Source organism: Lates calcarifer, linkage group LG3, assembly GCF_001640805.2.
Source record: "Lates calcarifer isolate ASB-BC8 linkage group LG3, TLL_Latcal_v3, whole genome shotgun sequence".
NCBI lineage: Eukaryota > Metazoa > Chordata > Actinopteri > Centropomidae > Lates > Lates calcarifer.
The window spans coordinates 8,703,734-8,804,990 of NC_066835.1; the positions used below are offsets into that span (position 1 = coordinate 8,703,734).

The window sequence follows — 101,257 nt, forward strand, 5'->3', positions numbered from 1 at the left end:
ACATAGAAAAAGTGTTATAAAAGTGAGTTTAGGTGGGTGTAACCTCCACTGCAGCCCTGCAGCTGCCAGTGCAGAGGGCTATGCTATGACCTGAAATGATAGCACTGTGTCCCTGCAGTGTTTGCTAATGAATAGGCCTAGGTGTGCATGCTCATGTAAAGCAGGTTACAAAGGGAGTGTTGGTTTAGTGGGCCCTTCAGCCACTGGCTCAGACTGGGGCCATGGCTGTCTCAGTGGGTTTACTCCTCTGCTGCTGAACAAACACACAGGCCCCTCTGATTGGTCGGGAAGCTCGTCCAATCAGAGGGCCGCAGACCCGCTCCGTACTACTGCTGCTGGCTCGGCCTCAACGCGCTCATTCATTGGCTCTTCGGCTCGACTATTCTATATGAATCAGCGCGCCAATTATGCATTTCTCCCCATGTTTCCTCTGCTGGGCTTTGTCATAAGCCATAAAGATGTAACGAAACACGAGCCGGTGGCCAAATCCGCGGCTCTTTTCATAACTGCTCTCAACTTTTCAGGAAGTTTTAGCTCGTGTTTACATTTATGGGCCACTTATATAAATAGGTTAACCGAAAAGGGAATAAAAGGGAGTGTCTAAAATTAACTTTAGAGCACTTAATACTAACTTTTAATCGTTTTATAATTTGTTTTAAGTTTCAACTCCCGAAGAGTTTCTTAACAACTTTTTACTCAGTGGTTAGATCCATATATCTTCTCTGTATTGAGCTATATGAGGGATTTATTAAACTTGGGCGCTTTCCGCCGGCCTATTCAGACTCCTACAATTTTTTATAACCCAGTTTACTTGGCTTCAATGATTTCCATTGCAAACGAAATAACGAAACGCTCACACGCAGCAGCCCAGCGTCAAACGTGCTGTGCCTCCTGGATGGTGCCTTGTAAATGGTAGATTTGTGGAGTGAACGTATAGAGACAGCAGTCATGTGAGCGCTCGCCTGGCTCTGTCGGTTTAAATGAACTGATGCATGGCCGCAGCCCGCTGCCTGTGTGTGTATGTGCCTGTGTGTCTGTGTGAGAGTGTGTGTGTGTGTGTGTGTGGCTGCAGGGTCTGCAGGAGGAGTAGTGAATGTATCGCTGAGGAATGTACAGAAAGTCTCCCCGCCCCCAGTCTCAGGACTTCTCGCTATGGACAAATTCCATAGGGGGCAAACTGACATAAAGTTTTCAGACTAGACTGCATCCTATGTGGGAAGATTTCTGCGGTTAATGTCAGTGTAGGAAAAGAACTGACAAAATCGATCTTGTTAAACATAGTCTAGGATATTTCTAGAGAGAGAGAGAAGGAGGAGAGGGGAGGTAGATTGTTTAAGTAAAACGCAGCTTATAGCCCAACTTTGAGCTGCTGGCCTCACTCCAAGATATAGATAGTCTACGTCGCCAAGCGCAAAGGCTCCTTTACAAAGCCCTTTAGGCTACACTGAATCAAGGGATTCTGTTTTCCGGTGAGATTGCTTTATTTTTTATTTACTGTTAGGCGATTCAAATCTGTAACCATGTTTTCTTTCCACTTGAGTTGTAACCATTAAATCCACTGGCTGACCGCTTCGGACAGAGTCAGGGAACACTGTGGTGTACGCCATGTTGAGGAGAATCTAGAGCCTTGCACTAACATTAACTGATGGAAACAGTGTCCTTATCGATGTTAATGCAAGTCTCTCTCTTTCTTTACCCTTTTGGGTCCAGGCATATGTTTTCTATTTACATCAAGTGCTTTCATACAGGCTCCAAAACAAAAAAATGAGGATGTTTTTTTTCCTCCACATATTCTCCTCTGGGATGACACCCTTCCTCTCATTAGAAAATGGCGGTTTGTGCCCCCTCAAAACACATGCCAAGGAACATTTCTTTTTAAAGCAGTAAGTAATGAGTTAATGCTAGCTGGCAAAATATTAAAAAAGATAATATATTCCTGCTAATATCTGTGTTATTTTTAAAAGAGTAATACTAGTAAAGAAACTTGTTTTCTCGTCACTTGGACCTTTTTCAAAATAAAACTCAAATCTGGAAATGAGTATGAAAAAGTGTACTCAATCTAGGTCAGCAGTGGTAGAAAAGATTATTTAAATGTGAGGACATTTTTGAGGAAATAATTAGTCTCTTGTTTTGTTGAAAATAGCTTTAAAAAGCTATTAATAGCAGCTGAACACAGCTACCGTCACACTATTGTTTTGTTCCACAAGTGACAACAACTGTGCTTGTGTTCTTAATGAAATATTTGTTTAATTGAAAGTCATTTCATTAAATTCTGTGCAGACTGCATTTCACACGCTGCATGGTGTATAAAAGAAAAAGCCAGGGATTCTTATTTGTTTTTATTTTTCAGCACTTCAACACAAATGTAGTTTTTTATAATAAACATCTGTTGATTTTATATATTTTTTGTGACCTTAATATGGATGCATTTTTTTAACTGTTGTGGAGCATTTGATCAATCAGATTAACACCACATGTCCGTGCAGCGTGGAAAAAAGTCTGATGAAAAAGTGGGTGTTTTCACGCAGAGTCACATGAATATTTGCAGACTTTGTCACACATTGCTCCTGTACTTGCATGGCTAGGGTTTTTTAGCATTTAGCTTTTTGTCTTTGTTGCAGGAGGACTTCCCTCCTGGCTGCTTGTTGTTTACTGGTTTCAGCACCTTGATTGATTAGTTACACTGTGATTTGTGCTGAGAAAATGTCTCTCTTAACAGCTCAAAAGCAATCAGCTTCTTCAATATCTGGTTTTCTAAAAGAGGGGGGAAACTTGATTTGTTGTTCTTCAAGTTTTCACACTTTTCAGTTTTACATTAGATTATGTTTATTGCAAAATAAAGTGCAGGATTTGATGAATCTGGAATGGAATATGTAGCATTTTTACTCAAGTGGAAAAGTTTCTGCAAATTCTTGTTAAAAATGTAGCTTGTTATTTGTTGTGCGTTAATACTAACCTGGTGTTAAAGCGTTGGAGGTAATCTGTCAACTTGATTTTGATAATTAATTTCTTTACAGAAATACAAATTATTTAATGTGGATTTAACAGGGTTTTTCTAACTAGCAACCTTTTAAAGTGCTATGACAGAGTTAGTAACTTTTCCGCTGTCTGTGGATTGTCACTTAAATTTTGAGATGTAAATATAAGCAAAACATTGATCACAAGCTTTAAATAGTTTTTAGGCTGATAATAAAATATTTTATTAAGCTAAGACAAATTAGCCAAGAGTTAAAAAGTAATAAAACCACACTTCTGGCACAGTAATGAGCTGTTTATTTGTTGAATTTGGGCAAATATAAATAAATAAATGCATTTAACTTCAGAAAACATATTCTCCTCACTAAGATCAACAACTGTAGATGTGCTTAAACTAAAATAAAAAGATTTAAAAAGGGTCTGGATGATATTTCCTTTGGACATATGTATCATAAAGAACTCTGGCTGGTAAATAAGATAAACAGCACGTGCTGATCAAATAGCAAACAGTTGTTAATGTTTGTTATTCCAAGTGGACCCACATGTTTATTGCTCGGACGTGAGCGACTCAGAGGTGGAGAATTTAAGCCTACAACCCCCCCACCGGTCGTCCTACGTTCAGACCATATAGAATACGTGAACATGCTGTCGCCTGTTAACCCTCAGACATTGTCCTGTACGTTAGGAGCCCGTACTGCTATTTTTTTTTATTCTGATCACAAATACAGGATGTTAAAGATACAGGTTACACCTGGTGTAGACCTTGGGCATGTTCAGTTCACTATTATAAATCATTGACCTCTACAGTAAAACTATGTGATAAAGTTGATGGAAAACTGAGAAAAGATGGTGGCAGTATATTTTATATAGTCTCAGAATGTACTGCATGTTTTTGGTTTGAGGGTGCAACAATGATTTCACAGTTTTATTTTTTGTTAAGTAGACATGGAATGCTTCCTTCAGGCAAATAGTTTACACTACCCCTGATATTGTCCTTTCTCTGAACCAGAACATAATGTACTCGCGTGTGTGTCTTTCTGAATGTTTGAGTCCAACTTCTATAGGAGGGTTCTCGCTGCAGGGAAATCCCAATATTATGGATGCCCAGTCTGTCCCCTACTGGTCAACCTATGGCTAGATAGCCCCTGCCATGATACCTGTGTCATTATGTAATTTCAATAAAGAAAAAGAAATTCATATAAAACAACACAACCTCACAGTTAACCATAAAATCATGAGAATTATCTGCATTTTCATTCAATCTGTGTACCTGTTCTATACAGTGAAACCAGCTCAGAAGTGTCTACGCTACACTTCAGATCAGGGGGCCATAACTTAATTTTATAGTTCATATACTTAATGACACAGACCTGCACAGGCAAAATGTATATGAATGAGTGCCAGTGTTCAAAGTTCACGTAACATAAAAATCAAAGGTGAAAATGGGCACAGACGTACACACCAATCAACTTACTATAGCCTTAAGTGTCTTTATTGAGAAAGACCTCATACTTTGACCCTTTTATCCTTCCAGCTAGTGGTTACCTTGGAACCTACAGAATTATCTTGGGGTCAGTGTGTGAATGAACGAATAACTCTGAGGGGCCCCATGACATGTCAGCAGTGATTATAAACCTCATTTGAATGGAGGGCCTTATTATTGGGGCTAAGGTCTACAGATAAAAGAGCCCTCCATTCCTTCAGGTTTACTTTTGCGATTAGCCGCTCAGTTTCAAGATCTCGCTTTTGCTCCAGATATCTAAACCTGTATCTGATTGGTACAAAAACTTATCATTTTTGATGTCATGTTGATGCAAACTGCAAGGGTTTTGTTTAAATGCAAATTTTGACTGGTAACACTGTCTAACGTAGAACAAACCTGGCCTTGTTCTGTCACCTTTTCATAATGTAAAGCACACGTTTGGTTATTTAAAATGTACTAGTAGTGTCTTTGCTGAGGTGAAGGACATCACAGTCACATGAAAGTGAAAAAGTTTCTGTATTTTAATGGGCACCATGATAATGAATGTTGAGGGAAGCACAGGCTCTTGTTGTTGTTACTGTAAATATGCACTGAGAAATGCCTCTCAACAAACCATGTATTAACAGAATGCTGTTGTCTGTTTTTTCTTACATGTGAACTTTGTATCTTATGCAATGAAGCCACCCAATAAAAGCCTGGTAAAAGTCCTTCTTTGCATGTTTTCATTGGTGTAGCCTGAATGAGAGCAAACTGAACTTTTGGAGAATCTATTGTGGCTCCAGATCCAACTACTTTAAATTTGTGTGAACATAAACTTGTCATGCACAACATCTTGGCGTCCGGTCTAGTTCTGTGAAAACTCTCCCAGCTTGTTTTCCCACCTCACCCACTCAACTTACAGTATTAACTCCCACCTATACAACCGAAGCTCAACTTCCAATTTCATGCACATTAAGTCAGAAAAACACCTTACAAAACTTTGGAGTTTTCATATATTTGTATTTCCATACAAAGAAACAACAATAAAAAAATGCAATACATAAAACTCTCTAGAGAAACTGAAATGATTACTTCCTGGACAAAAAAGTGGATGTGAGCAGAGAACCAACCACTGATAGCATGACGACACTTTATTTTACAGCACCATTTTACCTGCTACTTACCAGTAAACTCAGTTAGTTCCTAAGTAGCATTTAGATTTAATCAATTTGTTATCTTTACTGTACATATACAGACATTATTCTGATAATTATTTACTTAATACAGGCTGTAAAATAAGTGTCATCTTTAGTTACTAAAACCCAGTTTTCTTTCCCCATCATGACAAGGATAACAGTGATCAGTGCAAAAAAATCTCATTTACCATCACTAACAGAAAAAAAAGTTCTTTGCTCACACTGAACATGGATCAACAAACGTCTAAAAAAATTAAGACATCTATTGCTTGTAAACAAGAACTATCTCAAACTTAAAGAGTTTTGATGATATACATGCTGGTTCAAAAATTTTTCCCCTTGATGAAAACACCTTGATGAGTCACACGCAATCAATTATTGGAAGGAAGCTGAAGGTTGAAAGAAGCAACTTAGTAACGTCCTGCAAGAAGAAAATATAAAAGTCATATTAATATAGGTATGAGTCAGTGAAATATGAATACATTCAGTTTGCTTTCACTGGTGAGTAAGGTACATGAATGTGTTTAAATATGCATACTAGCAGCAGCCTGATTACATGTCTGAGGAGATATAGTAGATGCAGTTTGAAAAGCTTTCTATTGTATGCATTTCTCTTCACACTTACGTGGGCTGTAAGAGCGAGACCGCGAGCGAGACCTGTACCGACTGTAGTATGGTGATGGAGAGCGCCTGCGACTGCAAAGAGACAAAGAAAATGTTTGATTTTTTCTCTCATGTAAGCACAGAACACTGACTTTGTACACACAAATTAATACTCACCTATACCTGTAGTCATACTCATCGTATCTGTCATAGCGGTCGTAGCCACGGTCATAGTACTGAGTCTCTCCCCCTCCTGCTGCTGCCACCGCTGCCCCCGCCACCATTGCTGTTGAAATAAAGGAGAAACGAGGAGAGGTGACTTTCAGGCCTTAACTCTTGAGAAACACAGCACCATGTCAAAATCAGTATAAATTGTTACAAATCACAAGTGGGTTTCAAGAAAAGACCCAAAATTAGATACACAAGTGATATGAGCAAGCTCTGATGTCAGAACATTACACTATCCCAGTTCTCTACTGCTGACGGCTCAAATGTACGTTTATGCTTCTTAGGGACTTCAAACATGTAATGTTGATCAAATGCCACACAGAAAACTGACATGTTAAGACTTGACATTAGTGTTGATCTTACTGAGTTGGTCGGCCCATGTAGATCCCTGGTGTGGGTGTATGGGGACGTTTGGTAATGGAATAATCCACTCTGATGCGCCTCCCATCCAGCTCCATGCCGTTGGCTCGCTCCATTGCCTGGGGAGCACAAGAGGAAGGACAAGACAAAGATGTTATCAGACTATTGCAAGCTCTTTGGTGAAATTATTTAATTCACAATAGGCCCACCTACATTACAGAGTAAGCTTTGCTATGGAGGTGCATGACCGCAAGGTGAAGGAATTTGTGGCAAGGCAGACACCTAGTGGCCTACTTGTGTAATCACATCTAAATAAATAAATTTGAAAAAATCAGGTGGCCTTATCTGAGGAAGATGATCTTTGAACCTGCATGTACTTCAACTATGAAAACAAGCTGCCAATATGTAGTTACAGATAACCATATATGGATATAAAAATATTACAACTTGAAACAATAAAAAAAAGTGGCAATGGTGGCAAATAAACTAATGCTAGAATTAGACTTAGAAGTCATCAGGACCCAAAGCCATGCCACTTCTAATTCTAGCAAATTAATCCAGTCAATACTTTACACTTAGAAGCCCAATAAATATAATTAACTACAGGAAACAAATGAGTTCCTCGGACCAGGACTGAAGCTAACTGACAATCTGACCCATACATAGAACATTTCCCATACCTCTTTGGAATCCTCGAGCCTCTCGAAGTAAACAAAGGCAAAGCCACGGGAACGACCCGTGCGCTGGTCATACACCACATTGACCCCGGCCAAAGGACCATATCGCGAAAACACCTCCCTCAGGTCACGCTCTGTGGTGTACAGGCTCAAGCCAAACACCCCCAAACATGTGCTGGGGTCGGGGTTCGCCTGGAAGGGTCAACAGTAAGGGTCAGAGTTGATGATGTAGGCTTAACGCATCTACCCGTCTGATGTTTTGCATCCCTCTTACTTTAGTATGCAAAACATGATTTGTCATGCATGCCACAGCATTTTACATGGGCACAGAACAGACCGTAGAGGTATCTCTTAGCAAAACCCAAACACAGAAAAGACACTAGGCACTAAGAACTAAGCACTAAGAAAATATCTTGCATTAATTCATTTAGAGTTAAAAAAAAAAAAAAAAAAACAACCCTCCTTATTTATACCATTTGCTTCAGGTTCTTTTCTCACCAGTTAGGGAGGAAATACCAGTCTAACTACACTGGATACTTTCTGTTACATTATGACTTCTGGTTTACAACTAAGGCAGCTATCGGAGTTATCACTGAAGAGGTATGACTGTCCATTTTTACAATGGGGTACCAAAACCTTTCCCTCTAAGCATCTCCAGTTGTGCCAGTGCAACAATAAATGCTCAGTGGGTAAACTGTGACAGCTTTAATAACCCCTTAGAACTGCTTTCAAAAAGATGTCCTGGGGACACCTATACATAATACACACCCATTTCATTTGCTGTCTGCTTGCTTTGAAAATCTCACTTAGTTCCTGCTTGGCATTATCACATGGACCTCTTAAAGCAGCAGTGTGCCGACTTTACACACACTGTAGTCAAACATGGTGCTGCAAGAAAATGGTCATGTATAAATTTTACTCTTTATTTATTATAAATACATAAAGTGTAGCTTTATTTACTACTTCCTGCCTTGATTTATTACTTAACATCAATGTATCCAAGTGTGTTTGCACGTTTGTCACATTTATCCTGTTGCAGATCTGGAAAAGCTTTAAAAGTTTCTTTGTCACAGAAAAGTAAATTAAATTAAGTAGAGTAGTGTATTATTCTATTCATTCATATGTTGCTAGTTATTGTCACAATGAAATAGATACAGCATACTGTGTAACTAAAATACATGAAAACTGCGTACACATACATGCACTACAACTGAAATCCTCCACACAGTATATTGGTGCAATAAAATGAACATACAATACAAAAATAAACACATTTGTACCCTAAATACTGATACATTGTCAAATGCCCATTTTGCTCCAGTATTCTAAAAATTATTTTAATTGGGTAGGTAAATTCACTGTACATTGGGATATAAAATCAGTTTAATATGCATTTGGTTGCAAACCAGCCCCCAGTATCATAATTTATTTCCACTAGGTTATTTTTACCCCTTAATCCATCATCCAGTACTACACAGGAAGCACCACCTTTGACCCACACACAAATATTACATTGCTCTTTACCAAAATATGTCAGAAGGTCCACATACCCTAACATCAGCATCACCGCCATGACTGTATGCTTCTTTTGTGAAGTCATGGCTCTGTTGATATAATGAAAGGAGGGGAGGGTTAATAAAAGGGGTTATTAAATGTCATGTCAGAGTGGTTTCCCACAGCATTAACCACAATCAGATGAAAAATTACTTACTCACAAATAAAACAATGAGAAATCCACTTGCACCTGAGCTAAGACTAAGTGCTTTGATCATATAATCCCTGTAAATAACAATCCTTTATCTTTAACAATCCTATTTGAGTCAAATGCAAAATATTGTGTTTAACATGTGTAAGTCAGTTTGCCTGTTGTAGCCACTGTGACTTATCTAAATAAAAAGTGCTGAAATAATAAAATATTAAAAAGCAAAAAACTGCTTTGGGGAGATTATTCTGATGACTCTGATTTATCAAGTAATAGGTCATGCAGTATATGATAATGTCCCCACTTATTATGGGCTATATGTTCAAATATTTGAGAGTATAAATAAAGTGTTCTTTGTTGGTGCTCTGTTCTTTTCCCCATCTTCAGATCACATCACACTCACCCTGCTGCCGGTGTGGCGGCGTCGGTTGGACATAGGGGAGGTGCTCTGGCTCCTCCTGCGGCGGTATTCGGGGCTGTAGGAACGAGAGCGGGACTTCCTCCGGTGGGAATAGGACCGCGAGCGTGAGCGGCTGTAGCGGCGATTTGAGTGTCGCCTAGAACGAGACCTGAAAAGGATAGGGTAGAGGAGGAGAGGCACTGAATTTAATGGTACAACAGATGAGACAATAACAGATGTTAGAAAAGCTCCAAGTTACTTTTTCTGCTCAGAGTGAGCATCTCCAAAATGGAGAAGCCATACCTAGATTTTGACCGAGAGCGGGATCTGGACTCAGAGCGTTTGGAGGCCCGGGATGGGCTCGGGGAGCCGGACCTGCTCTCCGACTTGACCCGAGCTGGACTCCCACGATCCGATTTAGATGGGGACCGTGACCCCTATTGCCACAGCAGCATGTTAACAACTTTTTCATGGACAAATTCATTTATTTCTTTACACAGAAACACAATCAAGCACAGAGTAGTGAGATGTGCTAGAGTATGTTGCACACATACAGTTCACCTGTCTAAATATGTACAACTTAAGTACTGTGAAGGAAAAGGTTAGTAATCTTATAATTCCAATATATAAATATCTGGTGTACAATGTAGCATATCATTAATCATATATAATAAATGTACATGACAGGTCTATTTCCATGTCCACCTGGGCCATCAAGGGGAAAAATGAAACATGCATTTTTATGTTACAGAAAGGGACCATAGTAAAGAAAAGACATGTGACACAAACAGTATATTTACTTAACCTAGAGACACATTCATTCTTCCAGATTCTTTACACGCTACTCCCTTCTCTCAGGATTTCTATCCTTCTTCATTCTTCTTTTTTCAGTTTTCTCATTTTCTGATTCCAGGACTGTTTTTCCTCTCTTCACCCAAACTGAAACCAGTTTCATTTTAGCCATTACACTGCCACGCGCTTCTATCTGACACCATTCTTCCGTCACATTTTCCTCCCTTTCCACTTCTATGTTCTGCTCTGTACATGTTTTCATTAGCCTTCTTTTATCTTGAAATTTTTCTTCATCATTCTTGGATAAAACTCTTCAAATCCTTCACGATCAATAACCTTAATGAAAAAAGAACATTCAATAAAATTAAGATCATAGGTTTAAGAAGAGGAGAAAATCTTAAATGAAATGAAAAGAAACACTGAATGCAGTACAATTACATTAGATTTTAATAATCCAGAAATTATGTAAACGAGCAAAGTTACAACAATTTAAATAAATGTGATCACAAGTAAAGAGCTCAGATAGATTATGTGACTTATGTGACACTAGCAGTGTTTCAGATAGCTAATTCAGAGCGTGAAAGCGGGGAAGGAAGAGTGGATAAAGTCTACATTTAATATAGATAAATTCTGTAACAGGCACAACAAAAAACCCAGGTGGCCAATGTGCAAAAATGGCTTCAGCAAAGCACAGATGTCCATATTAAAGTCCATCATTCAAACGTCGCAGATAGCTCATAATTAGCGCCATGAGCAAATAATTCAGGTGCAATGAATTTATCTCGAAATACAGACACAGGCCAATTTGAAAATACCAGTGTATTTTTAAGCTAACGGTGACTAGCTTGCTAGCTACGGTGACTAGCTTGCTAGCCACCGTTGGGGGAGTTTGGTTGAACCAGTCTTGCTAGCAGAGCGACAACCGTTCATGTTAATTACTTTCGATTACATTGTCGGCTTGAGGCAAACACACAGCACTTCTCTGCCTCTAACACAAGTATGGTCAGCCAACAAAGCATGTAACGTCGACGTTAAGCTACTAATTTAGCATTAGCTCAAATTTACATTAGCTAGCAGCGTATTCTCCTACAGTGTGCTTTTTAGGCAGCCACACGAAAGAAAAAGGAGGAAAAGGGAGATATTTGTTATTGTTCGATGTAACTACTTACCCGTACGTCACAGTTTCCGTCCTCAATGTCACTCATTGTTCAGTATAGCTAACACGACCACGTATTGAGACAGGCGCAAACTGAGGTTTTACACAATGTTTGAGTCCGACTGGTTATTAGCTAGAAGATGGCGCGTGAGGTAGGTGGTATGTTTATGTACTGCGGAGTCTGACGTCATGTCCCGTCTTGTTGCCCGCGCCTCCTTCATGAGAAAAAACAAGGCGCACTTGAACGCCTCATAACACACCCTGAAAACTCTCCCATAAGTAAGGGTAGTAGTACCTCCAAATCACACCATTACAAGTAAAAGTCCTGCATTTAAAATCTGCATAAGAAAACTACTCTTAACGGAGAATGCCCCATTTAATATTATTGTTGCTCAAATAACATTAGTGACAAATTATTCGGTAAGAAGCATTTTAATGTTTATACTTGCTGACATGAAATTAATTTAAAGCACTCTATATATAGTACTGCTGGGTTGACTAAATTCCTTATCTGCAAAGTAACAAGTTACTTTAATGGACAGTTGTCAATTAAATGTAGTGGATAAGAAGCAGAAAATGGCATGAAAGACTTAAGTGAAGTATAAGTAAAATATTTGAATAAACGCACTTTGTTACTTTCCATCACATGATTTGGCTAGTAAATTATAATGTCAGGTACCTCAGCATATTGCAGTGGTGTCTTGCTTACTGAACTGAAAAATTACACATACATACTCACCCCTAAAGACACATGGAGGATACCCTTTTCCATATTTGGATAAAAGCAACTGATACAGCTTTTTCCTTGTGAGGCAACTAAGTGGAGGGTCTGATAGAAACACTGATTTAAACGGGGGAGAATAATTTTTCCATGAGGTCAATTTATTAGTAAAGCTCACAGCAGCTGACTGACTCACCATCTTTTCTACTTCAGCAATATGAAGTACATTACATTTATGGTATCACTCACTGTAAACACAGTCAAACCACAGTTCTGTATATTCAGTCTAGCCTCTTCAACATACAGTTGAGTCTGTAATATGTCAGCAACATTATGAAGCAAAGTAAATGAGCAATTATGACTACTAGTTTATGTTTGAATCACATTTTTCCTCTCATATTTTAGCTTTCCACCCACATTGACTTTGTCTCATACAACCTCCAAGTAGTATTGATAACAGTATTGCCATTTTTTTTGGCAGGACAAAGTCATCATATTAATGAGCATCCTGATGAGCAAATTAAAGATTTTCTTCCTCTGGGCAGGACAGGGTGAGGTAATTTGCCAGAGCTTCTCAGTATTATAGAAACCATACCCAGGACCAGCAGGCAGGCTGGAAGAATGAATGTTTCAGATCCTTAAATATCCCTTAAGTCAAAGTTGGATGAGCCCAGTATTTTTAGAAAATCTCTATAGAGTCACAGTGCAACATGAACCCTGAACATGTGTAAGCAGTAGGTCAGTCATTTTAACAGCACTACAGGGCTAAATACTGACCACACAGTACATTCAGTCTGTTCCACATCTAAATTAAAACGTGTCTCAACACCGGGCAAGGGAACCATTGGATCACAACTGAGACAAATCACACACACACTCATGTTTACAGTGGCAAATAGGCACCGTCTCATCATATTCTGCATAAACCCCAAATTGTCTCGCAGCAACTCTAAATACACATTTATACTGCCTTCAGATGGAGTGCAAATAACATTCTTTGGATTATCTCTTACAGGTGAAGTGTACAAGTTACTTATCCTTAAAATCACTACATGTGTAAGCTAAAAGAAGAATGTTCTTCATACAGCATTTAGCAACTGCACCAGCAAAAAACTGAAATGTTGCCATTCCTAACTATCAGGACTGTACTGTTTAGTTCAGCATTTTGATATGTTGAAGCAGTGCTGATAAATCTTTTTTACAATGTAGACACAGGAGCATTTTGAGCCATTTTTATGATAAAGAATATGAGATTCAATTTCACTCTTTGCGTTTGCTTTAACAGTCACAAGATTCGAGTATGGCATCATAAAAAATGCTAAAACTTTAGCCAAATAAAATCAGCAATGAAATATAAAAATGCACTGAATAGTCTTGGTAAAAAAAAGAAAAAAAATCAATAAATATTAGCATATGACAGGACAGAGCATGAAAAAGTCATCTCTCTTCCCAGTCTGAGCTGGCTGAACATTTCCGAGATGCATCCTGAATTTTAAGTTTTTGGATGTCCATATATCTCCCTATTGCTTTTCATTTGTCTGATGTTGTTCCATCAGCGATAAATGCTGGAAAAAAGTGTGATGTGCTAAAACCAAAAACTCTACATATCCATCAAAAGCTATGCTCCTTGATGCGGTCGAGGCCTATTATTAGGCATGTGTGGGTGAAGGCGGGACGTCCCTGGGTGGCTAGAGGCAAGGACACCCCCTGCTGTGTGGGAAGTGTTAGTGGAGGAGGCGTTGACCACCGATTCGATTTTCCCCTCCAGTTTGACCAGCCTCGTCAGGATGTCGTCCAGCAACACAGCTATAGTCCTCTTCAGATCAGCTGCGATGTATCAGAGAAGGGAAAAGAGAGAAAACACAAGGAAATGTAATATAACAGTGCTTTTTCACAGCTATAAAACATACAATGTTCATACATGAGTAAGCAAGTCATTTTATGTGCAGGAAAAAGAGAGGTAATCAGATATATTCTGCAATACTCCTAACTTCTTTTCAAATACTTACCATAACCAGCCATGGAGGTTCCCTGTGGCCCACCTGGGGCGTTCTGGTTTTCCTCTGTCAGGACCTTGACATATCGCCGACTGAGCTCAAGGATCTGCTCACGTAGCTCGGCGCTGCTCTGATGTCGAGGCTGCTGCACGGTGTAGCGCAGCAGCATAAGTCCCCACGCCAGGCCGAATACCAGCAGCAGCACGCTCAGCTTCTGGGACATGTTCCTCCGCAGGAGGCCACCCAGCATGGTACTAGGGGTGGTGAAGGGGAGGGGGAGCTAGTGAGGCCTGGTCTAGAGGCTGACAGTCTTGTCCTTAATTGAGGAGTGTGACAGTTTGTTGAATTGTGCAGGGAAATTCTGTTTTCTGCCGTCACAGAGAGGTCGGAGGTTAAAGTCCGCTAAAAAGAATTCCCAGTGCTGGTACAGATTGAACTCCTCGCTCTAGTAAGCTCCAACAGGGACTGTGCTTGAGCACTACTCCTATAGTCAAAGAGGTGTCTCTAACCACCGTGCATCCTGTTCCTCCTAAGAGGTGAGAATGTGTTGAACAACACCAGATGCCAGGAAGTTGAACCAGAAAGACGCTGACACCCCGACACCCCGACAGTCAGGGGGTTTTGGGAAGATGCTTTGGTTTCAAGACATCTAACCCCAAATCACAACTGTAGACTGAGCGTTCAGGCAGGGATTCTGTGGACATTGTTGACTATAGTGGAAAAGTACACAGAAAGAAAGAAAAGATCAAATTAACAACAAAGAAATACACACGTTATTGACAGTTTTTATAGACTAACTTACCAGAGATAATGTCATGAATTGGGAGAAGAAACTGACATTCTAAAAACCACAAACCTTTTAAAGCATCATTTTCATTCTATGCTAATTCATACTAGACTCAGAGCCCCGCTGAGCATTGTGGATTTTACTGAGAATGACTATGAGGATTTCTGGGTGGATGAGTTCAATATTTTCCACCACACACAAACACCACTGTATGTGCTGGATGAAGAACAAAATCCACCTCATCATTACTGGCAAGGAGCTGGTGGCTACATCAAAGCAGCTTCCTAGACTATTTAGCTGTTATAAAAGACAGATTTCTTTGCTGCTTTGGGTCAGGGTGCACACAATAGCCCACTCATCAACAAATCTTTTTCAGCCCTCTTTAGCCTAGAAACCTGATTTCCAGTTTAGATTTCATGGGACCCACTTTGCAGCTCCAGATAGGAGACACTGCAACAGACAAGAGGCATAGAGGGCATTCATTCTCTAATCCCACCTCCACAATGGTTACTGGGCTTACAAATGGCCTGAGAGTGCACCGCGCACATGTTGGGGAAATTAGACGATCGTTTCTCAGTTTTCACAACTTTGTCACCAAGTTCATTCTCTGCTCTGTCTCTTGGGTGTGGGGTTGTCATTTCCTATTGAGGTCAGAGAGGGGACAATGACTGAGGGAATAAATTATGAAAAGAAAGGTAACAGAATCCATTTAGCGATGCTTGCCAGTGTCTATCCAAACAAACACACACAGACAAACACACACACACATCCTTCCTGGGACCTGGGTGCTACTGTGTATCAGAATGCAAGGACCCAGGAGGTGAAAGTAACAGCTGAAAACTGTTCAGGAAATCAGGAAGCAAAAACATGCAAATGCAGTGTAAGACATAGCAACAATGCTCCACCACCCACTTCAGGTGTTACACATTCTGAACATCAAGCGTAAATCCCCTGAAACCTGTGTCAAATGATGTTTTCTGTCCACTAATAAAAAAATACAGACATCCCTTTAACTAAGCTAACATTAATGCATGATTCACAGCAACTGTATGTGCAATGAAGTACAGGTAATATTTCAGGGTGAAGTTAACAGGTAAGGGAAAGCCATGTCAGCCACTAAGCAGAGAGTGATAAGCCTGCAAGGTAATTTTCTCTGCCTTCCACATGTCAGTCAATAAATCATTTTCATCTTAGGGTTGTTGACAACCAGAGGTTTTGGTATTCAGACCCTGTCCCGTCTTCACTCGTATGCCAGGCTATTCCACACACTGTCCTATGGAAAAGCACACCATTTAGGTCACAGCCTCAGACAATGAATGTTCCACTTTATTTAGAAAACAGTTTAAATATAGCATGCCTAATGGGACGATTGAGTGATAAGGCACACAGTACCAATCAAAGTGCCTCATCTAGAGGTTAAACATTGACCACAACAGCTGTCACTCAGCAGCAGCAAACTTTATCAGCTGACCTGCAGAAAATAAACTAAAAACTGAAATGTCAATACTGCTGGGGCAGAGGTAATAACAGATGTGAAGGCTTAGGTGCTGTGCATGACATGTAACTTTGAGACTCCAACAGCATAAACACACAGTCTTAGTAACTAACCACAGGCTGGTAAGTGAAACTGAACTTATCATTCACTCGCACACGTACATACGTACATGATACACATACATCCGACCACGAATGATGAGACATGAAAGATGTACTAAGTTTCAAGACTTTTTCAACTTTAAAGAGATTTTTGGAATAATTGTTGGCAGCCGCTCGAATCCAGCTGAAGCTGTTTCCAACTCTATTAACATTTAATGTTAGCTTAACGTGTTAGCTCGACCACACTCGAACTTGGCAGTCAAAAGAAAGCCAAAAACATTATCTACAAATGTAGCTATTCCCATTGAAAGAAACAAACATTTACCACCAGTAGAAGCTATCTTGTGGCCGAAGCAGGAATTACCAGGCTCCAGAGAAGCACGGACGAGACGACTGTGAGCTCCAGCAGCTGCTACCTCTGGCTGACACTGAATGATGCTTGTTGTTTGACAACCCTGGGCTGTCGCTGCTGTCTCCGGTTTAAAAACACATTTTGCAGAGTTAGCTGCCAGGCTTCATGTTGGGGTGTCTGTTCACTCTGGTAGCCAGTTCGGGTTCTTCCTCCACGGTCTCCAAAACGATGGGGTCTTTGAGGGGGGAAAGTCGGCAGCTAGAATTCCAAGCATGCATCTGTGCAGACTGTCATGGTTCCCCTGAACATCTACTAAGTGCGTCATTACTACGGCATTGTGGGTAATGCAGGCTCGTTGCTCGTTTTCTGTCGAGCAACATTCCAAGACATCTGGCTAAGAAAACTAATAGTCGTAATATTTAGTGCGGGTAACCCGTTCTGCCACAGACCAACTTAAGCTGTAAAGCCAGAACACACAGCGCGTCTGTTGCATAGCGTTATAGTATTGGGTGTTGTGTTCAGGATGTCAGCGAAACTGTAAAGATACTAATGCTAATTCAAGCTAGCTTAGCTTAGCTGCAGTTTACTTTGCGACCGTTAGAGGGATGTCTACATCTATTTCCATGGCAACCTCAAAGCTGAAGGTAAACAATAGTTGTTTGCTGTGCAAGACAAAAAGCCCACAGCTATCAGTTTTGGATTTCTGACAATGGAGAGAATATGTCTCGATGAATCAGCTTTAAAAGCAGTGGATAAGTACTGCGAGTACAGAAGGTTTGTCTCAGCGTTAGACTGCTTTTAAGCTAGATCTTGTCTTCAGCTAATCTCTGGAGGGTTTTCCAGTTTGGAGCAAGACACCAGTATGCAACAGTTAATGCCAACTAGCTGAAAGTACAATATAAATGCTGCAATTATATGATAACCGGTTTGTTATAGGTTCAATTCATAGGCAAGTAATATTTTCACCATTCTCTGTATTTAATGGTGGACTGTCTTACCAAGGATTGTGGGTGATGATGATGGAGGCAGACTGTTCACCGAAGAGCAGTATGAGGAGTACAAAAGGACGGTGCTCCCTCTACGCATGAATAACAGGCTGTATGTGAGCCTATGGGGTGCCAGACGGTATTGACTGCAAACTCATTGGTCCTGAGACACAGTGTTTCTGTACACATAGGTAGAATATTACACCATAACACATCAAGTCAGACACTCTTCTCCCTTACACATTTAACAGAAGTACACAGTTACATAATACATGTGACATAATGTCATCCAGGTACAAGCAACATAAAACCGACTTTGAAGTGGTTCCACCTGAGCGGCCACTGGCCCTACCATGCCAGGTCAGGGGATGTCACTGTCTCGCCTATGAGTATGTTCCACGAGTTGGGCCAAACCCAGTCCGTTGCAGGTGTAAACACTCGCCTCAGGATCACAGTGAAGCTACTGGCCACATGTGCAAGAAGTGTGAGTCTGAAATATCTGCATTTAAAGACAATAGTATTTCTCTCTTTTCCAAATTAGCTCATACCCAGGTTTCACATACCTGTTTTCAATTTTCAGGTAGTTCCTGTTCTGGGTTTCAGAGCTCCTACACTTGTGGTTGTGGCCAGCCCAGCTCTGCCCACCAGACCCTGGTATGTTTAGTTAACAGGCCCTTGCTAGACATAGCTATACAATATGCCCACAAACACATAGTTGCACGCTTAACATAATTTGAATTAATTAATTAATTAATTAATTTAATTATTTCTTTATTTTGCAGGTTGAGACAAAACCTGAGAGGGAGGCACGGGGTCGTCCTGTGGGCAGGGATGTCCCGTATGCTGCCATGGGGGGGCTGACAGGGTTCAGCTCCCTGTTGGACGGCTACATCGCACTGGAGACCTGTGGCTCAGGTATCAAATATGTAGCATACATAGCAACCTAATCTCTATGTGCAATGAGAAGCTGCTATAATAGATCCATCTTTAAATGCTTGTGCTTGTGCAGTGTGGTATGTGAGCGGTGCTTTGCTCTCTGTCTGGTTTGGTGAGTCTGGAACATTCCTTGCACACATAGTGACGTGGAGCAACATCAGCTCCCAGGCACAACAAATACCAGTCAAGTTAATTCTCGGCTCAGACATTCTTTGATTCAAGGAGTCAGTGTTTTGGTGATGCAGCCTTTGTTAGATTCTCGGTGCATGGTGGAGGTGTGCGCGTGCATTGGACAAAAAGTGAAGGAGGTTCCTTCAAGAGGCATGTGAGGGCAGCAAAGAGCAGTGCAGCATCAGTGTTGAATTAAAAGGCCTGCAAGAGTAGATAAGTGAATAGTAAAGACCACCTGTGTTTTACCAGAATACATCTGGAGTAGAGCTGTGGGGATACAAAAAAACATGTATTTCATATTGTTTAGAGATTGATTAGATTCTTTTAAAACATACTATGTAAAAATGTTGTCAGCATGCCAAGTTAAGTTAAGCAAAATTATTTCTGACCAATAATGGCTTCCTCAGCTTTTGAGAGGTCATTTTCATCTTCTCTGAAAACAACAAAAATTTAATTAATGATTGAATGTGCCACATAAATTACACTCTTTTGTTATTCATTTATGTGTAGTTAATTATGCATGATTTAATATGCTGTTGACCGATGAAGCATTTGCTTTCCACACACATAGGTGCTGAATTAAGAGTCTGAAATCTCACATTCAAATATCCTGAACAGTACACTTGTCCAAACACTATGCAGAAGGTCAGGATCAGCTGTAGCCATTATTCCTCTGGTTTTAGGGTTATCACTCAGTAAATATTAATATCTGTAATTGGGAATGGGAGTGGATACACAGTATCATATGCATTCTATAAAATATAACTCTATAGTTTTGACACCACCCAAGTATCAGATCCTGGTACAGGTAGTGCAAATAACATACTGTAGATGTTAAATATGCTTCTTACTTGTGAGATACACAGCGTTCTGTGTTGGTACCCGTCACATCTGATTTCCATAAACTCTGCTGTATCTTTTCCAGAACAAGACAGAGAAGATGGCTGCCAGCAGAGAAGCACAGCACCAAGGATTAAGCAAACGTCTACTAAAGCATCTAGCTTTTAGTAGAGAGAGAGACCAACAAACATCTGTAAAACTGTTACATTAAATACTAGACGATGAAGATTCAGCATAAATGAATCACACATATCTTCCAATCTGTAACCTGTATTCCTGTCTAAAAGTTTAAAACATTTTGATTGTCTCACAGTTCAAATTTTGTTCTTTCAGTGAAGTGTCTGTCTTTGTCAGTGTCGTGACACAGTGATATAATCAGCTGTCAGCAGCAGTAGTGATTAAACTCCACCTCACAACTAAACAATTAACTGACAATGTATTGATCCAACCAGAGGTTTGAGTGTGTGGAGGTGGGGCCCTGTGATCAACCAGATTTTTTATGAACTTTTTAGACCTGAGACCGGATCAAATTACAGTTTGACAGAGCCTGAATACATCTGACTACACATTCAAGATCAAACACATCCATTATAATTAGAAGATGTTGTCTATGTTATACTCTGTTGTTGCCATGAACTGTGAAAAAAAATATAGGATACTTAGAGCAGAATATGGAACTTAAACATATTTATTTGAGCTCTTTTTTACTTAAAATTTTCTGGGTATGCTGAAACACTAGGTAATACCAGAACCTTATTCCAGATGCAATCATGTCTATTATAAAATTCATATTTTCCATCCCTATCCTTGCTCAATCCAACCCATACTCACTTTTCTTTAATGCGGTTTTCTAGCAATGCCTCATATTTACCTCCTGATACATAAATTGGTCAGTTTACACATCTGAGGTTTCTGTGATTGATGCTCTCTTACGGAGAGAAAGCCGCCCACTCAACATGCCACCAAAATAACACCAGAACCATGGAGCTACATGCTCAGTGATGAGCACAGTTTTTAATTTCCAGATAGATGTACTGTCTCCGATTGATTAATCCCATTCCTCACGGCAGATCAGCAGTGATGAGAGCTGATTTAATCCACGCAGAGAATGGAGATTGAAGCAGGTCGTGTTTTCTCCATTGGCGGCCCACTTTCCTGCGTCGTTGACTGAGAAATAAAATTAACAGGAATCTAAATGAGGATTCACTCCCACTCACATGTTACCACCGTGTGGATGGCAAGTCATACTGGATCAGCATCTGCACCGGTGCTGGCCAGTGCATCTCAAGTCACCTGTGTTGTAATGTAAGCATTACCTGAGGGAACTTAGTGTGTGTGCATGTGTGTGTTTTAGTGAGTTGAACAGGTGGTCTTGAGGGAAAGGAAGTAGGGCTACGCCTGAAGCACAGCATGGGTGCACCTGGGTCCAATCTGAAAGCTGGCACTTCAGATGCAGTGTGTATCTACGATGACGGTGGTATCAGGTTGCCACAAGACGCACACATTCACATCCACACACACACGCGCGCTTTAGACCAATCATACTTCTGCTTTGCTGCTCAGAAGAGCTTTGTTTACTGCTAGAATCAAGCATCCACTACACCTGTTTCTACTGCTGCTTACTCCTGGACAGTTTTTCTCAAAGAGGGGGTGGAGTGGGACGGGGGCGAAGAGAGAGAGAAAGAGTGGAAACCCAATTAATTTAAGTGTTAAAGGCCTGACACATTAGTCTGGCACAATTACAATTTAGGGTAATTGCCTCTCCATAGCAACCCTGTTTAGGAGGCTACAGGTAATTTACTTTGGCCATTGGTCGAGGGGAATGACTACTACACTTCCCTTATCCCCATGGAAACCACGCCCAGCTTGACTGACAGATCCAACACTACAAATCAGGAGGCGAGCACAGAAGATTAAATTGGCAATTACTGCACAAGGAAACACTTAATTACCCCAGTGACAGTTATGGTAAGCACACACTGACTTAACTGGAGACGAAGAACACACTCCCCTAATTTCCCCACAGACAGAGAAAGAGGTAACAGAAACTCAGGGGCATGGAGAGACACAACAGACTGACAGGTACTGACAAATCACTTAAAACTGTCAGGACATATTCTCAACCAGCCGTTACGGAGAGGGAAAATACAGCTTGAAATAGAATTTCCAAAATGCATAAAAGATGGATGAGAACATCTATTAGCTACGATAACAGCAAATGATAAAAAACAAATGATATGTGAGTCCATAAAATCTGTTGACCTCGAATTAATCATCTACACCTTTGTTTTCATTCCTTTGTTTTACCTTAAAGTGGCTATTTCATGTTGTAGTATTGGTTCTATGGAGTGTTCTAGCATCTTTTAGCTAAGTGATTTGCTGTTACAGCCTGCAGCTTTAATGTTTTGGCTCACTCTCACAGCTCTCATCAGCATTGTTTTTCGGATACAACAAGCAGCTGCATTAGCTCCAAACAGCAGGCAGTGGAGATTAGCTAGCAGCTAGCTAGCAACTCAAGAGCTAGATATTTCCCTCAGGAGCTGATAGATACTAAGATACTAACAGACCAGAGAGTGAAAGTTGGACTCACATTCATCAAGTTAAACACAAACACAAACCAATCCCAGCTGACACTGGGTGAGAGGCGGGGTATACTCTGGACAGGTCACCAGTCTGTCACGGGGCAATATTACATACATGCATTAACATAATGTTTGAGGGTGTCTAATTACCATAATCATATTATATCAGATGCACTGGAGGGCATGCAGATTGAACACAAAAATGATTTATATAGTCATACAATATTATTTTAGTTTTTAAGAACACAAGCATTTCAATGCATAATTGTTCACCTATCATAATATTACTAAATGTGAACATTAAAAAACTTGAAGTTTAAAGTCCCAACAGCTTTCTGAGGTGGCAAATCAACTCAGATTTGCACTTAACGCCACTGTCTTTCCTCCAAGTGTCTTTTGATTATACAAAGAATCAGCCTGTGTAGGACAGATCTTACTCAAACAAAATAATGCTTGTTCTGTTTCTGAGAAGAAGAAAAAAACCCATCACAGTCTCCTAAAAGTGCAGCACAAGCCTACGTATGACTTTGAGTTACTGGGCGTGTGTGTGTTGCCTGTCTTTTGTGGTAGACACAGTGGGGAACTGACAATGCAGCGACTTCATAGAAGCTCAGCTTCGATCCCCTCCTGTGTCGACAGACTCAGGGAGGAGGATGGAGAGCGAATCGTGAGAAATAGATTTTGCTTTTTCACAAGCACTGTGATAACGAACAGAGAGGGATTTTGTATAGCTGGGTTAAATTAATGGTGATGTTTGACTAACAAAAGTGTGTTTAAACACATGGAGCCACACACACCCACTCATGCATGTACACATTAATGGAGAGCATATAACCATTTAAAAAGATACTTGGCATACTGTATGTTTGACATTAAGGAGGTTGAGGAGGTTAGTGTTAAGCCTTGTTTGTTTGAGCAGAGTTATCAGCGCCACTTAGCAATAAGACACTCGTAAAGGGTTTAGAAGTTGTCACATTGTAAAAGGACAACAAATGGTAAATGACTTTCCATGTTACAATCAGCCATTAAATCTGCTGTAATAAATACAGGGTCAAACAGTATGGAGGACTACTTAATTAAGTAGAAGCCAAATCATAAAACAATGGATCCACCAATCACATGGATCCTTCAATTATCTATAAGTTCACATTTTTTCCATCTCATTCTCATATGGGTTTCACCTTGGTTCAAAAGAAGTTGGTGTCTCATGATATTTGGGACTTGTTGTTAACAAAAACTGTGTCTCCCTTATTGGAGATTATCAGTTGGTTATTATTCAGAGGACGGCTCAATGTTTTAAATTTGGATGAATACATTGAGCTCTATGTGAAATACAAATGCATGAGCTCCACATCAAAGAATTGAGTTGATTTTTGTATCCTGTAGTATTTTAGATCTAAATCAATATTTGGTTTTCATTACATAAAGAAATTGTTTTAAAAATTTCAGGAAATATGCGTATTTGCTTTCTTGCTGAGAGTGACGGGAGATTAACACCATGCTAATACCTGTCATCATCAGAAGCAAATTATCTTAGCTTATCATAAAAAGCTGGGGGTAACAAAAAATTGTGGTCATAGGTCTAAATTAAGATTAATATCCTTCTTGTCTCAAGACTCCTTATTCTTGGCCTTATCTTAATTTACAGGGTCTTGTATTGTTAGCAGTTATAGAGTGTCAGAGTCATCCCTTTTGTCAGGATCATCACTTACAACTTAAACCCCATTAGAGATATTCCTAATTACAATATTGTACTACTTATTTAATCGTACCTGCAGTTTCCTGTTGCTGCTTCAGTGTGAGAGTGTGAGTCTGCTTCCTTGTGAGTGGTGTGACTGCCTGTGCTCAAAGAAATTCATGCTCCAAACAGGCTACCTGAATAATAATATAAAATCTGGAAATTACTTTAATTTGCAGAATGAGTATTTGGACACATTCAATAGTTGACTGACAGCCATGTGGAAAAATGTGTTCTTTCATGAATGCAGCACACTCTTGGAGAATTGATGCTTTTAACCACTTCCTAATGCATTAGGTGGACTGCTTAAATCACACATTTCCCCTCCATTATCAGGCTCCTCATCTGTGGAGCCTGCGCGTAACATGGTGTCTAATATGTTGGTAATATATTTAACCTGGTTGTGCTGGTGCTTATCACATTATCTCATCAGACCTAGTGTTGTCAAAAGTGTATTTAGCAGACATATTAGAATGTGAAACCACAACAGTGACATGATTCAGCCATTGTGACGTCCATCATTAGTGCTGCGTGTCTTGTGTTTAAATGCATTAATTTTCCCCCATAGAATATAAAAGCCTGTTCAAGGATTAAGGTTTTTAATGGGTGTTTGAGGTTATTTCTATTTTTTCTTTATATCACATATTATAGATTCAGGTCTACTACTAAAAATCAGAAGTGACATATCTACAGCACATCAGCTATAGCGTCTAGAGATTGCCAAGAATTAAAGTCTGATTTTGTTGTTTAGAAATTCCTATGTTATTCATATTATGTGGTAATAGTTATTGTTTACTGGGAGACGTAATTAGTTTAAAATGTTTTTAACTCATTAAATTCATTCATTAAGACTGAAAAATGAATAAATTTCATTCCAAGAAATATCACAATATTAAAGCATAAAATCATCCAGGTATAAACCAATTTAATGTGACTACATATTGTTGTAATACTGATAAACAAAGATAGATAAACACAGCATCTGAAGCTATTAATATCCATTAACACTTAATATCTTTGAGGTTCAGTAAACAGCCAGACAACCTGACATAGCAGTGACACATCATTGTATGCAGTCCAACGTAGGTCACAACAGTTATTAAACTAAAGTTTAGTGCCCTTTGACGTAGTTACAACTTTCATCAGGTTTCCTAATGTTAAGGCTGCGGACACTGACCTGCACACCTGAGCCGAACCAGCTCGTCACAGCTTGGCAGCTTGACCCTCTGTTTGTCTGTCAATCAAAAGACCTTATATGAGGTTTCTCTTGACGTGATGTTTGTGCTGCTTTCGCCCCAGGAGCAGATGTGGCAAAGACGCATTTCTATATACACACACACACAGACGGAAGCACACTCACACAGATCGCAGAAGACAGCCAGGAACATTGAGAGAAAGAGGCAAAGACAGGTAAATTAATACACCCAGAGTAGATGTGGTGACTCTTAAAGCCGTGGGAGCTTAATTAGAGTGATGGAAGAATAAATGAGAAAACGACAAAAGACATTAATTTCTTGCTATTTCCTATTTACTTTGAACTGAAAGTGGAGAAAAGCATGTGTTCTCTGAGATGTTATATGGTTCAGTAATTGCTTGCAAAGGCTGTCAATTAATGTCAAAGCCAAAACAAAGAAGAACAATTTGGGCACATGCTTCTTTGAAGTGTTGATAACTAGCAGTTCAGAGAAGTGGATAGCAGAAATGATACATCATTGGTGGTAAACCAGTTGGGTAAAAACAATCCAATTATTGTTAAGGCAATTGTGCAAATTACATTTAACCTGTATTAAAATCAGAAGGAGGTTTTTTTCAGTTTCATTTAATACCACTGCAATTTAAGTCAACACATGAAAATCAATTATGAACATCCCATAAACCTCCAACGAGCCTAATATCAAAACCTCTTGACTCAATTCACCTTCAGTTTGAAGCCTCAGTGCACAAAGGCAAACAAGGGGCTTCCGATGCTCTATCTAAGTAATAGTAGTGCTTGCTTACCACAAGTAACAGATTGTCACCATAGCACAATAGTGCAGTCAAAAGCAGCAATTTAGATGTCAGTGTTGGATGTAAAAACGGTGTAATAGCAAAGAAAGCACCAAAGCTGAACGAGATTTAGCCTTTTTTATATTTGTCTTCCTGGTCCGTTTGCATGCAACTGCCTGCCAGAGACGACACAGGCAGCCTGCTTGTCAGTATTTCCTTTTACAGTTGTACATACTGTAAATTTGAAAAGTGTGATTCACAGCAGTGGAAAATTACAGGCCTTTTCATCTCAACAAATCTTGGGAGAGAACTTATTGTCCAAACCAGGAGGCTGATGAGAGGAGGAGAAAACAAATTTGCATTTAAACAGCTTGCTCTCTAAAGGACTCGCTCTCCACAGAAATGACTTCTGATAATGACAAACCAAGCTCAGAGAAATTCTCCTGCACAGCGTTTACCTAAAGGTGCTACATTTAAACCAGCAATATATTACTGCTACATTAATTGTGGGTATATTGACTGGTCTAATTAGAGTAAACAACTGGGAATGTATTGGAGATGATTGGTAGCTATCTTTCTAATAGCGCTGATATTATTAGTGTTGATGAAAATTAATGGCCATACTTCCCCTGAACCCCATTTGCAGCATCACGTTGTCATTTGTCTCATCTTGAGCTGGAAGAACGGCGCCCTCTTTCTCTTTTGTGCTGCACAGAAATCCAGCAGATTTCCACCAAAATCTGACCTGGTTGTCAGAGCTATTTAAATTATAGAACATGTTATAAATATTTAATGAAAAGAATACTGGCTGAGCCTGATACCACCCCAAGCATGGACTTATCCACTGTATGAGTAGTGATAGCTTAACGGAGAATGAAACTGTAAACAAGCAAAGAGGATGTGTTTGAAATAACATCTTTTCACAGCTGCACAGGTTTATTTTGATTTTGTTGGTTACCTTTAAGAATGTTTTTTATTTTTGTATTCTAACTCACATTTGACAAATACTTTAAAGGATGTTGGTCCCTCTCTCAATAATTCCTGACTTCTCTAGCCTGTCTTTGGCAGTCAGCCCCAGGCCCAGTTGCCCATGAAGATATACATTTTTAAAGACAGGTCACAAACATATTGTTTCAAAAAACCTCAGTAACCTCCTTAACGAGCTGGGCACATCAGACTTAAGCAAACGTTCCTCAACATGGAGTGCACTGTGTATTTATTTGGGACTATTTTCTGTTGTGGATGAATATACAAATGTTGCACTAGTTAGCACAAGAGTGGTGTAAATGGGGCTGACTTAAAATAAACTATGGTGCCCATGTTCATGGTAAGGAAGGAACATGTCACAGAGGGATAAGCTGTATCACACTTCAACTACACGGACAATACATTGTCAACAGTAACAAAAATACTGAATACTACCCATCAATGGTTCGCAGTTTAGAGGCTGTGATGTGTCCACAATAACTTTAATAATGTCTCAAACTTAGTATTGACATGAAAACAAGTGTTTCTGTGTTCATGATTTGTTTTATTTTCCCAAAGTTTAACTATCTACCAAGCTTCTCTTTCTGACTGTCTAAAAGCTGTTTGACAACTGCTGGCATGGAGGCATGCTGTTTAAAAAGCTAAAAAGCATCCCTAAAGACATGGATTTGTCTGTGTGTGTTTCTTAATCCACTGTGAGACAAGTATATTTAGTTTGGGATTCATCCACTATGTTGTTAACATTTAGCTCCACCTCAGGTTGAGATCAAAGACCTGCAGAGGCTAAATAAGTGAACTGAAATTAATGTCACTTTGGCGGAAAGGCTGTATGAGTAGACTGAAATTAATGTCATTTGGGAGGAACCCTATTGAGCCCATGGTGCATTATTTTTGCTGGAAGTATTGGGGGAAAGGGTAGACGGTGGCCATGAAGGGTTGCAACATCGTTTATGTGACACTCAACTAGGTAATGAGGAGCCCAAGAAAACATTCCCCAACCATTACTTGCAAAACAGTGTGTACCGCTGACACCAGGCGTGATGGATCCCTGGATTCATGTTGTTTATACCAAATTCTAAACAAGGTTTTGTCATGCAGTTTTCTCCTTAGTTTTTAGCCATGCTGGCGTCGTGGCTCATGGGATGGCGATGGGGGTGAGTCAGTCAGTCCACCACTTTGGTCCAAAGCTAAAATATCTCAACAACTATTACATGGATTCCCAGGAAATTCTGAACAGGTATCCAGCTGATGCAAACACTGACCTCTCAGATGTGTCCACGTGCTTTATGCATCTGCTTCATTCACATGTCAGACACTTACATAGGTGCAAGCTGTTTGCTTAAAGAAGCGTTACACCTAGTGAAGTGAGTCACTTCAGTGAGTGTGCATGTATCTCCTGAAGTACTAATTCCTGCCTGTGATCATCATGATTCGGTCATGACTTTGTGCTCCACACTCTCTCACTTGTTTCTCATTCCTCATCTCCCTCTTAGCATCCTGCGTTATACAAAAAGCCCTTAACACATCCTCTGCGCAACTTAAGAAGCAGCTCTGCTGAAGAATACTGATTTTGATAGATTATATGGCTGCGAGCTGGTATACAAAAGGATTATGAATGGGAGGTAAATGAAGCACTTGGTGAAACAGATTCATTTGAAGTGCTATTTGGGTTTTCTTATTAAGTGGGTATCTTGGAGATTGGGCTCTTCTTTGGCTGACGTGTCTCGATATTCACATTTAGGCCTTTTGTTCGTGTTGAGTGTCCCAGTCTCTCTTTCCATCTGATGGAATGAACTGCAAAAAACGAAATTAGTGGACTGATTCAGTCAAACAGCATGTCAAAAAAGCAGTCGTGCACACGAGCCTGTTTGAGATCTTTTTATTTCAGATCACCCGAGGCGTCATCATAGGAGCAGCTTTTGGCAAGAAGGCTGCCTATAGCAGAATGATTTGAAGTTCGCCGACAGTGTTACATTACTGCCATTCTTTTGTGACTTCAGATGACATTATTGATCCCATAATGCAGAAGAATGACTAGTTGATTGTGAAATCATTTATTACTTTCTTTCTGGTAGAGTGGCTTTATAAACACCAAAACATCACACTGTATGCTTCCTCACACCAATCTGTTTGATGGTGTGTGTTTGAATGCAACAGTTATTAAGAGAGTGTATTGGGCACATGTGTGTTTGTGTGTGTGTGTGTGTGTGATATTTCTGTCTATGTACACACCTGCATTTGAGTCACAGAATATAATGTTACATCAACAACACAGTAACTTAATTCAGTACTCTTTCCAAAGGGAACATTATATGTCAGATGTGCAAAAGTGACTGAGTGGTGAACTTTATATAATGTAATCACTGTATTATCCATGTAATGTTCTTATAGGCTGGTCTTATTTGGTTAGTATCCGAAAATGTTACTGTAGTAGCTGGATTGGCCACGTTCTTTTAAAAAACAACTTCATCCTTAATCCTTCTTGGTCTCATTGGAAACCGGGCGTATTAACAATTAGCTATTTTTAGTTTGCATTGTTATTTTACGTCTCTTAAATTAATGGAAATAGCTTCTTAAAAAAAAAAAACCACACACACACACACACACACACACACACACACCAGTGACAGCATCAGCTGTGACGTTGACACGAGGAAAGGCAGAGACTTGCGCTAAACGGGCGCAGCTCTGACGCGTTTTTCTGCAGCGCGTCTGGCGCACACGGATGGTATAAAACCGAGTGCACACCAAGCGCACAGAAGAGCAGAAGAGACCCCACAGGACAGCGCGCAAATCTTCTTCTGACCTACTGGGAATTGTGAGTATCTTTTATTTTTGATTTATAAAAATATTGACATGGAATTATAAACTTGTCTAAAGTCTCTCTACCTGACTTTTGATGCAACTGCAAACGTACTGGTGATTGTTGGAACTCTATCACTAATAATAATGTTTGCATGATTTTTACTCCGACCAACTAGACATATATTCCTCAAGCAAGACTTAAAAGTTTAACAATAAGTCACTGCTCAATAAATAACACTGAGCCTAACATTTCCTTTAAAAACGGAAAGTTAGAATTTAAAGCACAATGAAACATGTGTCCAGTGATGTGAGAGGGACTTGACAGTTTTTGTTGCTCTGCCAGATGCATCCTAACTTGGTGAGCTGGCTGGGGACTCTGGGGTTCCTGCTGTGGGCGCTGCTGTGTCTGGGCGCCCTGACGGAGGGATACCCGGTGAAACCGGAGAACCCCGGGGAGGACGCCCCGGCGGAGGAACTGGCCAAATACTACTCAGCCCTGAGACACTACATCAACCTCATCACAAGACAGAGGTAGGCGGACTAATTATATAGCTCTGCTAGAATAGGATAACATAGAACACAATGTAATACAACAGAGCAGAGTGAGAGTGCATTCAGCTGACAGAACTGATAATAATAGATGTTCACTGGCTAAAATTTCATTCTGCTTTATTTTATTCTACCAATTTTTCAGTATTTCAAATTTCTGCAAATAATGAGATGGCAGCTATCAGATGAAAAAATGCTTGTGGTGTTTTACTATACTGTGTATACTATGTGCTTTAAGTCATTTTCTGCTAAATCCCTTAACACTGAACACATTTCCAAGTCGTAATAAGTAGGAATACAGTTTTTGAATTTTGGCAGGTTGTTTATCCTCATGGCTGGAATGAGATACATTCCCCAGAAAATAAGATATTTAACTTGAAAAAATCTTACAGTTACGCTTTGAAGGAACTTTCCCTCAACATCTGTCAGTCCTTGTTATGGTCAGGCAATACAGTCTGGGGAGCATATTCACATTTGCCTATTGAAGCTGCCAGTCTGACTCTTGCAGGTTCGATGACACCTCCCCCTGAGTTATTCCCTCTCACTTGTGACAAAGCAGGGAACACCTGCTGCCCAGTTACCACCTGTGAAAAAAAAAAAACGAGGACAAATGACTGCCACAGTCAGCGTGCCGTGTCAAATCACCCACAGTTTTCAGCTTTCTTCTGAATGTCATGGGCTGGGATGCCGCTGCAGGCGTTTTGCCACCCAGGTGGGAGAGGCGCGCCGGCACAGCTTATCATCTGAGGGACAGAAAGGGAAATATGACCACCTGCGATGCAACTCCTGTCTGTGCCTGCTGGGTCTCAGTCTGACTGTGTTGGGTTTTCACTGAGCTTGTAATTGGACATATGACACGAGGACATGCAGAGTAATAGGTTTGGTTATTTATTTCCCTGTGACCGCTTAAGCCAAGTTCTTTGATGAACCAGAATGTTGAGCTTCCCCTCAGCTTGACGAATCATCTGTCTTGTCTTTTATCTATCTATCTGTCTCTCTGTGTGTCTTAGGTATGGAAAGAGGTCCAGTCCTGAGATTCTGGACACGCTGGTCTCAGAGCTGCTGTTGAAGGAAAGCACAGACACGCTTCCACAGTCAAGGTATGTGTGTGTCTGTGTGTGTGTATGTGTGTGTGTGTGTGCAACATCTCTGCAACACTCACAGTGAAGCTGATCCTTGACCTTTGCTCCTCCTCTCACCAGATACGACCCATCGTTGTGGTGATGCTGCCATCAGTGTTGGCACCACTGCCTCACTGCCGCCACCGCCCCGCCGCTGCTGACATTCTGACCTCTGCACATCTGTCACTTCATACCTTCCCACGCCAAAAGACCACCCCGCCTCTGCCCCTTCTACCTGTATGAGCCGCCATGTATATTCCACCTCTCCTCCTTAACCATCAGCTACAGTCAAAACTGCTTCTAGTATGTGCCATAAAACTGTAAATAGTTTACTCAGAGTTATCATCTGTGATACATATAAGTGAAGTGGGGGAGGGGCACGTTGATTGTATTGTATAATTGTGCTATTAAAGAATCATTGTTTGAAGGAATGTATTTCTTGGCAGCTGTTTGATCAGCGTAATGTGTCACAGTTGGACCTGTGTCACAGTTCACTAAACCGTGGAAAACGTTGCAAAATTGTGTAATTTGCATTTTCAATCAGAAGCTAACTAAACTCAGCTCAAATGGAAAAGTGGAATCACATATAGTCCACATGATTAATTAATCAAGATGGGTCAGCTAACTCAGAGAGAGATATCTGGCCCCCAATGCCACATGACACCTCTCAAAACACTGCTTGTTTGATGTCTTTCCTCATGACGAGATCAAGTTTGGACTCGCAGCGCCACACCTTGCCTCCCAGTGGAAAACCCACGATTGTACCAGCTAATGTAGCTCTGTGAGACCGGATAATGGGGCAAGTGGCAGGAAAAGTACATTTAAACTGGGTCTAACGAGCACGAATGGCCCAGTAAAAAGCTTTAAACGGCCAGAAAACATCAGTCAATTTGAAGCTGCCAATTGGGTAGCTAATGGCGCTCTCTTGTGGCCACGAGGATAAGTACCCACTCTGAAACGTAATGATGGGAGAAATGGCATTTTCTGGGAGCATTATTGCAATTACACGAGCGGTTAGCCTACCGCAACCTGACATCGAGTCGGCCCACGGAGCACAAATCGAGCAGTTATAGGAGACACTGCAGACACACAGTCTGCGATGGAAATGAGATGCCCCCCAAGGAAACATTCACGGGGTGACTGCTTGGTATTCATGTGGTGGTTCGACATTTTTTACCATAAGAGTTGAATCAGTTATTGGAAAATAGTAACACCTGGTCACGGTCGACACTGGACCATGACCTTAAGTCTTGAAATATTCACCGCTTCGTCGCTCTCTGTCTCACTTTTCTCAGCTGAACGACTTGGACTAGATGAAAATTAAATGTGAGTACTTCTTAGAGTCTGGTAAAGCCTTGTAGGCAGTTTTGGGACCTCATCAAAAAGTCATCTCTTGGTATTAGCATATTTGTGGCCTTGTGTAGATGTATTTGTTGTCAAACGTGTAAATACTGTCATACTTTTAAAATTGGCCTATATGTTTATGATATGATGGCGTCCATTAACCATGCGTGAAACGTCATAGTTAAGGCTATGCTACTTTAATATGCTTTTGAAATTTATGCTAACATGTAGCTTATTTGTGTGAATGGATGAGTGTATGAGAGGAAGAAAAAAATACTATGTGCACAATACAATATGTACTCACATAGCGAGGGTGGAACCTCAGCCGCCATTGGTCCATGCTCTATGACGTCAGGGGAGGAGGCGGGGCGCGTCGGTTTGATTGGCATCGTGTTCTCTGGTAGTCTGCTGCGGGACCAGGACAGACAGCTGAGGGGGGTCTGAATGTCCAACCGGGACGGTCGGTGGACCAGGGCAAATTCACGCGCACGATTCACAGGTAAGTCGCGTCTCGTGATCATATTTGCGATGCGAGGGTTTTGAATTCATTCACCCCCCCGCCGGCGTTCAGACGGGAGACAAAGACTCTTTGCCGTGTTTGAGGTGCAGTAGAGTTTGACAGAAGGGGTTGGTTTGCCCCCCCCCCCCCCCTTTCCTCCTCCTCCCCCCCACCTCCTCCCCTGTAGAGCCCGCTCTGCTGTGGGAGCAGGCGTTATTCAGGCAGATATCAGTTTGCTGTGGGCGCCTATTGTGGAGTCGCACGCGTCCTTTAACCCCCCCCCCCGGTTTATCACGAGGAGGGGATTCAGCGGATGGGGCCGTAGTCGCACAAGTGTGCACACGCCACAATGGGTAACAAAAAATGGCCGCACGTGTGGCGAGAACGGCGTGAATGTAGTACAGTTGTCTGGGTCAGCCAAGAGAGAGAGAGAGGGAGAAAAAAAACGTTCGCAAGCGTTTGGCACTGATCTCTGATCTGGCGTGCCGCGGGTTCAAGCGCACGGATGTTCCCGTGCGTAACAACCCTGGCGTAGGTCCGTGACTGTGGGGAAGGTACGAGGGGAAGAGCTGCCGGTAATAGTGCTGACAGGATGAGGAGGCAGGAACCAGCAAACGTCCCGAGATGATAGACTGCAACATCTACCAGCAAAGCATGGTGGACTTGATAAAAGACAGAGAGCACTTTTACCGCAACAAGTCATATCTGTACCTGCTAGAACATTTTCTCTCATTTTGCTGTTCAAAAAAACTTTCACAACAAACACCAACAGAGCACTGTTTGTAATGAGCTGATGCTGAATGAAAACGGAGGAGGTGGGGACTGGTGGCTTGGCACGGGCTGGCCGACCGGAGGCGCAGCCAGACGGTCCTATTGATTTTTATTTTTTTTCTTCCTCCACTTAGATGAACGAGTGCACCATCTAATAATAATGCACTAACGACGATGTCAGAGCCACTTTATGCGAGCACTTAATCGAAACATAAAACCAACTGCATATGATAACAGACTCCAGTCTCTCAGTGGATCGTGGGACTTCCTTTGCTCAGGGGAGCACAGGGGTCACTTGGCAAGGTTTATAAGCTGTTTAGCCTCTCCCGCACGTGATGGGGGAAGCCCGTGCACATACGCAATATCCTTGGGGATCCTTCCTGGGAGGGGCTACATATAGGCCACCAGACACTGAGATTGGGGTTGCATGGATCTAGTTTCATCTAAAGCAGAGTTTATGGGTCTTTCTCTCTTCCTTCCAATCTTATAATAAGGCCTAATCAGATTTCTTGAATCGAATAGGAGGAACAAAAGGAGAAAGGGAAGCAGACAGAGATGGTTAAGTGCATTAGAGTAAATCTGCAGTCCCAGGGCAGGGATATCCAGTAAGACTTTTGAGTCAGGATCCAGGATGACCTTTATTGTTCTGATTTTTGATGAGGTGCAGAGTCAGACTTCTCAGCGCCTCATTATGCAGATTCCTTCCTGTCAGTAGAGCGGGGAGGAAAAACACAAATTTTAAAACATGTGCTCCTGATGTTGGAACATATGAGAGCTGTCAGTGAGTCATTCAGAGACCGAATCCAACACTCAGAAGCTCTAACTTTTCCATTATTAATACACAGCTATTGGGGAGATGGTACAGGAAGGAAGGAAGGGGTAGAACAAGGGAGAGGCAGAGAAGAGGACAGAGAGAGAGAGAGGAGTGACTCAAACCTCCCAGTCATGAACAGCACATTATCTACACACCTACAATCAACCCTCCCCGCCCAGCACCAGGCTGCACCTCCCTGCTGTTAACACATACCTGACCTCATAACAGTCATCATAGGCTAATTGCATTTCTGTCAAGTAAACACGCAACTAAGTGCCTCACCCTTACAGAAAGGAACATGACTTTTTTAAACACACAGTGTGTCAGGATTGCTACCAGCAGGCGAGCAAAGGCAAACGTCTTTGGCCGTTTTCTTTTTTTTCCTGCTGCAGCCTATAGTGCTGATTCACCAGATTTCATCCATCACTAAAGCCTTAAAGGGGCATAGCACTGCAGACAAACAATAAAAAATCATCTATGTAGCAGCAGGCAGTCTGATGTTGTGTCAAAAACACCTCCTTTTGTCTATAATTGCGTAATGAGTTGAGAATTTTGAGGGTGATAGAATGAAAACCCATAAGATCACATTAGGTCAGCATACCAGATTTAAGTCTCATTCATTTCTACAGGAGCAGCTCCAGCTAGTAGGATACCACAATACAGCCCCCCGTTTCTAATTCTTGCCAATATTCAAAACTATGACAAGACGCACTGAGAAAAAGTCAGTGAACTCATCTGAACCTCATTTCTTTGCCTTATCCCTTCCTCCCTAACCATCCAACATCACACAACATCAGTTTTTTCATTTTTAAACTTTGCAGTCGTGTTAAGTGCTGTTGCATCACCCCCCCCAACCCAATCCCCTCCCTCCCTTCTCCCTTAATACTGATGATCAGTAACAGGAGGCTGGGGAACGGGGAGAGGAGGCTGAGAAGGAGCAGGCTCGGCCATGTGGCAGGTTAGATTATGTCACAGGGTGCTCGTTATTGAGATGTTGCGTGTGCTGCGCCAAAAGAGGTCTTGACGAGCTGCCCGAGCAGCAGTGTGCGTGGTGGTGCGTGGCGACATCCCACCAGCTGGAGCATCACCGAGGAGGAGAATGAGGTCGTTAACTTTTGAGGTGATGCGGGGAAAGTGATGCAACAGCTGATGCGTTGATGTTAAACAGTGGTAATTTAAATTGCAGTGTCAGGTGAAGAGCAGAGCTAAGCATGAATCAGCAGAAAGGTGGATGAAGCTGTAGACTTACCACTGTGAGGCTGGTGGATTTGGAGACACTGAGCTGATTTCATCAACTCTCTCTTGACAACAGCATCAACAGCTGCAATAATAGTGGCACACAATCTGTGTGTGTTTTTTAAACAATCTTGTTAAAAATATAGTTATAGTAAATAGAATGCATGATGATATTGATCTGCTAAGATGGCCATCTTGGGGGTAGCAGAGTAATCCTCTTATTGAGCCACTGTGTTAACACATGGAGTGACCTACATAGGGTTTGTCTGGAGGCAGAGGGTAATGGGTGAGAGGCAGAACAGGATGGGATGGGGTCGGTTAAGGGGGGGTGGGGGTTGATCATATGAATAGCCAGTGATTACACATACATACTTGAATATCCTCCTCCCCTCGGCGCTCAGCACCACTGGTGTTAAACAGAGCAAGCGCTGCAGCTCAGCGCTCAGGAAACTTTACTAATTGCTCTTCGCTGCCCCTGGAGTCAAACAGTGAAGTGACATCTGCACTCACAGGCAGGACGGAGATCACTGGCCTCCTTTGTGATTCGCAAGTCATTGAGAGGAACTGGGAGTGACGGCTGCTCTCAGAAGGCAAGTGTGTTTCAGGCAGGGAGAATGGAGGTGGGGAGAACAGATAGACACCATTTGAATGGTGTTTCCAGGATGGATGCTGTATGGGCTTCACTGTGTGTGTGTGTGTGTGTGTGTGTGTGTGTGTGTGTGTGTGTGTGTGTGTGTGTGTGTGTGTGTTTGTTTGTGTTTCATGACCCCAAGGGATGTAGCTTTTACTCTACCCGAGACTATAAATACTGAGTTGGAGGTAGAGTGAGATTTCCTGTTAGCGTGACTAGAACTGGAGGAATTAAAAAACCACACAGCCTGCTGATGTTTGTCTGTGCTTTTAATAGCGTGCGTACACAAACACTAGTGTGTTTACGTGTGTGAGACAGCGATGATGTTTTGTACAAAAACAAACCCTCTGAAACCCCCCCCCCCATCCCCATAATCCCCTTTCTATGAGCTGTCCATCATCTGAGTGCTTGGCAACCAGGGGGCACTCAGAGGGCTTTTGTTGGCTTGTCCTTTTGTACAGACCAACCAATGGCGGCAGGGATTGCAAGTGACAACTTCCTGTGATTTTTTTCTCCCTTGTCCCCGGTGGAGGTAACAGGACATCAAGGGGAATCCTGAGTCCAGCACATTGTGAGATGTGACTGACCTGGCTGGTGTAGCATTCTATTGTGTGTTGCAACCCATTTCCTAGTCCTTGAGATGACCTGGATTTCTCATGCAAATAGGTGCTTGCAGAAACTTTCTACATCTACTCTCTGTCAAGCAAGTTGTCAGAAACCATTCATACAGAGGCAGATACAAAGATATTTTCTTGCATGCGAATATCACCAGAGGAACCACAGTTACCTGACAGTTTCTAGAGAGAGTGAAAGAGATTACGAAGGTGTTTGCATTCGGTCGACCTCGCACACCACTCTCTTCTCCCTCAAAACTCTCTCGTCTCTCCTTCCCTCATCCCCTCAAGACTTGAGAGGCTTTTCCCACAGCTCTGCATAATCTTTGAGGATTCTTCGCTCCTTCTCCTCTTCTTCTTCATGACTCTTAATGTGCCTTTTATCTATCCCCTATTCTCTTGCTCCAAATCTCTTCCCCCTGAAATTCTCCCTCTCCCTCTTGCCCCCTTTTTATATGTTCCTCCAAAATCAGGTTGTGACCCTTACTGTCTTTTTTTTTTTTTTTTTTTTGTTGCTCCTCCCTCCTCATCGGGACCTTTGATTGGCCCGGCTCCTGCTCCGTGGTGCGGATGATTTGCCCTGGTGGCTTTGTCTCCATTAACATTCTTTCAAGGGATATCTTTCACTTCCAATGAGCGTGCCAAGCCTGATTGTAATCTGTGTTGCGTAATGAATTGACCCCTCGCTCTCTCTCTTCCTCTCATACAATAAAGGAACAATTAGCTCCGGCATGACAAGTGAAAAGACTCCAGTGCAGCAAAAAAGAGATTATGGCAGACCAGTGATGACTAGACTTCCTCTGTGTGTTGTGATCACCTTATAAATGCTTAAGCGTTTGGAAACTGCTACATGTTGGTGCAACCCAGACTTGAGAGGAGCTTGAGGTCAAGGGTGAACAGTGTGGACAGTGTGATCTCCTCCTCACTGTGACTGAGAGCAAATACAAACAGAAAAATATTCATAATTTCAGCATAATTTAGCAGATGCGTTCACACATTGAGTGACTTTTATTGCATGATCTTTCCAAACACCGCAGTATCCTTTCCCCAGCTCGGGGCAAGAGAAATGGTGAAATACAGGGAAAGTGAAAGAGGCTGAAAGAAACAAAGCGTGTAAGAGTGATAATCTATTGTTGGAGGTGAGCGCAGGCATCAGTTATTTGTAATCACACCATTTCATTGTTTTTTTTGTTTTTTTTGCTGGCTTGCATTTTCTAATGGCCCATTTCACAATGGCTATTCACAGCAGTGTGAATGGGCTTAGCGCTAGCAGACTTTGCAGTTCTATTAAACAGATGATGTTTTAAACATCACACAGGTGGGGATGTCGCAGAGGAGTAGGCGTCCTTTCTGTCCACATTTAGAGTCACTTGATAGCAGAAACCTGAGAACAGGAAGTGAGGAAGCAGTGACACAGAAATCCATATTTTTATTTTGACTACGACAGTCCATTCTTGACCTTGGAGACAGCAGTTGCACAAAATAATCTCAACTAAAGGTCCACTTACTTGCTTTTTCCAGAGTTTTCACTCATTTTTTATGGTCTTCATCAGGCAGATGTAGTTTTCTCAGTTGTCACATAACTGATGGTAAAACCTACAATGGTTTGTAAAGAATATTAGCTTAAAAGTTGAGGTTGACAGTTCATTGTTTTTCTGATGAGGACCATGTTATATTGTTGAAAGCTCCAGAGCAAGTGAGTAAGTAGCCCCAGAGTTGAGATTAATAATTCTAATAAGGATTCTTGGCTGGTTTATTTCATTTTTTCACATAAATGCACATTTTCTTAGCAAGAATTCAACGGTTTTTGTTTGTCTGTGTTTTTCCCCATTGTTACTGTCAACTCAGACATTACACAAAGTGTAATGAAGATATTCTGCTAGATAAACAATATAGGAAGGACTGATTCATAAATTTACCACTACTGGTAAAGCTTTACACAATAAACATAGTGCGGTGTGGCGTGTATGCATGAGAGAATTTGCAAGTGAACGATCTTTCTAGGAATGAATGCATACTGCTTTGTCATTACTTTCAGAGAATAGTGGCCATTTACTATGTTGATGGCGCTGTGCCAGCTGATGATGCAGGCATCCTCGAATAGCTGAGGACAATGAATCGTACTGGATGACTCTGTGCATTGCTCTCAACGAACAACAGCCTCAGCCTGCAAACAGGGGCTCCTATCTTGCGAGAGGCAGGGATGACACAGATAGATGAAACGGATAATCCACGGGGAAAAGGGAGTCATTGAGTTTGTGTGAGGGATAAGCACAAGTATGCATCTGAATGCTCGAGCAAGTGTGCGAGGAATGATGAAAACCGGTGTGCGAGGAATGCAAGTGGAGACAAAATATTCGTGCCTCGCAAAGTCTCACACATCTCTCTCCCTCTCTCTTTCCCTCTCTCCAGATCTTCACAGTTGACTGATGAATAGCCAGTAGACGACCAGGGTTGGGCTACACCGACTGGCACAGGTAAACACAATTTCTTCCCCGGCCTCTTCCTCGGTGTCGACTCACTGGAGACGTTTAGGAAAATGTTTTCTGCATGCTGACAAGATTTCTTAAGTTCAGTGGGAGAACTGCCAGTCTTTGAAGCAGGGATGTGCTGATCACTGCTCCAAAAAAACATCACTTTTAAGGAAGTGAGGAAGCAGATGCTTTTGCTACGGGTGTTTTATGCTCATGTAGATTACAAGGTTAATAAAACATTTTCTGTGTTCCATGCTCATATTAATCTAAACCAGTGAAAGTCAAGTTTTGAGGTTTATATAATAAAGGTCTGTATATATTCGTTTACTGCCTAGGAATCCTACCTGACTGTGACTGGCAGCACATCAGTTACACCCTTTGCTGGGTACCAGTATATCTCTAAATTGGCTTATTGGTGTATAATAAACCAATTACTTTAACTGAACCACAGTCTTGTTCTACTCATATTAGACTTGGAGCTTAGTGATCACTTGTTTTCCTATAATCTGTGTTGACTTCCCATGATACTTTTTATGGCCTAAGTGCTTTGTTCTCTTCTCACACAGCTGCTCTGCCTCAGTCAAACTCTGTGTGAAATCAGCTCTCGTCTTTATACTCTCTAAGAGGAACAATTAAGTTGGCATTTTGGAGGGAAGACTTGTGTGTGGCATCAACAAACTGTCAACTGCCTTTAGTTCTGTGGGAGAAATGTACTGTAACATTGTACTGATGCCCAAGGGGCAAATATTTCGCTCCCTGTTCACACTTCAGTGGTAACATCAGTGGTAGCTACTCAGTGTGATTCTAAAGGCCATTTCAAACATCACCGAACAAGCACTGTTAGCCTTGTAGGGATGTTTGAGCGCCGGATATGATGAGAGAGAGATTCTGTAATCCCGTGTTTTCGTGGCCAGATTAAAATCTCACGTCCAGAGTTTGGGGGGGAGGGGTTGACCGGTCATGCTGAGGGTGGAGTGAAGGGAGTGGCGGAGTGGATTAAAACCAGCAGATCTGCTTCTTGCACAGCTGTGTCGCCATGGGAGGGGCTTGGTGGGCGGTGAGGGGGAGGAGCCTTTTGTAGATTATTCTCGACGCTGGGATGCCTGTTTTGCTCTTCCTCTGATCGTGACAGTCTTGGTATTAAACAGCTGAGTTGTGTTATGTTATATCATACATAGAACAGTCATATGTGCAGTAGCTCGGGTGGTTCTCCAACTTCTTGTTTTTTTAGCCATTGGATTGCAGAAGCTATAGGTATGGTAATATTATACTATAATATGTCTTTGACTGGGATTAAAATGTCTTGACTACCATTGTACAGTTATTTGTTGTCCCCAGAGGATGAACCTCAAAGACTTTGGTGATCCCCTGACTTTTCATCTAATGCTATCCACAGGTCAAACTTCTCATATCCAGTGAAATATCTAAACATCTACTGGCTCAGTCGGCACAAAATTTGATACCGACATTCATGTTCCTCATTGTAGTAACTTTTGTGATCCCCTGACCACCACACTCAGTTTATGATCAGATACATACGTTATACCTGCTAAACGTTTGTCATGTTAGCATTCTGATGACAGGTTTAAGCCTAAAGCACAGGCTCACAGAACTGCTAGCATGGCTGTAGACCTGATGTAAAATGTTCGTGCTTATTCTCTGTACAATGATCTGTGTAGTATCTCCATACAAAATGTGGCTCAGGAGAAAATGTTTTTAAGGAAAAAACAAGGTTCCGTCTATGAAAGTACTGTACCCAGTGGCTTGGCCAAAAGTATTAAGGCTCAGGAGTGGAGAAGCTCAAATTGGAGCCCTAAAAATGTGCATAATCCTGTCAGCACCTTAAGTTCACTGACTTAGCAAGAAGTTAGGTGGTGGGGGCACATTAATTTAAGGAGCAATGGAGATGAAAGAAAAAAATGAGAGAGAGAGAGAGCGAAAGCTCCCATTAGGCTGACACATGCTGCTTTAAGGAGGTGGACGACTGCTGAGGGAATACGTACGAGCACAATCTGCACACACTGAGAGTTTCTGCACATTGCTGCAGCGGGGTGTCCAAACCCTGAACACTGTGAATGAAAGAAAGAAGCAGGAAAAGAATGGGAATGTAAGGTCAGGCCCCCTCTCAGTAACACTTACGTAAGATTACTTACATAATGGCACATTCAACCGGTGTGTGTGTGTGTGTGTGTGTGCGTGTGTGCCTCCTTCTAGACAAGAGGGGCAACTCAACTTTGGGTGGGGTCGGGGAAGCACAAGGAGGGGTACTCAAGCAAGCCCTCAACAGCAGGAGAGGATTGTGGGATTATGTGTGTGTGTTATCAACAGAAGGGGGGGGGGGGCTAGGAAGGGAAGGTATTAAAGCCAGAGTGGAGGGAGGGGACTGACAAGCATTGAACGCATGTCCACATCTGTGTGCGCGATCCAGCTCTCTACCCCTCTCTGTCTCTCTTCATGCCTGTCTTTCTGAACTCATCTTCACATCAGCTCCTTCCCCTCTTCTTAAATTTCTCCCTCTCATCTCTCCTCCTCCTATCCGCTCCTTTTCCCCTCGTCTTTTAATATCCCCTGATCTTAATCCCACTCTATTGTCGTTCTCTGTGTGTCTCTTTGTTTCTCTCATACTCTGTCCTCAATCCCCCCCCTCTCTCTTCCTCCTCTCTGCTCCCTCTTTCTGTGTTTTTTGGGAGTTTAGAGGGTCAGCAGTGCCAGACAAGAGGATTGGAGGACAGAAGACATAGTTGCAAAACTACTGGTGGTTTACTAGTGGTTAGCCTTAGCATACTTGTGGCAGCAGTGAGGAAGAAGGAGGGATTGGCGATGGTCACAGCTATGGAGGATGCCTGTCCCAATGGGGTACGGGAGGAGGAGGTGACGCCCCTGGGACAGACTGGCATGGAGGGGCCCCCGGCTGCGCGGTCCACCCAGGGAGCAGATACGTCTGGAGGTGAGGAAAGGAGGTGAAGGCGAGAGAGACACTGTAGTCCTTTTTGTGTTGAAAATTTGAGATGTAGGGATTGATGAAAGGGTTTTATGAAATATTTATAATCAGAAGGCAGTGTTGCTTGACGGGTAGCTCCTACAGAGTGATACGACTGCCAGATTTTTTTTTTCTTTGAACGTAGATGATCTGATGATCCTTTAGAACAGTTGCTCCAAACCTCGTATTGTCTGGCATGCCTCTACATCCATGTCAGATGATCATAAGTACCCCTTCATCAACACCACCTGTCATGTTCCAAATGTCTATATCTCAGTTAATTTAAAACTGGATGTTGTATTATTGATACTGTGTATTTGAATATTTAGGCTGATTTACTCATGTTAGCCTTCATAATACTACCATGTGGGGGTGGCTAAAGCAATTTCAACCAATTGTCCATGTAGCTGTTTAGCTAACAATTTTTCAAAGTTTATCTGTAAAGTTAACTATTTCATCGCTTCTGTGAGCTAAAGGTTAGCTTAGTATTTTAACTGTTTGTCCATTAATTTAGTGTTACCTATCCATTTTAACCATTAGCCGACTTTTAGCTAACTAGTTAATTTGTTTGTCTATTAGCTAAATGTTTTATTTATTTTTAGCTGTTTCAAGTATTTATCCACTACTTTATAGCAAACAATTTGAACTGTTTATTCATTACTTTTAGCTAGCTTATCTAGTCTTTTGCTAACTAGTTTTCAAACAGTCTCAATCACAACACATACACTGTTACAGCTAAGTGTTACAATATAGTTTTACATGTGTAGTATTTTTGAGTATTTTTTAATATCTTATGTTTTTTTAAATAGCTATTTTCTTTATAATCAAAAGTTAATTCATATTTTTTCAAATCAGTTCAGTTATTCTACAGTCTTTCAACGTACCACCTGGCAACTGCAGAGGTACACCCTGAGGTACAAGTAAGTTTGGGAGTTTCTGCTTTAGAGGAGCTTTTGCTGTGAGAGTTGCCTGTTTTCCCCGGAGGTGTTTCAGTTCTTAACCTGCACTACAGAAAAAATACACTGAAATATATTTTGTAATGGGTGATGTTACTTTTGTGCCAGTCAAGGCACTCCTCTGATCTCCATCTCACAAGCAAAAAAATAATAATACCACATATAATACAGGTTGCCAGGTCTTTTCTCCTGGGATTTGTCTCGCGTTCCATGAAAAACAGAGTTAGGAATTCTTAAGCAAGGAGTCTCTGCATTGGCATTCAAACCACACAGTGCTGGTAGGTGTACACAGAGGCGGTGGTTAGCTGGCGAGAGAGACTGCAGGCAGACCAGAGGGTCACAGAGGGAGGAATTAAGAGCAGGTAAGAGGGATGATTCATTATGTAGATGAATGAATGAGCTGGGAAAAAAACAAACTACTGTGGGCAACACAGTCCAGTGCTGTAATCTCCTCGTTTTTACAACTTCTTCAGGCCAGGCTTAGCAAGAGGCTGGTAGGTGGTTGTATCGCCATGCCATATTTCATAGGATTATAGAGACTTTGGGTAGGAGGCTTTAGTTCATCTCCAATCTCTCAGTAGATAGGAAAGCATCTCGTGGTTGCTTGTGGGGATGAGTAATGTACACACAAGTACACGTGGCGGGGGCGGGGGGTGTATGAGCCGGGATGAGCAAACATTCCTGTGGTTGAGGACGCAATGTCATAACTGAGCTGACCAAGTGGGTAAAGGTCAACAGAGACAGAGAGAGTGTTTACTGTGGTGTATTTTAAAGATTGTGTTCAAGTATGTTAGTGAGGTCAGTTTTGATGTTGGACGACTCCTGTGCTGTACTTTCCTCCTCTCGACAGTTGTTATGATTAAATGTGAAAATTTGAAGAATTGGAAAATACATCGCTCTCCAAAATTTCAGGGGGTCGAACCATGACTAATTTTAATTAAAGTGTGAGTGAGTGATTCAGCGAGTGAGTGAGTGCACTGCAATCAAGCTGGTGTTTTAATGCCTGTTTATGGTTGTGTGGTTGTGTGGATGCATTTACAATTACAGCTCTGCTCCGAAAGATATTGTGTGGTCCCTACAGAAACGGAACATCCTCATCATACCAGCTATTGCACCTTGTATCTGAATAGAGTTTTAGTTTTACATTTCTGTATTGTCAAGAGATAAATATATTGCTTTATAGATATACAGGTTTAATAGTCTGCACTGCAGTTGTTAACCTCCCTCTCCTATTTGTCCTTCTTTAAAAGGATCATAAATATTTAAGGTTTGTTTTTGCATGAAGCCTGCTGTTTATGCGGTCTGTCTTTGCACTGTGTGATCAAACCACAGTGAGGTCTTTGCTCCACTGTGAGATAAATTGTATTTTTTCTCAATAAATGATAAATGATAAATGATTTTTTAAAAATGATTCTGTCAGGCTCTATTTTCTGATGTAGCAAATTTATTGCTGCAAACCAGAAATGTCAGATTTTAAAATGAGACTCTATCTAAAATACAGAAATACTACACAACCTTCACAAAGGAAGCAATTTTGAAATTCATATTTTTACATGAGAGAGCAAGTTTTCATCACATGTGATGCAGTATGTCCAACACGCTATAGCACGTCAAATGCACATATACTGATAATGTGAAATTACCATGTGAAATGCTGCTCCTCGTGTTAAATTTCACATATTCCAAGACAGCTATGTAGTATGAGACACCTTTTATAAATAGGAGATTGATGTATCAGAGTATGACTTGAATTTATGACATAGAGGATGAGTCAGGGTCACAGAGTAATAATGGGCTCAGGGAGTAAAATACAGAGAAATCATGAGAGTGAATCAGCTGCATACAAGAGCTGACTGGACATATTTACTATCCACATAAGTATATAATGACACAGAGATACACACGCTCACACAAACACATAGACACACGTTCCCAGGGCTTTAAGTGTCTTAAATGGGCTTACATGGGCTTTGAGACCCTGGCATTAGGGCGTTAGCTGGCTGATACCTACTGTCCTCACCTCTTACCTCTCTCTGTGAACACAGCGTACAAGACTCTACAGAGTTCATTTGTCAGGAAGCATTTTTACCTGGAGCTTGTTATGCTTTAACATATATTTCTTGGTGTATATTATGTGTAGGTCCTCGCTTGAACCTTCAAGGAAAATCAAGGTCTCAGGTTTTTACAGGAGCAGCTTTCACCGCCATTAAGTTTTCTATATTTAGAGAAATTGTCGCTGTATTTGTAGTACTGAGTGACATGAAAGTTAGAGGCTTGGTGCTGACATCCTTAAGCCAGAGACTGGCCTCTCTCCCTCTGGCTGCTGCAGTATGTCTTCACCACTGCTGTGCATGTGTTTATGGTTTGTATGACTTTCACGCCCGGCTAACTCTTCTTCTTATCTCTCTCTCTTTCTCCCTCTCTCTTCCTCTGTCTGTGTCTGTATCTCTGCCTCTCGACCCGCTCATCCTAGCCATGCAGCAGGTGTTGGATAATGTGGGTGAGCTGCCCACCTCCACGGGCGCCAAAGACATCGACCTGCTCTTCCTGCGCGGCATCATGGAAAGTCCAATTGTACGCTCCCTGGATAAGGTAGCACACACACATAGCCTGGGGGGTGGGGGTGGGGTGGGGGGGTGAACAGACTAACTTATGCTCTGGCCACCTCCAAGCCCTTCACCCCCCCTTGCTCCTGGCAGTGCTTTGCTCGCTGTGGCTGAGGTCTTGAAGTACAGTAAGGCTTTGACTGACAGATGCGCTGTGAAAATGATGTAGCTTTACCTTTTCTTTCTTTTCTTTTTTTTTTTTTTACTGACAGTGCATGTATTGCTTCTGCACACACACAAACTTGCTCTAACACACAGCCTCACTGCTATTTGAAATCTAGTGTGCAGTGAGTTCAGTTAGAGGACAGCTGTAGTTCCTGCTAGACAGGCTGTTGTCATTTTCCACTGTTCAGCTGCTCCCCGCAGGGCTGGAACTTGTAGAGATGACAGACAACTAAACATAAACAAACACTCCTTTGACTTTTAACAGCATGACATGAGGCAGACGGTGGCTTGCTCATACAGCAAAATAAATTCCACTGTAAACCAGCTCTGCACTTCATTTAGAATCCAATATGATATCAACAGTCACTACGACACAATGAAAATAAGCTACATTCATCAGTTCGGTGATAAAACCTACTCTCCCTGAGTTTCTCTCGTCTCTCACCCCTGCCCCAGGCTCACGAACAGCTGGAGGAGGTGAAGCTGGAGGCGGTGCAGGACAACAACGTGGAGCTGGTGACGGAGATCCTGGGCGACATCAGCAACCTCAAGGTTAAAGACGACAGCGCAGCCGAACTGTCCAGGATTCTGCAGGAGCCGCACTTCCAGGTGAGACGATAAACACTCAACACTCTCTCACACACACAGACACACACACACACACACACACACATGCCACACAGCTCACACACTGCATGTTGGATCTTTGTCCTGACATGATTTCTGGATGTAATTGTGCTGCCAGTGGATTGAATATTAACTCTGTTGGGGAGGTGATGCACAGGTGCCCAGTGACACTATTTTAAAATCACTTTTTAATCACATAAATTCTTTGCATTTAATCCTACTGATTGACATTATAAGTACGTGATAATTTTGCTGCTCTCTTACTGACGGTAGCTCGACCTATAGCCAGTTCATGTAGCTTCTTTTTCTGAGCAAAACGACTACTACAGTTTCTGTAATAAGCAACTGTGTGCATATGTCTGAAGAAGGGACTGGTTGTGATGTTTTCTTTAAGTTGTTGGGGTTAAACTCGGACCTATAGTTGTAATGTTGACTGTAGTTACAGTAGCACGGCGCTGATGTTTTTGGATCCCGTCCTCGTGCATCAGTAGGACACTAACCTCTATCCCTGGACCTGCCAGGGGCTTTACACGGGCTAGACCAATAGGAGTTAGACCTCTGAGCCCGGCGAAGCCTCTGCACCAATCAGGGCCCTTTTGAGCTGTAAGCTGGAGGATAAGACCCTGTTGACCTACTGAGAGGGAGAGATAGGAAGGGAGGGAAAGGCAGACTGGGCAGAAAAGAGAGAGGGAATGAGGGAAACAGATATTACATCACAAACTGACTGGGTGAGTTTATAAACTTATTTGTTTTCTGCCACTTGTCAGATTGTCAGTAAGGTGCTGTAAAAGTAGTCCCAGTAGTATATGAAGAAACAGGTTTGGATGAAAGCTGGCACAGGGATACTCAGCAAACCAAGAAATAATTGAATGGATTTTGGTGGTAATCCATATTTGGGATTTATGCCATTAGACGATTAGTTTTTTTTTTTTTTTTCATTAAGCAATAACTTTTAATAGGCTGGTGAGAAAACATATTGTTGGGAGTTTGTTGATTAAACATCTTTGTACTCATGTTTTATTTTTTATTTTTAAGAAAATTAGACCCAAAAGACGAATGATAAACAAACTGTGGCAGCACTGCAAATTAGACAGTTGCTCTGTGTTGGTAAATGCTTCTGTTCTACTGTCCACTGTGGCTCCAGGTGACAATTACAGGATAATGGTAAAAATGAAAACAAAGTGTAACAATAGCACACATAGAGAAGAGTCCTAAAGTCAACAAACTGATTTAGTAATGTTGCTTACCCAAAAAGATTTATTTAAAGTTTGCCAACTTAAGCTTCTGGTCACACCAGACCAAGAAATGGTGTAACAGCAAAACCACTGAGTGCATAGAACTGAGAAAGGGTGTGTTTTATCGCTTAATGATTCAACTTTTCATTTGTAAGAGGAACAATGTTTTTTTCCATCCTTCAGAACTTAACTAATCATCACTCATTCTCGCTCTCTCTCTCACTTTGTCCTTCTCACTCTCTCTCAGTCCCTTTTGGAGGCACATGACATGGTGGCCTCAAAGTGCTACGAAGTCCCGCCCCCGGCCGAGGCGACCAATGACGCGGCTGTGAACAATGCTCTGATGCAGGCTGATGCCGTGCGCATGATTGGCATCCGAAAGAAAGCTGGAGAGCCACTGGTGAGCAGAGACACACGCTGACTGAAAATGTCTGCATGTGTGTGTGTGTGTGTGTGTGTGTGGTGTGTGTGTGTCTACTGCTGTAAGGGATTTGGTAGAGTACACGAATTAGCAAGTGAATCATTCAGTGTGTGAGTAGATGTCAGAACTGAAGGTGAGTGAGACCTCCTGCTCCCTCCTCTTCCTCTCAGGGCGTGACATTTCGCGTGGAGAAGGACGACCTGGTCATTGCCAGAATCCTGCACGGCGGCATGATTGACAGGCAGGGCCTGCTGCACGTGGGCGACATCATAAAGGAAGTGAACGGGAAGGATGTCGGCAACAACCCCACCGAGCTGCAGGAGATGCTCAAAGACTGCAGCGGGGGGATCACGCTGAAAATACTCCCGAGCTACCGAGACGCTCCCGCACCTCCACAGGTAACGAGATGATGACATAAACACAAGCATGCTCGCTTATTTAATGAGCGACAGATGTTGGGGCAGTGGTACGTGGGCTGGTGATCTGTCCTACGGCCTTCCCACAATCCCCTGCGCAGGAATGTGAACCCTTGGAGCCCTATTAATAACACTCCACATGCTATCTGGGTCACACTAGCCGTTCCTGTCTCTAGCACACACTCCAAACACACACACACACACACACACACACACACACACACACATGCTTCCTGTAATCTCATGCTCCCTCACATGGAAAGTACAGTAATTTACGATATTTTTAGTTATTTTCCCTCATGCATGTGCCACAAATTTTCCGACTACTTACAGCTCCTGAATAGAAAAATCCTGACGATGCCGTGCACCCTGAAACAAACAGACATAAACGTGGAGATGCTTATTTGGCTTATACAGCAGTGAAAACTGAATGAGACATAATGCAAAATCACATCCTGCTCTGTGGCTCAGGGCACACTGCACAGTATACTTTACTGGCTTGTTTTATTGCTTCCTCTGGCTGCTTGTTTAATCTAATACATCGGCCAGAGCACTTACCCTTCCTGGCAAAAGTCTCTGCTGTTGGCGCAGCATGAACAGCTGTGTTGGGTGCAGTGTTTGACGTGGGACATAATGGGTGCGAACGAGCTACTGTTACTGTGTCGGTGTGTGAGATGGCACGCTGAGATCCAGCCTCTTTGTTTCTCTAGTTCATGTATGTCTGCTTGTAGCATCAACACCCGCCTTAGCTGGATTTTTTATTTGTTTCAAGTGTGCCAAACCCACAAATAGATATGAATTAACTCCTGCGACGACTCAAAACTATAAATGTACTAATCCTAGGTGTACGTGAGGCCATACTTTGACTACAACCCAGCCAATGACAACCTGATCCCTTGTCGAGAGGCGGGGATGGCCTTCAAGAAAGGCGACATCCTTCAGATCGTCAACAGAGAGGATCCCAACTGGTGGCAGGTGAGCTTCCCTACCGTTCATTTCCTGTATACATGTATCATTGAAGATCAGAGAAACAAAAGGACTTGAAGACTTAACTATGAACTGATCTGTAATCTGTGCCAGGCATGTCATGTGGTGGGTGGGGCCACAGGGCTGATACCCAGTCAGTTCTTGGAGGAGAAGAGGAAAGCTTTTGTCCCTCGAGACTTTGATGGATCAGGTGGGTCGTTGCGAACGTCTCTCGCCAGTGTTTTGTATAAACACTGTAAATTGTGCTTTGCTTAGAGCTCAAACTCATGTTTCCAGTTTCGCTCTTTAGCAATGCTAATGTTTAAAAGATGGATAGGCCAGAAGTCTGTTAACTACTTTGCTGCCAGACCTCTTGTCACTACTCTATTGCCTTTACCACTGAGAACTGATTTATGGTGGAAATGCCTGGGTAGCCTATGATGGTTTCAGTTGTCAGAAAATGGTCCACGCCTGCCCCCTTATGGCCAAATTGCATAATTGCAAAAAAATCTACATGTTTGTGTCTTATTTTGTAGGGATCCTTTGTGGCACCATAGCTGGAAAAAAGAAGAAGAAGATGATGTACCTGACAGCCAAGAATGCAGGTCAGAAAACCTGGTGAATCTTAACTGTCATCTTCATTATCTTATTCTTTGATCGGCTAACGGTGTAATTGTGCCTGTGTTTAAACAGAGTTTGACAGACATGAGCTGCAGATCTATGAGGAAGTGGCAAAAGTGCCACCATTCCAGAGGAAGACGCTGGTTCTGATTGGTGCGCAGGGAGTGGGTCGGCGCAGCCTGAAAAACAGACTGATGGTCCTTCAACCCACCCGTTTCGGCACAACCATACCATGTACGTCCTGCTCGAATGTTGTCCATGTTTCTAAATTCTGTCACGCTCTAAGACAAATTCTGGAAGTTCTCCAGTCAAACAGCTGACTGAATTTCTTCTCTCAGACACTTCACGGCGAGCTCGTGATGATGAGCTGGACGGCAACACCTACCACTTCACCAGCAGGACGGAGATGGAGGTGGACGTGAAGGCCGGCTGCTTCCTGGAACACGGCGAGTATGACGGCAACCTCTATGGCACCAAGATCGACTCTATCCATGAGGTGGTGGCCTACAGGACGCACCTGCATCCTGGATGTCAACCCACAGGTAAGAGGCGCTAAACGTACACAGGGTTAAAGTTGATGTGTTGAGGGTGAATACATAGAACATTTGGCCGTAATGTTGTCTCTCTGCAGGCTCTGAAGGTACTGAAAACAGCAGAGTTCATGCCTTATGTGGTGTTCATAGCAGCGCCGGATTTTGATACACTCAAGGCCATGCACAAAGCTGTGGTGGACGCGGGCATCACAACTAAGCAGCTCACGGTAGGTTAACACCCACATGCATCTTTGTCGTCCACAAACTCACACATCATACATTCACACATCCTTATCCGTCCAACTCACCTGTTCCTTCATGTGCGTTGGCAGGATGTGGACTTGAGGAAGACGGTGGACGAGAGCGCCCGCATCCAGAGGGCTTACAGCCACTACTTCGACCTGACCATCGTCAACGACAACCTGGACAGGGCCTTTGAGACGTTACAGGCCGCTGTGGACAAACTGTGCAGTGAACCCCAGTGGGTCCCAGTGAACTGGGTGTACTGAGGAACCAGCAGCAGCCACTCTGAGCGGGTCACACTGACCCACCAGCATGTGTGTGTGTTTCTGACCACGAAGGCCAAAGAAGAGGAGAAGAGTGTGGAGATACTTCTGCAAAATAACATGAATAATTAAAAAAAAAAAAAAAACTCCTCCTATTGCTCTTTCTCCTCTTTGGCCTGCACGCTGTGCAACTTTTTTTCTACTTAAAACTCAAAGGGAAAGAGTGCTTATTTATTTTATAACTTTTTATGAAAGATCTTTCTATTCAAGGTGGAATTCCAGTGAGAATGAAACAAAAAAAATCTGGTCACGTCCTTGGGCCATATTTTTGCATTAATTTATTGTTGTAGTAGCTACACATCTTATTTTGTAGTCGTTTCTCTCGATTCCAAGTGTTTTTGTTAGTCTTCCCTCATGGACAGCCAGGATTTATGATCACCATCCGAGCTCCAAGGTGAAGATAAGGAGAGGCGATGGGTTAGAAGATCTTTGAGCAGTCATTGTCATGAAACTTGTCAGTGTCACACATCATTGCTGTGTCTGAGCAACCTGTGTAGCTGTTTTATTTTCACCTCCCTACAATCAAATCCTTTAGTGTTCTTATGTAGCTGGCCCTAAGCTCTTCTTACAGTGTCGTCCACAAGATAAACTGGGCAGAAATAGAGGTTGAAAGGCCTGTTTGTGCACAACTCCTCCGCTATGTAAAAGAAAAAACTACTTTATAATGTACTTTTTCAAAGATCAAACACTGTCTGTCTCTGTTAATTTCGTCTAGTTTTCTTACAGTAGTTTGTAATCGGTTTGGTGATATATAGAGTGTAGTGTTTTGTCACACATGATCCTTTGCTTTGTTTTTAAGTATCCTGTTATCAGCCTGTCTGTCTGTCTGTCTGTCTGTCTGTCTGTCTGTCTGGAGTGTGATCATCACAGTGTCATTGAATGTCATCTTTACCATCTGCATAAGCCAATTTGTTAAAGTTTTATTTATGTGAATGTGGCTCAAACCCACTCCCTCTTTATGGTCCTTATCTTCTGTGTTGCAGTATGCCAAAGCCCCAATCATACTCCAAATAAAGTTTGAAATTCACACTTGTCAGAATCTAAATCTGATTGGTACTTAAACTACAGGCTGTAATGTATGAATTTATACTTTAACATTATGTGACTTCGAATGGTAAATGCATCGAGCAAAGCCAAAGCGTCAAATTCTAGTATTACTGTACGTCTCATAATACTTTGAAAATCTATGTCACAACATGACATTAAGTACAAGCTATTTCACTAGTTTCCATTTCAAATTAATTTGTTCAGAAAGATGACCTTATATGGATATACTTTGTGATATATATGTAAAATTTCAAAATCCTGAGGTCAATCTGTGCCACGTCTTAGACAACATCCCTACTGCCTGTTGAAGTGTTTCACATCAACCTCACATCTACAGATTTGTTTTTACATTTTTATCAGCAAAGTTATGACGAATAAAGTTTATTAAACCTAACAAAACTTGTTCTTTTTTGAAAAAAAGAAAAAGAAAAAAAGATGCATGTATTTTCTTTAAATCCATCGACCACCAAAGATCAGGTCAGGTTTGTAGTATTTGTTAGTTACTCTTTGGTCAGATTGTCACTGATTTTACTCATATTTCTAAGAATTTTAGACAGTATTTTATTTAAGCACAGTCCTTGTATGGCTGCTGTTCCTTTCTTTTAAACATAAAAAGCTGTTTTGAGGGATAACAGGTTTATATTCCTCTAGGAAAGGTGTCAAAATGCAGTTTGGATGTTGGTAGCCTGGTAATCTTTAACTTTTGACAGTCTTCATTGTGAAAGGTTAAAAATGAAATTGTTCACAGTGAGATATGTGGATTATCTAAATAACTAGAAAAGTGAACTGGCTTTAAGCACCTCAAACAAAAGTCCATTTATCCCTTATTAAGAGTGAACATTTTGTCACAGTGGTAAAAAGCACAGGTGTAACTAATATAACTAACGATCTGCCCTCTGCTCTGTTCAAGCGTCTTTCATGAAAAAACACTTGCTGTATTGGTGTGAAGGCAGAAGAAATATTTTTGAAGCTGTGACAAACAACGCCACAACTTTCTGCATAACTGAGGGTAAGTGAGAAAAAGTGTTTTGTTTTTTTTTTTGGGTGAAATGATCCTTTAATAGCTGTTCTAGCTGCTTGGAGGGCATCGTACAATGCACTTAACTGGGGTAACGTTTGCCCCAGTTAATTTTTGATGCTAGAAACAGGGAAACAGGTCATCTTATAAACCAGAGAGGTCAGTTCATAGTCTCTACATATTCATTCATGTGTTTTCCATTTAAAATGAAAAAACGAACACCGTGTGTTGTTATTTCAGTGGTGTTTCTCTTTTACTGATACAGCCGGCTGAACTGGAAAAATCACACAGCTGAAACCAGTTTCTTCATTTAGCAGTTTTCGCAAGTACACGACAATTGCTCGTCACTCATCGTCTTAAAATCACCTGTGTGAGGCAGACCTTATAAGGTAACCTCATCCGGTTAAGCTGAACTCTCGTGCCCGTTTTAACTCAGCGAACGCGTCCAACTTACGACGCTTAGCCCTAACCTGTCATACCCTAACCTCAGCCCCGGCTCCAAACACTATGTGAACGGGAGACAGACTTCAACACAAGCCTTGCTCAGCTAAACCCGCCCTGAACCGCGGCTGGGCCACGGTTAGTAGCTACAACAGCAACTGCCCCTGAATGGTCAGTTTGACAAAGGCCTTTAACATTAAAGACATTTTGTTTTTTCATGAGAGTGGGGAAAAGCACAGGTGTAAATAATAAAATTCATAATGTCAAAGTCAAGTCAAATTTTATTTATATAGTGCCAGTTCACAACAGAAGTTATATCGAGGCACTGTACATATAGAGCAGGTCTAGACCGTACTTTTTATCTTATAAAATTTACAGAGAGAAACCCAACAGATCCCACCATGAGCAAACACTAGGCGACTGTGGCAAGGAAAAACTTCCTTTTAAGAGGCAGAAACCTCGAGCAGAACCGGACTCAAGGTGGGCGTCCATCTGCCTCGACCGGTTGGGTTTAGACAGAGAGAGGGGGGTGGGGGGATGGGGTAAGAGAAAGACAACAATGCAGATACACAGACTAAGTCAAAATGTAAATAGTAGTAGTAGTAATAATAATAATAATAATAGTAATAATTATTATTACAGCTATAGGAATAATAATGACAAACAGTGAAACATTAATAGCACTAACACTATCACTAACACTAGTAAATGTTTAATTATTGTTGCATCATGGGTTGAACTGGATCATGGGAGCAGCAGGAAACTCTCCAGCTCCAGAGGCAGAAACCTGCAGTAAATAATGGCTGAATTCCATTTAGCTGCTTCAGTTTCAGGGTCCTGGTGTTGTACATGCTATAGTTCACTGTTCTGAATAGAACAAAGCCGTCTTTAATGTTATTAACAACACCTGTTCTTCTCTGCTGTGACAAAGGCCTGTTTTTAAGAATCATACAATGATTTAGCCTAATCTGAACATTTAACAAAGTCAGACAAGAAAACTTTTTAAAACATTTTTATTAATTAATGCAACTTACAGTCAAGCCAAAGAGTGAACTATATTAAGTGATACGTATTCACATTATGTCCTCTAACAGGGTTTACAGCATATCTTGTGTTCTGTAAGCATAATTGTTAACAAAAATAAGGAAATGTAAAATAGAAATCAAAAGCTTACAACTTTACAACAACAAGAACAAGGAGCTTAGCAGTGGATGTGAACAAATTAAAATCAGCAACATAAAGACCCTCACCAGAACAGGAATGACAGCAAATTCAGTTTTGGCATGTCGTGGTTTAAATAAGGGAGGAGAGAGAGAGAGAGAGAGAGAAAATAAACAACAGCTCAGAAACTGAGCTCAAAATGACACAAATGTAGGGAGGTTTGAATTCACAAGGCTGTGCAGGGCTGCCTTTGCCAAGAGACTTTGGTCACTTTGCTTCTCCGTCATGGCTTAACAATGAAAAAAAAAAAAAAAAAAAAAAAAAAAAATATATATATATATATATATATATCGCACAAGGTATAAAATGAAAAATGGCCAATGAGGGAAAAAAATAAACATCAAGAAAAATGGAGTGTCCTGGAATCAGTTCTAAGCAAGAATGAATAAGGGGATATATTTTATATTTATCAAAAAACTACAGATGATTGTCTGTTTTCCTTAAATGTGCATGAAAATCAGAAGTTTTGCAGTCAATTACAACTCCAGGACAGCCCCTACATTCACAGGAGGTAGATAACATGGCAATAACGCAACATGAACTCTACAAAAGAATGTGTCTAAACGGGAGTCGAGCTCTCTTGTCAGGTCTGTGAAATTGTAGTGCATAATTTGTTCAACTTTTAAGGCCAAATAGGAACCTCACTAGATCTAAGGCTATTTTAAGACAAAGGTGCGGAAGGGGAGTTTGGGACAAGGACAGAGTAAACAGATACAGCCCTTTTACAGCAATACCTGAGTCAACAGTCATTTTTATACCACAGAGCCTCGCAGGATGCCGGGTGCACGTCGACACTTTGTCAACTGTACCCAATATTTTTGGCTACACAGACACAGAGAATATGTAAAAACAAAAAAGAACACAAATATGTGGCTACAGCTGAGAAATATTCTGATGAGATTTTAGCAGAAATTGCATAAATGACACATTATAATTTGGCCACAAGGAATAATATACTCCTGTTACAACAGACAATATCAGATTTTAACTGGTTGAGACATTTGCACAGCCTACAGTGACATTCAAACCTCCCAAAAGGGGAAAATTAAACTTTTATTGGACAATATGAAGTACACTAAAGAAAAAAAAAAGTCAATGCAGCATATATCAGGCTTATGAGGTACTTCATGAATATATATAGATATATCAACCTTTTTAGAAAAGCTCTTCAAAGTCATATTATTCCTTATAATTCCTATTGATAGCATAAAATACCTCGTCAGTTATTTTTTACTTTCTGCCCAACCTCACGTGGGCATTTTTTTTGAGACTGCTTTGAAAGTGCAAAACACAAATACTGATCGTTCTATGCAGCATCTACACGCAAGGTTGCATGATAATTAAAACTGGGTTTTTTAAACTTTTTTTTTTTTTTAAATGTGGCGCAGCAGATTTCTGTCAAACCTTTATGTTGAAAGGACTCAGAGACCCAAATGCTGGGGCTGATGGAAAGAGAGATCCCACAAAAGGCACACATAAAATCGACTACAAACGCGCTGGATGTTTTCAGTTTTGACTAAATGACAACAATCTTAAGTTAATTGCCATACAACCTCATATGTACCTTTCGTTTAAGTTTACAATGATTTGATACACCATAAAGTCTGTTCAAATGTGTATATTCCCTTTTGTAAATTGTTGCATGCAAAACTATATCTTAAACCCTTAATAGAAATGGCATTGAGTCTGACTAATCATAGGAAAAGCGGAAATGAACTGAGTAAGAGACAGGGACATCAACCCTGATTTTATTGCAGTACTGGGTTAACACGGCAGAGAAATGTAGGCATTTGATCACATGGAGTGGCTCTATCCAGTATGAAACCTTAATATTTCAACATTCTGGTAAAACAAAAACAGAAGAGCTGGTTCCATCCATTTATCTATCCATTTGCTAATTATTGTCCTGCAAACTAAAAGTCTAAAATCTTTATTCAGAGTTGCCTTGACCTACATGAAGAGGACAGACTGGTGTAAAAATGTAAAGTAATTACTGACAATCCACAGCTCACACTCCCACATTATTGCTGTACATACATCTTTCCAAAATAACCTTCACGGCCACTACAAACATTTCTCAATATTACCAAAATGTAGCTGGAATATTACCATACGGTCAGAGTGAATAGTAATTACGACGGCACATTTGTAAATGTCTGATCCAGTCGTGATTACAGTTGATTTCACCACATGAATGAGTCCTAGGTTGTGCTGGGTTATTTTTTGTCACGGTCTTTTGAAAATGAAGGACTTACATGAAACAATGAGACTCCCAATTACAAAAATTTGGTCCCCTAAAATGTAACCAACTAAAGCAACCAACCAGTCATACATGATTACTTGGTTTTCCATTTATTAAGGTTCAAGAAAAGAACAGTGCTCTCACATGATATTGGCTTGTATTTGTTTGGTCACTACAATTTTTGATTTTGTTACCATTATTATAAATTAGGGCTAATATTAGCTAGCACCTGACACTGCTCTGAGGTAGTTTTTTCCAAGTTGGTAAATAAAAAGCCAAGTCATTCTGAAGACTAGAAATGCGTTGAAAAAATACAAAAATACCCACGCGAGTTTTGCATGATTGCATACATGTAGATCAACTGGATGGCATTGGTTTAGTTTGGATGAAGCTTGGTAACAGTTCTCCTCAGTCAAGGTCAAATTTACTACTAATCCCAAATGTCCACCGGATGCAGCTGTGTCACATTCTGGCTCAGTCACAGCTGCTGGAGACTATCAGATGACATTCTAGCTGATGTTGCTGCATTTCCCGGCTCCACCACCTTGTTGGGTCCCAAGCTTTGGATCTATTTTTGACAGAGCAGCACACTTCTCTGAAGCTTAAAATTGCTGCATATAGTGATTAACATGAGCCAGATTCAGCCACAAAGTCTTTGTTACCACACTGATCACAATTAAGCTGCAACTGAGTTTCGATATGCTTGTGAAACACAAGCCAGCAGCTCGGAGAGACTGTGCTTAGGTACAGTGGCATTTTGAGTTTAATGCTGTTATCAGCATGCTAATATACTCATGCTCACAATGACAAACTGAACATGCTCATGTTTGGAAGGTGTAATTTCACTATGTTCACCTTCATACTTAAGCGCATTAGCATGCTAACATTGGCTGATAAGCACTGAACACAAAGCACAGCTGAGGCTGATGGGAATGTCATTAGTTTTGCAGGTATTTGGTCATTAACCAAACTATTGGACAAATTAAAATTTTGACCAGATGGTCGCACAAGATGAAAAGGGACCACCCAAATCATAAGGATCTGCTGTCAGGGAAACCTGATTGTACAAAATCTTGTGCCAGTCCATCTGGTAGATATATAGATATTTTACTGAATAAGTGAAAACTTAAGAGTGGAGCACCACCCAACTGACATTACCATCTGTAAAGCCATGCTGCTAGCGCAGCTAAAATGTCAGCAAGACAACTCAAAGCAACAATGTAGCTGCAGAAGGACTGCTTGAACACTGCACTTGTTAAATACTGCTAGAGTACAAGTGAAACTGCAACAACACTCGAAAGAGCCAAAACAGGAAGTCGCTGCATGTGGTGGACATGAGTGGTAATGATTTTTTCTTCACGTCTGCCAGTACCCCATTTGAATCTGTACTCAATAATTCAGACTTTTAGCTAAAAACAACATAGACAAATTTTATGTGTAAAAACCTTGTGGATACCACACTGGTGTCACATGGCTACAGGTAAATTGATGGACATTGGCATGATAAAGACTCACTTTCAAGGATAAAGAGATGCTTCAGAAGGTTTATCTAGGAATAGGAACAGGAAAAGTATGCCTGCTGAAGCCAGCAGAGTGCCATGTAAGTCATAAGCTGTCACTGATAAAATCTGGGGGAAAAAACAGCTGTGTAGTCATACAATCACCAAAAGTAAGGAACACAAGCAACACTCAAACAAAAACTTCAGCCTCTTTGCTTTCAAGTGGCACTGCACTAATGATTTAGTGAGTCAAACTCGGGGAGGATTTTAGGATTTTTACAGGACAATTCTGCAAGAACAGAAATATCAGACTGAGGGCTTAAGCAGAGGACAAGAATCTAACAGCGAACAATATCACACACCAAAGCAACCATCATATATATATATATATATATATATATATATATATATATAGATATATATGCGCACACATACACACACACACACACACAGCTTTTATGTTACAGCACCTCTCACAAGCAAGACACCAGAACAGAAAAGACTACTCTTTGCACCAGTGTGAAACGTTTGTCTTGTAAAACTACAGTAGCCAACACCCAGAACTAGACAACTGTAGACTTATTTATCTCATGTTAATCAGTGAAAAGATTAATGATATCAGCTGCGATGTGGGTGATACCTAAATTAATGAAATATCAAAGAAGAAAACTTAATACTTTCTGCAATTGTTAAAGCCTATAAATAAGAGAGAAAACACCAAAAATAAAAAGAACAGGCTGTACACGAGAAGCAAACATGAGTATAAATGTACTGGATAGATAGCCTATAAAATATTACAAACCACACAGGCTCTAAGTACATTCATTGTTATTATTTGGAGCTAGGAAAATAGGTTTGACTCTACAAGAGGTTTCTTTATGTCAGCAATAGTTTCTCTACAAGAGACGGATGAGAGGCAGAGAGGAGAGACGTTATTATACAGAAGGTAATGGTTTGGAATAAACTCAGGAATCGGTCATTGCTTCATTTTAAATCGGGCTTGTCTTTTTTTTTCTTTTATTCCAACACCATTCAAAAGCCAGTAAGTAAACAGACTGATTGTTAAACGTAAAGGAATTTTATCCCAGCCTCTTTCAACCCTAAATTTAAACATAACTACAATAGAAGAAAATCTGCTATCACAGAAATAAAGTTAGCTGATTAAATTAGCTTATGATATGCCATTTAATTTACACATCAGCCATTTCTAAAATCTCCTTTGACCAGGTTTTGTCCACTCTAAAAGATAATGGAAAAACAGCCAAACAGAGGTGAGTGTGTGCATTTTAATTAATGCGTCTAATAATAAGTATCCTGTAATAATATTCGGGTTTCAACTGCAGGTATTTTGAAAGCCTTACTAAGCACCCTGGGCACTATTTTATTACAAAGTAGTGCCACGTTCATCAAGGCTGGTGTTTTATTTTGTTTCATGCCCATTCCTGTTTAAGCTCATTACGATCAAGCTGATTTATGTAAAAAGGAAAAGCCTCTCCTGAATTTTGATATGTATAGTCTGTGGTGGTGTCATGAGGCCTTATTTTCATTTTGCAGTATGATTTTCTAAGCACTCTACAGTCTTGAACAGGGTCTGAGACCATGTAAAACCTTCCAGCACTTTGGCATCACATCTCCAACAAGCAGTGCGATAACAGAAACCTTATTGTCCACAGCTAATCGGCTCTTTTCAACTCCTGTCAGTTTGTTCAGTTTGTTTTGTATAAAGCACCTTTCTCCCACATCACTATGCAGAGGCAACCCACCCACGCGACTACAAGTTTCACTCTGTCATTAACATTTAAAAGGCATCGGGGATATTTTTGAAAGACGGCATGCTGAATGCTGGTTGGCTAAGCGAATGCACATATTGAGGCTCTCAGGCCTGTTGGCTGTGCATCTTTTATTTTTTGAAAAGCCACCAATGCCAACTGCTCCTTTCTAAACAAAAGGAGAAAAAAAGAGGCTGCCATTCTGCCACCTGATAAATACTCTTAATGCTGCAACAGCTACAAAGTCCATTCTTGTTTAGTGCAAAAATAACATTGTCAAATGTCTGAGTTTTATCTCCAGGAAAAAAAAAAGCAATGCCATTCTGATCTGGTATTTTAAGGTGCTGGTATAGATAATGTAAAACACAAAGAAGCAGTGACAACAAGTACAAAACTCATCTCCTAAAACGACACCTTGATGTTTGGAATTTTAGCAAGTTACTTTTTAGGACACCCGTCATATTGTAGTCAAAATTATTCTATTTTTATCACTCAATTAATCTTCACCACTTTCCAAAGAATATGGCAGGCATGTTCGAGAGAACGACTGCCGACTAAAATACTAAATAACCAGGCATCCCTTTGAAGACTGAACATTCGAATAAGTGAATAATGTGGATGCTTGTGGCAGCATCACAAAGGCCTGCATTTGCAAAGAGACGACGACATTCACTTTTCCAAGTACAAAGCCGACGACAGGCTTCACCTGACACGCAAGATTAATTTGTTCTGATCCAGTCACACCTGTACTCAAAGATTATATACAGAAATGAGAAATGTTCTGTGGTGAAATTTACCTGATCAGGTTGACCTTGCTGTGCTATACGCCTTACAAACATCTGTTCACATGGATTTCAACACGTATTTTTCAGGCTGATTCTTGGTCAGGGGCTGTTTTCTAGTTTCTATTTAGCTTACAAGCAACTTGAATTAACAGTCTGATGAACAGCACCACTAAGATACATTTACAATTTGTCCAGATCAATGATATGCAATGATCACACCTGATATGGGCTTTGCATTTGCTGTTACACTGCTCAGGTGGAAAAATCAAGGTGTCGAGCAAAAGTCTGTCATTTCATTGGTGCATAGAATTAAAAGGAAAGAAAGCAGGGAAAGCTGTGTGTGAATACAAACACACTTCAAGAATTTGGTCGTGCAGCTCAACGCTCAAAACCCCTAAAAGGAAAAACACATTCTCTCTTATCTTAAAACTACGAAAAACAAATTCACACAACTACATAAACTGAGAAAAGCACGCTCACCATCATGCACACCAAGCATTTTAAAACCTCTACTGTCAATGCAAGACTCAAACAATGCCAATTAGATAGATAGCAGGGGTAATTATAAAGAAATGGCGAGCAGTGTGATGTTACCATAACACTTAGAACAGGTAACAAGAGGTAGGACACACGGCCATTTCCATACAATTACACCAGTGTCACACAATATGGCCGAGCCTCCTGCTTCGATTGAGGAACACACATCTGTAGAAGTTCTGCTATCAAAAGTGCATCCAAATTTACATGTTGTGAGACCAGCACCGATAAGAACAATATTGACATCATAACAGTAAATATCAAGTACATGATTTTCAGAATGCCCCACAAACACAGTCAGTCGGATTTCTAGTTGCTTTACAGGTAATGAGTTAAAAGGGTAACACAGAGAGGTTGTCAAAGGGAGAGAAAAGATCCTCAAAATAATGAAGCATCTTTTTTTTTAGCATACAAGTAAAAAGCTTTGTGGACCAGTCCAGTGAGGATTTAAGGTGGTTTACAGTGAAAACATCTAGCACCTAGAATCAAGATGTCCTTTTTGTGCTTCCATGTCTTTTGATTAATAATCATGTAAAAGTTTGTAATCTTGTTTGGCTAAGAAAGATTGTGTGTTACAAAGGATACACCCAATTTTCAGGCTATAAAATCTACAATGTTACAAATGACCACATAAATACTTCATCCCATTAGAAAGGCATGAAGATGCTGATAAGCACTAAGAAACGCTACTAAATGCAACATGCTAAATAAAAAACAACAACAAAAAGCCCTGATTATCTACCTCTATAAATGACCCAAATTCATGTGAGATACCCCACTGTTAAATATCTTGGTTAAAAATAATGCATAGTTAGAAAATATAGACTACTCGCCTCCAATCAAGACTATGTGAACATTCGCCTGCTTAACTTAGTAGTAAAACTTAGGTGGGATGTTAGAAAATGTCTAGAATTATTAGTAAGACTGAAATAGTCTTAGAAGGCAAAAGAATATTTGCATTTAAAATCTGTATACAAATAGACAGTGTTAATTTAGACTACATGTGGGCCAGTCATTAAAAAAATCTTTATAATATTTTCAGCAGCCTCCACTGAAAGCTTATTTAAAATATACCTTATTACCAACATTACTATATATAGTATAAAGACTCACAAAAAGTCATTTGCATAAAACCCAAGCTTTTGTGCGACGACTGCTCCCAATTCCTGGAGCAAACATTATAATTCAAGGTTTTTTTTTTTTTAGGGAATTTCAATCAATTAAACTCTAAAATGTTGTAGCTTTCACTCCACTGTACCGAATGCCTGGATATCGAGATGCCACACAAATATCGCTCTGACAAGACACTGCAGAAAACACTATTCTGCTGCTATATACATTAAAAAATAGAAGTAGGGTTAATGTGTATAGAGGGAGAAATGAAAAATTATCACAAATGCCTAAATGCCTAAAACATGAGTCAACTACATGCATATTCATTACCAAAAAATGATTGAAATTAAAATAGACTATAAAAACAGAAGGGAACAGAACTGATTTCATCAAGTTCCCCTCTATGTTGATTTCTACATCATGTGTCTTTTATCAACACGGCTCAGAGTACATTAAAAAGGAGTCCTTGTTGGGAACCAGTCCCAAAACACTATTTCTCGGCATGGGAATTACAAGTGAGGCAGAGGAGGATAAAATTGCTGTTCTTTGAATCTGAACACTAAAAGCTTCCATCTAGAATAAACTGTTGGTTCAAGGGTTGATAACAAATCTGATGCCAAGAATTCCTAACGTAAGTTGTCACCAGATTTGGCATAAAATGGTTACCAATGTCAATCAAGGACAAATACTGAAAACCCAGCAGATGTGGGCCAAATAATTCATAGTTTTACATAGAAATGACGACAGAAAGGTGGTCTCGAATGGCACTTCTCATCACATAGTGCCCTATGTGAAAAAATCACACACAACCCTCAATATATTAAGTACTTTTGTCCTGGTTAAAGTACCCATTCTCGTCAGTGCACTTTGCTTTGATTGGCTGATAAATAATGTTTGTCAGAGGAGCAAATCTTCAGGCATATAAACAGTGAACAGGCCCCCTCATCTTTTGATGTCTCCTTCTCCCTTCAAGCACCAAGACCATAACAAACAATAAAAACAGGAGAAGGAGGGTGAACAGCTTCTTCTAAATTATAAACCACCCCAATGTAAAATGTTACTGCCCACTAGTTTAGAAATGGTAGATTTCTTCTATCAGTGTACAAACTTTTCCTTTTCCTCTCAGACTTTGCAACATATTTCCCTACAACAAATACAAATACACACAAATGCACAACATGTAAATAAAACCTCTTCTAAATCCCCATGAAAGAGGGATTATTTGCATCTTAGTCTAATAGCTGGCTTGGTTTGGGTGGGTTAGGGGCTGAAGTACAATTATAGACGCATGGGTAACTGACAGGTTTGTTAAGTAGGGAGATCACGATGTGAAACCACTGTGATGCTATCTACAGCTGACAGCGAGACAGCGGGGGGTAGTGTGTTCCATCAGTGGGGTCTCACCCACGCTAACCTGGGGTTGTGTGCTCTCAGGCAAAGTACATGGTACGCAGCGTGTCCTGGTGGATCTGAACAGCCTTGGCCAAGGCCTGGTGGTCACGCCCGTTGCTCTGGCCTGATGTATGACTTCCTTCGGCACTGAAATTGAAAAAATTTTTTTACAGAAACATTAACACTGTCTGGTGTTTTCATATTTCATGAGGTTTGATTCACTAGAATGCCGCGGTTCAAAATGGTGGCAAACATAGCAAATGGCTTTGAGTCTTTACCTGTCATGCTCTTTGTCCACCAAATGATAGCGAGCCCGGAAAGCCACCAAATGGGCATAGTAGGCTGGTGCTGGGATGGAAACTGACCGGGTGCAGCGCACATAGGTGTGGCAAAGCTGGTAGGTGAGAACCTGCAGCTCATCTGAAGAGAAGTGGTTGTCATCCCAGAGCACATGGTAGTGAGATGGCCTGCTGGTGCCCTGCAGAGAGCAGAGAATGAATGACAAGTGTTGCTTTTGTGTCCACTGCTGACACTATTAACGGTCTTCTGTTACTGGCCAATTTGGCTGGTGATCCATTCTTTTGGAGCCAAATCCATTAAATCAGACTCTAAATTTTTATTCCTTTTTCAAAAACACTTAACAGGTACATGGCCCATTTAACTTGGTTCATTTACAATTGTTCCTAATCCAATTTTTACCTGAATGCCAGCGTGACTGCAAAGGTAGAAGTCAAACTCTGATGGGTGAGTGATTTTGGTGTCCACTGTGGTGCCTGCAGGGATGTTGCCGCTCTTCCCAACCTGTAAAAATGCCCACAAAAATGTGTTAATGCCATTACCAAGCGTCATACTAGTGTCAACAAATTACTCAGGATTTCATAATGTCCCCAATCTGGGTACACTGCGTGAGGGAGCACACCAACACCTGTAACAGCTGGCTTGGTGCCATCTGTGCATGACTATAGCTTTGGGGCATGCCAAACAATTCTTAGTTTCAGAGTAACCACATCGAAGTACCAAGGAAAGCTTTGGCATGCTATCTCTCTCATTTTAGAGTTAAGTTGGTTATACAACTACCAGGATTCAAATTCATATTATTGAGGCAATACTGACCCTCTCATTTCTGTCCATACAGAAAAGTCTTGTGTGGTGTCTCTTCTGCACGACAACAAAGGTGATACCAGGCTGATAGTCCTTCTCTAGTTTGATACAGGCCTCACGGATTGCCAGCAGTTCATGCTGAAGAACCTGCATGTATTCAAGTCAAAAAGTATTTCAGGTTAAAAGGTGAAAGGATGCAGAGATCATGAGAAAAAAGTCAACCAAATTAAAGATGTACAAAATCCACACAAACAAAAATGGTTTCAGTAACACTAACCTCTGGTAGTCTCAGTATTTTCTCAAATCAAGACTAGTGCTTTCTGACATTTTATATTCTGCATCATCCCTGACATGCACATCACCTGGTTGAATTGGCCCTCGGAGATGCCATCGCGGTAGTAGATGATCCTTGTGGGCTTGAAGCGGGTGGACTTGTAGAACTGGATGAGAAGTTCCCTCACCATGGTGGCCAAGTCCTGGATGATGTCCTGACGGTGCTGCTGCACTCGGACTGTGGCACAGTACCTGCTGGGATGGGCATCCATACTGCCAACAACCTGAAGAGGAAAAGCAAATATCATTTAGTCTCACTTACAGGCATCCACTCAGATCCGATGTTTATAAATGCTAATTAAGTTGTTATGGCTAATATGTAAGCAGAATTTGCTGTCTTTCAAATCCAGCAGTTCCATAGAAAGCAACATTAACTTTAATGTGACAACAGTATTTTTGGGCACCTGTCCAACATTTAGAACTTTAACTTTCAGTCTCCTTATAGCTCTACTTTGGCCTCCATCAACCCTCAGTAACTTTACCAGTGTGAGTCTTTGTGCTGGGTAGGTGGCATTGAGTGGATTTTTGCTGGCAACTGCTGCCCACAGGGACTGATGGGAGCAGCTGAAACTCAATCATACAGTAAATGTGCAGGTGATAAAACCAAAACACTGAGCTGAAAGAAGCTGCAGAGAGATGGGTTGTGACTCTGAGTCAGGACTATGAGTTACACTGCATTAAATTATTTATTTTTAAATTACTTTTTGAAACCGCAATGTTGTGTTGTGTTGGTGTGATGTGCTGTGATATCACTTACAGCAGCAATGGAAGGCTTTTTTCCATCTCCTGCAGGCGGATGAGTCACATCTGCACCGAGGAAGATGACTGGCTGCTGGAACACCATCGGCCTGGAACAAATACGCAGTGCAGACACGGGTGAAATGAAATATATACTAATATATATATTCTTACCTCCTCTGAAAACTCAATAAATGTTCTGCTTCAGCCTTTTAGTCAGCGTGTAGTAGTACTTCAACTAACCTGCCCTGTGGGAGGAGGATGTTATTGACACCACCCAGCTTCACATTGATCTTCAGACAAAGGTTGGAGAGAGTCTGAGGTGTCGTCTTTTGAACGTTCTTCACCTGCACACACTGAGTGGCCATGCCGAGCACCGTGTCCCCGACACGCTTCACCTCGGCTACAACACATGTCAGGACGACAAGAGGATACTGATTAATTAAACATGATCACATGCACAGAGGTGCACTGACCAATCCCAGTCCATTAGGACTGGAGCATTGCTTGTACACATAGCAAAGGATTACTGATGTTTAACTGACACAGTGAGTTAGGAAGGGAATGGGAGAGCACATGGGGAGAACCACAGAGAGAATGTAGAAATTTTGATTTCATGCTCAGAAAGTCAATCTTGTCTCAAAAAATAGATGAATACATGTGGTAAAGAGTTATCTCCAAAGTGTCACTGTTGGCACCTCTAACTAATGGAAAACTTTTATCTGTAGAATCAGCAGCTTGAAAGAGGTTGGATATGAGATAGTATTTTGAATATGAGTAACAGGGTGTCAGTGTGCATTTCACTTCACAAAAATTGATTACTATCTCTGCAGGACGGAAACACGTCCTGTTCAAGAACCACAAACTGTATGAGTGGATCCCTCACCGTAGACAGGTGTCTTCCCCGGCAAGATGACCACCACCAGCTGGAGGCCCTGGTAGGTGTACTTGAGGTGCCTGAACATGGGCTCCACACTGTCCGCTCCCTGGGCGTACTTACAGAAGCAAGGCTGACCTTGGATGGGCATTCCTGCATCCCTAGAGATCTTCCTCAGCTGATCCGTGAATGCTCTAAGACAGACGAGGAGCTTCATTATTCACAGTTCAGAGGGGTTTGGAAGTTCAGTTTACATGAGACTTGTGTTACAACTGATAATTAGGCTCTGAATGAAAAGATAATTAAGTAATAGACGCACATCAAAGCAAAAGCAAGAGCAGGTGAAGACCTCAAACACTTAAAGCAGACAGCAGCTGCAGTAAATCTCAACAGAAAACCTAAGACCAAGACAAACTTGAGCCTGCCAGCCTAAGTATAAGATACACTTTGGCATGCAACACAACAAAGCCTGTACATACTCTACATATAGCTTATGCACCACAAACGCCTGGCACAGCTGTACATATTCAACATGCACTCTCACATCCCTGTGCAGTGAAAGACTCAGTAAACTGGGCTGTAAAAATATTTGAAAAAATAACAAACAGAAGCATAAATCAAATAAGACAGCTTCATGATGTTTTTGTGCCCCTGGCTGCAACTGTAACCAAAGCTAATACATGCACTGGGTTAGTAATTTCAGTTGACACCTACAAAACTGAATAAGTCCAATGCCTTCCTTGTGTCTGTGTACTTCTATAAGGTATGTTTCAGGCCCGACGCTATGCTCACAACTCTTCATGGCCAGCCCTTAATTACAGGCTAACTGCCATCAAACCCAACAACAGCGCATGTACAGGACAACATGAAATACATCTTCCAACATGCTGGAACAGATTCACTCTATGTATGTCACTTACTTAAGCAGGAGTTCGGTGCACTGTCTCTGTGGTGCAAAGCAGGCGATGGCCCACACTTTGATCTCAATGCCAGTGTGGAACTGCTTGTTCCTCATGTCCCATACCCCCTGGATTGGTGTGGCTATTGCTTTGTTCTGCATATTGTAATGACAGTAGCCTTATGAGTGCTTACAACTGTGTAATATCAATGAATGAACTGTGTCGCATGCATGAAAAGTACATTAACTTAAAGACACCATCAACAACATCCACACTGATGATCAACATACCCTGCCTCCATACAGAATGGAAGGTGCCTGTAGGACACGGCCGTTCACTTCTGTCATCTCATCTCTCACCATGACTCCAAATTCACGAACGTAAGGGTCAGTGTTGAAGTTGGCACTTCTCATCTGGAGAAAAAAAACACATATACACACACACACACACACACACACACACACACACACACACACACACAGAAGTTTACATTCTCTTCAGATGTAGACATATCAGGCAAATGTAACAACTGTACATATTTGTACACTAGATGTTTATAGTATATAACAAAGATTAATTTAGAAATCAATGGATACCTCAAAGCCTTATTTCAAATTTGCCTTAACATGTTGCTGTATACACAGTCATACACAGTACAGTATGACTGAGAACTACAGTAGGTCAGGAAGGTACTGGCCAATTATGACCAACATCATGAGCCCTCTATTCCATCAGCCAATCAGCAAACACCACCGAGCCTGTGCTTAGTGTCAAACTGAAGAACTTGGCAGCATGGGCAGAAATACTCTTATCTCACCTTGACAGCCCACTTGCTGCTACCAATATAATTTTACTTAAATCCTGAAACACTGGACCACTGTGTATGTGGCAAAAATATATGTTGGCAGGAGCAGCTCCCTTGTGTGTATGTTCCAAAGTTCTCTGGTGTGGGCAGTCGTGTCAGTGGCCAGCTACAATGATCGATATTACAAGTTTTTGTTGTTTTTTTTTCTGGTCATGTTTCCAGCATTGACCTGATAGGGGCAGTCAGCTCTGAGTTTACCATCTCCACATGTTCTGCTGTTGGCCCCAGGCCAACGGGCAAATATTATTGATGAATCCTGGCATGTAGCAGCGCAGTGTAAACACTTACGGAGATTAATATCTCTTGTTGTAGAAACAACAAGCGTCAAACTGGTGCATGCAAGGTTTGAGATTTTGACAGTTTTCATGCACACAGCTGACTCCTGTGCTGCATTCAGTGAGCATTTATTTCACAGTTACTCACCAATTTACTAATCTCATCCTGACGGTCTGGTGCTGATCGGGCTGTGGCACGGATCATAGTGGAGGTCTGATTGTCTGTCAGTTTTTTGATGCAGCGCTGTCCTGCCACTATGTTGCACACCTGGAGCAGACACACAAAACAAATCATGTTTTGAAGAAAATCAACGGTGAATTGAATCACTCCTAAAAGCAAATACTGTAAAGAACAAACGTTGGTGATACTTACCTCTAGAGGTAGGTAAGTGTGCTTCTGCTCCTGTCCCACCTGTAGACATGGAAGGTGGGGGTATCGCAGGATGAGCTTGTACTTGTCTTTGAAGTACTGTGCTACTGTGCATTCAATAGTTTGGCCGTTCTCCTGCTGCAGGGGGAACCTAAGGGAATAAATAAATAACACACTCAATACACCTGTTTTCACTCAGCAGACTTTTCACAGTTAGAGAAATTTCACACCTGTTTGTCCCAAGTTCTTATTATCACCAAACATCATCAAGTCTTCTGGACCAAAAAATCATGATCATAAAATATGAAATAATGTATAAGAATGTATATACCCCTTCCTACTCTTGATGTTGGAGTGCATATGTTTTTTGTTCATTGAATGCATTACAACATCAGTACACCCCACATTCAACTAATGTGGCCACAGAAGAGACATAGGAGCGTGCTTACGTTTGGTGGCTGGCTGGTCTTCTGGTCACATTGCACACTCTGTACTTCCTCTTCATCTGCCCACAGTGAGTGATCTCCACCTTCAGACCTGGACGGAGGAATCATAATGATTTCAAAAATATCCAAAAACTATACTTGAAATACTTTGCTTATAACTCCTGATATTAAATTGGCAAATTAATTATTATTATTAAATTGACAAGTCAATCAGTTGAGTCAAGAGTTGAATTTAAATAAACCAGAATTCAAACAGTTTTTATTATAAATACTTAAAACTAAAAACAAGCTTTCTGTCTGTCAAGCAAAGATTCATTACCGAGTGAGCTCCCGAGCTTTACTTACCTTTGATTTCCTTTGTAAATTTCACTCGTTGGGAGTCTGTTAAGGGCTTCTGTTGTTCTTCAATGCTTTTGAAATCCAAGACCTCACACATGAACTCAATTACAGGCTGGGCTTTGTAGAAAGCAGTGGCTGAAACTGCAAACGAAACAAGCACACAGAGATGAGATTCACAGAAACGACTTTGTTTGAAACAACTTTTGCAAAAGCAACATGAAAATTACCATCAATATTGAGCATCATTTTCCAGAGGGAAGGCCTGACAGACTGGTGGAAGCCAAACCACACCTCTCTGCCACCACCGAGGGGGTTTGAACATCCCTCTGAGGGAGTGAAGAAAGAGCGGCCCACTGGGGTATACCTTTAACAGAAAACACGAAACCTGATCAACATGTATGGAGAAACACACTTTTCAACAAACTAGTTAAAAGAAAGACACTTATCTAAGAAATAGAAAGAAAAAGCATGTGATCTGTGAGAGAGGGCACATAAAGATGCTATGCTAAACCCACCTCATAGAGGGCAAATGTCTCATGACCACATCCAAAGCTTGGATGGTCTCGAAAGGGACGCTGGGTAGCCGTCCTGACAGTGCCTCATGCAGAGCTTGCAGACTAACGCAGGACACCCATTTGATGGATACTTTGAAGCTGCGGTCCTTGCCTTCACCAGGAATGGTCACCTCAAGCTCCACCTGTGTGGTCAGTGGACAAGGAAAGAAAGACAGAGACAATGCTGTGATATGTCAAGACTTGACATTTTTTAAACAGATCTTTATTCAATTTCTCTGCAAATCAACATTTATTCTTGGCTTTTGTTCTGTAAAATACGTACTTTGTCTCTGCCTATAGGCAAGGGCATGGCAGTGTAGAGATTCTTCCTCCCATCATACACTGGTTTTCGATCACCAAAGATCTGTGTTTTAAAGTGCTGGACCATGTGCTCCACAATTTCACTGAGAACAAAATAAAAGAAACACATTAACACAATGCCCCAGACATTTCAACACGCCAGGGGTTACTGATCAATTATATACTGTGTACATACCGATTGACCCTCCTGGGGCATTTCTCAGGCTTGATATCAATGTCATAATGGTAGACCTCCAGTTTGGGGATTTCCATCTCAAAGAAGTTGGCCTGGAGCTTGATTGTCCTGCCCATGGTGCCAAAGTCTGGCCGTGATGGTGGTTTGAACACATATTCCGGCACTGGAGAAGATGGAGGGTCTGAAACGTCGGGATCAGTTGACAGAAAACAACAAAGTGCGTAATAAGAATCACAGTTTACAGGAACAACACATTTCCCAAATATCTTAGAGTACTAGCAGGGCATCTTCTGACTTCATAAATAAGAGGTATGTTCATATCAATAACTCAGCAGAGTGTCAACTGATAAAAAAGTATTGTGTTGTGTGATGTGTTTCTCAACTGATCATTACAGAAAATATATTTATACATTTTACAGCATCAGAAACATTACAAAGTATTAACAAAAAAGGATTATTTTGTTGAACGGTACTGCATTATAGAGAGGAGTTCCTTTTATTAAATCTACACTCATTGATATAGATAGGGTGAACAAAATAGTGGAAAAACCTGTCTGTTTAACGCAATACAGTTCAACAGCACGACAAACTGCAGCTTCCAGAAAGACCATAAAGTTGAATTACTGCCTTTCTCAAACAATTTTAGCACAAACTTAACATTATAACTGTCGAGAATGAGGATTTAATGCAGGACTGATGTATTAGATTGCATTAGTTTTAGCTAGGTGTACAGAATAACCTGCCAACTGAATATGTATTCCAGATTAATATCTTTCAGTGAGTAGTAAGGTTGTGTGTTGGCCAGAAAAACAAAAACTGTCAACTATTGATAAGCTATTTGAGTATTTGAACTTTCCCTGACCCAAATCAGATCCGGTCTGTACTTCTTACACCCTGAGGGACTTTTTGGGGTGTCATCCTTTTGTTAATCATCCCAGAGAAAATGTAATAAGCTTTCATCATTGGTCAAGACTGAATCAAGAAGCTCCATATCTGCAACTTCAGACATTACAGTCAGTCTGACAGGGCGCTCTCTCCAGTCCCCTCAATGCCTTATCTTTGTGTTCCAGCTCTGTTCATTGAAGCAGAATTACACCCATAAAACTTAATAGCATATGAAGGGTAATATATGGTGGGTATTATTGAATGGCTTTTAGTGTGTTAAAGTCCACTGCTATTCAGGGAGCAAAATGGGGTGCATTAAGAGGAAACTGACTATCCACAATGACATTGTCTTCTTTAGAATCTCCTCTATAAGCACCAAATTACCTGTGTCCTATTTCCTGGACAATTTCATTATTCAGTCAGAAGGTTAAAATGTACTTTGAATGAGTAAATACTGTGATGCTTGAAGGATGTAAAAAAGCATAATGTCACTTCTTACACTGGCCAATTGCTGGGACCAGTTTAAGGCTTTGTAGCCCAAATATGGGAAACGCTTACCAGAGCTTAATGACCCAGAGGAACGAGGTCCCTCGAGCATCTCAGCAGCTACAGAGGACAAAAATTACATGTTATGAATGTTCAAAGATGCACTTGTCCTAATGCACACTGGTGAAAATGTAAATTTAAGTCATTAAACAAAGGACAGGATTCTTGAATTACTACTTAACAAGTTAACATTAACAATTTATTTGCATAGCAGGTGGCAAGAAGAGGCATAGTACAGAGTGCCACTCATCTATAGATGTACATTTGAGTATGCCTTGCTCTCTTATCGCCTCCACAACGCCATCGTTGCTCAATCAAGGGCGACTTTTTCCTGAACTCTTATCAATATGCACACAGAGGCAATAATGCAAGCTGGCAATCTTACTCTGCCGAAGCCACCCCTTCTCCTAATACTACATGTCAATTCATATTTCAGTTCTACAACAGTAACAACAAAGATGCCTTCTATAACATAGAAAACAAGCCCTAACTAACACAACTACTAAATTTGAGAGGAATATAACGTAGTTTTCTTGTTTGTTACTCGGGACGAAAACCTTAAATGAATATATAAATATATATTCTCCCATAGTCTATTTGCCCAGTGAGAGTCAGCTGTTAAGACTGCACCTAACCTCAGCCAAACTTCATATACATACTTTAGATGTCGAATGTCATTAAGTCCGTGTTAACACTGACAGAGATCTGCTGGTGTGACGAAATTTATAGCGTGGGCAAAAACTTTGTAACATAAAAATCTACCTTCACTTAAATTGACTACTGCTAGCTAACCATAGCTAAGATTTGGAATGAGATTAGATTGCATGGTCGGCCGCTAAATATTGCTTGAACTCTTAACTTAGTATTAAACTGCAAGACACTCAAAACAACGAGCTGTATTTGCAATAAAGTGGTTTATTCAGATAATGCACGCAAATCGATCCCACCACACGAAACTACATCGGGAGACTAACTAACAACAAGTTCGTGAAACGAGGTACCGCTGAAGCTAACTTGGCTAACAGCAGCTCGTTGTTGTTGCACGCTAGCTAAGCTTACCTCTAGTACTAATGCCTCCACTTAAGACTGGAACGAGATGTTCCCAATCAAAAGGATTTGTTGACTTTTATATTAACTAGCTATATGAAACAGAAGCGGAGTCTGTGTTTCAGCAACGACTCGTTGCAATGTGGCAGCAAAATGCTGTAACTAGTGAGTTAATTTTTGCTAGCTGCTTCAATTAGCCGATGCTAATGTTAGCTGCAGCACTTACCTCCAGCAGAGGAATACATTTTGTCGACTTTTAAGCGTGTGTCGTGGACGTACAGATACTCCACTTTATTTTGGTCAAATTCCACCTAAACTCATACGTGGTCGAAAAGTATTAATATGTACAAGAGCGAGGGAGGAAGCCCGGTTCGGAAATAAAGATATTTAGTTAGCCGAGTGGTAAATATTTGGAGTCTCTCATCCTCGGCACGGCCCCATCCCCCCAACACACAAAACAGGAGCCGAGAGAAAAGATAGCACAGAAAAGATCCAAGCAGGCCGAGAGGGTTCCCTCCCATCTACTTCCGTCTTTTGTCACTTCCCGTTAGTCAGCCTAAGTGTTTATATTTATATTTATTGGATTCCTGTTTTACAAACGATGTATTTATACCGTCAGCACATAAATACAATCCACAATAACGCACAAAATAATTAGAACTATTAAGAAGCTAAAAGCTTGGGAAAAAAGGCAAATGGCAGACACTAGTGTCATTTTACTTGTGCAAAGTATTTATAAGTTGAATAATATGACTTTTCTGATTAAAACATTAACCTTTTGATAACTATTTTGTTATTAAACTGTTATTAAATCTGTTAAACTCTGTTTCACTCTAAAAGACACTAGTTTGTGTTTCAATATACGTGAGGGGACAATATAAAAGGGAGGGAACTATCTTGCTGGTTGAACTCTTTAGTGACGTCAGACGTACGCTGCGCGCTCTGAGCCTTGACCCCGATTCAAATCGAATAACCGCACAACAACGGTAGTTTTCGTGATTAAGTAAATAAAAAAATATGTGTACAGTATGTGTATATGTGTGCCCTGGTTTAAGAAAATGTGAACCGCAAACCGAGCTGGTTAAAACTTGTCAACAAGCAAGACACCACAGGAAGAAATTCGTGGTCTTGGTGGGCGAAGTATTTCCGGGATGCTAAAGAAGGTAAGCCAACACCTGTACTCCTGGGCAAATTACATATTTTGTTGAGCTTTTGTATGAAAAGATATAAATACAACCTTTGCAGCAAAGAGACACAAACTGACAATTCTTCGAATTTTAGTGCACTGTTACTTAAATACAAAAGAACAGTAATTGTGGCGTGCAAAAGTTTGCCCACCACCCCCTCCTACCTAGCTTAGAAACACTTTTTGTAACGGCTAAAAGTGTCTTGCACACAGATTTTCATTGGTGAGATTCATATCATGAGACTGTAGGGGCTGTTCAAAAGCGTCACCTTGTACTTCTAAAGTAGTTCATGTTGGATTTTGAGGCCTGCTCTGTATCATTGTCTTGTTGTAGAAGCCACCCTCTTTTCACTTTTACTTTCCTGACTGCAGGATATTAGCATCCATCTGCTGATATAGTGGAATCCATTCTTCCCTCTACCTGTGTAATTTTTCTTGTACCACTGGCTGCCACACAGCCCCAAGGCAGAATATTTCCACCACAAAGGTCTTCTTTTAACCTATTGCTGCTCCCCTTTTCCCTCCAAATTAATCTTTGGTGATGATAGCCAGTGAACTCACTTCATCTGTCCACAGCATGTGTTTCCAAAATGATTCTGGCTCATCCAGCTGTAGCTTTGCATACTTCCAATGTTGACTTTTGTGATGAGGTTGCTGATAAAGTTTCCTTCTGATGAGTTTTCCATGTAGACACTGTTTGTGCACTTCTATCTATCTATCTGTCTAATCTATCAATCTGTCTGTATGTCTGTATGTTTACCAGTAGTTATACTAGAGGTTGTAGACTGGTCAATGAAAGTAAGATGAATGCAGCTCAAAACACTACTTCCTTTGCGTGTTCACAGTGACTATGACCCTGAATAGTGGATACAGTGTATCCAGTGCATTATCATACCAGTGCATTATCATATACTGGATTCACTGATGCCAAATGATACTGGTAATATAAGATACACAATAGGATATAATACTAAACACAGTGAACAGTCTTTAGTATTATACCCAATATTTAGGATTTCTATCCTCACGCCTGTTGCCCTAAATCCTTTTTGACGCTTAACTTTGTTATCATAGTTTGCCTTTCGTTTGCTTTAACAGTGATACATCATCCATTTTTCTTTGTCAAAATCACTGTGTCTTTGTGGGTGTTTGCCCCTAGAGTGAGCGTGGCGTGCAGTTCCTCAGTTAACCCACTGGTCGGCGCTGTTCACCACTGAATGTGTAGACTGAGGGACATTGATTTAGCAAACTCGGCTGCAGGTTTTAACACGAGATAAGATGAATCTTTAATGATCCTGTGGGGAGAAGTTGGTCAATATTGGCATTACTCTACATTGCCAATCAAAAACCATTTAGCACGGAATTGAAAAGCGACTTTTGTGTGAGGGTGACTATTGTTAGTTATGGAATATATTATATATATAGGACATTGAATATATTGGATATGATGATAATATTTTGCATATATTGGACACTGTGTTAGATATTCAGGAATGGGTTATATCGAATATTACATCGGGCTTCACCTAAATGCCTGTTAAAACAGTAAATAACAACCAGTGAGCTAAATGATCAACCTAATGTAATGAATAATAATGTTTTATGCTTCATTTCCCTTTAAGTGAGATGATTGTAACATTTGATTTCATGCTATCATTCTGAGGTTATTTTGTCTAACTTACTTAATAGACTAAAGCCGAGCCTGCTTTAATAAAATGCATAAATAAAGAATAATGAAGACAATCGTAATAATCGGTCAGTCTTGCAGCAGGAGGCCTTTTTGGTAATGAGGTTCTGTCCCTCTAATTCATCCCTCTGAAAACGTCGACCGGCGACACGGCCAACACTTTAATTGCTCCCATTGATTGATAGAATAAAAACACAACAATGCAGCCACATAGCCCGGGTGGTTTCCCCCCTATAAGAAAGCTGGCTGAGTGAATTGGGTGTAGCTGTGTCTGTGTGTGCGCCTTGGCCAATGGAACCAGATCCTCCCTGCAGTGCGTAAGAGCGCGATTTAGGATTTAACCAAGTCTTTGCTGCGGGGCTGGCTGCAGTCTTCATCAGAGCCCGACGGCCTGAGAGCCTTTCGACAATGCCAGTGTAGTTTTCACACCACTTTGGAGTCAAGACTGCTTTAAAAAAAAATCTCGCTAATTAAATAAAACCTACCCACGCGTTCGCTCTCGAATTATGACTGGAGTATTCGACCGGAGGATCCCGAGTGTGAAACCCGCAGACTTTCAGAGCTCCTTTCAACTCTCCGCCATGCACCATCCGTCTCAGGAATCTCCTACTTTACCCGAGTCCACCGCCACGGATTCTGGCTACTACAGTCCCGCAGCTGGAGTCACTCACGGCTATTGCTCGCCCAGCTCCACCTCGTACGGGAAGCCTCTCAATGCCTACCAGTACCAGTACCCGGGTGTAAACGCGTCCGCTGGAAATTACTCGACAAAATCCTACTCTGATTACAGCTCGTACACGACCCCCGCCTACCACCAGTATGCTGGGACTTACAGCAGAGTGCCAGCCCAGCCGAGTCCACAAGGTACGGGCCCGCAGATTTTTTATTATTATCATAAGAGTAGATTATTATTTAGTAATGGAGTTTCCTTGTTTTGTAAGTATAGTCTGACTTCTGTCCAATTTTATTGTTTATTTAATGTTGTTCTGCATTCAAAAGGCAGAAATGTGCAATCTGGAGCTAAAGGAGTAAATAAGGAAGAAATAGAAATTTCTTTTTATTTGAAACTACATGATTCAGAGCGATTTTTTATTATTCTAAGATTAATTTTTTGTCGGTCTAGGATTATTTTGCTCTATAAAACTGGATTTACTTGGATTTTAAGGGATATTTATGTGACAACCCACAAAAAAAGGTGTTTAAGAGATACTGCAGTTTATACCGGGTACACATGCTTATTCTCGTTATGGTTATTTTTGACAGAAAAAGAGATAAGCGAGCCTGAGGTGAGGATGGTGAACGGCAAGCCGAAGAAAGTGAGAAAACCCCGTACGATCTACTCCAGCTTCCAGCTGGCCGCCCTGCAGAGGCGGTTTCAGAATACACAGTACCTGGCTCTGCCGGAGAGAGCCGAGCTGGCTGCCTCGCTGGGACTCACGCAAACACAGGTGGGATTGTTGTTTAGAATCATTTTTAATGTGTTTTTACTTGGAAATTGTGGAAATGTCGCGTTTAGAATGCATTTTAATTAGAATATTTTCCATCTTGGCGAGCTTTGTTTTCGTGCGTCTTTACGCTCCAAGCATGTCTCTTTTTCACTCTGTTGTTTCTCCAGTTGTATACGAGACGCTAATATCGTGTTGTTTTCGATCTTTTTCCAGGTGAAAATTTGGTTCCAGAACAGGAGATCAAAAATGAAGAAGATCATGAAAAACGGCGAGCTTCCACCGGAGCACAGTCCCAGTTCCAGCGACCCCATGGCGTGCAACTCTCCACAGTCCCCCGCCGTCTGGGACACACAGGGCCCCTCCAGGCCGCACAGCCTACAGCCACAGAACATCAACACGACGACTTCTAACTTTTTGGAAAACTCGGGGTCGTGGTACACCTCGGCCGGCAGCTCCATGGCCTCCCACCTGCAGACCCCTAACTCGATACAGCACTCGTTGGCTCTTGGAGCGGGGACGTTATATTGAAACAAAAAAACCTTGTTGTTCATTTCAAACTCTTTTTTTTCTCCTTCTATGGGACTCGTGTTTCAAATTTCAGAGGAATATGCAATGTATTTGATGACAGTCATAGAAGAAACGTGTAAAATGTGTAAATGTGTGCATGTAATTTATTGCATTTTGGAAGACTATTAAACGTTTAAATGGACAATGGAACTTTGACACTTCCGGCCTCACTGCAGTCTGTTATTATCTCTTATTATTATTTTAACCCTCAGGTATTTACTCTGAAAATCAGGACATAAATAATGTCTGTGAGCCTCAGGTGACATTTCTCATACAAGGCTGTAAATCACAGCTGCTCAGTGTTGACATGAATTATCCAAAGAAAATATCTAATCTTAGTCCTTTTTATTTTACAGTAACAGCCACAATCTGTATTTATTGTGTTTATTTTATTTATTTATTTATTTATTATTAAAAACAGTGTCAGACATACTTGATACAGATGGTCTTGGAGATGGGAATGAGAAATATCTTCATGACCAGGCTCAGTTTAATTTACATTTGCTGAATATGGAAAGAAAAGAATAAGAATTTTGGTGTAGACAATAAGCATTTAAAAAAAAAAAAAAATTGTAAATACATTTGTGAGAAAACATTACTGTGGTTACTGTTACTGTGTACCACAGCTGGCCTACCATTATAATTACACTTACCTTAATTGAATTCTAGTGCTCATTGAACTGGGTTGATTTGTCCTTTGATATTACTGTTGCTGTGATTTCTGCAGCACATCATTATATATAGTTCTATAATGCTTTATAGAGACTAACATTGTGTGTGTGGAAGTCAGTATAGGAACCTTTTCTTGATTTTTTCATACAATCAGATTTATGGTGATATCAGATGTTATATGTGATATTATTATAATAATTCAAAATTTTAAATCAACCCAAATTATTATGATAATCCCCCTGTATTTTGTTACTTATTTATCCTGATATTTACCAGTCTGAAGTTATTATTATTATTATTATTATTATTATTATTATTGTCAGTATTGCCTCTGATCAGCACCAACATGATAACCTTTTGATCATTCATATTGTGTTTTAAAGGAGAACCTGATTGAGCCTTTCACTTTGGTTCCAGCTCGTCTGTAAAGAAAATGCCTGCCTCTCGCAGCAGACAGTCTGCAGTCGCTCTCGCTTTGTGTCCCCTACAATTAGCCGCTTTGAATGGCAGAGAGGAGGCGAGGGGGGCGGCACGGAGATCTGAGACAATCCGCATTCCTGTGGGGGTAGACCGGCTCCAGAGCTCTGCCAGTCCCCGGCCGCAGCCCACCTTCCGGGTAAAATTAAAAAAAGGAAAGAAAGAAAAAGAAAAAAAAAAGAAAAGAAAGAAAGGGAAAAGAAAGAAAAATCCTCCACAATTTCACCATGTTATTAGCAGGCAGTAATACCAGCGTTGCCGCTGCAAAACCGCTAAACAAACCGTGCCACTGTGAGAAACATTGGGGGATTTGAAAATTGATCTAATTGAATTTGCCCGGCCATATGCACAGAAATCATATAAGTGAACGAACATGTTGCACAAAACCACCCTCCCTTCCCCCCCTCTCCTCTAACACACTAAACAATACTGCATCTGACCCACACACTGACCCATGCATGTTACCATTTCCACCTGACACAGAATCCTCTTCCTTTTCCTGGTTGCAGCAGCCTACTGAATACACTTCACACACACACACTGATGCAAAATACTATAAAACCATCTTCTTAATCTAAAACTCCTCGCTGCTTGTTGTTGTTTTCGGCCACATTTCTGATGTAAACTAAACACTATTCCGTAATTACAATGCGAGCAGGTCACTCGAGAAATTCTGATTTTCGCATTGCACGTACACGTGCTCAAGATCACCCAGGCGCGCGCACAGCCTCATGCACGGTTGCACACATAGACCTGTATATCTCTCTCATACACACAGACACACCACTACTGTATGTTTCTATCCATCCATCTCTCTCTCCCTCTCTCTCTCTCACTCACTCACTCACACACACACACACACACACACACACACAGTAGTGGTGCCATTATATCGAGAGCCCCCGTTTATTTCCAACCGAACATTTTCCACTCAGCTAGTTTCCCCCCGTTTTGCAAATCGAGTCTAAATAATGACAGTTAGCTTTACTGGACAGCTTCAACTGTAACACTCCACAATAATTATTCTCCAGGATTAGGGGCCTCCATTATCATAATCTGGACATTGACAATTACCTATAATTTGCAAAGATGCGCTTGGTTCTTGATTGCAGAGGGCTTTTTTTTCAAGCTCGCCATCACTAAACAGTGACAGTAATAACAGCTAATTTTGCAGGCAATATATAAGAGCTTACCGGGGTGTGCAAACACTTTCCCACCTGGATTTGCTTATTCAACCACCAGCAGTAAAAACGGTGCAGCGCCCTTTTTTGGTTTAGTCTGTGTTAGAGAAGCGGAGCAAGGTAAGGACGAGTTCTTATATCTTCTGTCCTGTGACTTATTCCTGATCTTAGAGGAGGCTGCGACACCCTTGACTGGAAAATTTAGTCTTCAACGAGCCTTGAGCTGTATAGTCAGAGACATGGAAAACTCTACCTTTTCCAAACATCTGATTTCTTGTATTATTTGCTGGAGAGAGTGTTTGAAATGCTGGGCGATGTCTTTACGAGGTTTGTTCCGGCGCTGCTGTGGTACATACAGTTAATGTGGTGATGTATGTGTGTATGAGTGTGTGTGAAGCCTTGTCAGGTGCTATAGGGGAGCTTTTATGTGAGAAGTCTGCTGTAGTGAATCAGCTCGTGCTGATAGAGCTCACAGAGCAAGAAGTGACACATCCCTCCCTCTCCGTAACCCCCCACCCCCCACCCCCATATCTGTCCCTGTCACTGCTGCACTTTACCACTATCACATCTATCTATCTATCTATCTATCTATCTATCTATCTATCTATCTATCTATCTATCTATCTATCTATCTATCTTCTTTCATTTAGCTCATCAAAGCCCCCTTTTTTCCATTTCCAGAACATGATGAAACCTGTCAGTTCTTGGATCTGAATGCTCACCACTGTGTATTTATGAGCTCTGTTGATGTTTACTCGACTGCTGCGTTCAGGCTCCCTGCAGCCCGTAGATCAAGGGTTGCACATGGGCCCGTGCAGGAGCCCCCCAGCCTTTGGTGGTGGTGGTGGTGGTGGTGATGGTAGTGCTGCTGATGGTGGCGGCGGCGGTGGGGGTGGCCCCCAGGTATAGAGGCTGAATGTGCGCCAGTGGGACATCCGCGACTTTGACAGCTGCGTGGAGCTTTTCAGCAGTCGTAATTTCAGATAATATCCCGAGCGCTCACTCTTCTCAGCAATTTGTATATGAATAACCGAATAATTTTCCCTTTTGTTCCATCTGTGCTACCTCAAATCCAAATAAAGATGCCTTTTAGTATTAAAAGTGGTAGAAAATTACAGGTAATTATCTTTGACGGTAAAAACGCTGTAATCAGCGGGCTACATCAAAAATTACCCTAATTATGCCTGCATTTATGAGAATGGAAAAAAAGCCTCACTTGGATAAAAACCCACAAATTGTCCCAAATATCTCCTTCATATTGAACGCCACTGCAGCTGGCTGCTTTGTTCAACATCGATCCCGTGGAGCTTGGCATTTAACGCCCTGCATTAGGACGGAGAGAAGGGAGAAAACATTTTGTCAATACTTCTAATAATTGAGGGTGAAATGACAAGATAAGCTGGACCTGGAGCAAATGTCTTTCGAGGTTGAATGTAGACAAGCAGCGGTGCAGGGGTAAGTTAATTTCCTCTGGTGTTGAGCGCATTTGATAAATCTATATACTGCAAGACGCTTCTTCATCATGCCACCCGAGCGCTTTGGATTTATTTAAGATGTTTACTCTGGTGAGGCTTTTCACACGAGCACTGTGTCATTAACTGACTGTATGTTCATATTGTCTGATATAAGCTTGTACACACCATGGCAGACGGGAAATAGGCCTGTTCTAGTGTTGATGTTGGCCCAATATGGAGCATGGAAAAGAGGCCTAGTTTAAAAAAAAAAAAAAGATTTTTCATATTTTGGAAATCATGCAACAGCAGGCGTCTGTTTTTGAGTCACGGTTTACTCAATCTGACAAAACATAAAAAGTGTATGTACAACTAAAATCGCAGATTATATTTACAGACAGACAATTTGCTTGGTTTTGCATGTTGAAGAAAACAACCAATGAAATTAAAAAAAAACCAAACCAAAAAAAAGAGGAAAAAAATTTAAAAAATAAAAGCAGTCAGGAGTCCACCATGGCGAAAAGGTTCAGGGCGCCACAGCCGCATGGAGAGGTGTAAGCAAGTCCTTTTTTTTGCCCCCAAAGTTGGCGAAAATGTCACTGATAATATTTGGTATATTGACGTTCAGATGTTGACATGAATGAAAGCATAACAAATATGCGGAGCCCACTGAACAGCCGTGTACGCTAAAAAAAAAAAAAAAAAAAAAAAAGGTAAAAGGTTAGTTCCCTTGTTTGTGTCATCACACCGAGGCTTGGCTGCGTTTTATCCTGCAGCAGAGGTGGTGGTTGGGGGGGGGGGTGTCTTTTTTTTTTTTCTTCGTCTCCTTCTTCTTCTTCTCCTCCTCTCCTCCAGCATCCAGTCTCTGCAACTTGACACAAATTGTAGGCTACGTTGGGGGGTGGAGGGGGGGACTGCATGGCGGAGATCCGGAGGCCTCCCAGAGACAGCTCACACTGACCCCCCCTTTATTTTATTTTTATTTTTTTTGTTTTTTGTAATTTTCTTGCCTTGTCAGTCTATCTCTGCATCGAATCTTGATGTGGGGAGGAATACCAGTGAGAGTAGCCGGGCATGTAGCTGTTGGCCGGCATGTTTACTCCTTTGGAAGAGGCCGAGACGTCCCATATCGGAGGGATGGTCGGGGAGCGCGGGGAGAGGGACATGGAGCCCGGGATAGGGTCGCTCTCGTGCGGGTTGCTGCCTTGCTTGAGCAGCTTCTTGAACTTTGACCTCTTATTCTGGAACCAAATCTTTACCTGCAGGGGGGAGAGGAGGAGGTGAAGGATGAGGAGGAGGAGGAGGAGGAGGAGAGGGGTGCATGCGATTAGACACATGGATAAAGAGGAGCTGTGAGGATGATGGTTACTTTCTGCAGAATTAGTGGGAAAATCGTCACCAAAATAAAAGCACATGACCAAATAATTCAAAGAAAAATATCAGAAAGCCTATTTTAATTGATAGGATAATATACACGATCATTTGCGGGAGGTAGTGTAAAAATGTAAAGCCGTGTGTATTCCTGTCATACCTGGGTTTGTGTTAGTCCTAGTGAGGCAGCCAGCTCGGCGCGCTCCGGTAAAGCGAGGTACTGTGTTTGCTGGAAACGGTGGTTCAGTGCTTGAAGCTGCAAACTGGAATAAATTGTCCGAGGCTTGCGAATCTTCTTGCCTTTCCCATTAAAACGAATTTCCCCATTCTCAATCACTGTCGTTTTCTGCTGCTCTGCAACAAAAACAAGCAATGTTATTATGCAAAACCACAGCGAGACTGTGCTCAGTTTTTCTGTTTGTGCATGCAACAGAAATGTGTAAAAAAAAAAAAAAGAAGAAAAAAAAAGGTGTCGATAAATTCAGATGAGCAGAGTGAAAAGTGTGAGGGGAAAAAAGTGGAAATTCTGGCTGATAAACGTTGACATCTCGCGTTGCCTTTACGCGCCGTGGACAGCCACAATCCTCATACGCTGTCATATTTAGGATATTGCTGGTAATGACATGTCAATTAAATGCTAATTACAACATTCAAGGCGTGCGGGCTGCCTAATTTCCACGAGTAGTTGGTGAGGATTGCACGGTCGTGATGATCACACCCCGGGCATTAAAACAGATTTTTTTGAGGGGAGTGCTAAAAAAAACACGGCAACAGCAACAACTGCAGAGCTGAGGAAGGTAATAGGCTGGATCTCGAATTATCCCCGGTGCCATTTACGCACGATTTTTTCCTTCGATGCATTCGCCCACCTACGCGTGAAAAGATCATTCGTCCGAATTCGTGGACTGGCCGTGCAGTGACTTGGGCATGACACCACCACCGGGGCAGGGAGAAAGGGTTTCAGTCCCGCAGCTCTGGGGTTACCAACCCGTATACTTTAAAAAAAAAACAAGAAGGTACGCGCTTAACGGTGCTGTCAAGAGGCGCCGGGGGATGGACGCGAAGCCGGTGCTTTTTCCCCCCTCACTCGGCTGGTGAAAAAATGGAGGGGGGGAGGGGGGTCTCTTACCTGTGCCGTCTAACCTTGTCTGTCCTCCCGTGTTGTTGTGATAGGATGGCAGGTACGGGCTGTGGTGCGGATGGCTCACGTAGGGGTAGGGTAACGACCTGTTGTAGGTGTTGGTCCCGGGGTACGGGGTGTTGTCGTGCTGGTGGTGAGCGTGTGAGCCGGAGTGGAGACAGTGCAGCGGGTAGTGGCCGCTGGCCATCGACGGGGAGCTCTGCTGCGAGTGCGACTGCTGCCCAAACTCCATGAAAGCAGACTTGGACGAGTCCTGAGCCTCCAGACCGTCAGCCATCGTAGTCATGGTCATCATCGAATTTTCTGCCTTGAGAGCACTCACCCCCCTCTCTCTCAAGACCAAATCGCTTTTCTCTCTCCCTCGCTGTGTTGTTGTCTCTCTCCCCCTCTCCACCGCGAACAGATATTGTCCTATTAACACCCGAATTTTCCCGAGGCGTCTTTATTTCCCCCCCTTGTCCTGTGATATTCTCACTCAAAGTGGTGGAAGGTAGGCATAAGTTAAGGGAGAGATTTTAAGGTGGATTCTGTTAAAATTGAGCCCTTGCTTCCAGACTTGATGCAGACACTACAAGTAAAATGGTTTGTCTCCAAAGGGCAGCGCCTCCCGATTGGTCATCCAACCCAACGTCATCAGTGCTCTGCGCTTCACGGAGACTTGAGCTGGAGTTAACCCACCTTACCAGCTCCCACCACAACTATGGGGGAAATAATATATGGTGGGAAAGGCGCCTAATTCCTACAGACAACCTTCACACGTAAAACCAGCTCTTTTGGAATTGCCGAGTCCATTTTGTTTTTTTTTTTGTTGTTTTTGTTTTACCCAAACACCCAAATTACGCACGACGCGCAACATATACAGTACGCACTTTGATTTTAGCCTGATGAGCCAGCAAGTCTATATGTGCCTCTTTTCCTTCTCTGCTTTTAACTCCTCCTTTCCTCTGGAATTATAGGAAAGCATCACACAAACATCCTATTCAGGAACATTAATAATCCTATGTAATATTAAATTTAAAAAAAAACAACAAATACCAGTAAATTGTTTACAAGTTAGCCACCACTACAAAACCTATTAATCTTTACAAGTCGTCTATCATGATTTCGAGGGATTAAATATTTGTACTTCAAATTTATAAACATTTACAAATGACTATGGAATAATCCCAGTCGTATTAAATGTACATTAAAAGATTTTTCTACATTTAGCTCCACTATACATATTTACACTAGCGGAGTCATCTGTTTTATGTCAGGGAAACTCCTGAAACAGGTGGAATTGCTTTGGAAGTAAGAGAAAATAGGCCCCCAACTCTGCGGATTTTTATGCACAAATTAAAACTTTGGCATGTATTTCTTTTTTCTTTTTTTTAAAGAAATGATTTAAATAACTCACTTTTTGCAGTGTAGTCTTTTTTGCTTTGTTGTCGCCTTAATGAGCAGTCCCTCTTCAAGCCCCCCTCCTGCTCTGAAAGTAACATATATTATAACTGTTCGTTTTTCCTGGGGCTACTGACCATATGATTAAGGATCCTCAGACAATTCAAAATACAGTACATGTGACACATCAAATAACAATATGCCTGAGGTACAATAGGTTATTTTGCAGATAGAAGGGTGGATACCGAGATAAACTGACAGTGTCTTTTATCCCTCTTGTAATATGAGGCCTGATAGGGTCCTCAATATATGTAAATTATACAGTTTGCCTCTGAGGGCTGCGATGTTCGATTCGCAAATAAGAATAAAAATGTTATTTCCGCTTATACTAACGCAGTAGGTATTCAAATCATGTTTTGCACCACTTTCAGCACATTTTTTTCTGCCGCAAAGATTTCACACACGAAAAAAAAGAGGCGATGAAAAATAATTATGGTTGCAATCAAGTTACTACGAAAACCTATTTGATTAGCGGCCACACTTTACTCAAATTGCAGCTATAAAATTAAGAACAATTCGCCTGTAATGATTATGGACTGGATTTATTTTGGGAGGGTGGAATAAAAGTGGATATAGCATAAATTATCCCCTAATTATACGCCAGTGTCGCCTCAATTATCCTCTTATCAAAAATGGTTGTCTAAATGCAGCGTTTAGTTTCAATTTTCTCCTTTTCTGTAACAAGAACTTGGTACCTTGCTATTATCGTCAGCTACGGTTGTTATTTACTTTGTGGGATTTAAAAGTGCACAACCCAGCCGGATAATCATTTTACAGCAGCGGACCAAGAGAGGAGCACAGAGGCTGAGCTGTGAGCCGCGAGGCATCCACACGGATTTTGTTTTACTCTTCCAGACTTTCTTAGATTCATTAAATCTTTTAAAAATCTTAGCACCTCTGTGTCTGCAGGGGGGCTGCTGCAGGTAAGAGCTTCTTTTGAATCCTCCTAACATTGCTGAATGGTTTTTATTACCTCTGATAAATTCTGTATTTCAGTGGCCTTTTTTGCAGACCTTGCAGGAGTCAGCACCCCCTCGGTCACCCCTCACTGATTTAACATAGTGGCCAATTCCCCCCTGTCCGTGTTCCACTTGGACACGCAGAAGAGAAACCAGATCCTGCACCTTTTCTAATCGCCTTTTGAGTGCTACTACAAAGACATACATGCTTTGCAGTGATGCTAGTTGCTTCCCCCCGCGGGCTAAAACAAAAATCTCTGTGCTTGATTAAATGAGACGTCTCCATTCTGTAGGCTTTTGCAGCATCATGTATGTTTGTGTGTGTGTGTGTGTGTGTGTGTGTGTGTGTGTGTATGTGCCACCGCAGGATTATTAGGTTGCGGGATAGCAGTGCGGGTAGTGTCACAGTCTTGGTGTCCCGCAGGCGTGTTGGGAGGCTTTTCTGCGCACAATGAGATTAAGTGAAGTGGTGAAAGGACGGATTTGTTTGAATAGGGAGAACATGACATACTCGACCTTGGTGCTTTTGAAATGTTTAAGATGTAGTCTATCGCATGCATGCTGACAACCGTGTCTAATTGCAAGGCGCATAGGGCTGAAGCAGCCGTGCACGGGCCTGTGTAGGATGTTATCAGTGGACAATGTATACAAGATTTTGTTTTTACAGAAGCAAATGTTTTAAAATGCAGAAATCCGATACATTAAGCCTTTAACGCACGTTCCACCTGGCTCCTGTTTGTACTCTGCCCCATTAATCTTGGATTATAGGAGTTCATAGCCTTATTCTGGAGAGAAATTATTTTAGATTTCACTCCGTCGAAATGTCACTCACAAAATGAACAGCGTTCAAGCTGCAAATCTAAAAATCACTTTGTCCCTAAGTAGATGATTGACCTTCAGCACAATCAATGGCCGCGGTGGTTTAACAGAAGTGGTCTTTATTTCCAGCTGTCTTATAAACGCTGATGAATGACTCTCTAAAAATCACTCCAATATCCAACCACTGCGGATGTATCAGGGCCTGGGATTTCCCTGACATCCATTGTCTGGGATAAGGGATGCATGGAAAGTGAGAATATTTTACACTACGGTTGCTTGTGTAACCTGGCGTTATTTTATAGTTAACACAGTCAGTGTCAGTTTATATGTCCTTGAAGGAAGGTGCCTTAAACAGAATTGGAAATATCAGTGCGCGCATGGATAGGGCCATGGTGGATTTACGCACACATCTCTCTCAGGAGGCCAGTTTTCAAAAATATGACTAGTTCCCTCTCTCCTCCTCCTCCTCCTCTCCCTGAATGTGTGTCACTGGCTATTTTAACACGGCGCGTCTTTTCTTGACTTCTCTCTTGTCATCTGGCCACATGTGTTAATCATCTCCAAGCGTTAACGCGGAGTTCCAGCAAGACCCAGATCATAATTGTAGCGAGAGGCTGGGCGTTCTGCGGTCGGGTCCCTCTAAACTGCTATTGACTGGCTCGCATGGAAAGCCACCTCCTTGGCTGTTCGGGGACCCGGTTGTGTTTTTTGTTGTTTGTTGTGTTTTTTTTTTTTTTTTTTTTTTGGAGGGGTTGGCTGGGACGCATGAGGTCTTGTCACTGCAGACAGAGACCGGGACGCACTTAAACAACATGTCTCCCTTCTCCGCAGCGCAAAGCCACTGGCGCGTCACAGACAGTCAGGCGTCAACGAACTCTCCATCTCTGCCTGTGTGTGTGTGTGTGTGTGTGTGTGTGTGTGTGTGTGAAGGGCGGGAAGTGGCGAATGGAAGCGCAGATGCATACCACACAGCTGTCAGTATAACACGGTTCATTGTAACTGGATTCAGAGGGGAGCAACTCACCCCCCTCCCCCTCCTCCTCCTCCTCACACACACATCAGCCCAAAATGATTACCGATCAGCCTTTATAATGCTCCAGTAGAATTTACCCCCCCAACAACAAATGGTTGGCTCTCCGCTTTTACGCACATAAATTGCGCACAGCGTACTAATGCAAACCCACTTATGCAAAAGCTTTGATGTGTTTTGTAAAAGCGTGCAACTACACCAAGAAAAATTAGTGCGGTTTTGTCATAAAGAAAACCACGCGCTCCCGGGGCAGACGACTGTTTACAATAAGTTTTGCATCATAAATTAGGATTGCATTATCTCTCCGGTAAATAGCGAAATTGGCATATGCATGGACCCCCAGGTGCAGGGTGGGAGAGGGTGGGCCTTAGCACGGACCCGGTGTAGCTTGTTTGGGAGAATGACCACAAATATAAGCAAAGGCCCGCGCCTCTGAGTCCTCACAGCCTCTCACGCTGGACTAATGGGTTTAATTTGGCACGACTGAAGCTGCACTGGTCCCCCACCGCCCCCCACCCCACCCCTCTTCCACTCAGGGTGTGTGTCCTAATTAAGACTGCTTGTTTCTCTTGTCGCCTTCTCTCTCCGCATGTTTAGGTCCACCTGAGTGATTGCATCGCTCGGTGTTCTTGCACCAGCCATGTGGTTTTTGTATTTCTGTCATTCGTCTCTGAAATGAAAGGAAGAGAGGAAGGCCAATGAGCGTGAGGTTGTAACAGTAGAATATCCCCATCAGACATTTAGGTATGGAAATGTCCAGTGTCCTTAGATTTTAGCCATATTATCAATGTTACTAAGACAATGAATGGTGGTATTTAAGGAATATTCTATTGGCTCGTACATGAGCTGGAAAACACAACTACCCCTACGATCCCGTGCACCAGGTCAATAACAAAAGGAGCTACATCCAAAAAAAAAGTTGATGTGAATTTTATGTTGGTGACTCGTGAGTGCCAGGGCGCACCTCTTTTTTTTCTCTTCCTCTCTCGACTTAATACGCGACATTATTAGGTCTGACAGCACAGTGGTCGGTCTTGAAGGAGAGGATTTGGTCGGTAGATGACAGACAGGAAGGCCAGCAATCATGGGCTCTTTTTTTTATCAGAATGTACTGTTCGATGCCGTTTATCCCTGATGATAGAAAATTGCTCTGTTGCCAGGACGCTGCCGCCGAAATAGAGGGCAGGAGCAACATTTCCATTTTCCAGTTTGAAAGCCATTGAAATGAATTAGTAAAAAATGAAAAAAGAGGGGGAAAATGAGAAAGAATCCCCCGGTAAACAAAGGGGAGCAAACAAAGATACCATTTTCTTTTGCCGAGAATCCACCCTCCTCGTTTTTCCCGTTTTTTTTTACTGCAGCAGAGTGAGGGTTTTACTCCAACAGTTGCAAATCACATGCTTGGCTTCTAATGTAGTCCAAGGCCCGGGCCTACTTCAAAGACAATCATTTATTTCCCAACCTCCTGGAATAATTACAGCGCCTTTTCATCTGTCCTGACAGAGAAAAAGAGAGGGAGAGAGAGAGAGAGAGAGAGAGAGAAATTAAGAAAGAATACATGGCGACGAGGAGCGTTAAGAAAAATCCTGAAATGTTGAAGCATTGGGCACAAATGAACATCAACATGGCACAGTGGAGGAAAAAAAAAGATGCATATGGAAGGACAAAATTTGCAATTATTAGAATTTAGAAAACCTGTGGTGCAATAGGTTGAGCGTGTGGACTTTTATATGTGTGTGTAAAATATTTCAGTCGGCAATTATTGCACGATCCTTGCGTGTATTATCATTATTATTATTATTGTTATGTTTCTGCTGTTGTTCGCCATAATCATCAGCGCATTAATCGCATCTCCGGCTCGTTTAAAGTCTTTAAATCTTGCATTTTGGACTGTACTGCGCAAAGTCTTACCATAAAAACACCATATTGTAAAAATATGAAGAATAAGAATATTATTAAAAGCAGAAATATTACTGTGATAGGTTTAAAAAAACAAGCATAACGCTAGGTCGGGGGATATTTTAGGGCCTCTTACTTGTGTGTTTTTTCGTTAATGAACAGCGATTTGAGGATTATTTATCAGTGACACAGACACATCCCTGTGGCGAGGAGGCCATCATCGGTACAGGAGGGAGGGGAGGAGGAGGCTGGGGAGGAGGTGGGGGGTGGGGTGGGTTACTGTCTGTGTCCGAGCAAGGCAGGTGGTTAAAAAAAAAAAAAAAAAAAAAAAAAAAAACTCCACAGGCTCTGAGCGCGCCTCCAGTGCGCGCCACACACGCTGAATGGAGCCTGATAGATGGAGAAATGACACCCGAAAGCACTGGATTATGGTGAACTCTTAAGAAAGGATATAATAAATTGTGGAGGGATATTAAAATGCCCCACCACAACTGTTCTCACTCCCTTGTTGGAGCGTAGTAATAATAGGTTGTTAGAGCGGCAGCATTAGTGTAACAACATTACAGGAATATTACAGCTTTTCGATTGGAAATTAATTAAAAATAGCTAGATTCTCAATGAAGTTTGGTGTGAGTCCAAGCAACCTAATATTAATCTCCATTACTGATACAAGGGATTAAAAGGATTTCTGTTTTTTTTTAGATATCTTTTTTCAGATATCTATGTTATGGAGGGTCTATATAGATGCATGGACACAGCCATAAGAGGTATAGGCCTGAGTAAACATGTGAGGAACTATCTTTAAAACAATAATGACTGCGAGACTTAAAATTTGGAGCATATGCAGGATAAATAAACTCACTACTGAGCTATTAAAATCTCACTTAGACCTGAGACTGAGGTTCATCTGCAAATACAACCAGATGAACCTCATTAAAGAGGGAAAAAAAACACTAGGAAAGAGCTCTGTTCTCCTCATGAAGTGCTTTAAAATGGCACTGGAGAAAATATAGATTGGTATTAACATGAATGTTTGATCTTGTAAAGGATTAAACATTTGCAGTTCATATGAAAATCACTGGAAAATGCTGTTGGTGGGAATATCTTGTAGATGCATCTCTCACAGGAAAAGACCTGCACAATCTTGAATGCACAACAGTACAAACTAATAACAGAATAGTGTGTGTGTGCTCCAACAGGAAAGTCCTGGCTCTCATGTAGGAATGAATGCTCCAGTGGAGGAAGTGCTGCACACAATGGCCAATACTGACTGCAAAATAAAAGAGCTTGAAATTTAAGAGCACAGTGTGAACTGAGGTGGAAAAAAGGTGAAGAGAAAGAGAGTCACACCTGGTGAAACGTGGTGCGGCGGACGAGCATGTCTCATTCTCAAACGTTCTCATGGGCTGCGGGGTTGCGGGAGTTTGTCAGGTGATAGCTGTGGACCTTTGTCTGCCGCACCTTAAAACACTCCTACCTGAAACTGCATTTCAGACCTGACCAGGCCACGGTTTTGGTTTGGTTTTTGTGCTGTGTTAAGTCATCATCTTGCTTGCAGAAAGTTTGAGTAACTGGGTAAATGATGTGTAGCATTTATGGACGCCCTGCAGTTTCAAAAGTTCAAGTTTTGAGTTTGGCTATATTCCTGGTTATTTTGCATTTGGAGAAAAAGCAAAAAGAAAGAGTCATCCTCAGACTGACAAGAGTCTAGTTAGTGTGCGGTGCAAGGCCTAACAAATGAGCTGTTTTACAGAAATAAAGCTCAATAAAACTCAATGTTGTTGCAGTGAGGAAACATATTATACTTACAGATATTTAACATGTAGTTTATACTCAAAGACAGTCAAATAATAATTATCATTATTAGCTGGTTATTGATGTCTATTGTGGTGCTCCTGTTGTTGTTGTTGCTGCTATTATTGTCAAAATCATCATCATCATTTCATTTCCAGTTTAAATGCTGCATTTGGTTTCATACTGCAGCCAATCATTAAACAACCCCAAAACATAGTGTTGCAAAAAAAAAAAAAAAATAATATATATATATATATATATATATATATATTAATATAATAATATAATATACTGTATACAAGCTGCACTGAAAGTACTTATAATCAGGAAGTCTGCTGTGTAGTCTCATAACTAAAAACTGATAATAGTAATAGTAATAAAATGACCACCCTTCTTTCAAATGTTTGAAATAACCTCTCTGTGATTTTTTGGGGAAAAAATGAGCAGTGTTAATAATTGAAAAATAAGAGACAAAATCTCATCAGTTAAGTGGCCTTTCAGATTTGGTGACCTGCAGTATTATGAAAAAGACTGTGACCATATCCCATTAACATCACTTGGGCCTCAACAGTTAGCATATCCGCTTTCTAACAGAATCATGTCAACTGCTGTGAAACACTTACAAGCAGCACAGTCCAGGGTGCTCTGAATTAACGAAGCACAGATCACAGATCAGCTTAATGATTTGGCCAGGAGATCATGTCTACAACCAGCCTCATAATATCACAGTTATTAATTTGTTGGCTGGAAAGCCCTCAGAGCCTCTATTTTCATTTGCTCTGAACTGACAGATTCAAGTGGAGAGATTTTTTTAGGACTTTGTCCATTTTGGTGAAGTGAAGGTAGCCAATTATTGCCATCATTGCCCTTGAAAATGCATTACGCCTCACCTGAGGGCTCACTCAATCAAAGAGACTGAAGGGGCGATTAACAGATGACTTCTGACCTTAATCCATCGCAAAGTCACCCAAAAGGGCCAGACAGCAATCAACATCTCTCATTCAGCTTCATGTTGCAAACTTTTCTTATTGCTGACATCTAACCTTGGGCATCAGAATGGCAATTCTAGGTTTGGGACCTTGAACATTGTCTTCATCTACATCATTAGTGTTTGAAAAATGGATTTGCCACATTTGTTCTAAGTTTTGTTCAACCTTGAATATTTTACAGCGAGTTCAACCTTGAATATTTTAGCATTGATTAGCAGTATACTAATATTTAACACATATTAAAACAACTACAATGTAGTTATAAGCAGATATTAGGACATTTTAAAGAGTTTATTTATGTTAAGTATTTGCCAACAATTACAACATATTTTAGATTATTACAACTGTGTGTTACTGTATTGTCATAAATTATCTATTTATACAGCACTGACAGGTGTCCACTGAAGGAGTTAGAGTTGTGTACCAGTACTTCTACCTGCTTATAATTACATTATAATGTGTTATAAGCCATTTATCAAATGCTTATATTAATGATTATAATTGTACTTAAAGTATTGCTGTTTAAGAAAGTTAAGATGATTTAAAATTTGTGTTAATTAAAAAATAATTAAAAACAGGCACATTATGGTGCCTACAGAAAGTTTAAAATCAAACCATTAAAATGTTTCCAGTAAAACTGCATTAATATATCTGAAGCTACGGTATGGTCTGCAGATTTAATTCAGTTCAGACAAGTTCATTGTGCTTTCTGTGAAGCTTTTTCATGGCCAGCCTCCGCACCTGAGGAACTTGTAGAATATGACTCCTGGTGATAGCCTTTTCATTAATTTTTCAAAATTAAAATGAGCATTAAGTGAGTGAATATAGAGATGTTTTTAATTTCAACAATCAGCACAATGTGATTTTTTTTTCTTTTTGAGAAAATAAATGCTTCTGAATAACTTTTTTTCTCTCTTTGTCTCCCTGTTTTCCCCATCTCCAATATCTCCCCCTGGCTTTTCCATCACGCCTACCTTCCTCTCCCATTCTTCATCCCTCCCCCACCGTGCATCATGTCCAGTCACTGGTCTCCATCTCTCTTCCATCCCATCCCCTTCTCTCCTCTTCATCTCCCTCTTCATACTCACTCTACCCCTCTCTCCCATTCCCCTCAACCTCACTCCCCCTCCCTAACCCCACACCTCTTTCTCTCACTCTCCCCCTTATCCTTCACTCCCCCCCCCCACAATAGGTACGCCTCCATCCCCTCTTGGCAGCTCCATCTACCACCCCACCACCCCCCAATGTCTCTCCTCCCTCTCCTGGGTTGGTTTCCACAGCTGTGGTGAGTGAGGGGCAGATGACCGGAGAATTGGCCCCTGGGAGAGCGCTGAGCCATCCTGGTGCTATTAGGCTCGTGGCTAATAATAGGTGTTTCAGACCGGGGGAAGATCAATCAGGGGGAATCATGGGGAATGTTCGGAGCAGCGCTTTTTACACATCGGCCCAGATGGATGAAATTACACTTGTCAGTTTTTAGTTGCATTACTCCCAAATTGGTTGTCTACTCTTTTTTTCTCTCCCTCCCTCCCTCACTCTCCCTCTCTCTCTCTTCTCTCCTTTCTCTCTCTTTGCCCTCATTCATGTGTCAGTGGCCTGCTAAAAGGATTCGGTGGTGAAATCCCTGTCATTTTTGTCTTTTCCTTGTTTAGCGCTCAGCCAGCAACTCTGTTGCCTGCATATATGCGCTTAAAAGAAATCAGGGTAAGATCTTGTATTAGGCCTCAGGCAATTTCCATGTTAAAGGCAACTGTAACTGACATTCTGCATGTGTCCTGCATGTATAATAAAACTAGTTCACGGACTCTCATGGATTCTCAAACATTTGTAGAGTCGAAACAGTTGATCAACAGAAAATGAATTTGCTTATTTATTATTTTAGGGGTTTTTTATTTGTTTTGTTGGTTGGCTGGTGAGAAGACTAACAGTTTTTTCTGATTATATCATTGTAAACTGAATATCTTTAGTTGGACTTTGATTAAACAAAAAAGTACATTTATAGATGTTATCTGATGTTATCTATTTTTTTGTTATTTCATGAACTAAAGGATTCACTGAGAAAATAAATCTGCGTAGCCCCAATTCAGTGTGTAAAATAAGGGCTTAGAATTATAACGTGTTGCTAATATTAAGTTGATTTACAAGAGCTTGCACTGTACCCAAACTGATGAATGTGTAAAGTACAATAATTATATTGTAAGTGCAGGGAATTTGTGCCTAACTCTAATGTAATTAAATCTGTCAGGTGGAAATGAAACCTTCAGGCTGTATCTTGCTGTTTCAAAGCTGAATAAAATCCACCACAAAACAGTGTGTCTTTGCTATGTATTTTAAACATACATTGATTTATTTTTTTTTTTTTTCAAGTGACAGCCTGTCCCTGAACTTGTGCAATTTTTCTAAAGGAATACATTTTTTCAGGGGGACATGAAAACAATGAAATGATGCCGTGAGAGGTTTACATCAGGTAAAAATTGAGGCTTCATTGAGGCTTTTGAGCAGTAGTGCAATGCTTCTTTATTGTTTCTACTCTAATACTAGGAACTCCTTTTGAGATTGATTGATTTAGACTTTAAAAAAAATTTCTGAAAATGTTTTACCAACAAGACAGCAGAGAATATGATAGTGGTGATAGAGATGTGGTAATTGAATGACCTGAGCTGTAGCATTTCTGTGCAATTGCAGAAAGAGAACAAGCTCAGTAAGGGAAAGGGGTTTATGTCTGGCATTGCATGCAAGCCATACGGCATATCATCTAAACCCCCTTAAGCTCCTGATGTGTTACATGATAACTAGCACAGCGTGTCAGTCGGAAAGGTGACTATAGAGGCTGAGAGGGATTATTTTGAGGCAGCCACACAACAGCTATTTGTGTCAGTGATTTCCACTTCTGACTAGGAGCTGACAGACTAAAATGTTTAGTGTTTACAATGCTTTCTTTGCACCTTGTCCTCACATTAGCAATTTCCCCTTGATATGGCCACCAGCTAAGTCTCCGGCTCAAAGGGGGGTATGGTATTGATATATTAAAGTGCTTGCTTGTGTTACTCCTGTGTAAGACAAGCGGCTGGCTACTACACCCCACCATCAAAACACTAGCATGACAATCACAGCAGAAGATTGGCTGTGTGCTAAAGAATCTGCACTGAATAGCTCACTAGGGATACACCCCCCCCCCCCCCCCCCACCACCACCTCTATTTCCCCTCCTCCTACCCCCCCAACTGGAAATCAATAAAGCCCCCAGATGTTGGGGTCTCCCTGGTCCATGGAGCCAGGCCCGATGCGGAGATGTTCCTCAATGTCTGATTGCGCGACGAAGGAGGCTGGAAACAGAAAGGCTCCTTTGACTGAATGCGCGGTGACCATGGGGGAGGGAACCAGGGCCTCTGTGAGAGAGAGTCTCCTTAGCAACGGGAAGAAAATTAACATTGACATCCTGACTTCCCAGCAAAACTCGTCTCAGGGCTTCTGCTGGATATTTCCATGGGCGAGCAAAAAAAAAAAAAAAAAGTGATGTTCAAAAGCTGATATAAAGACACACACTCCCTGCTTGTCTTCCATTTATATTGAAATGAGTTTTTTCTACCTCAGCTCAGCTTGTGTGTAGTGAATACAGAGAGTCCTAATGTATGTATTTTGCTCATTTTACTGTGTCTGGCGTTTCCGCGCCTCTCCTCTGTGACTCTGTGTTTGCCTCCTGCTGTGGTAAACACAACATTGCTATGATAGCACATGCATTTCAGAGAGCTCAAAACACCGCCAAGGAGCCGAACATTCATTCTCTCTCTCTCTCTCTCTCAATCTCTTCCCCCTCTCCCTCTCCCTCTGTCAGTCCTCTCTCCCTCACTTCCAGCCAAGGTATTCAGCTCCCATGATTGCAAACACGCATAATGACAGCATCTCCCGGGGGCCAGCGGAGGTACCCCACTGATGCTGAGAGACTCTATCCTGTCGTCACATTGCAGGAAATTTGTCAGCAGCGCATATTGGAGCCTGGTGAGCTTTGGCAAGGCACCGCCAGAAGCTGGGCTGGCTGTTTTTTGTTAATAAAATGAAGTGCAAATTGTGCCGGGCTCGTATGCATTGGAACAGCTCACTGCTTCCTCCCATTACGAGGCCAGGGCGAGCGCCATGGAAGCATAAGCGTGAATACATTATAAAGTAATGAGGAAACATCCAGGAGAGGGTCACGGGGGGCGTCAAGCGGCTCCAGAGGCCTCACCAAGAGCTTTCAGTGTGCTCCGTGATGGATTAGTCATTCGCGTTTGAAGAGCGAGCGAGAGGTGGAGTTCAACAATGTTACACATAGCAACAGTTGCTAAGAGTTGCAGCGAGTGAGGCCTATTCAGTTTGTGAATATGTACAGTCGCTGCTGAACAGGAATATAGGTGAATAGAGATAGAGCTGTTTTGTGTATCGATGATGATGGTGACATTTCTAACAATGCCACATAATATTCATGAACATGGAAACACTGCTAGGAACCATGGGTAGTGAAGAGGATAATAATGTAAACCATTCATACCATAGCAGCATGAGAGTGGTTAAGACAAAATGTCACTGATATTTGGAATTTGAGGCAAATCATGCTTTGTGGATGTCAAAATGACATCCCAATTCCTGCCATGGCTGCAGCTGGAGCATATCGTTCTGAAGAACCCCCACCCACCCCTCAAAAAAATCAAACCCATACAGCCTGGTACTTGGAAGGCCTGGCGTTGTATACAAGAAAAAAAATCATGCACATCACTCTGCTCACCAGCAAATCATCCACCTAAGAGGAATTATCAAGCCCTTTTTTAAACTCTCTTGGATGTGTCATAGAAAATGGTGAATTCGCAGTGACACACTTAACCGAGAGAGCCAGCCTCGAGTGCATTATACAGACTCTCCCATGTCAATCAGGCATCACACAAACAGGTCGCATTCTATACATTCCCATACGGGGGTGGGTGGCAGCGAGGAGAAAGGGGGAGGATGGGGCTGGTTTGAGCCCAGCGCTTTAGAGCCACTTTCAGTTTCTCCGCGGCATGAACACCCTCCCATTGGCATTCAGTCACTGATGAGCCCGCCGAGCCGCAATGGAGTCGCCTGATGGAACGCCATGGCAACGGCCGACACCTGGCAAGAGTTCATCCCACCTCCTCTCTCGCTCTCTCTCCCTCACTTGCTTTCTCTCTCCTCCATCACCCCCCCCCCCCCCCCCAGATGCTGGAACATATTTCCCTCAGACTGACTGAAAGCCCCTGTGAACAAATAATGGGTGCACGCCAGTCTAAATAAAGTGCGGTTTATGAGTTGTGGTCAGAAACGTCTCCCTCTGCCCCTCTCTCTCTTTCTCTCTAGCTCTCTTTTTAATGTTCTGCACAAAAAAACGGTTGCCAACATTTTTTTTCCTTTTTTTTCAGGCCATATGGCTGGTTGGTGATTATACAAAGCCATTTTTTCCTTTCTCGCAGTGAGGCACATAGTCAAATAAAAGAGAGCGGCTCCACACCAGTAGTCTGCAAACCCATTTCTTAGAATGGAACAAGGCTCTCGAGCCAAAACAAACCAATGTGTCCCTTTGCCATTTTTCAGCCTCAGCTTTTCAATAATATGTTAGGCCTTGGCGTTGAATAAATCTTCTGCAGCAAGCTTCAACTCGGTTGTGTTATCAATTAATCAAATTAATCAAGACTGGAGGGAGTTTTGCAAGGTCCTTGCAATTGACTGAGAGGTTGCATAAATGTTCAAGTAAACCACCAATTGATGGAAACCCCTTAACTATTAATCACATAAGCCAAACTTACTGATAACAGTAGATCCTGTAATGTTTTTTCTGCCTTATTTGCCCTGAAGTCACTACGTCTTTGTTATTATGAGCAGTTCAACATTTTCAGAAACATGCTTATATCTCCAAGAGTAATTTGAGAGGACTGATAGAAATCTAATGTTTTCTGCTGAGTCAAAACCTGTTTAGCCTAGCTCAGACTGGAGACAGCTAGCTAGGCTCTGTCCACAGTGAGAAAATAAGCCTATCAAGAATTTAAACACTGACTAATGAACAAATTCTATTATTGTACATTTCACCTGTAAATTAAATCCAAAATGGACAATTTGTGGTTTCAGTTCAGTTATGTGCTGAT

The 101,257-nt window shown here is 41.4% G+C and overlaps 8 protein-coding genes and 2 long non-coding RNA genes across 12 annotated transcripts; 6 read left to right on the forward strand and 4 right to left on the reverse strand.

Moving 5' to 3' along the window:
• The first annotated feature begins 762 nt into the window (after positions 1-762).
• On the forward strand, positions 763-5,599 carry LOC108877567 (uncharacterized). Its single transcript, XR_001960113.2, has 2 exons — positions 763-1,469; positions 1,826-5,599. It is a non-coding gene; the product is annotated as an uncharacterized LOC108877567 (long non-coding RNA).
• tra2a (transformer 2 alpha homolog) lies at positions 5,438-11,730 on the reverse strand. The gene is given in 10 exon segments (XM_018667332.2): positions 5,438-6,055; positions 6,260-6,330; positions 6,415-6,498; positions 6,500-6,523; positions 6,829-6,944; positions 7,506-7,694; positions 9,053-9,106; positions 9,608-9,773; positions 9,908-10,041; positions 11,566-11,730. Coding segments are annotated over 10 exon segments (885 nt in total). The 5' UTR covers positions 11,602-11,730; the 3' UTR covers positions 5,438-6,044.
• Positions 11,731-12,413: 683 nt separating this feature from the next.
• On the reverse strand, positions 12,414-17,295 carry ccdc126 (coiled-coil domain containing 126). Of its 2 annotated transcripts, none has more exons than XM_018667552.2 (3): positions 17,018-17,295; positions 14,283-14,980; positions 12,414-14,100 (listed from the first exon to the last, which is right to left on the reverse strand). In XM_018667552.2, exons 2-3 carry the CDS (start codon positions 14,518-14,520, stop codon positions 13,892-13,894), a joined length of 447 nt encoding a protein of 148 aa, XP_018523068.1. In that variant the 5' UTR covers positions 14,521-14,980; positions 17,018-17,295; the 3' UTR covers positions 12,414-13,891. The 2 variants fall into 2 exon arrangements, with proteins under 2 accessions (XP_018523068.1, XP_018523059.1); XM_018667543.2 differs by having other exon boundaries at positions 16,979-17,295.
• Positions 17,296-17,384: 89 nt separating this feature from the next.
• On the forward strand, positions 17,385-20,236 carry fam221a (family with sequence similarity 221 member A). Its single transcript, XM_018667402.2, is given in 7 exon segments — positions 17,385-17,779; positions 18,008-18,113; positions 18,115-18,182; positions 18,285-18,475; positions 18,572-18,645; positions 18,774-18,906; positions 20,024-20,236. Coding segments are annotated over 7 exon segments (720 nt in total). The 5' UTR covers positions 17,385-17,714; the 3' UTR covers positions 20,107-20,236.
• A 9,691-nt stretch (positions 20,237-29,927) lies between these two features.
• On the forward strand, positions 29,928-32,137 carry npy (neuropeptide Y). The gene is made up of 4 exons (XM_018667604.2): positions 29,928-30,049; positions 30,380-30,567; positions 31,596-31,685; positions 31,788-32,137. The coding sequence occupies exons 2-4, from the start codon at positions 30,380-30,382 to the stop codon at positions 31,807-31,809; spliced, it is 300 nt and encodes a 99-aa protein (XP_018523120.1). The 5' UTR covers positions 29,928-30,049; the 3' UTR covers positions 31,810-32,137.
• A 1,262-nt stretch (positions 32,138-33,399) lies between these two features.
• Positions 33,400-53,208, forward strand: pals2b (protein associated with LIN7 2, MAGUK p55 family member b). The gene is given in 15 exon segments (XM_018666988.2): positions 33,400-33,549; positions 40,028-40,092; positions 42,785-43,036; positions 46,499-46,617; positions 47,253-47,405; positions 48,906-49,058; positions 49,250-49,477; positions 50,339-50,470; positions 50,576-50,672; positions 50,998-51,066; positions 51,155-51,316; positions 51,421-51,587; positions 51,589-51,624; positions 51,714-51,842; positions 51,948-53,208. Coding segments are annotated over 13 exon segments (1,749 nt in total). The 5' UTR covers positions 33,400-33,549; positions 40,028-40,092; positions 42,785-42,909; the 3' UTR covers positions 52,125-53,208.
• A 2,475-nt stretch (positions 53,209-55,683) lies between these two features.
• Positions 55,684-75,482, reverse strand: ago2 (argonaute RISC catalytic component 2). 2 transcript variants are annotated; one of them, XM_018666735.2, is made up of 20 exons: positions 75,243-75,482; positions 73,982-74,029; positions 72,539-72,719; positions 72,326-72,446; positions 72,004-72,185; positions 71,716-71,852; positions 71,495-71,629; positions 71,153-71,240; positions 70,707-70,854; positions 70,482-70,601; positions 69,484-69,606; positions 69,215-69,348; positions 68,304-68,488; positions 67,661-67,820; positions 67,437-67,527; positions 66,709-66,903; positions 66,359-66,493; positions 65,945-66,046; positions 65,524-65,723; positions 55,684-65,392 (listed from the first exon to the last, which is right to left on the reverse strand). In XM_018666735.2, the coding sequence occupies exons 1-20, from the start codon at positions 75,259-75,261 to the stop codon at positions 65,284-65,286; spliced, it is 2,613 nt and encodes an 870-aa protein (XP_018522251.1). In that variant the 5' UTR covers positions 75,262-75,482; the 3' UTR covers positions 55,684-65,283. The 2 variants fall into 2 exon arrangements, with proteins under 2 accessions (XP_018522251.1, XP_018522241.1); XM_018666725.2 differs by having other exon boundaries at positions 72,539-72,734.
• Positions 75,483-75,592: 110 nt separating this feature from the next.
• Positions 75,593-96,931, forward strand: LOC108877575 (uncharacterized). Its single transcript, XR_007809161.1, has 2 exons — positions 75,593-76,179; positions 96,149-96,931. It is a non-coding gene; the product is annotated as an uncharacterized LOC108877575 (long non-coding RNA).
• Positions 78,139-80,060, forward strand: dlx5a (distal-less homeobox 5a). The gene is made up of 3 exons (XM_018667340.2): positions 78,139-78,753; positions 79,153-79,337; positions 79,551-80,060. Exons 1-3 carry the CDS (start codon positions 78,396-78,398, stop codon positions 79,863-79,865), a joined length of 858 nt encoding a protein of 285 aa, XP_018522856.1. The 5' UTR covers positions 78,139-78,395; the 3' UTR covers positions 79,866-80,060.
• Positions 84,005-86,927, reverse strand: dlx6a (distal-less homeobox 6a). Its single transcript, XM_018667378.2, has 3 exons — positions 86,186-86,927; positions 85,217-85,410; positions 84,005-84,944 (listed from the first exon to the last, which is right to left on the reverse strand). Exons 1-3 carry the CDS (start codon positions 86,490-86,492, stop codon positions 84,705-84,707), a joined length of 741 nt encoding a protein of 246 aa, XP_018522894.1. The 5' UTR covers positions 86,493-86,927; the 3' UTR covers positions 84,005-84,704.
• Positions 96,932-101,257: the final 4,326 nt, after the last annotated feature.

What these genes read in the sequence shown, in the direction of transcription:
- ccdc126 (XM_018667552.2), bottom strand. Translation starts at nt 14,520, where the DNA reads ATGCTGGGTGGCCTCCTGCGGAGGAACATGTCCCAGAAGCTGAGCGTG. An exon ending in AACCTCCATGGCTGGTTATG is followed by an intron (nt 14,101 to 14,282) that starts GTAAGTATTTGA and finishes GATACATCGCAG; the next exon opens with CTGATCTGAAGAGGACTATA.
- npy (XM_018667604.2), top strand. Translation starts at nt 30,380, where the DNA reads ATGCATCCTAACTTGGTGAGCTGGCTGGGGACTCTGGGGTTCCTGCTG. An exon ending in AACCTCATCACAAGACAGAG is followed by an intron (nt 30,568 to 31,595) that starts GTAGGCGGACTA and finishes TGTGTGTCTTAG; the next exon opens with GTATGGAAAGAGGTCCAGTC. An exon ending in GACACGCTTCCACAGTCAAG is followed by an intron (nt 31,686 to 31,787) that starts GTATGTGTGTGT and finishes TCCTCTCACCAG; the next exon opens with ATACGACCCATCGTTGTGGT.
- ago2 (XM_018666725.2), bottom strand. An exon ending in CCATTCTGTATGGAGGCAGG is followed by an intron (nt 69,349 to 69,483) that starts GTATGTTGATCA and finishes TACAATATGCAG; the next exon opens with AACAAAGCAATAGCCACACC. An exon ending in GTGGACAAAGAGCATGACAG is followed by an intron (nt 65,393 to 65,523) that starts GTAAAGACTCAA and finishes TTTCAATTTCAG; the next exon opens with TGCCGAAGGAAGTCATACAT.
- dlx5a (XM_018667340.2), top strand. Translation starts at nt 78,396, where the DNA reads ATGACTGGAGTATTCGACCGGAGGATCCCGAGTGTGAAACCCGCAGAC. An exon ending in AGCCCAGCCGAGTCCACAAG is followed by an intron (nt 78,754 to 79,152) that starts GTACGGGCCCGC and finishes TATTTTTGACAG; the next exon opens with AAAAAGAGATAAGCGAGCCT. An exon ending in TGGGACTCACGCAAACACAG is followed by an intron (nt 79,338 to 79,550) that starts GTGGGATTGTTG and finishes ATCTTTTTCCAG; the next exon opens with GTGAAAATTTGGTTCCAGAA.
- dlx6a (XM_018667378.2), bottom strand. Translation starts at nt 86,492, where the DNA reads ATGATGACCATGACTACGATGGCTGACGGTCTGGAGGCTCAGGACTCG. An exon ending in GACAAGGTTAGACGGCACAG is followed by an intron (nt 85,411 to 86,185) that starts GTAAGAGACCCC and finishes TTTTTGTTGCAG; the next exon opens with AGCAGCAGAAAACGACAGTG. An exon ending in TAGGACTAACACAAACCCAG is followed by an intron (nt 84,945 to 85,216) that starts GTATGACAGGAA and finishes TCCCCCCTGCAG; the next exon opens with GTAAAGATTTGGTTCCAGAA.